Here is a 121,896-nt window from a genome sequence, read left to right as displayed (position 1 = left end):
TTCTGGCAGCAATACAAATCTAGCACCACCCAGGGAGAGAGCGTATTTGCCTCTTCGCTCACTTCTGGCAGGGTGGAGGAAGGCTGGACATGGACAGACAACAAGGAAGGTTGCCCAGAGCATCACCAAACTGCTCCCCTATCCCGCGCCTTGGGCCTCCCCCTCTGGTAACACACAGGTAAGTTACACGAAGGGGCTGATTCAAGTGGAGCAACCGAGCTCCTGGCAAGCAAGCCAGGAAAGTCAAGTGGAATGCACTCAAGGTGCCTAATAGGTCTCAGCACCTGCAGGGAGCTCTACTTGGCCTGGTTTAGGTGGTAAGGTTCAATTTACTTGGATCCAATAAATTGCTGAAAAGGTCCGTTTGTGGGTTATTGTTGGTTATATCTTTGTACATCACTTTGCAGCATGCATTTTTAGAGACTGTAAAAAAGACATTAAAACAGCAACCGAGTGTTTGGTTTGTTTTGTTTATAAATCTGTGACTAGTTGTTAATCTGTTATTCTTTCGTATGCAGAAATTATTAGATCTTATAGCCATCGTTACTGCTGGAAAATGAAACATCGTATAAAGTTTCATTCTCATGGTCAGTGTTTTAAAATGCTACAAATGGGTAAAATGTAAGACTTAACATTAGACAGCAAACTGAAAAATTACAGGGATAAAATTTTCCTATAATGTGGCAGTAGTCTCTAAATATAAAGCGCAATGTTATAAATTCGGGTTCTTAATGAATTTTTTATATCACAAATTCTGTTTCCGCTTAGATGTCAGAAACTGAGCTGGAAAAGATAAAAGTAAGAACAGCTGAGCATTTTGAAAATGATAAAAATAACATTTCTTGGTTAAAGGAAGGTAAGTCCTCCTGATGTCGATTTTCTATCAATGCGAAAAATTGTGCTTTTGTTTATTAGCAAAATATAGTGTGGAAGAAGAGGGAAAAATGTCCCAGCAGCTCAAATAATGTTTGTACTTCTCGTTTTCTCTTTCTTTCTTTCTTTCTTTCTTTCTTTCTTTCTTTCTTTCTTTCTTTCTTCTTTTATTTATTTATTTATTTATTTATTTATTTATTTATTTATGGCCTAAGTGGTAGTTTGAGCATCTTTAGTATTGAAATATTTTTTTGTATTCCCTATGCTGCAGTAAACACTGAATTTTTTGTTGCTAAGAGAGTATAGATTTTCAACCCAGATACATATTATGTGTGAGGTTCTTATACTGTAGAATGTTCTCCTTTATAGCCAATAAGACTAAATAATTTGAAGTATTTTTAAAATAATAGTCACAGAAAGAAATGCATGCTGTAGGAAGTAATGTCTACAAATAGAATCACCATTCACTGCAATTAGAGAAGCCACCTTCCCAGGGGAGGATGCTGTCAGCCAGGGGCCTAGCGCGGGTAAGATGATTGCTTGAAATACACACACAAATCAATATGTTCTCCTAAGGTGAGTACAAATTTGTGCACTTCTGAAAAAATGTATAAACTCGTGATTATTTACTAGAAGGTTGGTTTTATAATCTTTTCGTTTGATGAATACCTTTAATGCCTCTTGAAGGAAACTGACTTAACATTTAAAGGAAACTGACTTAACATAAATAGGTATGTGCCTTTCGCACCAGTCTATTCAGTTGCAAAGAGACTCTTAAGTAGTTGCCATTCCACAAAATGATTTTATAAGGTCATGGGAGAATTCAATGTTTATGTCAAGAAGGCTCCGCAACACCAGCACAACAATAAGGACACCAACCACACTGACAATGTGTACGGATGAAATGCTGAATCATCCTAACAACCCCGTGACGCAGTAACTATTCCTAATTTTGAGATGAAAAAAATAGCCTTTCAATGAGTTCAAGGAAAGTGGCATCACATCACAAAATTAGGAAGTGAAAGAGCTGGGCTTTGATCCCAGAGAGTGTGACGATTTCACCATCACCTCGCACCGGCGGCGTTTCAAAGGGACGGTGTTTAAGTTACTTGTCAAGGCATGTTAGTGCTCAGACGTTTTCCTACAGTGTTTAAATCAATACGTTTACCTTCACATCCCCCACCCCCCAACGTCCACTCTTAGGCTTAAACCCATCCTCATTGAAAAAGGGCTGGCTTTTGTAAAGAAGATCATTTCTTCAGCCCAATGGCCCAATAATCAAAATTATTGTTTAGAGCTCATCTCTACCAGAGACCCCATTTCAGGATAAAAGCTGGTCACAGAAATGAAATATTCTCGAAATTATTTCCTTTGAAAAGCCACAAGACAAGAAAATTCTCTAACTTCGCTTTATTAAAATGTTTTCATTATGTAAGGTATTACATTTTTGGTTTTTTAATATAATTTATTGTCAAATTGGCTCACATGCAGTGCGAACAGGGTGCTCTTGGTTTTGGGGGTAGATTCCCGTGGCTCATCGCTTCCACACAACACCCAGGGCTCATCCCAACAAGTGCCCTCCTCACTGCCCATCACCCATTTTCCCCTCCCTCCCACCCCCTCATCCACCCCCTCGTTTGTTCTCTGCATTTAAGAGTCTCTTATGGTTTGCCTCCTTCCCTCTGTGTTTGTAACTTTTTCCCCTTTACCTTCCCCCCATGGTTAAATATTTTTAAATGGAATGTTTTAAGCAATATGGAAGTAAAAAAACCGAACCTGGGTCAAAGATCCCCCTTTGCTTTTCTTGTACACCCCAAATCCATGAAGACCCAGGTGTTTGTCACTACTACCTACAGTGAAGTTCACATTGTTTATTTTTGCTTTAGTTGCTCCAGGCTATAGACGTCTCACAGAGAAGTAATGGTAAAATTGATAGAACAGTCTATTGTCTCCTGAAGAATTTTTTTTTTAAAAAAAATACTGCATCCATTAAGTACGATTTAGGCATTGAATTCTTGTAATCTATAAAATCTAATTTCCCAGGTGACCTGTTCTATCTCATTTGGACACTTCATTTAAGCTATACTCAAATTATGTTTACTATATTTCATAAAACGAAATTGAGCCAGATGCTAGATGACAACATCTTAATTGGGAATTATCAGGATGAGTTAGTTTTCAAACATAAATGTCTCTATTTTTTTTTTAATGTGAAGAAAAAGTATATGTGTTAGCTTTTTTTTTTTTCTTTTTTAAGACACATTGGTGCAGAAGGAAGATCAGAGTATTTGAAGTCAGGCAGGGGTGCTCTTTAAATCTCAGCTTAGGTACTTACTACTAGCTGTGTGACTGTGGCATGTTACTTAACATCCCTGAGCCTCAGATTCCTTACCTAGCAAGGGACCATGACACCTGCTTTGTGAGATTATGTGGATAAGATTTCATTATTACTGTGGGTTTTCCCCCTTCTTAAAGCATGGTTCACAATAATGTAACTATATTTTTTGAGATCTTGATTCACACTTTGAACAATCTGTAATAGTAACAGCACTGTCTGCTTTTATAGTATTTTATAAATTCCTTCATTTAGTGCCCATAACAGTTTGCTATGTGACAGCATTGTCCCCATTTTACAGATGGGAGGACTGAAGTTCAGAGCGACTCTGGATCTTGCTCAAACTTGCAGAGCAGTTAAGCGGCAAACTGAATCTTGAACCCAGTTCCAAATTCCGTTTTTTGCCGTGAACAACTTTGTCACAGTGACTTCTCTAATGGTTACCGATTTATTAAGTTACGTTGATCAATCCCTCACTTTCAAAAATCGTGAAATCAATGCTTTAAAGTTATTCAAACTTTTTTTTTTTTCCACGAATGACAAAAATGATTGCTTCTCACATCACAGTGTCTCTTGCCTTTCCCCACAACTCTGGCTGAATGCTCCCTGTTGTCGCAACATAGGGAATCATAGCAATGCCTTAGTAGGGTTGGAGCTAGCCTGCACTGGGATTATCCCAGGCTAACTCCTGCGCTGGGATAATCCACAGAAAGCACTGAATGAGTGTCTGACCTCAGAGTGAGCATGTGACCAACAGGCGTTATCGCCATCAATGTCAACCTGAGAACTGATACTCTTTCTGACTTCTCAACTTCAAAAATCAATTCAATTAATTCAATGCGATTCGATATTTATTTTTATATTTTAAAAATGTTTTATTTATTTTTGAGCAAGAGACAGAGTGTGAGCAGGGGAGGGGCAGAGAGAGAGAGGGACACACAGAATCTCAAGCGGTCTCCAGGCTCTGAGCTGTCAGCACAGAGCCCGAAGGCAGGGCTCAAACCCGTGAACAGGAGATCATGACCTGAGCTGATGTCGGACTCTTAACTAACTGAGCCACCCAGGTGCCCCTGATTCAACATTTAGCAATCGTAGAATTACTGGAAACAATTTAGGAAATGGAAACAATTTTTTAAAAAAGCAAACAGCAAAACAAACACGGCCCTACACTTGCAGGAGTTTATCTAATTGTCTTGCTTTTCCCCTTTCCCCGGGATAGGGGTGGATCCCATGACTGCAGGCATCAGAAAGGGTGTCAAAGACCCACTTAAAGCCACACCCAGAGCTGTTGTCACCAATTAGGGTAAAAAGTATTTGGGAAACACACTGACAGACCTGACAAGGCACTCATTGTAAAATTAATTGAATCTTACTTTATTTTCTATCAAGCCATCAAGCACTCTTGTACCACTCTTAGTCAACAGGCCTTTAAATTCCAGGCTTTTCAGATTTTCGATTTATCAGATTCCTGGGCCCCAACGTAAAGAATTCAGGAGTATATAGGTTAAGCCTAGGAATACATGCTTAAAAGCAAAACAGGTGATTCTGAAATAAGATGTGCACACACCGTACATGGACAAACTCTATTTTAAGACCATCAGAGAGACAAAATATAATTCTGAAATATGCATGAAACAAAAGGACCCGTAATGTACAAGTATGGACCAAGATAGGTGAGAAAGGAGGTCTTACAGAAGCTGGTGGTCTATTTGCACAAGTGGAGAGGAGGGGACAGCGCTGGGCGCAGAGGCATCGGGGCTGGAAGAAGCCTGCTTTGGTGCCAAGGAAAAGGGCGTGGTGGCTAGTCATGTGTGTATGGATTAACACAAACTGGGGGAACAAAGAGCCTTGGGTTCTGCCTCTAGGTTAAGCAGTTGGACACAGATTCTGGGTTGTCACCGCAGATCTGAGGGCAGGGACTAATATACCGAAGCGTGATTTGGGGATGTAAATCTGTAACTGAAGTGCAGATCGGGAAGGGACAGGCAGAGGAAAGGTTAAAGCAGGAGGGTGGCTGATAGCTAAGACAGTGATGCATTCATTCAGGAGCCCAGAAGTGAGGAAAACAACCTGGATAAAAGTCATAACAAGGAGAGGAAGAAAATAGACCCAAATGTGAAAAACTTTATGAAGGAAAAATTGATATAAGACAGAAATTGGGGGGGAAATTACAGGTGGAATAAGATGGCGTGTAATACCCCATTAAGCCAGGGAGCATTCTGGGTAAGCATTTTACTGCTTGTACCTTACACCATTTGATACGGAAGAGAAACATCAAAATGAAGGGATGGAAGCCTTTAAATTGTTGCCATTTGCAGTTTAAAATCACAGCATCGCCAGTGTTTGAACTGCACACAATTTTTTCCAGTGTCTCCTGATTTTTCAGGAGATGGAAGTCTGGATTTCTGTGTAAAATCTGCAGATTTCTAAAAGCGAAGTAAAAACAACAACAATATTAAAGCACGAAGCAGGACAAAAGAAGGCAGGTCCTGTAGGACTATTTCAGCCCATAGGCTACCTGTTTGTATCTTCTGTCCTAAGCGCTTGCATCTCTAAACAAAATCTATTACAAGTTGCTAAAAAGCACTTTTCCGTAAATATCGCTGCCTTGGCATAGATATATATAAATAAACACACATATTGATATGTGTGAGCAAAGTCAAACGTGGGACCTAAAAATATATAAAATTAAGAACACTGAAATAAAACTTTGACCTTCAAAAGACTCGCTATTTATAATTACTTTAATGAAGTCTTCTCTTTATGGGTGTTAAGAAGCGAAAGGAAGAACAAAATCATCCCAAGTCATAGAAGTGTGCCCTCAAGTGCGCCCCAAGACATAGTTTCATAATCTGACTGGGTGTTCACTCCCAGAAAAAGTAAGGGTCTTATGTTTACTGACATTCCTAAGTTCACTGGCCTTCTCTCAATTCTAAGTGAAGACAGTTTACTTCATTTGCTCAAAAAAATAATTTTTTTGGCTAAACGTCCAGCTCTTGATATCAGCTCAGGTCAACATCTCATGGTTTGTGGGTTTAAGCCCCATGTCGGGTTCTGCACTGACCGTGCAGAGCCTGCTTGGGAGTTTCGCTTTCCCTCTCTCTCTGCCCTCCCCGCCCCACTCTCTCTCTCAAAAGAAATACAAAATAAACTTAAAAAATAATAGTAGTTTCAGATCATGAGCATTAAAACAATTCCAAAATGCATATTTTATTTCTTCAATTCACAGATAATGTGTTAAGCAAAGAAATAAAGATGCCAAAAAATGAACCTGCCACAGTTTGTGCCCTCAAGGATCTCATGTATTTAAGTGCTTTCTTATAATGACTAATATTAATTCATGCTAATTCTCTCCCTCAGATAATTCTCATTTTTAGAAGGGCTTTTTGTGTGTGTCTACCCTAAAAATTAAAGCACACTAATACCCATTTTGAATTGTCAACTTCCACAAAGAGCATGTCTGGAAATTCCTTTTACTATGTATACACACAAAATGGAATTGTTAGCTCTTTTTTCTATAGTCTTCATTAACTTGTTAAAATGTGTTACCTAATAACTAAAATATAGGTGAGTAAAAAGTAACAGCCAAATAGAATGTTGTCTTGTTTTTAAACATAGTTGAAAGGAGAAATTAGATGTGAAAATATGCCCTTGCAAGTCATATAGATAAATTAAACAAATACAAGAACATGATTAATTTTACAAGACTAATTTTTTGAAGCTCTGAAGGAAGATGATGTGATATAAATTGGCATGGGGATTATTCTTTAGAATCAGTGGTCAAAGAAGTTCTGAGGGAGAGATATTGGAGTTGAGACCTAAATGAACAGAAGGAGCCAGCTGTGCCAAATCTGGGAAGAATATTCCAACAGGGAGAAGAGCCTGTGCAAACAGTATGGCTCAGAATGGCAGGAGTGGAGGAAAGGAGGGAGGGAGGGAAGCAAAGGAAGGTGCTTGAGTTGGACATAATGTAGGACCTTGCTGGCCACAGTCAGGAATTTGGATATTTGTTGCCTAATGGGAATTAGGTGCCACTGATGATTCCAAGCAGGAGGATATACACAGTCACTTATATGGTAGGAAGTAAAGAATGTATGCAGAAATAAATTAGAAGACATTGCAGTAGACCAAGCGAAAGGTGATAACTAAGATGGGATAAAACTGCGAAGGTGAAAGTGGGAGAATGGGGATTGGGATCTATTTTGGAGGTAGGGCCGACTGAACTAGCCGGTGCATTGGTGTGGGGCAATACAAAGAAATGAGTCTCTGGCTTGAGACACTGCATGACAGTAATGCTGAATGGAGAAGAATGAGAGAAAAAAGTGTCTGGAGATGAGAGCATTAGAATATCTGGGTGGGTCAGGTGAAGTGTGAAATGCCTATGAGGCACCCCCATGAAGACTATCAGTTGGGCATTAGGATGTAGGAGATTGATTGTCCACTGTTGCTAATGTTGATGGGGAAAGTCTGCTGGAGATTTTGCTTAGATCTAAGAATGAGAAGGCATCTGTTGGTGGGGAGCATGAAGGAAATGAAATAAAATTTGGGGTAAAGGACGTTAGGCAGGAAAGAACATGTCATGCTCCAAGAAGTGAATGGAGTACAAGACTGTATGGAGCATCTTGACCCGAAGGAAAATTGGCATTCAATGAGTGTGGAGAATTTTCTCAAGAGCAGAGCTTAGGACCTTTCATAGACCTTGGTCAGCATTTTGGATTTCAATGCAATCGTTATTCTGGAAATGCCTGTACAAAATATATTTTATATTGTATTAAAAATATCCCACTATATTTCATTCTCAAAAGAATGTAAAGTAGGAGACTAACAAAGGATAACACATTATCTTCAAAACTGAATAATTACAAAATAAAGCTTTCATAGTTTTTATTAGTCAGGGTTCTCCAGAGAAACAAAACCAATAAGATGGATGGATGGATGGATAGATGGATGAATGGTTGGATGGATGGATGGATGCATGGAATGATAGATAGATAGATAGATAGATAGATAGATAGATAGATAGATAGATAGATAGGCAGACAGGCAGACAGATAGACAGGACAGATTTATTATGAGGAGGGACTGGCTCATACAATTATGGAGCCTGAGAGGACTGACGACCTGTTGTCTGCAAACTGGAGGCTTAGGAAAGCCAGGGGTATAGTGCCCAACCAAGTCCCAATTTCTGAGTCAATGATGTAAATCCTGGTCCAAGTAACAAGTTCTGAGAACGGGGAGTGCTAACGTTCAAAGGCAGAAGAAGATAGATGTCCTAGTTCAAATGAAGAGAGAAAATTTGCCTTTCTTTGCCTTTTTGCCTCCATTAGATGGATGGATTATCCCTACCCACATAGGTGAAAGCTGATTTTTTTCTAACTTCTTTAATGTTTATTTATTTTTGAGAGAGATAGAGAGAGAGACAGAGTGTGAGTGGGAGAGGGGCAGATAGCGAGAGGGAGACACAGAATCCAAAGCAGGCTGTAGGCTCTGAACAGTCTGCACAGAGCCCAATGCAGGGTTCAACCTCACACAATCTGAGACCATGACCTGAGCCAAAGTCAGGCATTTAACTGACTAAGCCCCCAGGCACCCTGAAAGCTAATTTTTTTACAATCTACTACAAATTCAAATACTAATCTATTCCTGAAACACCCTCATGGACACACTCAAATAATATTTTACCAGTTTCTTGAGTATCCCTTAAGTATCCCACCCAATTGACAAATAATTTTTTCTTCTGAGAGAGAGCTAGAGCACTTGAGCAGGGAAGGGGCAGAGGGAGAGGGAGAGGGAATCTTAAGCAGGTTCTATGCCCAGTGCAGAGCCCGCTCTCATGACTGTGAGATCACAACCTGAGTTTATATCAAGAGTTGGACACTTAACCAACTGAGCCACCCAGGAACCCTAACACATAAAATTAATTATCACGTAGTTCTTGAGAAAAAAGTAACAGACAGTGATTCTAGCTAAATTAATTTTTTAAAAAAGGAGCTTACTGGAAGGCTTGGGATAGCTCACAGTCTAGAATGAAGATCCAGGTCCAGAATGGTCAGGTACTAACCTGGCTATGGTGATCCAGATAGAAAGACTTAACAACATAATCAGGTTACCACTCCTAGAACAAATCAGCTCTACATACTTTTCTGTCCCCTTATGTCCTTATACTCAAGACTAAAATCCCAAGGAAGAAAGTTCAATAGCTTTGGCCACGAGTCCCCCTTGTGGTTAGGCAAGGCAGGGAACGTTGACCTACAGTACACAAGGCTACTCCTAAAGGGATAGAGACACCTCTTCTGAGGGAATTCAAGGTATTTATCCCCAGAAAAGAGGGAGAACAGATGCTGTGTGGCCCCCGAATGATGTCAACTCCAGGAGCTAGTACCATGGTCTGATTTCCCATGCTTTTCTCCACAAGGGACAATATTTTCTTAAGAACCTGACACGTACTGTTGATGGAAGGCTGAACACTTCAGGAAGGAGAGTACTTATTTTAAATGTATTGGCCTTCTACTGAAGTTCAAATGTCGGAATCATTTTGATTCTCTGATAACCTTATTTTATGTTTAGAAAGTTCAGAAAAAGATGAGCTATTCTGTGTTCTCATAGGTCAACAAATTAAATTCCAGTGGCACATCCTACAGCTGACGGTTGAAATTTCTTTCCAACGGAGCCTATAAAGTAGTAAGCTCATTTCTTATGATATGATGATGTTGATCCCAATGGAACGGAAGGCCTACAAGATGCCATGTCAGCCTTGGGACTATGACCAGATGAATTAATCAGTGCAAAGTCCCTATAAGTTGTTAAATAGCAGATTTAAAGACTCTCTTTCCATGATGATAGGGCAGTACATCAAATCCAGAATGATCTTAGCTCACCATTATTAATTGCAATTTTATGAACTAGGAGTGAAGCAGTCCATAGAGACTGGAAACCACCTCTCCTGTCGTAACAGGAAGAAGAGGGCGGTAGATAACTAGAAACTTTGAGAGATTTATTCCTTTCAGTTGAGATTTCAATTGATGTGTTCATATTCTGTATGTCACAATAGCTGTTGTTGTGGCATACCTAATCAACATTAGTATAAAGAGCAATCTTACAGTGAGAGAAAAACGTCCCTTATGTTCTATGCCTCAGGAATAAGGACATTCCATTTCAGGTGAATTCGACAAAGAGATACTTTATTTTTATATGATTATGGCCCATTTCTCTCAGCTTAGGAACAGCATTTAGAGGGAATATACTCTCTAATAAAATGCACCTACACTAGGTGTTCACCAGACCATTAGTAAAAAAAGAAATGTGAATAAAGCAAATGAAGACATCACTCTACAGGCATAAATCATTTCAACCATTTTAGCCATTATTTAAGCCTGTCTAAAAGTAAATGTGCAGCGAAGACGAAAAGCAAGGGCAATGACAGTAGTTTTGCCAGTGTATAACTTTAAGAAAAAAATAGGACAACTCATAGAGGCGTAGTATTAGATAAGACATCAGGAAACGCTTCCTCTTGAGCTGAATTTCCACCCCAAGGTGGATTTGAAAAGGAATAATTACATTGCAGAAGGTAGGAAAGGTGCTTCGTAATGTTTGATCTCAACAGACAACAGGAAAGGAAAATCTGCATTTAGCCCTTCTTTCGTTCACCAACTTTATTTTCTTTCTAATATTTAGGATAGTCAGCATCACAGACAGGAAAACAAATTTCTTCTGAAGTTACCAAAAAATAGGTGCTAATACTAAAACATCTTGAATATAAATTACACAAAAATATAAGAATTGTACATAAATAAACCCTTCTGAAGAACAAAAAAAACATATCAAAAGTTATATTCAGGCCACAATGAATCAAAAAGAAAAAACTCCACTCTATACATATGTCTTAAAACTAATTTCTTAGAATAATATAAGAAAAATCAGATTGATAAGATAAACCATTCATACCATAAAACAAAGCATAAAATAATGTAAAATTAGGTAAGCTAAAACAACAAAAGTTTTGACTTCCTGCAAGGAACAGACTTAAACAAATGATATATTATGACTCCCATGGCCAAGGACCTTATAATTCAGTTGGGGTAAACCAAGTATCAACAGAACATCCTGTTTGCCATATGATTCAGACAAGAGTGAGCTGGTAAGCTGAATTTGAATCATAGTAGAATGTGCACAATCCATTTGGATGGAATCTTTCAGTATCAAATCTCTCTCACACCAAACCATATGGGTACACCCAATTCCTTAGACGGGTGCAGATTCCTCTTAAGATTTTAGTGCTTTTGGTTTGTTTGTCTTTAATGAATTTAGCAGATTTGAGTTAAAACAACTATACTAAGGAGTCACTTGGAAACAGCAGAATTCATTTTAAAATATTAACTTAGATTCCTTATATAGGTAACTTAAAAGAAAAGGCCATTTGGGAAATATTCTTTACTCCCAGCCTCCTACTTAAAAAAAAAGAGCGAGAAAACAACTGATATCCTCATCTTAAAATGAGGAAAAACTGTAACATAGAGAAATAGAGATATTTAATAGATAGTAAATGAGTTCATTTTCCCCAGGGAAATTCTTAAGAGAATAGTTTTCGTTTTTTCATGAAGAGGGAAAATTGCACTAAGCACTTTTTAAAATTAAAGTAACAACACAACCTGGAGGCATAGTGTGTTTACAGGTCATAAATATATTGAGTATCCAAATTCAGTACTCTGTGAAGCCTCCTAAATTCTTGTAGGTCAACAGCTACTAATTAAGAAGGCATGCACTTTCCACCTCAGATTTCCGGGCCAAACTATTGAGTATGAGATCTGTAACATAACTTGTTCTCCAATAGAAGAATATACTGTGCCTCAGTTTTAGTTACAGAAACTAGTCTCATCTTGGACTCCCCATGGAACAAGGAGAAATAACTTGTTCTCATTATTTAGAGATCATTAATGCTACTTAGGAACCAGATTTAAATTTTAAAAACAATGGACAACAAAAAAGTAAATGGTTAAAAACTTATATATATATATATATATATATATATATATATATATAATACCTAAGTATATATTATATATAATTGTATGTAATGTATATAACTATACATATTACATCGACGAAACTCACATATTACGTATATAACCATGTTGAACAAAATATTTTATTCCACCCTTCTCTCTGGCTTTCCAACAGCACATTTGTTGCCTATATTCTATTTGTCAGATAACACAGTGTTTCTCTGAGAGGCTCAAACATAAATAACACTCAAGGTGCCTGCTATCAGTGTATGTGTGACTGCAGGGTAAGGAGGTAGTTAAGCTCACCAGAAGCCAATAGACTTAAATAAAACAGAAATGTTAAGTATTAAATTGTTAATTGCCCCAGGGTGAGAATGTCTCTGGGTTGTTGACCGCTATTTTTGAGCATCCAGGTAGACCCTGGAACATAGCAGATGCTCCAAAATGATATGAATAAATGAATGAATATACAAATAAGTTCCAAAAATTCTGTGAGATTCAGAAATAGGAAAATGTACACCTAGAATTCAGAAAAATAAAAGGGAGCTTAGCTAGGCTATATAAATGATTTGTAGGGTTTTAACAGGCAATAGCATTACAAGCAGTTGGAAATGATGACTTAAAGTGGAGACAGAAAAGTCTGGGGCATTTGGAGAAGAGTGTTATGTTTTGCTGGGTAAAGGGTATGCATGGGAGAACAGGAAATAAACCCTGGCTGTATTATAAAAGGCTTTTAATACCAGGCTGAAGAGCATACACCCAATGTGTAGGACCCAATGTCCTAGGACGAAGAGAGGGGATCAAATACATCTGGGGTTGAAATCGGGAAGGCAGGCAGTATCAAGGTAACAGAATCAACTCCAGAAAACCTTTGTGATTTGACGATCTTTATGAAGATGGATTGGAAGGGGAGAAATAGAGGCAAAGAGTGAAAACTGAGTGACTAGTTAGAAGTTTGTTGCATCCACAGATGAGGAAGTATGACTTCTGAAGTGGGACACTGGTTGCCATGGCAATGGAAACAAAGGTACTGGCGGCCAAGAGAGTGCTGGCCCAAATGCCATGGACTGGATATTAAGGGGTAGGGGAAAGAAGGAGTTACCAGCTATTACAGGAAGCCTCTGGATCGAAACTGGAGTTTGTAACGTCTGTAGTGGCTTTTGTACATATTCTATGTTTATTTCAGAAAAATGAGAAGATCCAAACGACCAAAACCACTCCAAATCCCAACACCAAGAGATAGCCACTTTACATCTTTTCTTATATATTTTATATTCATGAGTCAATTCATGTGTTTGTAAGCTTGTTTGTATGCCTGCATACAAAATTAGCAATTCGTGATAAAAAATTAGTAATTTTAATAGAATCTGATTACACAATATGTTTAATAATGTGCTTTTCTTTTTAAATGTTTCTTTATTTTGAGAGAGGTAGAGAGAGAGCGTGCATGCACACGTGTGCATGCACATGGGGGAGGGTTAGAGATAGAGAGGGAGAAAGCGAATGACAAGCAGGGTCTATTCTGTCAGTGCAGAGCCTAACAAGGGGCTCAGTCCCACAGACTGTGGGATCATGACCCTAGTTGAAATCCAGAGTTGGACACTTAACAGACTGAGCCACCCGGGTGCCCCAATAATGTGTTATTCAAGTAATTAATATTACTTGTAAATGAATATTAATTCCTATCCAGGTTAATATAGATTTGTAGCATCATTTCAATGGCTGGACACATGGTATTCCACTGGTGAAGTAATAAAATATAGGCAACCAATCTCCCATTTTTGGATATTCAGTTTGTTTCAAATGTTTTCTTTTAAATTTTCATACTACAACACCTATTAGACGTTCCATACAAGGGAACGAAGGAAAAGCATCTTGAAGAGTCTTCATCCATTACCTTTGGCTTACAAGTGACAGGTTACAATGTTTTATACACCAGTGCTTCAGTTTAGTTTCCTAACCACCGAAAGCCTTATCATGCTTTTTTTTCGACAGATGAAGAAGCTGAAGTCAGAGAAGTTTAGATAAACTTGGCCAAAACATGGGCAATGGTCCTAAGTCTCATGGCTGAGAGGCAACAGGGCCAGGTCTCATTCCAGGTATTCTGATTCCAAATCTAGTGCTTTCCCATTATGGACTCTGCTTGGAAATACAGTTGAAGGTAGATAACTAGTAACCCCTCAACGACACTTATTTTTGACAACTCAAATTAAAAGAGATGGGGAAAGTTTGTAGAAACAATGCAGATGATGCATTTCTATTTATTTATTTACTTATTGACTTACTTTCTTACTTACTTGAGAGAGAAAGCACGCACATGTGAGTGGGAAAGGGTCAGAGGGAGAGGGAGAGAATCTTAAGGTGGCTCCACGCTCAGCACAGAACCCCAGGGGGGGCTTGACCTCATGACTGTGAGATCATGACCTGGGCTTAAATCAAGAGTGGGACATTTAACCAATTTAGCCACTCAGGCGCCCCAGATGATGCATTTTTAAACCTATTATTCATTCAGCTGAATTCTCTAAACGCCTATCTTCAGCCTGGTCATGGTGTTTTGAATGGGAAGGAGGGCTGAGTTATGACATTAGGCGAAGATTCAGAAGCCAACTTATCTACGGATTGCAGTGATTAAATAGTTCAAAATGAATTACAACTCTGTAATATTATACCACATTCATGTTTAAGAGATAACAATTGGAGTTCAGCCTCATGATTTCCAGTCACTTAAGACACAAACGAGTTACAAGGATTAATCATTTTAATATCTTCCTGTTGAAGTTGGCTAACTAAACACAAAACGTGGCCAATGGAGGAGGGAAGTGGATATCTTATTTTGTTTGGTGATGTTTGTGAAACAAGCACTTGGAAATAAAATGTATCACATCAAAGTGTAGGGGAGAAATAACTCTACCGGCAGAATTAACTATTATCAGATTATGAAACAGCAATATATTTTTGCATGGCCAATAAACAGATCAAAACCCGAAAACTTACGGGTATTTAGATGACAAATCTGACTTTAATTTTCAGATATCCCTATCTGGTCGTACCATCTCTCCAGCAAGAAAATTATATTACACATATTACACACAGCCTTGCTTTCTCATATACACCAAGTAGCGCCCCACTGTCAACCTTAGACATGACCTTAATTTTCCTTGTTATATTTAGAATTTTAAAAAATTTGTCCCCTTAAATCTTTAAAGAGTAGGATTTGGCAAAGAATAAAAGATACTGTTCTGTAAAAGCTTTAAGCCAGAAACAACTATAATTCAGATAGCCATTACGGGTACTGCATCCATGGTATTTTTCAATCATGAATTAATCTCAGTTATACTTTGGTGATCAGAAGCCTGTGAGGTTACAATAACATGATTTAGTTAAAATTGTAAAGCTTAGAGTTCAAAAAAGCTAGGTAACCAAATGATACTTTCTAATTACCTGCATTTTTAACATCTACCTCACAGAAGGAAAACAACAGTAGCAAAAAGCCTAATGGAGGATTTTAATGCCTCATTTTACGTAAGGAGAAAGCCAAGTCGAATATATTCCCAGCCTCCAAGAAGAAATGTAATGCAGCTCAAGGAAATGTGATGACACAACAACGCTTACTGTTCCACAAGGCAATGACACGACAGACATTACATGAATGTGGCATTAGCAGGAGGCGAAACTAAATGAATAACTTGGGGGTTAAGCAAAGGTATAGTCTACAGCCCGTTATTGGTTCAAATCTCTAAACAGTTCATTTTCACCAAGACACTCAGTCTTTTTGCGGTTGGGAGCAATTACGTTACAGCCTCTGTCTCAACTTTCCCTCGCATATTTCAGTAAACGGGTAGACCCTTTGGTTCTTTCACTTTGTTTTTGTAAGAACTCATTTTACAATGACTATCCAGAACCAGGCAAAACAGTTTGTATAATTGTTAAAATTGTCCATGCTAAATTCAACAAGAGAAGTGTGCCTAAGTATAAATCCAGTTTGTTCTCTCTCTCTTTCTCTTTTTTTTTAAAGTAAACAAGGACTCAGAGAGAAATAGGTTTGCATAATTTCCGAAGAAATGTTTGATAAAACATGGTACATATCCTCATTGGTCAATCAACAAACATTGGTAAAGCCATGATACACTGGGGGACATTGGATTAGAGCCTGGAAACAGGCTAAACCAGAGAAGCAGATCACACAGTACTGATCCGTAGTGGAAAGAAGTTATGCTGAGGGCATTGATAAAATACTAAATAGCAGAAAGCACAGAGGGGTCATTATTAAACCTGCCTTTCAGAAAGACTGTTCTGGCAGTGGTATGGATTGGAAAGGAGGCAAAGCTGATTGGTGAAAAGCAGGTAGAAGGGCTTATGGCAACCAGAGTAAGAATTTAAAGAACGGCAATGTGAATAAGAAGATGAACTGGAGAATTCATTGAAAATTAGAATTGTGAGGACTTCCTGGTAAATTACTTCTCGAGATAAAGGAGACAGACACATCAAAGATACCACCCAGGTTGTTTGGTGAATGATCAAGCTCTTTGCTCAACTGGAAACATACGAATTACAGTGTTTACTCCACCTAGCATGAATTAAATAACAACTTATTTTAATCTTTTAAATTTATCTTAAACTTTTTAAAAATTACCCTCTCTGGAAAAGGATGTAAAGCAGCATCGTGGGGCGCCTGGGTGGCGCAGTCGGTTAAGCGTCCAACTTCGGCCAGGTCACGATCTCGCGGTCCGTGAGTTCGAGCCCCGCGTCGGGCTCTGGGCTGACGGCTCGGAGCCTGGAGCCTGTTTCCGATTCTGTGTCTCCCTCTCTCTCTGCCCCTCCCCCATTCATGCTCTGTCTCTCTCTGTCCCAAAAATAAATAAACGTTGAAAAAAAAAATTTAAAAAAAAAAAAAAAAAAAAAAAAAAAAAAAAAAAAAAAAAAAGCAGCATCGTGGTGTAAAAAGTGATAGGTCTAGGAACTGGGGCTAAGTGTTGGACTTTGATGAAATAAAATGAGGTCCAATAATGTTCTCTGGTAGGTTCTGGAAGCAGTAGTTACTATGGAAAAAGATCACATGTACTTTGTTTCCACCACTTAGGGAGGCAATCAGCTGACGGTTTAGAGAGGGAAAAGAAACATGGGGTTCAAGTTATGTCTCATGACATCTCATGTGTTAAGCTACAATTTATTTGGGTCTTATAGGAAAAGGAAATCTAAGGTTTGGTGAGGGATGCAAAGAACCCCTTCATTTTATTATTATTATTATTATTATTATTATTATTATTATTATCATTATTACTATAAGAAAGTGAGGAAAATGTCTTGATAAATGAGGCTTTCACCCTTTTCCCATCAGTAAAAATACTGCTGCTCTGAATAAGCTGTCAGATGTAAAAGAGATTTAGAACTCTATGGGGCGCCTGGGTGGCTCAGTGGGTTAAGCGGCTGACTTTGGCTTAGGTCATGATCTCATGGCCTGTGAGTTCGAGCCCCACATCAGGCTCTGTGCTGACAGCTCAGAGCCTGGATCTTGCTTCTGTTTCTGTGTCTCCCTCTCTCTCTGCCCCTCCCCCATTCACGCTCTGTCTCTCTCTGCCTTTCAAAAATGAATAAATGTTAAAAAAGAAATTAGAAAAAGAACTCTCTTGGTGTCCTCAACAAGTTGACATCCAGGTTAGACACTCGCTTAAATGTTGTACAAAGAGGCTGTGAGGAAAGTGAGACTTGGGGCCAGGGGGTAGCCTGCTGGGTGTATCTGGTGAAGATTTTTGAATACTTGGTTGCTTTATTTTGTTTTGTTTTTGTTTTTTTGGCTACTAAGTTCCCTTTTGGATGCTGTCAAGTTTTCATGTGACACCTGAAAGTGGGGAAGCCAACTTGCCATCATAAAATTTATTATCAGACTGATAATAAAGCCACGCACCTAACCCAGAATGACACAGGACAAAAAATGGGGAATAAAGGCTGTTGTAACAGTTGTTGATAGGGGGAGGAGCCAAGATGGCAGAACAGCATGGAAGTTTTTTTGCGTCTCGTGGCCATGAAATACAGCCGGATTGATACTAAACCATCCTGCACACCTAGAAATCTGATTTGAGCATTAACACAACAATCCACACAACCCGAACCACAGAACTCAGCAGGTTTATGGCCCAGAGAGGTGAACTGGAGAAGAAAGAAGCCACAGAGGGCAGGGAGCTATTTTTGCTTGCGGAGAGAGAACTGAGATAAGGGGAGAGTATGGGAAAAGCACCCCCTCAAAAGCAGCTGGAGAGAAAGTGGAAAAGTGGAAACAGCCATAGAAATTGAACCTAAAAAGGGAGAAAGGAGAAAGGAAAGGGCTTAAATTCCATTAAGACTCTATAAACAGGGAGAACACAGAGTCTGAAACTCCACAGCTCCATACCTGGCAGGGCTCTGGTGGCAAGGGCGAATCTCCAGGAGCAGAGTGAGGTCTGGGGATTCTAGGGCCACACAGGGAAAGGTGGTTCCCCTGCTGGAAAGACATTTGGTAGAGGCTGTGTGGCCACCCAGTCCCAGCAGAGCCCAGAGAACAACCAAATTTGCTGGTGCTGGAACAAGGTCATTAAGGGTGAAGCCTGGTGCCAGATGTGTGTTGTAATTTTCCATTATCCCTGAAACACTGCTGCTACACAATCACACAAACTTTTTGTGGGGTGGACTCGCAGCTAGCCATAGGCTCTGGGCATCCGCAACAGCACAGTCCCACGAACGTTCCTGGGTGCAGCTGGCACCCAACCTTTGCTCAGTGAGACCCTCCCACAGAGGGTCAAACAGGTCAAAGCCGCAGATACTCAGAAGTGAGGGGTCAGGAAACACAGCTGCATCTAAGGTAAAATTCAGGAAGGAGATGCCACCTGGCAACCTGATAGCTTGGTCATGGACGATGTAAAAGCAGGGAGTGGATGGAAGGCAGAGACAAAGGACAGATGCATGATAGCTGATCAGGGAGAACAGAGTTCTGATACTAGAGACTGGGTAGTTGGGTGATACCATTGTCACCCCTCCTGGCCATGCACATACACACCTACAAGCGCCATAACAATCCACCCCAGTAAACTAAGTAGCAACATCTAGTGGAGAGCAGAGCCATTACACTAAACCCTGCCCAAATGGGCCAACCTCGCTCTTCAGGAACACCACAAGTCTCTTCTTCTGCTTAGTTTATGGATTATAAATTGCTTCATAGTTTGGCTACTAGGAGAAAATGATAAAATTTCAATCGTAATTCAGTCTGTTCACTGGTCCATGTATTCAATTTTCTTTTTTTTTCTTTTTCTTTTTATTTTTTGTTTCTTTTATCTTTCTTGAATACAGAAAGAGAAAAAAAATTATTTTTATTTTCAATTTTTATTAAAAATACTTCTCTTTAATTTTTTCTACTGTTTTTTTTTTACTTTTTTGTAAATTTTGCAAATTCTATTTTACTCCCATCGTTTACTTTCATTTTTTCAAATTTGCAAACATTTTCCTTTTTTTCTTTTTCCCTTTTTTCTCTCATCTATCAAGCTCATTTCAACACCCAGACCAAAACACACCTAGGATCTAGCATCATTTATTTGACTTTTATGTGCGTGTATGTTGTTTTTAATTTTTTAATTTAATTTAATTTTTTACCTTATTAATTCCTTTTCTTCCTTAAAAATAATGAAACAAAAGAATTCACCCCAAAGAAAGAGCAGGAAGAAATGGCAGCCAGCGACTTAATCAACACATATCCAAGCAAGATGTCAGAACCAGAATTTAGAATCACAATAATAAGAATACTCGCTGGGGTTGTAAATAGATTAGAATCCCTTTCTGAGGAGATAAAAGAAGTAAAAGCTAGTCAGGATGAAATAAAAAATACTATAACTGTGCTGCAATCTCAAATGTATGCCACGGCGACAAGAATGGATGAGGGAGAGCAGCAAATCAGTGGTATAGAAGACAAACTTATGGAGAATACTGAAGCAGAATAAGAGAGGAAGACTAAGGCAAAAGAGCACGATTTAAGAATTAGAGAAATCAGTGACTCGTTAAAAAGGAACAACATAAGAATCATAGGGGTCCCAGAAGATGAAGAGAGAGAAAAGGGGTAGAAGGGTTATGTGAGCAAATCATAGAGGAAGACTTTCCTAACCTGGGGAAAGACAAAGACATCAGAATCCTGGAAGCACAGAGGCCTCCATAAGATTCAACAAAAACTGACCACCAACAAGGCATATCATAATCAAATTAACAAAATACTCAACCAAGGAAAGAATCGTGAAAGCAGCAAGGGAAAAAAAAGTCCTTAACTACAAGGGAAGACAGATGAGGTTTGCAGCAGACCTATGAACAAAAACTTGGCAGGCCAAGAAGGAGTGGAAGAATATAGTCAATGTGCAGAAACAGAAAAATATAAAGCCAAGAATTCTTTATCCAGCAAGACTGTCATTCAAAATAGAAGGAAAGCTTAAAAGTTTCCCAAACAAACAAAAATTAAAGGAGTTTGTGACCACTAAACCAGCCCTGCAAGAAATTTTAAGGGGGATTCTCTGAGGGGAGAAAAGATCAAAAAAAGGAAGAAAAGTCAAAACGCAACAAAGACTAGAAAGGATCAGAGAACACCACCAGAAACTCCAACTTTACAAGAAACATAATGGCAATAAATTCATATCTTTCAGTACTCACTCTAAACATCAACAGACTAAATGCTCCAATCAAAAGACATAGGGTAACTGAATGGATAAGAAAACATGATCCATCTATATGCTGTTTACAAGAGACCCACTTTAGACCTGAAGACACCTTAAGATTGAAAGTAACGAGATAGAGAACCATCTATCATGCTAATGGTCAACAAAGAAACCCAGAGTAACCATACTTATATCAGACAATCTAGACTTTAAAATAAAGACTGTAACAAGAGATACAGAAGGGCATTATATCATAATCAAGGGGTCTATCCACCAAGAAGACCTAACAATTGTAAACATTTATGCACCAAATGTGATAGCACCCAAATATATAAATCAATTAATCACAAACATAAAGAAACTCATTTATAATAATACCATAATAGTAGGGGACTTCAACTCCCCACTTACAGCAATGGACAGATCATCTAAACAGAAAATCAACAAGGAAACAATGGCTTTGAATGACACACTGGACCAGATGGACTTAACAGATATATTCAGAACAGATATATTCATCCTAAAGCAGAATAATATACATTCTTCTCCAGTGCACATGGAACGTTCTCCAGAAGAGATCACATACTGGGACACAAATCAGCCCTCAACAAGTACAACAAGATCGAGATCATACCGTGCATATTATCAGACCACAACACTATGAAACTTGAAATCAACCACAAGAAAAAAAATGGAAAGGTAACAAGTACTTGGAGACTAAAGAACATCCTACGAAAGAATGAATGGGCTAACCAAGAAGTTAAAGAGGAAATTAAAATGTACATGGAAGCCAATGAAAATGATAACACCATGGCCCGAAACCTCTGGGACACAGCAAAGGCAGTTATAAGAGGGAAGTATATAGCAATCCAGGCCTTCCTAAAGAAGGAAGAAAGGTCTCAGATACACAACCTAACCTTCCATCTTAAAGAGCTGGAAAAAGAACAGCAAAGAAAACCCCAAGCCAGCAGAAGACAGGAAATAATAAAGATGAGAACAGAAATCACTGCTATTGAAACCCAACAGTAAAAGAGATCAATGAAACCAGAAGCTGGTTCTTTGAAAGTTAACAAAATTGATAAGCCATTAGCCACTTGGATCAAAAAGAAAAAGGAAAGGACCCAAATAAATAAAATCAAGAATGAAAGAGGAGAGATCACAACCAACACAGCAGAAATACAAACAATTGTAAGAGAATATTATGAGCAATTATATGCCAATAAAATGGGCCATCTGGAAGAAATGAACAAATTCCTAGAAACATATAAACTACCAAAACTGAAACAGGAAGAAATAGAAAATTTGAACAGACCCATAACCAGTTAAGAAATCAAATTAGTAATCAAAAATCTCCCAAAAAAACAGAAGTCCATGGCCAGATGGCTTTCCAGGGGAATTCTACCAAACATTTAAGGAAGAATTAACACCTATTCTCTTGAAGCTGTTCCAAAAAATAGAAATGGAAGGAAAACTTCCAAACTCTTTCTATGAATCCAGCATTACCTGGATTCCAAAACAAAAGACCCCACTAAAAGGAGAACTATAGACCAATTTCCCTGATGAACATGGATGCAAAAATCCTCAATAAGGCATTAGCCAACCGGCTCCAACAATACATTAAAAAAATTTCTCAACATGACCAAGTGGGATTTATACCTGGGGTGCAGGGCTGGTTCAATATCCACAAAACAATCAATGTGATTCATCACATCAATAAATGAAAGGACAAGAACCACACGATCCTCTCGATAGATGGCGAGAAAGCATTTGACAAAATACAGCATCTTTTCTTGATAAAAACCCTCAAGAAAGTAGGGACAGAAGAATCATACCTCGAGACCATAAAAGCCAAATATGAAAGACCCAACGCTAATATCATCTTCAATGTGGAAAAACTGAGAGCTTTCCCCCTAAGGTCAGGGAAAAGACAGGAATGTCCACTCTCACCACTATTATTCAACATAGTATTGGAAGTCTTAGCCTCAGCAATCACACAGCACAAAGAAATAAAAGGCATCCAAATCGGCCAGAAGGAGGTCAAACTTTTGCTCTTCGCAGATGACATGATACTCTATATGGAAAACCCAAAAGATTCCACCAAAAACCTGCTAGAACTGATCCATGAATTCAGCAAAGTTTCAGGATATAAAATCAATGCACAGAAATCAGGTGCATTCCTATACATCAACAATGAAGCAAGAGAAAGAGAAATCAGGGAATTGATCCCATTTACAAATGTACCAAAACCCATAAAATACCTAGGAATAAATCTAACCAAAGAGGTGAAAACTCTATACACTGAAAAGTATAGAAAGCTTATGAAAGAAATTGAAGACACCAAAAATGGAAAAAGATTCCATGCTCCTGTATAGGAAGAACAAATACTGTTAAGATGTCAACAATACCCAAAGCAATATACATATTCAATGCAGTACCTATCAAAATAAAACCAGCATTCTTCACAGAGCTAGAACAAACAATCCTACAATTTGTGTGGAACCAGCAAACACCTCGAATAGCCAAAGCAATCTTGAAAAAGAAAACTAAAGCAGGAGGCATCACAATCCCAGACTTCAAGCTGTATTACAAAGCTGTAATCATCAAGACAGTATGGTATTGACACAAAAACAGACAGTCAGATCAATGGAACAGAATAGAGAACCCAGAAATGAACCCACAAACATATGGCCAACTAATCTTTAACAAAGCAGGCAAGACTATCCAATGGAATAAAGACAGTCTCTTCAGGAGGTGTTGCTGAGAAAACTGGACAGCAACATGCAGAAAAAATAACTTGGACCACTTTATTACACCATACACAAAAATAAACTCAAAGTGGATGAAAAACCTAAATGTAAGACAGGAAGCCATCAAAATCCTTGAGGAGAAAGCAGGCAAAAACCTCTTTGACCTTGGCCGCAGCAACTTCTTAGTCAACACATGTCCAGAGGCAAGGGAAACAAAAGCAAAAATGAACTATGGGGACCTCATCAAAATAAAACGCTTCTGCACAGCAAAGGAAACAATCAGCAAAACTAAAAGGCAACCAATGGAATGGGAGAAGATATTTGCAAACGACATATCAGATAAAGGGTTAGTATCCAAAATCTATAAAGAACTTATCCAACTCAACACCCAAAAAAACAAATGATCCAGTGAAGAAACAGGCAAAAGACATGAATAGACACTTCTCCAAAGAAGACATCCAGATGGCCAAACAACCCATGAAAAATTACTGAACATTACTCATCATCAGGGAAATACAAATCAAAACCACAATGAGATACCACCTCACACCTGTCAGAATGGCTAACTTTAACAACTCAGGCAACAACAGACGTTGGCGAGGATGCAGAGAAAGAGGATCTCTTTTGCACTGCTGGTGGGAATGCAAATTGGTGCAGCCACTCTGATAAACAGTATGTAGGTTCCTCAAAAAATGAAAAATAGAACTACCCTACAACCCAGAAATTGCACTACCAGGTATTTAGCCAAGGGATATGCTGTTTCGAAGGGGCACATGCACCCCAATGTTTATAGCAGCACTATCAACAATAGCCAAAGTATGGAAGGAGCCTAAATGTTCATCGATGGATAAATGGATAAAGATGTGGTATACACACACACACACACACACACACACACACACACACCACAATGGAGTATTACTTGGCAATCAAAAAGAATGAAATCTTGCCATTTGCAACTATGTGGAATGAACTAGAGGGTATTATGCTAAGTGAAATTAGTCAGAGAAAGACAAATTTCATATGACTTCACTCCTAGGAGGATTTTAAGATACAAAAGAGATGAACATAAGGGAAGGGAAGCAAAGATAATGTAAAAGCAGGGAGGGGGACAAAACACAAGAGACTCTTAAATATGGAGAACAAACAGAGGGTTGCTGTAGGGGTTGTGGGAGGGGAGATGGGCTAAATGGGTAAGGGGCATTAAGAAATCTACTCCCGAAATCAGTGTCACACTTATATGCTAACTAACTTGGATATAAATTTTAAAAGTAAATTAAATTAAAAAAAAAAAAGAGTTGTTGATGGATGTGATCATCCTTGAACCATCCTACTTATGAACTGACACATGAAAAATAAATGATCTTCTTTTTTCAGCCAGTGTGAGTTGGAATTTTCTGTCATTTGCAGATGAAAGCTACTTCCTGAATGAGCAATAAAGGAAAGGACTGAGAACCCAATAGTAACTACTATTATTATTAGTTTACTTTTTTTTCTCAAGGCCATGTTTTAGGTCTTTTTCTCCCTTTACCTGACCATTTTGAAACCATCAGGGTATGTGTGGTTTCTTATTCTTTCCCAGATTTCCCTACACATCTACACAGTGTCTGGCAACAGTAAGTACTCATAAATACTGTCAAATCGAAATAAAATGGAATCTAAGTATCCTCACACTGAATTATAAGGTTTCGTTAGCAAAAAGAGAAAATATTTTATAAAGAAGAGTATGCGAAAAATCAATGTATTTTTCGTTCTTAAGAATGATGTGTTTCTCATTCTACAGAAAGATATAAATTCCCATACATGGAGTTTTAAAGGCTGGGGCAGTATTATTTTGAACAATTGACGTCTCTAAAGCACTGAGAAAACGAAACAAACACGAGAATACTTAAAACATGACAACGGCTTTGTAAAACCAAGCTGCATCATTAACAAAAATGAATAAGTTTTAAAAATTCATTCAACTCTTGGCCAAAGTACCATCATGTTCCTGAGTGGTAGCTTGGGTTTTCTGTTTGTGTGCTCACTCTTTCATCAGATAACTTTGCTCCTTCTCCGGCTCCAAAAATCTCTTTAGGCTTCATAAGAGAGTCTTTTTTCTTTCTTTTCAGTAAGGTTCAGATACTCATTCATCTTTATTTTTTTTTTCCTTAAGACTGTCTGGACGAATATTAGCGTCATAAAAAAAAAATCCCGTTTCTTCTGGTGAAGTGTTCCGCCAAATGACAAAATGGCAAGTAAAGGAACAGACCTATTAACAAGTCTTACCTGAGGACAAAAACCAAGCTAACAAAAATTTTATATCCCTGAAGTAAAGCTGAAGTGTTTTGTTTTCACAAATCTCCAACTAAAATTTAGAATTCCCCTCACTCATAAATATAGGCACTATCACAAGAGTGATATTGGCAACAACTGTGATTTTGTGAAGAACAGAAATCATGGATATTTTCGGATCACATTATAATTGTCACTGGTGTCTCAAAATATTGGTTATTCTTTTTTATTTTGATTTTATCTTAATTCCAGTAAGCACACAGTGTTAGATTAGTTTCAAGACTGTTTATTCTTAACGTTTATTTATTTTTGAGAGACAGAGAGAGCATGAACAAGGGAGGGGCAGAGAGAGGGAGACACAGAATCCGAAGCAGGTTCCAGGCTCCGAGCTGTCAGCACAGAGCCCAATGTGGGGCTCGAACTTACAAACCATGAGATCATGACCTGAACTGAAGTTGGATGCTTAACCGACTGAGACACCCAGGCACCCATTAATACTGTTTATTCTTATCTCATCATTAGTTTTTCAATTTCTAGGTCTTACCAAATTTATTGATAAATGTACACATATATTGCTTTATCAAAATATGTCAAGTATTTTGCTAACTGTATGTAATTGGTTTTTTTCTAATCCTATTTATTTTATTTTATGCACTGAAAACATTATATAGGCTTTACCAGGCTTCCATGGAGTAAAAATATGGTAAGGACTTCTAAGCTAAAGGAAAGGAAATAAGCAGAACACTTCCTAAAATCTAAAAAGCAGGGGCGGGACTGAACGTCTGCCCCTCCTACCCTGCAATATGCCACTGCTTTTCTGTCAAACAACAAAAATCAAAGCCCTGAGATTGCATGACCAACAAAATCTTCCCGTCTCTCAAAGAGGTAATCGCTTCAATTTTTAGCAACCGACTGTACATGTTTCTCTCATTAAATAATTTTAAATCATAAATAAATGAAGCCTATTTGGAAAGAGTTCATTATGTGGAAAATAGATCCACAAAAGTAATTCAACCATTTGAGAAAAAAATCTGAACAGAACTGCTAATTTTTTTTTACAATTTTTGTGAAATTCCATTGTATAACCATGTAAAGGAAGGAATTCTTCCCTTTATCCACAAGTTACAGATGGGTGGGTAGGTAGGTAGGTAGGCAGATAGCATCAAATACATAGTTTTAAGCATCTGTATATCATTAAAGAGAACATTTCATAGGTGCCATGCTGGAAATTAATTTTACTTTTGTCAAGTTATTAGTCGGTTTAAAAAGGCTATTGTTCAAAAAAAGAAGGATGCATCCCAATACAAGATAAAAAGGTGTTAAAATGCATAACAGATACCAAGTACTCCTACATAAAAATTTTTCAAAATAAGTTTATCAACTTTCTTTTCTCAATGTCTCCCAAACTAAAGGAGCCAGACACACAGAGCTTGAATTCCATCTTTGCAGGTATTTGTAGGTTCACTCAGTAGGGATTAACAGTAAATGAGTTAACTATGTGTCAGGCACAGTACCTGAAACTATCAAGGGGATCAAGTCAGGCATAGTAACAACACTCAGAGGTCCCAGTCGAGGTGGGCAGATATTACATATTACAAATAATTGGTTAAACACAATTGTTGCCGATATTATGAGAGAAAATCACAGGGTGTATATTCTCACTTAATGCTTACAACAACTCCGTGAGATAGGTACTATTATCTTCATTTTGTGGAAAGAAGCGTGAATTCAGAGAGATGGAGTAATTTGCCCCATGTCTTGAAGGGGCCACAGAGCTGCCAGTAGAACAGGGGAGGTTAATACACATAAAATTAGTCATAAAGTAATAGCTTTATATTATGTTAATGTTTACCTTCTTGAGGAAAGAGATCGTCTATTCATCTCTGGAGCCATGATGTCTCATACGTGATGGGCAGAACTTAACAAATGAATGACTCTTATAATAAAACTAAAACTTGGGACAAATTTCAGTAAGAAATGGAGAATGGGAAAACAGAAAGTATCACACTCCTACGTTCTGCCAGGAAGTCAACGACAAGATCGGCAGATGCAGACTACACATCTTGGAGTTAGGTTCATCCTTAGTTAAAAACAAAACAACAAAAAAAAACCCCACCATCTGGTTTATAATCAAAGAGGCTATGTATGTGTGGGGGCAGGGAGCTTGGGAAATCTCTGAACCTCCCTCTCCGTTGTTTTATAAACCTAAAACTACTCTAAAAATTGTTTTTAAAGTTCTTAAACAATAAACAAATACATCAAACGACAAAGGAAATTTATATTACTCCCTTGATGAACATCTATTATATGGGGAACCAATACGTTCCATCTTGAACTGTTTGGTTCTAATCTATCGTCACTGAGTCCTAGGATGCTGTTCTGAAGAAGCTTCTGGGTGGGATAAGAGGAACAACACTATCACGAGTACCAGACGGAAGAGTGAAAGCACATTTGCCAAAGATGTGCCCTTTTTGTCCACTAACACTCCTGGCACTGTGCTAAGGGTATTGTCCCTTCTCAGGAGAATCTCAGGGTGTAGTGGGAGATAAGGGCAAAGAAACAGGAAAAGTCTGGGACTGTGACAAATACAGGAATAGAGCCAGTTTGGGATTGTGGGCCAGTCCAGAGAAGGGAGACAAGTGTTCTGGAAGGAAAAATTAGTAACTCAACTTATTAGTTATAATAATAATAACAGTGTACATATATTGCATGCTTACAATTTGCCCACTACTGTCCTAAGCACTTACATGTTTTAATTCATTGAACTCTCTCAAAAACGAGTGAGATGACTGTTATTATTATCCCCATTTCACAAACGAGACAACTGAGCTCTGGATAATATAAGTAATTTGCCCAAAATCAATATGTGATAAGTGGGAAAGTTGGGTGCAAACCCCATATGGTCCAGAACCATAGTTGTTAATCATTAAAATAGGTTAAAAAAATGCTCTTTCTGCCCAAGATATGTTTCCTACAGAGATAAGTAAAATTGCTTCAAGAATATTATTTTCCTGGGTAAGAAACAAGTAATTTGGAACTAGAGTGATTAAAGTGTAACCCACGTAACACCGTCAGTGAAACTTCAAAAACATGGATGAATTTATTTACTGGTGATTTCTTCAAAGAATTCCCTTTTGCTTTTGTTTTTGTTTTCGTTTTCAGAAAGGTTGATACAAACATATAAAGAGTCAAATACAAATTTTGATAGCTGACAAGTTGGAATTGAGTTAACCTCACTAGAAAATTTAGGGCAGGATTACAGGAAAAAATATTATAGGGATGAACAAGTGCCAATATCTTGCTTGCCCTTCTCACTTTTCCTGCTAGTTAGCATTCCTTATGTCTGTCTAATGAGATAAAAAACTGTAAATGAAACACAACATGACCCTTGCTTTCATGGAACTTTAACTGGAACAAGGTGACGGTTTTAAGAGTTGTACTCATGAAAAACAGTCTAACTGGGCCTTAAAATCAAGTTCTATTCAGGATTTTAAGAAGCCATTAGCCAGTATTTCTGTCACCCAAAGACATGTAAAGGCCTTCTGTATAAAGGTGGGATGGTGGAATGGTGGAAAGACTAACATGCAGGGATCAGAAATGGAGCTAATATTAATAAACTTGCAAGATTACTAATAGCACATATATTAACTACTTGGCTTTGGACATTTTATACATTCTTTAAAAAATATATTATTTATTCACCACCCAGATTTGACAGGAGTTATTAACATTTGGCCATATTTGCCTTGGATCCTTTTTCTTCTTTTTTTTCTCCTTTTCTCAATCTCTCTCTTTCTCTCTCTCTGTGTGTCTCTCTCTCTCTCTCTCTCTCTCTCTCTCTCTCTCTCTCTCTCTCAAGAAATAAGCATCACATAATTCTCTCTTACTCTGTATGAAATCAGGACTCTTAACTGGAAATGCCCTTAAAATTCAGACATCCAAACCCCGACCCTTATCGTGATAACAGCTACAAAGAACCTTATCCAAACATCAATTCCTTTCATCCGTGCAAGTCCCACAGAGGGAAGTGGGTGACCCAGGTATGCCCATTGTATAGATTAGGTAACAGAGACGAAGAGAGGCTGGGACTAGCTGAAGCTAGTAAGTGACACACGTGTGATTTGAATTCAGCTCTGCATGCCTCCAAAGTCCTTGTTCCTTGCATATGTCTACAGTACACATGAAGAATAACGATATCCATCAGACTTAGCTTCTGCCAAATCTAGGTCCTGTTCATTCCACAGTTATTCAGCATTTATTATCTGCCAGGCACCGTGCAGCCAGTGTCAGAGCCAAGATAAGTAGATTCTATTATTTGATTATTCATCACACCCAAACCCATTGCTGGAGAGAATCCTACTGAGGTTTCCAGGTTGTAGCCCCCAAACACTTGGCGACTGGGATACTCAACGGCTTCTTCAGTCTCCTGCCCCATTTGCCTTGTTACCAGAGTAAGTCTTAGTGATAGGCATATCTTGGACATTCAATGTTTATAAGACTTATCTCTGATTTCTCATTTCCCATTTCGTTATGGTGACAGAATGTTGGCAGAGTCATTCATTCTACAAATACTTACTTAACACCTCATTTTTCTAGCCACTGTTTTAAGCTTTGTGGAAGGAATATTTTAAAAAGTCATTTTGTTTGTATTTTAGTGGAGTATGGTAGGCAATAGACAAACAATCAAGTATATGAAATGTCTGGTGTGGAGAAGTGTTAAGGAGTAGAAGCAGGTAGCGTACAAATTGGGTAGTTAAGAAAGGCTTCTCTGATTAGGTTAACATCCCAGCAAGGAACCAGAATGAAATGAGGGCAATAGACATGTTTATATCCACAGGGAGAGAATTTCTAGCACGAGATATAGCAAGTGCAATGTCCCTGAGTCCGGAGAAGGCTTGCCATGTTCAAGGCCAATGAGGCAGGCTGAGTGGTAAGAGTGAAGGCCATAGAGGATTAGAGGCTGGGTGAGAGAAGATTTTAGATTTTAGTTAGGGAGAAATAAGAAATCGATTGCATTTGTAACATGATATGATTTACAAAAGGTAGGTGGTAGGAACAATTCAGGTGGCCACTTGGGAATTCAGTGGGAGAAAACATCAGATTCTAAGTGACAGACCCATCTTTTTGAGTAGTGTGTCTGTCCAGTAGAGCTTCTGTTTCAAGCCAGAAATTGCCATGTATGGTACACAGAGTGTTAAAGCAGGTCAAGGGGCCACCTACACTGGAATCGCTCAAAGAGCTTCGTAAGCCTGAAGATTTCATGAGACCCACCCAAGATATGATGAACCAAAATTTCTGTGGAACTAAAGAATCTGCATTCCAAACAAGGTGCCCTGGTGACTTATGAGTATAAGAATTTTGCACAACTACTGGAGTCAGGGAAAGCTGAGTAATGAAGAGAATTACCGAACTGAGTTTCAAAGACAGGAAAGAGTCAACCTGCGGGAGAGAACAGAAAGGTAATTATGATGAGGATCCCCCTGAGAGAGGAACCATCATGGACAAAACCCCAGGGGTGTAAAATATCATCTGATAATTGGATTCCTGCATTCTATTTGACACAACTGGAGCAATCTTATTTTTTTGAACTTTTACCCTACATCAGGTATATATGTGGTCTCATTTTAACATCCCAATCACCATGAAGGGAGCTCTAAGAAAGTGAGGGCCAGAGAACCTAAGTGGCCCATCCAAGACTACTTGGCTACTAAATGGTAAAGGCATAATTGAATAAAATGTGGTTTAACTCTAAAGCATGTAATCTTAATCGTTACACTGAGGAAAGTCAAATATTCAATTTGGAGAGATAGGAGAACAGATCAGGAGGGGCTGAATATTTCCTATAGGAAGGCAATATTTGAGACAATATTCTAGCTTGCTACTTTACAAACATCATTTCACTTGTCTTCATGACAACACTTTAATTTGTGGTGTTTTGCTATGCTTTACAGGAGAGGAAACTGAGGCATCAGGTAACATGAGTTACTTTACCAAGGCCACTCATTTTTCAACTGGTGAGATAGAGATGTCAACTAAATCCCTCTGATTCTAAAACTTGTGTTCTCACCACCTCTCTATGGCCCACTGTGTTCTCCACACATGCTCAAGTGTACATAGAAAAGATATGCCAAAGACAAGTGTATTTTCCTTGCATGTACAGAAAACACTTGTCTTGCATTTCCTGTACATGCAGCATATAAAAGCATTTAAAGCTATTAAAACAATAGTGCAACTGACAATACCAAGCACTGGCAACAACATACAACACTTGAATTCTCATATGCTACCGATGGATGTACATCTTGGAAAACTGCTAAGCAGTATCTACAAAAAGCTAAACAACAAAAAAGAAAATTCCCATTCTACAATCCAGAACTTCTGATTCCTAGGTTTACACCCAACAGGAACGAGTGTCCCTTGCACAAAAACATATGTGAGAGTGTTCAGAGCAGCTTTATTCAAAATGGTCAATCACTGGGAACACCCTCAATGTCCCCCAACAATAAAATGGGTAAAGAAATGGTGGTATAGTCCTGCAATGAAAATACTACATAGCAATAAAAAGAATGAACTACTGGTACGTGTAACAACATGGATGAATCTTACAGATATGATATTCGACAAATGAAGTTAAATAGAAAAGAATTTACATTATATGGTCCCATTCATATGAAGAAAAGGCAAAAGTAATCTATAGTGATAGAAGTCAGAATAGTACCGTGGTTACTCTTAGGGCAAAGGTGTTGACTGGGAGTGGGGGTGACAGGAGCTGTCTAAGGTGCTGAACATAGTCTATACTTTGATGGGTAGTGGTTACATGGGCATACACAAAAAATTAAATCAATCTGTATGCTTAAGATTTGTGAAACTTATTACACATAAGTAATATCTCAATAAATTTTAATTTAAAACATGGAGGAGCCAATAAAATCCGGCCAGCAGGCTATCAATCATCAACTTCTTATTAAAAATGGGTTCCATCTTAATCAGATCTGTCTTATCCTTTCATCCCCTCTACGTGGCACATAATGGAACGCAACAGGAATTTACATAACAAATGAACACAGGTCTGTGACCATACCCAAGCTCCTACACATCTTCAAGTGCATCCATCCTGGTTCCTCAGATGAAGCATAGACCACGGTGGCAGCAGACCCTGCAGCACAGGAGGTGATAAAACCATCCGCATACCTGGCCATACTTTCATCAGAAGAAATAAACTATAAAACCAAGCAGCAGTTTTTCAGTATGACACAGCAGTATTGCTTGCATTAGGCCAATTTTCCACTTATGACAGCAGTAATAGCACTAAAAGCCAATAAAAGCGGTCTGTTCGTTCAGAGATCGGCTTTTATGGCTTATTCTAAATATTATCAAGTGAATCAAGAGCCGTCATTATAGTGTCTAAAAAGCCTTCATACCTTGTAAGCAAACAGTGTGACTTTGACAAATAATCATTAGTGTGCCTGTGTGAGGCCAGTGCAGGGGGAAAAATCAAATAACTGATATTTCCGTTTACATAAGTCATTAAGGTAATGTTGGTTAGTTTCAGAATAAACAAAATGGACTTCATATGTAAAATGATGTACATTGCTTTCAACAGTCCCAGCATTTTTTAAAGTCTTATTTCTAGGCAGCTAAGGCTATGAGAGACTTTACTTATTCAAGGCTTCTTGGTCCTTATGCGCATATAAGGAAAGCTCAGTAAAACTGCTGAGGGCTCAGTCAATCACACAGGCTCAACCAATATTTCTCATTTAAAGTAAATCTCAATAATTCTGATCCCACTAATTTCAGATTTTGTGATTATCCATGCATGTCATGCTAAAAATGGCCTGTGTTGTATGGAGTTCCTTAAAAAAAAATAAATAAATCCGGTGAAGACCAGGACATGTTTGCCTTGTTAATGTGAGGATTTTTCCTGGGTTACAGTTGAGAAAGTAAACTTTCTGGAGGGTAACTTGCCAAAATTAAAACTGACTAGATCAGTGGTTGGCAAACTGTTTTCTGTAATGGGCCAGCTGGTAAATATTTTCAGCTGTAGGGGCGCCTAGGTGGCTCAGTCGCTTAAGCGTCCGACTTCAGCTCAGGTCACGATCTCACAGTCCGTGAGTTCGAGCCCCGCATCGGGCTCTGGGCTGATGGCTCAGAGCCTGGAGCCTGCTTCCCATTCTGTGTCTCCCTCTCTCTCTGCCCCTCCCCCACTCATGCTCTGTCTCCCTCTGTCTCAAAAATAAATAAACATTAAAAAAACTTAAGTATTTTCAGCTGGGTAGGGCATACAGTCTCTGTAGCAACTATCCAACTCCACCGTTGTAATGTGACAGCACAGACAGTACATAAATTTTTAAGTGGGGCTGTGTTCCAATAAAACTTCATTAATTAAAAAAAAAAGTTTAGGTTATGTTTGACCCATGGTCTATAGTTTACCAAACTCAGCATTAGACTCTAAGATCCATGCAATGGTACTATCTGCTTGACTCACCATGGTATTCCCATGTAGGTGTCCAGTAAAGGGAACGGGTTAGATATTTGGTAAATATTTACTATATAAATGTTGAATGAATCATGAGCCTTAAAATTCTATATAATTCATTGGTGAGCCACGTCTAGGTGCTACGCCAAGAAAATAATCAGGTGAATACAAATTTTGCTATAAGTACTTGTCACGGTATTTGTTTGAAATAGCAAGACAGGAGAAGTAATGATAATGTCCGACAACGGGGGAGAGGATGAAGAAATATTTATATTAATCAGATAAGATATTAACCACTTATTAAAAATGACATGTAATACTGGAAGAAGAATATTTAACACCACTAAAATATCTTCAAATACATGAAGTAAAAATTGTATTACAATAAAAAACTTTATTCCATTAAATAAATATTTATTGAACACCTACTCTATACCAAACACTATTCTAGACACTGAAATTCAGCGGTAGTAAAACTGGCAAAAATCCTGTCCACATACAGCCTGTATCATACTACCTTAAATAAGTATGATTACCCTGTTTTTCTTAAAAAGACCAAGGGCAAGTATGTATATACATTGTCATAAAGTTTGAAATGTTCTTCGTCAGAATATTTTTCACAATTAATTGTGGGAGAATAAAATCATGGGTAATTTTATCTCCATACTTTGCCTGAAAATATTAATCAAAACTGATTAGGTAACAAAGTGCATCAATTATAAATAATCTGCTTTTAGGTAATTATTGCCTAATTAAACACTCATAGGATACGATATGGATTTTAGCATCTCTTAGCAAAAAAGTCCTTATTTCATATGTAATTTATTTTTATTTACCAGGTCCTTATATAGCACTTATTACACACACACACGTGTGTGCACGTGCACACACACACACACACACGACACTACTCTAAGTACTTCACAAACATAAACTTCTTTAACCCTTGCATTAACCCTATGAGGTAAGTATTATTATTATCCCTGATTTATGGATGGGGAGACTGAGGCATGAGAGGCTGGATAAGTAACTTGCCTAAGATCACAAAACTAATGAATGGCAAGGCCGGGGTTTAAACCCAAGCTATACGGTTCCAGGGCAATCATCACGAACTATTTGGACACACAATATACACAGCAGATAATAATTTGTTAATATCAGCTTCTCTGTAAGTTAAAATTTCTAACATTTTTATAATTATAAGATCAGCAAGAACCATGAGGTGATGTCTCTGACAACCAGGGGAATTTTTGTTTGGAAGTGAGAAATGACAGCTGCAGAATTCTTTCACCCAGAAAAGGCAGCTTATGTCTGCAGCGTGCTTTAGAAGACAAAACATTGAGAATCTTTGTTCTCACAGAAAAGTAGTTTCACGTGGCAATAGATTTTCTTCTCCCTTTTTATAGAACTCATTTTATAAACCTGGTAAAAATCTTTACTGGAACTAACCTAGAGTTTAGAGAAGGAGTAATGAGATATTTGGATTTTAAAGTTAAATCACTAGCAATATCTAGTAATTTTTATAACATTCCCTAGTGCATCCTCAATTTACAGGCTCCTGAGTTTGTCAGTCAGTTTAACATTAATTATCTGCCGAAAATACTTTTCAAGCATATCTTCTAACTCCAAGTTGATGAACAATGTCATGAAAAAATTATATATCAGTGCTCATTTCTGTCAGATATTTACTCTATATTTCAAAAGAGTTAAGTTTATTTTATTGAATATGGTGACTCTAAACCTTGTTTCATTTTATCAATCATAATTTATCTGCAATCGGAAACACCAAATGTTATAATCTGAACTGCCTAATCAAACTCCCTGAGACTAAAAAAAATCTGTTCTCTCCAAACACATTGCATGTGCGTGCAAGCACACACACACACAACACGCACACACACACACACACACACACACACACAGCCATTTTCCCACTGTATTTAGAATATTTATTATAATCTCTTTTTTTCTGAAAGGCCAATTAATTTTGGTATCAAAAACAAATTCTAGACCTCACTGTACACTTCACTACTGAATAACTCTGAAAAAAAACACTGTCCTTTAAAAACCATGACCAATTAGCAATGCTTGCCATTGGCACACTCCATCGAGAACGGCAGACTATATGTGCCACATATGTCTATGCCTTGCCTATTTCCCCCTCTGACACTATCAAAAAGCTTCCATAAACCAAAAATAAGACCCTGCACTTCTCTTTTTAAAGTATCTTTGTAACTCAGACTTTACACAAGTATTGACTTTTTCCCAATTAGACGACACTATTGTATTATCTGGAGTTTACTGTTTCACGGAGGATTTTTCTGGAGCATCTCCTGGGTGATGGCAATCATCCTAAAATACTCCTGGAGAGAAACAATTCTGTGATCTCATCCTGAAGCTTTTAAGACTTCCCTTTGGATTAAAGGTCTTAGCATCTCATTTTTAAGAAGAAAAAAGAGGTGATAAGTACTATATAAACACATATTTTCTTTAGAGTAATCTTCAGAGAAATTGTTGAGTCAAGAAAGTTTTAATGAACTAGCTGGGCTTAGCACACTTGTTATTCTACCTCTGGGACCAGCATTCACATCTGCATGAAACCTCATGCATACCTTTCATGTCTCACTGATCACTGGGGTAAATCTTAGATTTGGCAGTCCTCGGGATCTTATTCATCTTAAGACAGCCTTTCTCAGGCAAAACTCAGGCGTCTGGCTGGACTTGCTTTGGCAATAGGTAGGCAGGAGTGTGAGAAGATTATTTGGAGGTAAAACAAGGAGCGGGCATACGATTTGACCTGGACCATAAGGGGCAGGAATCAGAAAGGCACACGCCTATGAAGGCCTGTTCAGAGAGGTTGCACAGATGTTGCTTGCTAGCTGTCTCTGTACTGGAGTGATCTCTGATCTCTTTTCCATTTCTGTTCCTCCCCAAAGTCTTGGGGAAAGAAAATTCTAACTCAGTGACTCAGGAAATACTCATTTATGCTTGTCGATGAGAATTTAGAGGAAAACATGGAAGAATTTACTTAGAATAAGGATAAGAGGGTTTCTGCATTCCAGCAACGCTACAGATTCTGTCTAAACTCACAATTCTAAATTCGCTGAGCACTTTTTTTATGAAGTGAAACATGCTCTTACCATACGACGCAGCAAGTTCACCCCTAGGTATCTACCCAAGAGAAATGAAGACCTATGTCCTCAGAAAGACCTGCACATGAACGTTCATAGTAGAAAATATCTAAATTTTCATCACAGGAGATGAGATAAACCAACGGTGGTTAATTCGTATAATGGACTATGCCTCAGCATTACAAACACATGAGTTCAGTAATACGGATGAATCTCAGAAACATTCTGCTGAGTGAAATAAAACAGATACAAAAGGGTACACACTGTATGACTCTACTTCTATGGAATTTGAAAAAGGCAAATTTAATCTATAGTGACAGAAAGCAGATTACTGGTTTCCTGGGGCTTGTTGGTGGGGGGCATGGTGACTGTAAAGGGGCAGGAGGAAGCTTTCAGGGGAGATGGGAATCTTCTGCACCTTGATCATACTGGTGTTTTCATTTGCCAAAACTCCGCCCTGTATTTAGAATAGGTACAGTGTTTTGTCTGTAAATTATACTTCAGTCAAATTGACCAAACTAAATCACAACTCTTGGCTTGTGATGGGGATTATTACACCTTCTTTTTTTTTTTTTTTTTTTTTTTTTTTTTTTTTTTTTTTTTGTAAAGTGTTCGACTCATCACAGTTTCAACCACTATGATTCAGGACTAGCACATTACTCTGCTGTGCCTTCTCATAGGTTTTCAGGGTAAACAGTGGTGGCACCTGTGATTCAAGACACATCCCTGCCCCTGTCTCTGAGACCTCCTCAGATGGGTCAGTTAACGTACTGGGGTCCCAGTTTTCTCAGATGTAAGATGAAGGGAATGGACCAGGCCAAAATTTGCAAACTGGTGGCTTATGGGTCACATGGGGTTAACATTTGCAGGTCTAGTGCAATGTAATCCTTGCAGTGCAATTCTTGTTAAATATTTGATTTAATTACAAACACTTAAAAGTCAGAAAAATTTCATAGAAATTCCAGACTTCTGGCTTCTTTAGAAAAGCAAATATGTGACGGTACTTAATCTGAGTCCCAAATGGCACCAATTAGCTGGAACTGATTAGCCACAACCCTGTTTACCCATGTGTAATATACTCCAGTTAGCCTTGTTTCCTACCTGGCTCTTTTCATTATTTACATACCTGCCTCGCCCCTGGTCATGTTGACTTTGGAAACCCTAAACGAGAATAATGATAAATAACTGGATCCTTAAGATGTAAACAGCTTCCAAGCTTTGATAAATGACCTATGATCTAATTTTAGGGAAGAAATTTTAATGTATTAAAAATTAGTCCTGCAAAGTCACTCATGTATATACACAGAGAAAGCACTCCAAGCTGTGAATTTCCAGTCAGCCTTTTGCAAACACTTGGGTGGGACTAAAGAGCAGCCACACATGTATTAGAGAACGTTTCAATAATTAAAATAGCTTAGGACTTAGACTATGATAGGCAGCCTCTGGTCAACAAGTGAATGAAACAAAACTCAGGCCTGAAACAGATCCTGTATTGATATGTGACTTCTCTGTATTTTTCCTGTTTTGTTTATCATTTTGGGTTCAGGATTAAATATTCTTTATAAAATTATCTTGGAAGGTGCTCTTATTTATGTGGCCTTATTTACTTGTTCTGCTTTGAAATATTTTATAAAGTGCTGGAATTAGCTGTACCTTGGAAATGTGAAAGGACTCATCTGTGAAATCAGCTGGTAATTGAAACTTTAACTGCTTTTCTGAAAGTTGTTAGTCTATCCTGCTTGTCTAAGTATTCCAAATTTAAAAATAGTCTAGAATTTCTAATTTATTTATAAAACTCTGGGGTTTATATTATTATATTTCTCAGAACTTTATCTGTATTCTCAGTGTCTTTCCTTCCCTGGAGGAAAAATAAACTCTTGGATTCATTTATCTTTTTATTCTTGTTCAATTCTTAGTTATGCTTCAATCTGTCTTCCTCCCTTCTCTCTTCCTTAGGATCATTTTCTTTTTCAATTTTCTTGACTTGAATAGTTACCACTTGAGAATAGTAATTTTCCTAAATTTATATTTAACTCATGCTTTCAGGTTGGATATTTACTGTGACTGTCTTTTGTCTTCTAAATAGAGTATAATTTTGTTTTGATTTCTTCTTTGTCCTAGTAATAATTTGGAGCATTGTATTTAAACTTTCAATTAGCTGGGCATTTCTTTTTTAAACTGTTGCCATTGATTTCTAATTTTATGTTAGTGTGGTAAAATGCAGCCTGTATGTTTTCTGCTTTTTGGAATTTATTGCTATTTTCTTATGACCTAGCATGTGATAGATAATTAACTTTTAAATTTTATAAATAGTGGATGTAGTATTCCAAATAAATAATTCGACCTTCTAAGTTTTATTCTCCCAATCTTTATTTTATTTCTGTATAAACATTTGTTTTTTTTAACTTTTGACAGATTGATAAAGGGATATTGAGATTTCCTAGGACAATAGTATTTTTCTAAATTCCCTTTATATTTGACCTTGGTAATATATAGGGAGCTGAAACTTTTTTCTGGTTCAGTGGAGAGTCCTTTGTTTTAATTGTTTCTATTGTTAATTATTAATAGTGGGCCTTTTGAGTGTGTGCTTCTGAAAAACTAATTCTCATATATTGAGAATTTATAAATCTATTGATACTAAATGTTTTATAATAATAGTTTAAGTATTTTGGAAATGAAAAGAAAATATTTCTGAAGCAAATAATTACAAATAAAGTGGACACTTTATGAAGGTACTTCTCTAGAGGAATTGCCAAAATCAACAGCTTTTTTGGTATCAGCTTTAAAACAAACAAACAAACAAACAAACAAACAAACAAACAGGGGAGAGGGATACTAAGAACTTAATGGTTTGAAAAAGAATGCTCAGAAATTAGAACCAATGCTGAACTTCCCAAGTCCACTTTTCAGAAGGTGAATTAATCCCTTGAATGGATTAGTACTCATGTCAGATTCCCATTTTTACTTAACATAATTTTTCCCTTAAACAACAACTTAGCTCTCACCTGGTGAGGGTCTTTATCTTAAATTGTGTGCCATGCAGCTGCCATGAAAATACTATTTAAAAAAAAGTCTGTATTAGAGATTAGAGTCCACGATCCTAAAAAGTGAGACCACATTATTTTAGAACATGATAGAAATAGAAACACCTCCACGATACTAAGATGCATCCATCAGTTCTGTTTTCATTTGTCCTTCATAAAAATGAAGCTTCCTTCAGTATCTGAGAAATATGGGGTAATTAAGTATAAGATCATTACATAATTGATCGGAGAAAATTTATAAATTGGTTTATAATTGACACTCTTTTCTCTATGTCCCCCCCACCCCCCACAAGCCAGCAATTTTGGTGGTGACCCAAATTAATTTACTGACACAACATTTCTCAGAAGGAAGCTACAATGGGTCATTCATGAGAGCTTGGATAAGAAAAACTGAGAGGCGAATGTTGACAGTGTTCACCCAAGCATGGCCATATGTGAAGGCTTCTCCGCCAAAAGCCTTCAATATCTTATCCCACTGCCAGATCATGCCTCTTACAAGGTTGGATACATAAGATCAGTGTTCCCAAACTTCCACCTTAAAGACTTTTTTGACATACTCATGTAACATCTGGACGGATATTTACTAATTTGCTTTAAAATGGATTCATGTTTCAAAAATTAAATAAATATATATTAAATTATAATTTTTTAATGTTTATTTTTTAGAGTGACGGAGACAGAATGCGAGTGGGTTGGGGCAGAGAGGGAGGCACAGAATCTGAAGCAGGCTCCAGGCTCCGAGCTGTCAGCACAGAGCCTGACGCGGGGCTCGATCTCACGAGCTACGAGATCATGACCTGAGCGGAAGTCCGACGCTCAACTGACTGAGCCACCCAGGCGCCCCAAAATAAATATACTTTAAAAGAAACTATATAATTCCATGATAAGTAAAACAGCAAAGTAGTTATAGTTGCCATAAAATGCTTACATAAAAAACAACTACCATTTAAACAGAATATCATTTAACTTTATAAATTAAAACTTTGACATTATATATAAACAGTTGAATATAATAAAAGATGTAATCGACTTATAAAAATGCACAGCTAAAAGTAAGTTCCTCGATGAAAAGAACAGAAAAGTTTACACATACTTGGTAAAGGGACATTCTGTTTAAGGCTACTTAACTGAAATCAAAGATACCAAAAACAAATAAATGTAAGAGCCCTTCTTGTTCGATAAACTTTTGGTTCAAAAGACAAACAAATCTCACATTCTCTTTTTCTTCTAAAAATGCCTACTCATTTTGAAAGGTCCAAAGGATACTATGGAAAATGTCCCTCATCCACTTAATACTGTTATTCCACTTGAGAAAAATACTAATGAAGCACCTTGATCATGTCTTTCCAGTGTCTCCACATTATGTGCCAATAGCTTTAGGGAGCTCTTTAGATGAGTTTAAAGTCAGGCTGTGCAGAGGAAAGAAAAAGCTTTTGTTATTTGTGTACTGGTTAATGAATGAATAAGTTTAATGCATTTTTATCAGGTCTCAGGGGGTAATGCCTCTGATGCAGAATAAAATAATAATGCTATCATTTACTCATTAGACACTCATTAGAAATAAGGCATTGTGTTTAAACACACCTCATTTAAATTTCACAATAACTACAAGATATAGGTACTATAATTATCCCCACTATAAACCCAAGGATACTTTCCAAAATTGACCTAAGGCCATGAATACATGGCGATTATTTCAACTCCAGAGCTATGCGCCTAACTACTGCCTTCAGCTGAATCATATTTGAAGGCTACAATTCTTCCTGATTGTTCCCAAGCCCTCTGAACAAATGCATGCAGTTAGGGGCCCTTCTATGTACAGGGATCCAGGGACTACTGTTTCTAACTACATTCCCTCTTGACGGTTCAATCTCACCCTAAAAGTCACAAGATGGGTGGGAAGTTTCATTTATGAACTATGTATTAATGTGTGTGTACAGAGTGTTGAGGCGAGATGGCATGAAGCAGGTCTGAGGGGAGCTGGGGTGGTGTTCATTTAAGTTCCAAAGTCAAAAGAGATGCCTGATTTCTCTGTTCACTCTTTCTTCCTTCACTTCTAGTACAAAACCTATACCCTATCCTGATATTGCCTAGTATCAGTGAGAAAAATGTCACACTTTGGGAATACTTAACTAGGTCAGTTTTCCTACCTTCTTCATCCAGATAATTCTTATTAACCCTTTATATCTCAACTTAAATATGATGTTCCCAGAGACCTTTATCTGAATCTGACTAGCTTACTTTATTTTCTTCCTTGATACACAGATCCCAAGAGTTCCCACAACTCTTTATACATTCCCTATCATAAGATTTATATACTGCTGTTGCTCCTTGTCTAATGTTTGCCCAAGAATTCTGACAGCATGAGACGGCATTTGCCTTGTTTACTGCATTCAGCGAAGTAAATGGCATATTATAGGTGGTCAGTAAATATTTGTAATGAGGGACACAATGTATGGCTAGCTACTATTTGATTCACCTAATTCATTTTGCTTAAATTCCATGCTCATAAATGAGTCTTCAGATTGTGTCTCCTACAGGGAGAGAATGCACAGGCCACGTATACTCAGACACTTTGATCCTTATGATTGGTCTGTAAATTAACAAACTGAAATTCAGTTCTTAGACATTCGCCTGATGAGCGTATTGCTGTGAGTAGGTCCCGGAAGAATAAATCCACTCTTAGAACATTAAACAAATGCACATTCCTAAGAATGTAAAGATGATGAAGTCCTGCACTATGAAAAATTACAAAATAAACTTAACCAAAGAGACAATTCATATCCTATCCCCCTGACAATACCAAGGCCTTTAAGAGGTCAAGGGATGTCAAGAGAGTCTCGAACCACTGCCATTTTTTTCCTAAGGCAATCTACATTTTTTTTAAATGAAGAAATACCAAGACCTTGTTGAAAAATCTATGCTATATTTTAAGTATTTATATTTTTAATCACTTTCAAAGTAATGCTTTATGTACAGAGATAAAATGCAAAATGATTGTGCTAGCCACAAGATAATTACAGAATTTTAAAAGTAATAATAATTCATAGCAAACTCACTGCTCCCAGACATGAGGATATATGAGGATCTGAATCATCCTTCCACCTAATATTCACAACTAAAAAAACTGGACAAAATATAGGAAATCACTATTTTAGATATTGGATGAGAGGAATTTCATGACTTTGATCCCCTGGAGAAAGGAAACAAAGTCAACCCTGCCATTATCCAGACCTTCTGTTTGCGGATAGTTTCTGGACTGCAGTATAGAAAGGGAAACCCATATGGAGCCAGGTAATGTCAGTGAGTTGAGGAACTGCAGATTGAAGATGGGAAAGCCAAAAAGGATAGAATTTGTAGGGCAGAGGGCCCAAAATGAGGGAGTTATGCAGAGAAATATTTGAGAAATGTGTATAGGAGTCCATTGAGGCATACCATTTATATGGGTAGGGGGGAAACTCCATGAGGTTAGGCATCACAAACTTTCTGGAAGAGAACAATTAATAGAGCCAAACGTTTTCTAGAAATTACATATAGGCTGAGAATTATTTGAATTTCCACCAGGCAAAGTGGTAAAACCTCTGTGAACACATGGACACTCAGGAAAGACTCCAGGAGGGTCACGTCTTAGAAGAAGGGCAAATCTAACCCTAGAGTAAATATTACTATAGGTTTAGCAAAAAGGAACTTAAAACCAAAACTTAGAAGAATTACGCTGATCACAATTAATTTAACTGCCACTAGAACAAGTCTAACACACCTAGAGGGATATAAAAATACTCAGACCTCGATAACACTAAATTTACAATGTCCAGCATAAAATAAAAATTACTAGGCATGTGAAGAAGCAGGTGATCCATAACCAGAAGGAAAAGTCAGTTGATTAAAACAATCATAAATGACAAATATAATGGATTTTATAGTCAAGGGAGTTGAAACAATTAAAATAAAGCTGTTTCATATACTCAAAGGTTAAAGGAAAACATGAATGTAATTAGGAAAGAAATAAATTGCAGAGAAATAAAACCAAATGAGATATCTAGAGGTGGAAAATACAAAACCTACAATGAAGAGTTCATTGATGTAATTAGCAGTAGATTAGGCACTGAAGAGAAAAAGCGTAATGAACTTGAAAATGTAGCAATAGAAGCTATAGAAAGCCAAGCACAGAGAAAAAACACTGAAAACTAAAACCAAGCCTTATTGACCAACAGGACAAATCAAGCAATCTTACAGATGTGTAACTGGAATTACAAAGGAGAGGAGAGAGTTGAGAGACAGAAAAAGTCTTTGAAGAAATAATAACTAAAGATTTTCCAATTTGATAAAAACTATCCAGTCACAAATCCGAGAATCTCAAATAACCCTGAGCAGGATTAACGCAATGCATGCACAAATCATAAAATCCAGTCATGGGACACAGCGTAAAACTGCAGAGTGACTGAATGTCTACTTGTTTTGAACCCAGTGGTACATCTTTATTTATGTGTCACGTATCATCTTATTTAGAAATAACTTTTAAGTAATTTTATTTAACAGTAAATAAGGCCCACATAAAATGATCTTCCAGATTCCTCTAAGCCATCCTCCATGACAAACTCCTCTGCATTTCCTAAAAATGCTCTTATTCCATTTTACAGAGAGACTTACTAAGAATGTTTCTACATCTTTTAAAAAGCTTTTATTGAAGTCGCTGTCCATTATGCTGTTGAACAACTTAAATATAAGTAGCTACTTAAATTCCACTTAAGATTTTTTTCACTCATCACAGCTTATTTTTTCAGATGATGAGTCTTAACAATGCATGATTTTCCACTTTGCTTTGGCCCCTAGGAATCTCAGAGGCACGTTTTATTCTGAGCCCTAGTACCTATTTTCAGTCTAAAGTTCCTGGTATAACTACTTACCCATTCCCACTCTTTCCTCATATGGTTCTTTCATCTTTATTTGACGGTTCTATTAAAAGTAGAAATTGCTGAAAGTGAAGAAAGCTCATTCAATATGATTTTATATAAACAGCTTCCATTCATTGAACTCCTCCATGCACTAAGCACCGTGCTGAGGACTTTACATGCACTATTTCATTAATCCTCATAGAGACACTGTCAGTGGTATTATTGCTCTGTAATCCAGATGAAGTAAAATAGGCCTTTGAGAAGTTAGGTACTTCCCAAGGTCGCAGGACTCAAACTTATTTTGACTGATGGACTGATTCAATGGTCATGCTTTCAAAAACTATCTTAGCCAGTCTCTGTACACTCTGGGTGCTTGAGTGTAACAATCGCAAAACATTAGGGCTGATGGAGCATCAATACCAAGAGAAGAAGATTCAAAACTACATTAACATTCAGAAGGTAGAGAATGAAGCAAGAAAAATACAGTCACAGCCATCAAGGGAAGCTGCATCTGAAATACAGAAAGGTCACAGCTAATGGAGTGAAGTGACTGAGGTTTCAGATCTAGAATATGTGTATTCACGTGCACTTTTTGAAAGGAGAGGTGTTAGAATATGATGAAGGGACAAAGCAACAGAACAGCCAGGAAAAAAGGTACACTGTACTGACTCCCTTCACTTAAAAGCAATAGTCATGCTTTTGATTTTAAGAATCTAGGATTGACTCATGTGCATGATTTAAAGCTTTGAGCATCCAGATTTTTGAGTAAATTTCAAACTGTGCAAAGAGGACTAAACTGAAATACAATATTTTTCTGCTCATGGACATCTGATTTTTGTGATTTTGTCCAAAACGAATGGAATTAAACTTTAAATCCAATTCTGAAGTTCTTATATTCTTACTGTTTGAGTAAGATAATTCCGGAAGTTCTGTTTGCCAAAGGGAATTTTTCAAGAGATCTGGAGTCCACAAGTTCTGTAAATGTTATGACCTTTAGAATTGTGTCCACCCAAAGAGATGTTGAGATATTAGTCCCCAATACTTCAGAATGTAATATTATTTGGAGACAGAAACAGGCAGGCGTAATTAGTTAAGATGAAGTCATGCTGGAATACAGTTGGCACCTAATTCCAATATGGTGTCTTGGTAAGAACATGTGAAGATACAGAGACACAGAAGGAGAATGCCATGTGATAACAAGGACAGAGATTGGAGCTATGCATCTGCAATCCAAGGAGCACCAAAGATGACAAACCACTAGAATCTAGAAGAAGCAAGTTTCAGAGGAAGCAGGGCTCTTCCAACACCATTATTTTGGGTTTCCAGCCAGCAGAACTGTGATATAGTCAATCTTTTCTGTTTTATGTCACCTAGTTTGTGATACATTTTTAAGGGCAACCACAGGAAACTAGTACGGGAACCCACTGATACAGACCATACACATAGAGCTTTCAGGGTTCAAAGATGATTGGAAAAGAGTAGAAAGGGAATCTAGAAGGAACCATAAAATATATCCAGCAGACAGAGTAATATAGAAAGACCTTCTTAGCTTTAATTTCTGAGACAGATGTGAATAAAGCAGACAGGTCCTGCCATTCAAGAATTTCTGTACTACTTCCCCTTTTTTCATGTTTATTTATTTTGAGAGAAAGAGATAGAGAAAGTGAGAGAGAGGTGGGGAGGAAGGGGCAGAGAGAGGAGGAGAGAGAGAATCCCAAGCAGGCTCCGCACTATCAGTGCAGAGCCTGACGCAGGGCTTGATCCCATGAACCGTGAGATCATGAACTGAGCCCAAATCAAGAGTCAGATGCTTAACTGACTGAGCCACAGAAGCACCCCTTTACTACTCCTACCACAACCTGGACCTGAGTGCAAGACTTGACTCATTACTTTCAACTGGTAAATGTCAGTTTTCTTCAAAGATAATGCAAAATTCCAGCCCTTACTCTTCCCTTAATGTTGCCAGCCTTGACTACGAATAGAATACATTCTGGCAAATGGCTAGACTTGGGGCTGTAGACCCGGGTAAAAAGCCACATGATAAAAGGCCTTGTCTTCCATAAAAGGTTGCATCTTCCATCTTAGGATGGATATAAAATGGGATATAAAATGAGAGCTCCTGGGAGCCATAGGATAATTTTCAGCAGGAAATGACCTAATACCTACATGCTCTTGATCTAGTTTGTTGGCAGTAACTTCAGGATCTTTTGCTATTTTATCTTTTGCAACTTTCTTTAAATCTTGAGTTGTTTCTCAGCTTTACATTTCATTTTTCATTACAAAAGTGACAAGTTCACTGTTAGAATATGCCCAAAAATTTTTTTAAGAAAAAAAATATCAACTACAGCTACCCAGTGGCAGCATTTTTATGTGCTTCCTTGTAATTTTCCATTTTATTGGATAAATAACATTGTATTTCTAGTTTCCTGTTTTTCTATTGATGACTGTTTAATAACTTTAAAGTGTTCGGTATTTAAAACAGGCTTAAATGCACACTCATACATAAATATTTAACTGAACAGTTTCTTCTTATTTTCTATAAATTTCCAGTAGCTCAGAGTTGGGTTAGAGCATATGAGTATTTTAAAAGATTGTGCCAATCAGTACTCTGCGTCTGCACACAACAGAAATACAAAATTGCTAATTTTAAAATGAGACTCTACTGGCGCTTATGACTGGATACTCTAGAGCATGGTCTACAGTTATGGTTGCATCTAGAGTGTGTGTGCGTATGTGTGTCTATGTTTACATGTGTTGTGTGTGTTCTCAAAGAATTTTCTTGGAAAGTACTTAAGAACTTTTCTTTGAGAATATGTAAGTTCTGTGAATATTTAATATTTAAATTTTTTTCCATATATGAGTTGCCTTTTTATTTTCTTAATGGTGTCTTCCAAAGAGAAGACAGTTTTAATTGTGATAAGCGTGATTTATTCATTGTACTTATAATTCATGCTTTTGGTTTCTTAAGAAATCTTTGCAGGGGTGCCTGGGTGGCTCAGTCAGTTAAGTGTCCAACTTTGGCTCAGGTCATGATCTCACGGTCCGTGACTTCAAGCCCTGTGTCGGGCTCTGTGCTGATAGCTCAGAGCCTGGAGCCTGTTTCAGATTCTGTGTCTCCCTCTTTCACTCTCCTCCCCTGCTCATGCTTTGTCTCTCTCTTCTCACAAAATAAATAAATGTTAAAAAAAAAAAAAGAAATCTTTGCATATCCTGATGTTCGAGCTGCAAAAGTGTGCCATCTATGATTTATTCTAGACAATGACAGTTTCTGCATTTATAACTATAACAAATTTGAGGTTAGTTTTTTTGTGTATCATTTGAGATGAAAAGTTGGGATTTATGTAATCTGTCCATATGAATATCCAGATATTGTAGTACCAATTGTTGAAAAGACTCACCATTTCACTCATTGCATTACCCTGGCATCTTTGTCAAAAATCAACCATTTTAGTCAAAAATCAACCATTTAGTAGGCTTCAGTATAAAGGTCTTACACATACATCCTTAAATTTATTTCTCAGTATTTCATGGTTTTTGATGCTATTGTAAGTGACATTTTCTTCAAATTTATTTTTCAATTTCTCTCCTTCCCTCTCCTTTTCTTCCTCCTTTCTTCTTTCCATCTTACAACTCTGCTTGTCTGTGATTATTTTTTTTTCATTGACTTCTGCCACAAATCTATGGTCTTCAAGAGCAAATATGGCCACTGAAAGCCCTAAGCCTATTCCCCTAAAGTTCATCATCCAAAGAGAAGAGGTTATTCCCTGTTAGCTCTATCAATAAATTCCCAAAGAAGTGTCCTCAAAGCGCCCTGATAAAAAGTGGTAAGAATTTGGGAAGAGTTTGCCAAAGAAACCTCTTCTCAATATTGATGGAGGGTGCTGGGAAGACAAAAATCATAGGTAATGAGGTTCTCCACAATAATCATGACATATATTATCAAATTACTTTCTAGAAAAGTTATGCTGGTTTACCCTTTCGTAAACACCGTACAAATATTCTCTTTCCTCTTTCATAATCTATGCCCTACGATGTTTATTTTCACCATGAAATCTCTAAATTTTAGAGTACATACCAGTTGTTTTCCCCTCCACTGATGTTGCCTTCTTATTTACTTAACCCACAATTTCCTTGGGTTTCACAGAAGGGACAAGCTTTAATCCATTTCCCAAGGAAATGAAAGCATCTGCTAAAATCCCAGTATCCATCTAAAGAAGTTTATTTAAGCTTCTAGTTGTTAACAAAGGGGAAATAGTCTATCGACTTTGAATTGCAATAGCATATTAGGATATTAAACATGTTAGCAGCTCTTAACTTGAAAGCAAATGATTAATGGGGTAATGTCTCACAGTCAGAATAAACTAAAAGACCAATAATGTCATTGGACCCTTTTCATTGCTTCTTCATACTTCTAAAAAAGAAGGGACATATCCCACAAATTTAGGCTTTCCTGTACAACGCATTATTTAATTTATGGGTGGAAGAGGCAGTGACGTAGGTTTTCCAATATCGTATTAATTTCTTGAAAGTCACCTGAGTTCGAATATACAACCCTTAGAAGAACTGACTGAACAATTGGGTCCCAAGATCCAAGAGTTAATATACTTCCCTAAATTATAATTGGAATCATAAGCTTTGAATAGTTACAACTTACAGTCCACATTCCATCTTAAAGAAACCTTAGAAATTAGTTTATACAAGAGAACATCATAGGAAGGGTTGATAAGGAGGCCAAACCATGTCTTTCAAAGAACCAGTACACTTCTGTATGTCCCAGAAAACTTGTAACATAGATACACATTATCTCGATTTGTATAAAGTGGTTTTATTTTTACTAGCAACAATTTATAATATAATTAAGGTTTTAAGGTTTCCATCTTAATTACTAGGACCCATTTTATTTTGTTTTATGTTACTTATTATTTTTTTAATATGAAATTTATTGTCAAATTGGCTCCTCCCAACAGGGCTCCTCCCAACAGATGCCCTCCTCAAAACCCATCACCCACCCTCCCCACCCTCCCACCACCCATCAACCCTCAGATTGTTCTCAGTTTTTAAGGCTCTTAAAAACTAGGACCCATTTTAAAGAGTTTCCTTATCATGGAGAAATTAACAGATAAAACTCTTTGACCTGGCTGCTTCCTGACCCATTACTTAGATTACTTAGATCCTGCCCCATTACTGAATTCTCAATACATTATTACTATTTGTACTGAAAATAAATTGGGGGTGGTATTATGACATCTGTAAATTAGCTCCATTTTCATGGAGTCAGAAGAGGGGGGACTTCCTGATTCTAAAGAATGCATTTTTAAAATTTCACTAATTCTCCGGGCAGTAAAGTTTCGTTTTCTTCATAAAATGTCCAGGATCTACAAATTCCATATAACCAAGGTGCTAGCACACTTTCCAAAGTGACAGAGGCTTCCATCAATGGATGTGCATTGTTCCCTAATTCCCAGTGTGAATTCAGAGGGTACAAAAAGAGTTGAGGAATAGGACACTTGGATGGTCACAAATCACAGAAACAGTACGTTCCTGCCCTATCTGCTTGTTATGAACCAAATGTCAAGAACAGCCCACACTCATTTTTGGTCCTTTTATTTGTGTAGTTGTGATGCCTTATAAAATTACAAAATATTTCTCATAGTTTTGTTTCACAAAGAAAAATGACCAGTCATTAATATAATCTATTTTTTTTAACATTTATTTACTTTTGAGATACAAGAGAGACAGAGTGTGAACCGCGAAGGGGCAGAGAGAGAGGAGACAGAATCTGAAGCAGGCTCCAGGCTTCGAACAGTCAGCACAGAGCCTGATGCAGGGCTCAAACCCACGAACCGTGACATCATGACCCGAGCTGAAGTCGGATACTTAACTGACTGAGCCATCCAGGCACCCCAATATAATCTATTTTTAATCTTATAGTTTACTAATACTTTAAATTCCTTTTACTCTTCTTTGTAATGACCTCTCTCAAAATGCCTTCCATGCCACCAAAGGACCAGAATAATTGAAGATCTCCATGCTCACTATTTTGATTAATTGCACTGTGTACCTTTAATTGGTCCCTCACCTTTCCATGCATGTCTCTCTTCTTCAAGCTAGTTCCCATTCATTCCAAAGACTATTACTATAGAGGTGCCTGACTGGTCCAGCTGGTTAAGCTTCCGACTTCCGCTCGGGTCATGACCTCATAGTTTGTGCGTTCAAGCCCTACCTCTGGCTCTGTGCTGACAGCTCAGAGCCTGGAGCCTGCTTCGGATTCTGTGTCTCCCTCTCTCTCTGTCCCTTCCCTGCTTGCCTTGTGTCCCTCTCTATCTCTTAAAAGTGAATAAACATTAAAAAAAAATTTTAAGTATATTACTATAACCCTACAGGAAATAATCTATGTTCTAAGTCTATTACTGGTGGAATGCACAAGAATATTATGAAAACATTAAAGAGAAATGTTAAAGTGGGAAAAAATAGAGACCAGTGCCTATAATAACCTCTAATTTTTTAAATAAAAATGGAGAATGTTACATATGCATAAATCATGCATAGAAGAATATGGAAAATCAATCACAGTTTAACTACTACTAATGACTGGACATCCCCATTGAGGCAGAGTGGATGAGAGATGACAGGACTCCTAATTTCATTTTAGAATCTCAAGATTTTTGATCACTGATTTCAAAGAAGAAAATTGCTTTTCACTTTTTGATTTTTAAGTGCACTACCTCTGCCCCTTCACCATTGGGGGAAATGGACTTTTATTTATTGTTCCAAAGCCTTCTAAGTGAAAACTAATTTTCCCCAATGTTTGGTGGAAGGAAAGCCCAAAAAAGTCTATTTGTCCTTTTATATCCTGTGTATCTAAGGTGGATTATGTTATTTCCATTCATACTCACATCTGTTTATAATAATGTAAAACTTGCATAAACCAAAATAATAATTTAGAATAATTGCACAGATTGCATAAAAATAAGCAATTTTAGAATGTCTGGGATTGAGCGCTTTTTTTTTCTTCAGATTCTTTTAAATAGTCATAAAATATGACTTTAATATATCCATTAAATTCAACAGAGTTCAAATAAAGAATTTACAGCTGTTAAAATCATGCAATTTGACACTAATGTTTTATCATTACTATTTAGCATATAATTTTTTTAAACCCAAACTAGGTTTTGTTATGTACAATTGCCATGAAAATGTAATATTCTGAAAAGGATATTAAAAATTTAAGTCTGTCTACTAAACACCTGTTATGTGAATCAGACTCTACAGATTAATCTTATTGCTGCATTGTTAACCTCTTTTTTATTCTCCGGAACTACTTCTATTATACCAATGATCGGAATAGAAATTCTCCTGGATTTTGTTTTGTTTTGTCTTTGGACATGATTTTGGATTTTTAATATATTTAATTATTGTTATCTCCTGGAGCAGAATTTCTTTTTTCTTTTAGGTATATGTTTTGCACGAGTTGCAACCCCTTCTCTAAATGGGTTATAGCATATGCTGGTTGAAGGTTTTATGTTATCTTGCTCTTTTTCATTTATTTTTTTTTCTCCTTAGCACTTACAACAATCTGAAATACTCTTCAGTTTACATATTTACCTTCTTTTACGGTATATTTCATGAACTAGGATATTAATTCCATGAAGATTTTTGTTTGTCTTATTTATTATTGTATCCACAGAATCTGTAATAGTTCCTGGTACACAGTGGGTATCCAAAAAAAAATTTTTTTTTGAATAAACAAAAGGCAATACAGGGCCTGTATGACAAAACCAGTTGGAGCCCAATGGCTACCTCTTACAAACGGGGCACATGTTCTCCAGTTTACCATGGATGTCACACTCCTATTACCTGGCCCACTTTATTGATTTATGTTCTTTTCCTGGCTTTGCTTAACTTTTGAGATTGTAACTCTTGAATCATACTTCTAACCTATTACTCTCCAACCTATCATAAGTGAACTACTTAACTTAATAATCCGTTTGAAAGATATTATTATAATAGCTTATATTATCAGCCGAGACTTGCCCCCCACTCCCATCACCCATTAAGAAAAGGTCATGTATCGATTCATGAGAGGTTTATGGAACACTGGTACGCCCCACCATACCCCAGCGGTAAATCACAGCATGGGATATATATATGTTAAGCCTAAGTGATATATTGGGTAAGAGTTCTACCCAGACTATGTATCTCCACTTCATAAATTATTTTAGGTTTGCAAAAACATTGTATTTTGTTCTATTTCACCAAGTAACAGGTTTGGGCACTGATCAATTACACATGACGCATAGTTTATTGAAGCTTTTCAAACCTATATATGCTAAAGTCAAACGTATCTTCAAAGCTAGCATAGAGCCAAAAGACTTCATCAAGAACAATGGAGATGTCTTCCTTTAGATCAGCTCCTTCTCACCTATGCAGAATGTGATGTTTTGAAAACACTGATTAAGGAACCAGAACTGGGCCCACTGTATCAGTCAGATATTGTCGTAATAATATTGCATAACAAACCACCCAAAAATTTCAAGGGCAGATGACAAAGAGAATTTATTTCTGGTGCAAGCAAGATATGCAGTATCTTTTTATTTTTTTTATTTTTTAGTGTTTATTTTTCGCAGAAAGAATTCGAGTGGGGGTGGGGCAGAGAGAGAGGGAGACAGAGAATCCTAGGCAGGCTCTTCACTATCAGTGCAAAGCCCAACAAGGGGCTCAAACGCACTAACCAAGGGATCATGACCTGAGCCAAAGTCAGACGCTCAACCAATTGAGTCACCCAGGTACCCCAAGATATGCAAGTCAGCTGCAGCTGGGTTCATCTAGGCTGGGTGCAGAAGGGCTCAGGTCAAAGTTACAGAATGGGTCCAGGTCTGCTCCACAGGTCTCTCATCATCCTGGGACCAACAACTTTTTAGGCATGATATTCTCAATGCAAAAGGTAGGAGCTCCTATTTGCAAGTACACTGCTCTTATTATAGTTTTCATCTTGGCCAAGTGGTGAGACAACACTAAATTCTCCAAACAGAAGCAGGGATGTATACTCCACCCAACAAAAGCCAGAGCAAGGGCCTGCAGAGAAAATGCTATTTGAGGGAGTGAAAAGTTTTGAGAAATCAATCAATCTAATATATCAACTATTATATAAAAGTAGACAGGGACCTGATGTGTCTATATTCTCAGGCCTCAGTATGCAGAGTCAGATCAAATTAGATGCTGGTGGCGCCCATAGTAAGGCATAGTAAGGCATAGTAAGACGGTTTGTCTTATTTACTATTGTACCCACAGAACCGATAACAGTTCCTGGCACACAGGAGGTGTATCAACATTGTATCAACATTGGCTGGGAAGACTGAAGACTGCAGGTGAATCACTTCACCCCTGGACATTAAGTTCTAAGAACTCAGGTCGTAGAGCTGGCACTCTCCAAAGCCCAGGCCTCTCAAAATCCTGAGACAGCAATAACCACAGAGCCTGAGGAATCATTTGGTCTCCAGAGACGTGGGCAGAAACCACCTTTTTGCAATTTCTCTAATGGAATCACAATCAGCCATGAGGCTATTGTGGAATAAGTCTCCCCTGGGTATTACAAGTTTGGCTTAATGAATACAATTCAATAGCACCACAGCATAGTCTCTATGTCTTTCCAGCATGGTGATTTCACCAAATATTACTTTTAATCAAACCACATTGGGACAGGTCATTATTTTTTAGTTTATCTTTCTCTAGATTAAACTTTACAGAAGATCACTGTTTCAGCCAAACATGCTATATAGTTTTGATATAGCCTTCTTATTATTTGACAGTCGGCCCATTAAACCTAGCTTCCTCTGCAAAGAACTGCGTGCTGAAGAAGAAATGCATATGTTTATGTCAATAAATCCAAAGGGAACACAGTATTTTCTTGGTCCCAAACTGCAAGATGCTTCCAGGACAAACGAAGAATTGCCAGTGGAAACTCTGGATATTGGTATTTGGAGTGTAGTGGGGAAGCTGGAAATTTTTGTGAAATCAAAACATACAGTAATTTAAAATTGCACACATTCACAGAACAAACCTTTGCCAAACTGGCTGCTCAGAGACTATTTTTCCACCCAAATAGTTTAATGGCTTTTAAGTATTAGTTGAAAATATTTACCACCAAGTTGAAGGAATGTCCCAGAATTGATTGAATTTGGTTGGAAAACATTCTGAGTGTTTTTTTCCAAAGATTCATTATGAAGAAAAAACAATGTTTTCTTGTCAATAACAATAAAACCTGAAACAGGCTGTGACTTCTTTTCAATGACCTGAAAACTGTCACTGACCTCAATAAAATTACAAGGAATGTATACATCATGGACTAAGCAGAATTAATAAATGAGAAAGATTTGGGGCATTAGCTACACAAGATGAGAAGAATTAAGAGACCCAACTGAAGAAGTTGCAAGAAAGTGCTAAAACTTCAAATCGCTCAAAATATGTATTGAACAGAGGAAATTAACCAGCAACAAATTGGAGGGAAAAAATCCCTTGGCTTAAAAAACGAAATAGAAGAAGGGACATAAAATTTGCAGAACCTAATCATTCCCTTTGTTTAAAAACAATAATTTAAGAATAAAAGAAAAAAAAAAAAACAAAGCCAGAAGTTCTGTCTTGACTTTCAAATGAAATAGTTCAACATTAGCTGGACTAGTAGATCTAATTATGTGCTATAACATAAGCCACTTGGTGTACTGTTCTTTTTTTTTTTTTTTTTTTTTTTGCCAGAAAAACACTCCAGCCCCCTCAGGAATGTTTTTCATTAGAGTTAGCAAATAAAGGAATTTTAGTTCTTTATTTTATGACCACTGGCATCGGTGGTTACAATTTAAATAACTACCGTATCTTAGCAACTCTAATCTTAACAAAATAAATACAGCAAGGAGCAAACAGGCTCCATGCCACACTAGTGTCTCATCAACATCCAAAAAAGGGAAAGGGGGAAATAAACGGAGGATGACTCTCATCGTGCTGGTACTCTGGGCTTGGCAGCTTTCCTGTGGCCAAAAACATTACATTTCTTTCCATTTTCACAGCAGGGGCACCTGCAGTGATACATTTTTTTTTTTTTAATTCACTTAGACCTACAGGGGCAGGCATGAAAGAGAGAGAGGATAGGGTGATTAATCAAAAAAGAAAGATGTAAAGGGAAAAATTGAAACCTAATTATTTTCTTCCCCCTTTTCTTTTGGGACATGGTTGTCACAACAATGGTCGCATCTGGTAGTCGTCTCCTACAATGCATCTAAACCAATGCTCATACTTGGGCAACATGATTAAGTTCCTTCCCTTAAACACGAAAGGCTGAAGTAGCAACAAATTATGACTAAAATAAGAAAGAAGTCTTTCGATAAATCTTGAGTGAGTGAATGAATGAAACCTGTTCTGTGCTTTCAAACCGGGTAGGAAATATCAAAGACACAAAGCTTTTGAAACCACTTCCTACCTAAAGTGTGACTGATGTAAATTAAACCCTTGTTCTATTTGGTCTAACCACACACACCAGTCTGAAGTCAACCTGAGGCTATGCATTTTACAGAGAAGATCAGGAACTCTATGGTTTGATGGGCTTGAAGAGGGACCTCCATACCATGATTTTCTAGCTATGTGAACTTCTAACAGTACATTTAACATTTCTGGTATTCAGTTTCTTCTTTAGCCAAATGGGATAAAACTCCACAGGGGGGAAAAAAACATGACTGTGATGTTGTCCACTGGCATAATATATGTAAAACTACCTAGTCCATTTCCTTATAAGTTGATTTATCATCCAAAAAGTTAATTCACTTTCTTTCTCTTGATTTTCTTTCATCTGAGTCATAGAGGTTACCACCAGCAAACATATCACAAATGGCACCCAACTCAGTACAATCCTGTTTTATTTTAGCCAGGTTTATCACCACTCTCCAGAATGTTCAGCTATTGAATGCTTTGATTCATTAACTTTTGAATTTGTTACATCCTACCCATCTCTAATTACAAACTGACACATCGCTTAAGCTTTCATTACCTCTTGCCTGGACTATTGATTGTAAGAGCCTAAACATTGCTCTTCTAACCTAATCTTGCCCCTTCCAATCTGCTGCCAGGATTCCCTTTCTAAATTTGACCATTTTCCTGCTTTAAATTCTCCTTTTTATGACGCTCAAGACCTCCAAGTTCTGAGTTATGCCTCTTTCTCGAGTCCTGTTTTCTGGAATTCTTACTACACTGAACCTTACTCTTGTTTCCAGGAGAAACAAGTTGTCTCCTTTTGATGCTGCTTCCTAAGTCAAAACTCTGGTACACAAAATGGTTTTTGTAACTTTTTTGGCCAGTTGATAAATTCTTTCTGAACCAAATTCAAGCATTATCTCCCTAGTGAAGACACTCCTGCAACTGCATTATAAGGTTGATAACATTCTGTGTCAGACCATGTCTGTATAAGATTCTATGTCTTTTATAAATTTTTTTTAACGTTTATTTATTTTTGAGACAGAGAGAGACACAGCGTGAACGGGGGAGGGGCAGAGAGAGAGGGAGACACAGAATCAGAAGCAGGCTCCAGGCTCTGAGCCATCAGCCCAGAGCCCGACGCGGGGCTCGAACTCACGGACCGCGAGATCGTGACCTGAGCTGAAGTCGGATGCTCAACCGACTGAGCCACCCAGGCGCCCCTAAGATTCTATGTCTTTTTTTTTCAACGTTTATTTATTTTTGGGACAGAGAGAGACAGAGCATGAACGGGGGAGGGGCAGAGAGAGAGGGAGACACAGAATCGGAAACAGGCTCCAGGCTCCGAGCCATCAGCCCAGAGCCCGACGCGGGGCTCAAACTCACCAACCGCGAGATCGTGACCTGGCTGAAGTCGGACGCTTAACCGACTGCGCCACCCAGGCGCCCCTAAGATTCTATGTCTTTAGCACACTTCATTACAATATGCTGCAATCATTTGCTTCCTTGTATATCTTCCCCATTAGGCCATGAGTCAAAGAGTCCTGAGATCATGAGGTACCTGGCTGGCTTAGTCGCTAGAGCATGTGACTCTTGATCTTGGAGTTGTGAGTTTGAGCCCCACATTGGATGTAGAGATTACTTACAAAATAAGTAAAAATTAAAAATTGAAAAAACAACAACAAAGAGTCCTGAGGTCAGAGATATGGTTTAGAATTCCCATTATCTGGGGGAAAAAGTGCCTGACTATAGAAGATGCTTAATGTTAGTCCATCTCCTCCATCAGTCTTCTCCCTAGGCTTTAAGTAATAAAAAGATGGGTTTAATTGGCTTCTTTGGACTTTTAGTTTGATTATCTTAACTTTATTAATGTAATGTCTAAACTAATCTTAAAAAAAGAGTAAGCTTCCCTGCAACACACACACACACACACACACACACACACACACACACCAGAAACTTACACTGAAAAAAAAAAAAAAAACAACCCAGAGATTTGATGTTATTTTTGTGCTTGATGAATACCTCTGGTTTCCGCTTTCCCGATAACCATAATCCTATTCCGTGTGTTTGTAATCTTGAATTGTCTTTAAGGATCTATCTCACTCTGCTTCTAGTTACCCTTACTGTACGCCTCTCTCACTTTATACTGTATTTCTTTAGGAAATATCCATAGCACGTTTACAATAAAAACAAAATCAATAATAATGATGATAGGGATGAAAAGACTTACTGTTTGCTATTAAAGCATCATAAAATTTCAAATTTTAAAAGAGATATAATGTTACAATTTTAACACAACAGAGTTGCACCTTTGCAACTTTGCTTCCAAAGTTAGTTCAGTACCTAAGATAAAAATTCTATATACTTAAAGTCCTCTGAGAAAATTCTTAACTCCTTCCTATAATAGATAATATACATTCCACAATAAAGAATAGATATGAAGTGCACAAGAGTATACTTAAATATCTTAAGTTTAATGTTTCTATAATATACCTTTCCTGGTGGGGTTAAAAACATACCTCACTAATTCTCCCCATCTCCAGGAGAATGACCATTAACCATCCAGACCTAATCTAGTCCCATCCTTGTAAGAAATACTGCCAGAGAAATACTGCCTATACCTCACTGCTGTATCAGTATGACATTTCACTCTGTGTATGTTGAAGAATATCTCAAAATAGAAATTAAGATGTAGAGAGAAAATTATCATTAAGTCTGAAAAGGAGGAAAAGGAGAGAAGGTTAGAAGAAAGGAGAGAAAATAAATTCAATGGTCAGAGAATAAATTTATTGAAGCAATATGGATTGAGCTCCTACCGTCTGCTTGGGATCATAATTTGTTCTCAGGAAAATAAATTTTAAAGTATTGTTTATCCTTTATGGGCAGTCAAGGAGACAGATAGGCATGCAGCAATTATTATGATATATCCTGAGCCTTATATTGTTCAAACGTATTCTTTCCAGGAACTATACTCACAGCTTTTAGCAAAGTCATGTCTGAATCTAATATTATGAATTACTATTCTGTAAGGAGGAGAAGAGTTTTACAAAATTTTAAATTGGTGAGTTTAAGAATAACAAAAAGATAAAAGGCTATTTTTTCTCTAAAAACTTTCTTTACCCCAATTATAAAACACTTTCTGAAGAGTACACAAAGCCCTGTTTTTATAGTTAGGCTTGCCAGATTAAATACAGAACGCCTCGCTCAATTTACATTTCATATAAATAAGGCAAATGTTTAAAATATTAAGTATGTACTACATACTGCATGGGACATACTTCTACAAAAACTTATGCATTGTTTGCCTGAAATTCAAATTTAACTGAGCATCCTGTAATTTTATTTGTTAAATCTGATGACCCTATATTTAGGGGTGCCCATCCAGTCATCAGGCTCTTCCCTCTCAGTTTACTGTGTGTGGTTTTAACTGAAACAATGGATCCCACGGTGATACAAAGCAGCCTACTTGCCCTTGTGTTTACAACAGCACTGTTTTTCAAGTATGCAGATTCAGACAACTATGTTCCCTGCTTACTTTCCTAAACTGCTTCTGGTTTGTCACACAGGTAACAAAGCGTGACCTTTATCCTTTTCTTCTTCCTGAAGAAAACAAATTTTCTAGAGGGGTAAAAATTTCAAAAATTAAAAATGACTATGAACTACTCCAGAATCCTAAGCCTGTCAATGCTTTGTGCTTTTAAACAGTTGCCATGGTTTACCCCAGAAGCATCTGCATATTTCTGTGGGTTTTTTCACGGTGTGTAGTGAACTTTGATATCTTTGGGGAATAAAAGAAGTCTTTATCTACACATATATATTTAACAATGCAAGTTATTGTTATATAAATGTAGGCTGTTGTCAATTTCAGCTCCCTGCCATATCAGAAGAACAAAGCAGGCAGGAGGAGCAAGGAGATGATCTAATATGCCTACGCTAATAACAAAGCCAGTGTCCTAAATTGGCAATGGCAGCCCTCTTCTGCGGAGATTGTTTTTAACACCAGCAGTAGACATTTAAAAAAAATTGGATGGTGACAGGAAGAGTACATTTTAAATTGTCAACCTTCATGATGTCCTTTTGAAGAATAGCAATTACATAACTCAGGGAGCTTTATTTTGCATTTGAAAAAAATATATATATAAAGCAGTTTGCAGTGTTATGCAAGACTCCATATTCAGAATTCTTTGTGGAAATCGAAGTTACTTTTCCTTTACTATCATCTTTTGTCCTTTTATTACTCAATTGTTAGTTAAGGTTGAAATCAATATTAAGTATTAGTACAAAATTAAAACTGTTTTCCAGTTAATTTATTAACAGATTCACTTGAAGAAGCTGTCAGCCATACGGCATTTCTTAATCATATTTGAGGTCCAGTTTGTAATTTTCTCAGGGTCACCCACCTTTCTTCATCTCTATGGTATTAAACGAGTTTGCTAATAATATTGTAAAATGTTGTGGAAGTTTTAAGTTGCATCCTCTTAAGCTGTGAGAGAAAAATGTTATGCAAAAGTAATTTTATATCACTAAAATGTCATTTGGTCTTTTTTTCTAATTCTCTTCTTCTTTTGAAATAATTTTAGCAAAAAAAAAAAACTCTTAGAAAAATACAGACTTAATACCACGAGAAACGTATTGCAAGTACCCTAAATAGTTAATGTATTTTCTAAATGAATGATTTAAAATAGCTATTAAAGGAGAGGAAATGAGCTTAGGTTTCTAGTAATGACTTCTCCTCTTCAAAATGAAATCTGTAAATCCCTGATTGCAATTCCAAATCCCCAAAGGACCAACAGTTCTGGGACCAGGGCTCACTGGCTTTATGTCTAATAGCACCAGATAAGTAGCATGATTTTTATATATGTAATTTGGGAGAATATTCAGAATTTATAGACCTGGAGACAATTTATGAATGAATTTCCTTTTTAAAGTACATTATTCTAAAAATCAACTTTTCCACCCAAATGGTAAGCAGAGCACATAGGAATGTGAGAGGCATGGATATATACGTACAGAGACATATGTATATGTATTTATATATGCATGCACACACATGCACAAAATATAAGTAGCATCTTATTCATAAGAGCATAATGATTCAGGCTGTGATTGTTAATAAAAATGCATTTCTAACCATCAACTTTGAGTCTATTATTCTAAGTTAATTGCATTTGCCCTAAAGAGACTTACAGCTGGCTGCCAGCCTGTTTGTGTCAGTTCCATTTTATCCATCAGTCAATCTTGTCTTGTTATATCCCATATATTGATCAAATAGATTTGTTAGCATACCTCCACCGCTTTCACAGCTTTTAAAAAACTAAAGAATAATCTCAATACGATTATCAGATGAGTGTGACTACTTCATTCGTTTGCGTGTTATCTTCATCGCAATTTCAGTGGCAAATAGATGCCCTTTGGAGAGGCCCATAAGACTGCCATTAAAGTACAACAGAGGCAACACTCTAGGAAGCACTAAGAAAAACTGAAACGAGAGTTAAATGCGTAAGTCTCCACTGCAGTGGTGAGTGGCATCCAGCTTTTCAGGGGGAACAGAGGTTACTCATCGTGGTAAACATGAATTCTCTACCGGAGTGCATCACAGAGGAGAAAGCATCTTGTTAAAATTCGTCCTCCGAAGAGGTGTATTATTAGGTGGTGAAGTGGATTAAAGAAATAAATGGGCACCATGTTCCCATTTGCACCAAAGAAAACCAGGGAGGGGGACGGAAGAGCAGAGAGGTTAGGGTAGAAAAGTAGTTAAGGTGGAAAATCTGAGAAGAATTAGAATCTTCCCTATGTGAGTCAAGTTGCTTAGAGGGGAGATAAAAGGCATCACAGGGTGAGGAGATAATTAGCAGATCAGAAGCAAAGCAGTTAAAAGGTGACCCTTACCTCCTCTGTTACTCAGTCTAAGAAACTATAGACAATTATTACAGTATTTTCTCCAGGGATGTGTGATACAGTTCCTCCAAATATCCTCCAAGATACAAAGCTCTCTCGGCATTGTCATTGCGTTGCTTGAGTTCAGTGCTTTTTATGGAAAATCCTTTACATCACGCCAGCCTTGTCTTTCAACCTTGCTTTAGATCAGTGATTCTCAAATGGGGTGATTTCACACCCCCCCCAGGGGACATTAGGAACACATGGAGGCATTGGGGGAAGGTGCTACAGGCATCTGGGGGGTGGAGGCCAGGGACGCTGCTACAGAGCCCACCCTGCACAGGGCGGTCCCCCACAACCCAGAATGATCCTGCCCCAAATGACAATAGTGCTGAAGTTAAGAAACCCTGCTTTCTCGATGGATGACTGAAATGTACTTAAAGCTAAAAAACAAAACTACATCACAGTTCAGCAGCAGTGCGGTGAGTAGGATTTAAGCAACTCTGAGAAGGCACAGAGCAGGAGAGCCGCCGCACAAAGAATTTCACACTTGCCTATTAAATAATACAATTCATTACCTAGACCCCAGGAACAGTTGAGCAAAATGCAACCCCAATTTTGAGCAGAACAAAGAAAAATGAAAATCATTGCCTGATAGAAGACATTTCAAAGACCTCCAAGACAAACCAACTGAAAAATCCCCCATAAAAAGACTCAGCAAGAAAATTGTGTCACAGTCCCTAATCCTCAACAGACCTTAACAAGATGCTCATGAGCCAAAGACTCATGTCTGCAGAAGACAAAAGACAGAGGAAGCAATGCGGTCTAGGGAAGGATTATCATTAAGAGGCAGGAGAAAGATAAAACAGATTCCTCAACCTTACAATTAGGATTCCTAAAAATAATAACCAGAAACGTGCTAGAAACCGTGTCACGATAACTGTTATAGCTTTACTGCTCCTGGGGAAATTAATATTTAGGTGAGGTCTGGAGCAATATTTTTAAAACCTTTATTTCTGATGGATGCTTTTTTACCCCACCTGACCAGACACTCCTGTCACCAAACCACTCCCTGGCACAGATGGCCAAGACATTTGCTTTTTCAAATACTCCATATTTCCACAGCCACCCACCAGACAAAAATTAGATTACCAATGCTTGTGTAAACTTTCCAAGCTCTGACACAATAAGATTCCAGGAAATGTACATGCACAGCTAAAAGCAGCATTATACATAATGCACTGTAATTCCAACAGACAAGTTGCTATCTTCGATAGATATACACATTTTCCATGCCAAACACATGAACGTCAATACATTTTTCTCAAGTTAAAATGGAAACCATTTAACAGATATAATGGGCACAATGAATTTCATTTTGCATTACTAATGAAGCAGCAGCGAAGGAGGGAAGCTTTGGCAAGGATTGCAATGGGACCAAGAAAAACAGGAAACAACTTAGAAGCTGTCATTGGTGTCCAAGTTATTGCCCCAAAGCATGGTCATGGAACCCAGGGGATACTGAAATTTCATATTCTCAAAAATATAATTCCACCTAAACAAATTTTCTGCTTACGGGGGAAAACGGTTAAAAAAATGGACAGAATAGTTGGCTGCATTTATGCAAAAAGACCCAGAGAGCGTCCCCTGGTATTTTTCCCTCCATTCCTGAAGAGATGTTACACTCTATTCAGGAGTCTAAAGGAGATGCATATCCCACGAGATGCTTTTTCCTCACTGTTATAAAAATGTCAAAAACAGCAATACACATCATTGGCTCTTACCTGTATCTCAAGTCTTACTGGCATCTTACTTTATGAAGTCATTGCACACGGAAGGTTTGTGTGTGTGTGCTATCTACTAGATTTAGGTAATAAACTCTAAAGCCCTAAACAAATGTTATTATGCAGTTTAGAAGGAAGGTTTTGAGCACAGGGTTATTGGAATCAGGCAAACCTCAATTCTAGGCCCATCGCCACGGCTTATGAACTGAGTGAGCTTGGGTAACTGACTCGGGCAAAGTTTCGGTTTTTCCATCTGTAAAATGGGTACACGCTCCCCATGTTAATCATTTTTACAAAGGAAGAAATGGGCCATGTGGGTAAAGCATTAGGTATCTTAATGTCTAGCGGCAGCAGGGACATGACTCAATACTCCGGCCTCTCCTGGGTTTAAATCCCTGCTATCACAGCTGTCTGGCTGTGTGAGTTTTGGTTAGTCAGCCACACTAAATCTCAGTTTCCTCATCTCTGAAACGAGGATAGGAATAGTAACAATTACTTCTAGGATTGTTATGAGGACTGAAATCATAAAAATAAAGGGCTTTGCAGTTCCTTATATAAAGCTCATTACATTTTAATCATAATCATTCTTCCTCTCGTATTTACAAAGGGGATAGAAACATCTCTGGTATTAGGCTCCTACATAATTGGGGAAAGTATCTCCAAATGTAAACGCATATACAGAGAAAGACTTGGAAAGAAACCAACTGGAAGGCGAGGCTGAGACTGTCTCCATTATGTTTGTCATGAGTTCCAGCAGTGATTTGCTTTTCCTGGATTTTATTTTTGCCTTTAGAAAACAAAAACACATCTCTCCACTGGAAAAGTGGAACACGACAATATTCAGGAATATCAGACTGAGCACTGTTTCCAAACTATCCCCACTCCCAGCAACTGATGACTTGTTTCCATTAATGTATTATGTGGCACCTCAACTAAATGCAGAAGGCAATAGCTTCACAGTCCCATGGCTAAAAACGTTGTGACAGCAAATTGGTTTTGAAGCATAAAGAACAGTGGACACACAAAAAAATGAAGAACATCTTTGGCTGTGAAAGGTCAAGATGAGTTAGTAAGCTATTAACTTGGCTCATTTTTCAAACTTTAACGAGAAATATTCAGTGTTTCCACACTGCTTATCAAGATCCTGATTCTGTCATCTTTCAGGCCTAGATTACTGAAATTTTTAGAACACCACTTAATATCTTAATTGTTAAATTACAGGGGGGTGCCCTGGAGGATGAAAATAACTCCACCTTTTAGCTTGTTTCCATCTTCCCAGGCAGAATCAACTTTTCCAAATGAAGGGCTTCTAAGGTGCACCATGTTTAGCCAGATGAAAGATAAACCAGATTGGCATGACAGTCAGCAATGGAAAGACAAACAAATTAAGTACTTATAATTAAAGCTGGAGGAATAAAAGAATTCACACTTTCTTAGAGCTATTATTTCAGACAGTCTGGTGTCAGAATTAAAAGCCAACCAGTGCATCTGTTTATATTGCCAAGGATTTTTCACAGAAAGAAGGGCTAGGAAACACATATTTTTTAATTAGGGTCCAAATTCCAAAGAACACCAAAAAAATAGTATGTCAAAAATATATGTTCTTGTGATTTGTATTGTTCAATGTCTAAACAAAGACAAAAAAATTATGTTTCTTCCTTCTCCTTCATGAACACAAGTGAAAGAATAAAAAAAAAAAAAAGTAATTCTGTTGCTTTGGCCACAGACTCCTTTTTCTGGTATCCTTCTTGCTTCTGGCTTAACTACTGCTTTTCTTTCCCAGGATGAAATAATATAGGAAAAGCCTATTAAGGAAGGCTTCATTCACACAGAAGGTTCACCAGGATGGCTGGGTTACCAAGACTTAAAAGCTGAGTTACAATGGCCACCTAAAATGACCGTTTTCCACTTTAAAGTACATCTTTTATTTTAAAATTTTGAGTTAGCTCTTTGCTTATGTTGAGCTTTGAATGAAAGAAAGCCCTCTTTAAAAATCTCTGTTCATGTATAGAACATCGTAATACTAGAATCTATCACTCACCTATTTGGACCTCTCACCCAGTAAATTGGAAGCGTTTCAAATCCTCTTGGTCAATTGGAAAAAAAGAAATCAAAATATAGCGTAGTATTCTGTATACTAAAGTTAAAAGACTTCGTTCCCTCATATATTTATCCAACAATAATTATTGATCATCTAGTATTTGCTATATACTGGCTCACTGTTGGGAAATACCGAGTCGAACAAGACAGCACTACATCTAGCATATCATCATAACACTACGATGGTCCAATCTCTAACAGATGGACCACTAGGGTGGTCCAGTCTCTAACACAAGATATACAGCCTTCTGGAGAAACATTTACCTGTAAAAGGGGGCCGACATAGACTTGAGAGATAATTGGCCCTTATCTTTTCCTTGATGGAAGAGGAAACTAAGATATGGAAAGCTTGAGTCACATAATCATGGTGCTTTTTAGTGGAAAAATCACAGGACTGGAATTCACGTGTCCAAACTCAAATCTCATGCTCTTTCTGTATCAATATACTTCACCCCCAAAATGACCGCTTTCCCCAAAACAATAACACGAGGCCATAAATGTCAAGACAGTGGACTAAAAGTCGGAAATGTGCTTTGAGAAGAGAGAACAGTCAGTAACCATCCTAATTTTATGGCATTACAGATGGTGGAGAAGGATGGTTTAGAAGTCATACCCAAATGGATTCTAATCTTACATCTATTAAACTAACCAGCCAGGGCACACTGGGCAAGACTGGAACTCTGAGAGTCATTTGGATTTTTTAAAAGTTTTCAAATCAGGATAACGATGTTTACATGAAAGGAATAAATTCCATGAGACAGTGGAATTGAGTAGGTAGTCAATATAGATAAGTTCCCGTCTCCCTCTTCTCACCGACGTAAATTGAATAAAACTGATAAAAGACCAGGTCAGCAGAAACCACATTTCAGTTTTTTGATTTCTAACCAGTCATTTTAGCATAAGATCCAGCCTCCAATTTTAAGCCATTTTTGTAGATCATTTTTGGCATACCTTCACAAAATTAAACATTTCCATTCTGTGAACATTTTGGGAGTTAGAAAGCAGAGACTAAACAATTAAATTTAGAGAATTTCATCACCATACATCCTCTAAAAAGAGATGGGAAGAAAATAGAGTCAGAAGAAATATTTAAAATTAATTAAACCTTCTATGTAATTTTCTGAGTCTCTCTCCATTATAGGGCATACAAATTCAACTAGCTTAGGTAAAAGGAATTTGGACACTCACTTATCTAGGATATCCAGGAGTAGACAAGCTTCAGGAATAAGGAAATCAAGGGACCCAAATGATGAATTAAGTGTCCTGTCTTTACCTTCTTTTCTCAGCCATTTGACCCTTGTTTTGGCTTTACTCTCAGACTTCCTACCCATGGCGGGGAAGTGAGCTTCCGTCAATCACAAGGCAATATTATCTTTCCAGCTCACAAGAGAGGAGTCAAGCCTCACTCCTGGCATGCTTACCTCAAGTTGGAGGGATCATCCCCATTGGTACAAGCTGAGTCTCATAACCATCCCACAACAAACTGCTACGGGTAGCCAATGGAGAACTAGGGTTACCATGTTTCTGTGCACGGAGCCAGGGTGGGCAAGGCCATTCTACTCAAGCTACATGCAGGTCCTCCATTGAAAGATAGGGTTCTCTTTCCTGAAAAAGAAAACGGGGGTGGGGAAGGATCTTGGAAAGGCAAAAACAAAGCAAAATAACAACAGCAAACAATGGATATCCAGGTGAATCATTCTTTTTAACTTCTTTGCTTTTAGGATTATCCAGCTCACGTCAAAATCCTCTTGGAGACCCTGGTAGGTTCATCCCTATTTCTTTGTAACAGATTCCTATACTGACTGATGGGTACTTTGGATACAACATGATAGGGGAAGAAGTCCATCTTTGTTCCTGTCCATGATACAGTTGACACAGCATTGACATGCACATCATCATCAAATATCGACATTAGTCAAGGCACAGAGACATGTTTTTCCCTTGAGGGTGCTTACAGCCTATCTATGCATACATGTTAGACAACAAAAGTTAAAAATCATGTATTTGTTTATGCAAGACAGAGATTCAGAATATACCATACACGGAGAGAACCCTATGTTTAGCTTTGTGGGAGTATAAAAACCTCAGTCTCTGTCCTCAAAATTGGGGAATCTGTTAAAAATATCACTTTAATCTGAAGTTAGCACAGAGGACTCCAAGTACAAGTTAACATTTGAACTGGGTTTAGAGGATAAGTAGAAGTTTCACTGAAATAGGAAAAGAGGTACGCACAAAGAGGCCAAAAGAGGAAAAGTTTGGAATGTGTTTTCTCATTCAGGTAAAAGATCATGCATCTGAAAGGGATGAACAATAAACATCAAGGTAGCTTTTAAGAATTCACCAACAGGCGCACCTGGGTGGCTTAGTCGGTTAGCATCCGACTTCAGCTCAGGTGGTGATCTCACGGTTTGTGAGTTCGAGCCCCATGTCGAGATCTGTGCTGAAAGCTCAGAGCCTGGAGCCTGCTTCCAGTTCTGTGTCTCCCTGTCTCTCTGCCCCTCCCCTGCTCATGCTCTGTCTCTCTCTGTCTCAAAAATAAATAAAAATATTTTTAAAAATTTAAAAAATTTAAAAAAAAGAATTCACCAACAAAATCTGCGTAAACATGTTACAGAGCTTCAGTATGCGGCCAGACTGTGCAGTTGACTTCTAGGAAGAGGCAGATCTGAAGGAGCACTCCCTCCAAGATGTATTAATAAGGGGAACATTCCAGGGGCGCCTGGGTGGCTCAGTCGGGTAAGCGTCTGACTTCAGCTCAGGTCATGATCTCACGGTTTGTGGGTTTGAGCTCCGCGTTGGGCTCTGTGCTGACAGGTCAGAGCCTGGAGCCGGCTTCAGATTCTGGGTGTCCCTCTATCTCTGTTCCTCCCCCCACTTGTGCTCTCTATCTCTCAAAAAGAAATGAACATTAAATTAAAAAAAAAATAAGGGCAACATTCCAGTTTCACATTAATAAATACAGTAACGTGCATTTATGTAAAGTAAAAGTCAAACGTACGTTTGTTCATGAATGTAAGCAAAAGGTCTATAAAGAGTTTTCCCAACCTGATGATAGGAATCACCTCTGTTAAGAATAGTAAGAATGGGCAAGCATCAGTGGTGAAGTAGGGATTCTGATTTTAACTTTACACTTCTGTGCTGCTTAAGTTTTTTTTTTTACAATAAAAATTTATCTACATGTTGCTTGCATAATAAATATATACTGTTTCATAAAAGAAAGTTTTCTATTAAAATAAGGGTCAACTTACTAGCAGGATAAGGTATCTGGTCTTTAAAAAATTAACATTATTTTTGTTTCAATGGGGCAGGTAGCTAATAACTTGAGGAACTGATTAGGAAGAATAATATTTTGCAGGTGGCATTATCTTAGAGCCCATAAGCAAATAAGGATGTAGAGCTCTTTGGAAGTTGTTAAAATATATAATACATATTCTCTGTATGTGTGTATGTATGTGTATATATATATGTGTGTATATATATATATATATATATATATATATATATATATAAATTAAATGTACAGGTCAGACATATATATACACACACACTCACACACACACACAAACACACACACACACACACATATATATATATAAATTAAATGTACAGGTAAGACATATATATTTTATACAGGTGGCTATTTTAAATGTGCATGTATAATAAATAAGTATATAAGAGTAAATATATAATGTATATATGAATGAACACTAAGAGAAGGAAAGAAGACTAGTTTTGTTTGTTTTTTTTTAAACATAGGGATTTAAAGCATCAAAGACATGTCTTAAGCATATTCTTTTGGGAGTTATCTTCAAGACAGCAAATCTGGATCTGGGGTCACAGTGAGCTGAGTCTGATTTCAGTTTAGATTTGGTGGTGATCTACATGAAGAAGATAGTTGAAAAAATGAATGAAGTTAAAATATCCTCAGGGATTAAATGAGGTCAGCAAAGGAAAGGGGGAAGAGAACTGAACCCAAGGCTTTGGGAAAGATCATCCGTTAAGAGAAGGGGAACAATTCATTTGCTCACTCATTCACAACTAAAATTTTTGAGGTTTTGAGGACAGAAAGGAGAAGAAAGCAGCATGGAGACTGCCCATAGGGAGTTTATAGCCACTGGAATGAATGCAAATACTAACATTAATGGAGACTTTACTGCCTCTGCAAGGGCACGAAGCATCACATCAACCTTTAGAACAACATTACTGTTACCTCCTTTCAAAGTATGAAGAAAGGGGCACTTTGTCCTAAGTCGTACAGCACTGAAGTGTCAGGGACTTGATCTGAACCCTCCACCACAAAGGTGAGACAAAGATGAGTTTCATTTACATGGGGATGAAAATCAATTGTGAGGGACAAGAGAATGAATGGATAATGAAGTACTATGTGTCAAGGACTTCTCTGAGGAAACAGATGGAAAAATTAATGCGAGAAGGATCTGGGACTATGGTACATCTAGGCACACATGCAGAGGGAGGAAGGAGGCAATAGAGTGAAATTCAAAATACAGGGAAGGGGAATAATGTGGATAAAGACATGTCTTGTGTATGGTGAAGAAATAAGGACGCATCTCCTGGATGTATACATTCACTTTTAAAAGGAGGAGGGCCTCTTCTCTGACAGGGTATGGAAAATGTAAAGGAACATACAGATATTTCAGTTAAATAGAATCACAGCAAACTCTAACAATAAGATCTTATATATATATTTTGTGGAGGGGGAGTGTTTCCTCATTTTTAAATGTTTTTTTAATTTTTTTTAATTTTTAGTATTTATTTAAGAATAAGTGACAGGGGCGCCGGCAGGGGCTCAGTCGGTTGAGCGTCCGACCATCTCAGGTCACGATCTCACGGTTCGTGGGTCCGAGCCCCGTGTTGGGCTCTGTGCGGACAGCTCAGAGCCTGAAGCCTGCTTCGGATTCTGGGTCTCCCCTCTCTCTGTGCCCCTCTCCTGCTCATGCTCTCTCTCTGTCTCTCAAAAGTGAATAAAGATTTAAAAAAAGAATAAGTGACATACAACACTGCATTAGTTTCAGGTACACAACATAGTGATTCTATATTTACATACACTACAAATTTGTTACAATATATTTTACTACATTTCCTAGGCTGTACATTTCATTGACATGTCTTTCTAACTGGAAGATGGTACTTCTTAATTCATTTCACCTATTTTATCCATCCTGAATACTCTCATGCCCTGTGGCATCAGTTTGTTGTCTGTATCTATGAGCCTGTTTCTGTTTTGTTTTATTTGTTACTTTCTTCAGTTTAAATTCCACATCTAAGTAAAATCATATGGTGTTTGTCTTCCCTGACTTATTTCATACAGCTAATACCCTCTAGGTCCATCCATGTTGTTGCAAGTGGCAAGATTTTATTCTTTTGTATGGCCAAGTAATATTCCACCCATGTGTGTATATACACCATATCTTCTTTATCCAGTCATCTACTGATGGATATTTAGGCTGTTTCCACATCTTGGCTGTTGCAAATAACATTGTGATAATCATAGAGGTGCGTTATCTTTTCAAATTAGTGTTTTCAGGGTTTTTTTTGTCGTTGTTGCATAAATACATACAAGAAGCTGGATTGTCTAGTTGTTCTATTTTTAATTTTTTTAGGAACTTCCATACTGTTTTCCTTTGGACTGCACTAATTTACATTCTTAGTCGAAGTACAAAAGGGTTATCTTTCCTCCGCGTCCTTGCCAACATTTGTTATTTCTTGTCTTTTTGATAACAGCCATTTTAACATTTGTGATAAAAACTCTCAGCAAAGTGGGTATGGGAAGAATGTACCTCAACATGATAAAGGCGATGTAAGTAAGACAAACCCACAGCTAACATCGCATTCAATGGTGAACAGCTGAAAGCTTTTCCTAAGTGGTATCTCATTGCAGTTCGATTTGCATTTCCCTGAGGGCAATGCCGAGCCTATTTTCACGTGTCTGTTGGCGATCTGTAAGTCTTTGGAAAAATGTCTAGTCAGGTCCTCTGTCCGCTTTTAAATTGGATTGTTTGTTCTTTTGATATTGAATTATACAGGTTCTTTACATGTCTTGGATGTTAACCCTTCATTGGATATATCATTTGCAAATGTCCTCTTCCGTTCAGTACGTTGCCTTTCGTTTTGTTAATGGTTTTCTCTGCTGTGCAAAAGGTTTTTTTGTTTTGTTTTGTTTTGATGTAGACCCATTGCTTTTGTTCTCCATGCTTGAGGAAACAGATCCACAAAAATGTCACTCAGATTGATGCCAAAGAGCTTACTGCCTATGTCTTCTAGGAACTTCATCATTTCAGGTCTTACATCTAAATATTGGATCAATTTTGAATTTATTTTTTCAGTTTCAGTTTCATTCTTTTGGTTCTTTCTGGTTCAGTTTCATTCTTTTGCATGTAGTTGTCCAGTTTACCCAGTACCATGTACTGAGGAAATTGTCTTTCTCTGTTGAATATTTTCACCTCCTTCGTCGTAAATTAATTAATCATGTAAGTGTCGGTTTATTTCTGGGCTCTCTTCTGTTCCATTGATCTAGGTGTCTGTTTTCATGCCTGCACTATACTATTTTGATTATGATTGCCTTGCAGTATAGTTTGAAATAATGGAGCATGATACCTCCAAATTTGTTCTTCTTTCTCAAGATTGCTTTCGCCATTTGGAGTCTCTCATTATTCCATACAAATGTCAGGATTATTGGTTCTAGTTCTTTGAAAAAGAGATTGATGTTTTGATAAGGATTGCATTGAATGTGTAGACTGCTTCAGATAGTATGGTCATTTTACATATTAATTCTTCTAATCCATGAGCATGGGAAATACTTCCATTTATTTATGTCATCTTCAATTTCTTTTATCAATGCCTTATAACTTTCCAACTACAGGTCTTTTTCCTCCTTGGTTAAATTTATTCCAGGGCATTTAATTCTTTTTGATGCAATTGTAATATAGGATTTTCTTAACTTCTGATAATTTATTACTGATAGAAACACTCTAGATTTCTATATACTGATTTTGTATTCTTCAAATTCACTGAATTTACTAGTTCTGATAGTTTTTGGTGGCATCTTCAGCGTTTTTATTATATAGTATCATGCCACCTGCAAATTGTGACCGTTTTGTTTCTTCTTTTCCAATTTGGATGCCTTTCATTTGTTTCTCTTGCCTAATTGCTGTGGTTAGGACTTGTAATACTATACGGAATAGAAGTAGTGAGAGTGGGTATCTTTATTGTGTTCCTGAACTTAGGAAAAGCTTTTAGCCTTTCATCACTGAGGGTGATGCTAGCTTTGGGTTTTACTTACATGGCCTTTATTATGTCGAGGTACATTCTTCCCGTACCCACTTTGCTGAGAGTTTTTATTATAAATGTATGTTGAATTTTGTCACATGCTTTTTCTGCATCTATTGAGATGATCACATGATTTTTACCCTTTACTTTGTTAATGTGGTACATCAGGTTGATTGACTTGCAGCTATTCAACCATCCTTACATACCTGAAATAAATCCACCCAATCACGGTATATGATCTTTATAATAAATTGTTCAATTTGGTATGCTAATATTTTATTGAGGATTTTTGCATGTAGGCTTACAGGAATATTGATTTTCTTTTCTTTTCTTTTATTATGAAATTTATTGTCAAATTGGTTTCCATACAACACCCAGGGCTCATCCCAACAGGTGCCCTCCTCAATGCCCATCGCCCACTTTCCCCTCCCTCCCACCCCCCATCAACCCTCAGTTTATTCTCAGTTTATTTTTTAAGAGTCTCTTATGCTTTGGCTCCCTCCCTCTCTAACTTTATTTTGTTTTCCTTCCCCTCCCCCATGGTCTTTTGGTAAGTTTCTCAGGATCCACAGAAGAGTGAAAACATAGGATACAAAATTAACGTACGGAAATCAGTTGCATTCTTATACACTAATAATGAAGCAACAGAAAGACAAATAAAGAAACTGATCCCATTCACAATTGCACCAAGAAGCATAAAATACCTAGGAATAAACCTAACCAAATATGTAAAAGATTTTTTTTTATAGCGCCTTGTCTGATTTTGGCACCGGGGTGATGTTGGCCTCGTACACTAAGTTTGAAAGCACGCCTTACTCTTCAGTTATTTGGAATAGTTTGAGAAAGATAGGTATTAATTCTTGAAATATTTGATAGAATTCACCTGTAAAGATTTCTGGTTCTAAACCTTTGTTTGCTGGGAGTTGTTTGTGTGTTTGTTTTTAATTACTATTGCTGACGCAATTCTGGATTGTCCAATTTGGTGGCATACAATTTTAGTAGTCTCTTATAATTCTTTGTATTTCTGTGGTATCAGTTGTAATTGCTTCTTTTTCATTTCTGATTTTATTTATTTGGTTTCTCTCTATTTCTTCATGAGTCTGGCTAAAGGTTTATCATTTATTAAAAATCTTTTCAAAGAATCAGCTTTTAGTTTCATTGACCTTTTCTATTGTTTTTTAGTTTCTATTTATTTCTGCTCTGATATTTATTATTTCATTTTCTACGAACTTTGGGTTTTCTTCTTTTTCTAGATGTGTGTAAGGTTACATTGCTTATATGAGATTTTTCTTGTTTCTTGAGGTAGCCCTGTATTGCTATAAGCATCCCTCTTAGAACTGCTTTTGCTGCGTCCCATGGATTTTGGAACATTGTGTTGTTACTTTCATTTGTCCCAAGATGTTTTTTTATTTCATCTTTGATTTCTTTTTTGATCCATTTGTTGTTTAGTAGCATGCTGCTTAGTCTCCAGTTTTTTTTTTCTCGTTATCTTATAATTGATTTCTAGTTTTATACTGTTGTGGTTGGAAAAGATACTTGATATAATTTCAATCCTCTTAAATATACTGAGACTTGTTTTGTGGTCTCACATGTGATCCATGGAGAGTATTCCATGTGCACTTGAAAACAATGTGCATTTTACTGGTTTTGAATGGAATGTTCTCTATATAGTTTTTAAGTCCATCTGACCTAATATGTCTTTTAAGGCCAGTATTTCCTTATTATTTTTCTGTTTGATCTACCCATTCATGTAAGCGGGGTATTAAAGTTCCTTACCATTATATTATTATTGTCAGTTTCTCTCTTTGTATCTGCTGATATTTGCTTTACATATTTAGGTGCTGCTATGTTGGATACATAAATATTTACTAGTGTTAGATCCTCTTGTTGGATTCATCCCTTTAAGGGTATTCATTTTGTAATGGTCTTGTTTGTCTCTTGTTGCAGCCTTTGTTCAAAAGCCTATTTTGTCTGCTAAAAGTATTGCTATCCTAGCTTTCTTTTCATTTCCATTTGCATGGGGTATATTTTCCCATTCCTTCACTTTCAGTTTGTGTGTGTCTTTAGATCTAAAGTGAGCCTCTTCTAGGCTGCATACAGATGGGTCTTATTGATTGTTTTTTTTTTTTTTTAATCCTTCCAGCCACTCTAGATCTTTGATTGGAGCATTTAGTCTATTTATATTTAAATTAAGTATTGATAGGTGTTCATTGCCATTTTCTCAATTGTTTTCTGAACGTTACTGTAATTCATCTCTGTTCCTTTGTTCTTCTCTTGTACTTTTTCCTTGAGATTTGATAACTCTTTAGTGTTATGTTTGGATTCCCTTCTCTTTATTTTTTTATGTATCTATTATAGGTGTGTTTGTGTGTGTGTGTGTGTGTGTGTGTGTGTGTGTGTGTGGTTACCCTGAGATTTATATATAACAACCTATGTATATAACAATCTATTTTAAGTCGGTGTTCACTTAAGTTTGAATGCATTCTAAAAGCACTACATTTTTACTGCCTCCTCCCACATTTTATGTTTTTGATGTCATGTTAAATCTTTTTATTTTGTATATTCCATAACTATTGTAGATAGAGTTGATATAAGAACTTTTGTGCTTTTACTGCTATACTAGCTTTAAAATGGTTGATCCATTACCTTTACTTTACGTTTGCCTCTACCAGTGTGATTTCTTTTCTTTCATAGATTTTCTTGTTAATCAGGCCTCTTTGTTTTCACTTAACGAAGTGCCCTAATATTTCTTAAAAAGCCAGTTTAGGGCGTAAGAACGCCTTTAGTTTGTGCTTTTCTGGGAAACTACTGGTCTTCCCTTCAGTTCTGGATTTTAACCTTACCAGATAGGAAAGAACTTCCAAACAAGAATGCCCTTTCAGGATGTTGAATATACATGCTACTTAACTTGTGGCCCGCAAAGTTCCACGGAAAATCAGCTGATAGTCTTATGGGGGTTTCCCTTACATGTAACTAATGGCTTTAAGATTCTCTCTTTATCTTTCCCTTTTGACATTTTAATTATTACATGTTTTTCTGTGGATCTCTTTGGGTTCATCTAATTTGGGACTTTCTGTTCCTTGTGGACCCGGATGTCTGTTTCCTTCCCCAAGTTAGGGAAATTTTCAGCTATTATTTCTTCAAATAACTGTTCTGCCCCTGTCTCTCTTCTCCTTCTGGGACCACTATAATGTAAATGTTAGGATGGTTAATTTGGTTCCACATTAACTTTCAGCTATCCTCATTTAAAAAAATTTTTTTTTCCTATTTTCTGTTCAATTTGGAAGATTTCTACTACCCTGCCTCCCAGGTCACCGATCTGTTCTTCTGAACCATCTAGTTTGCTGTTTATAACCTCTAGTGTATTTTTCATTTCTGTTATTGTTTTCTGCAGCTCTGATTGATACTTGCACTTTCTATCTTTCTGTTGAAGGTCTCACTGTGTTCATCCACTCTTCTCCCAAGTTCCGGAAGCATTTTCATGACCAGTATTTTGAACTCTTCACTGGCTAGGCTGCTTATCTTCATTTTGTTTAGCTCTTCTTCTGAGGTTTTGTGTTGTTGTTGTTGTTGTTGTTGTTTTTCATTTGGAACATATTCTTCTGTTCTCTCCTTTTGCCTAACTCTGTGTTTGTTTTTATGTAGTAGATAGTTTAGCTATGTCTCCTAGTCTTGAAGGCATGACCTTATGGAGGAGACGTGGGGCCCAGAAGTGCAATCCCTGTACCACTGCAGCCAGGCGCTCCAGGGGTGTCCCCTGTGTGGGCAGCATATATGCCCTCCTGTTGTGACAGGGCTGTGACTCTTGCAGGCATTCTGGTGGACAGTGTTAGCCTCTGGCCCTACTGTCTGCAAGGCCTGGCCACAACTGCTGGGGGCACACTGCAGGGAAGCGTTATCATCCGATCAGCTGTGTGGCCAACCGAGGTGCAGGCTTGTACAGGGCTCTCAGGGGGATATACCCCCTGACATTCACATTTAAAATTTTTTTTTCAACGTTTATTTATTTTTGGGACAGAGAGAGACAGAGCATGAACGGGGGGGGGGGGGGCAGAGAGAGGGAGACACAGAATCAGAAACAGGCTCCAGGCTCTGAGCCATCAGCCCAGAGCCCGACGCGGGGCTCGAACTCACGGACCTCGAGATCGTGACCTGGCTGAAGTCGGACGCTTAACCGACTGCGCCACCCAGGCGCCCCATGACATTCACATTTTAAAAGGAAGTTTCCAAAATGGCAGCCACTCTGCCAGGATCTGCATAGGAGAACAAGATAGCACAAATGGCTTCCTCTGGCATCTCAGTCCCTGAGGAGAGGCCCAGCTACCTCCTGCCTCTTCAGCAGGTGCTACAAGATTAGTGAGTGGGACTCCTTAATCTAGGGTTTGTGGGTCTTTCAATCTGATATTTTTGCACTGTTTTCCAGGGTGAGTGAGTCTATGCACAAACCCATTATGAGCAGTCTCCCTTTTCCTACAGCTCTGTAGCTTTTCTGGAGGTATTCCCTGTTGGTTTTTAAAGCCAGACGTTTTGGGGCTCGCCTCACTTTAGAGGATATAACAGTTAGGGTTCCTGATGTGGAGCTCAAATCTCTTGTTCCTCAGGGAAACTTTGAGACCCCTCCCATCTGTAGAACACTGTTCTTGGGTGTTTTTTTTTCCCCTTGAGACCGTGTGTCTGCCTTCCACCCATTTCAGTGCTATCCCTTATTATGCAGGCTCTGTTTGTTCAGTTCCTACATCCTCTTCAGAGGGAATTATTCCATATGAGGTTGTAGAATTTGTTGTACCCACAAGAAGAGGGGAGCTCGGGATCTTCCTACACCGCCATCTTAAACTCTCCCTATATGTCCACTTTTGGACGGTGGTTCTCAACCCCGGCTAAACATTATAATGATCTTGGCAGCTATTACAAATTGTTACACCCACCGTGCACTCCAGGCCAATTAAATCAGAAAACAATTGAGGTTGCTTTGGGCTGAGCATGTCCAAAGCAGGTTTTAAAGAGAAGCTGGTATGATTTAACTAGGTGAGGAGAAGGGAGGCATTATATGTGACAGCAACTTGAGCAAAATTTTAAAAACTAAACTAGGAATCGATAAAGAAATTAATTTGCTTAAAACAAAGGAAGCAAGGAAGAAGTAATGAGGAAAATAGAAATGCTAGAATATGGGCAGATCACAACAATTCTTTATAAATTTCTAAATTGCTGCAAAGTAGATATACTCACATCCCATTACTTACAATGATAAGCTATACTAAGCACAGAGATCTTACCAATACTAGTCACTTTTTCATTCCCAAACCGTCATCAGAGTCCCTGGCATATAGTAGATATTCAATAACCAGTAGTCGAATAAATACATCTGATAAGTAAAAAATAGATAACTCCGATAGCAGCCCAGGAATCTCTTCAGGTATCTAGAATTCTTGAGAAAAGCAAAATTGCCTCATACCCAATCCCAGGTTGCTCATTGCAAACACTTTTCCACGCCCTACTCAAATCTCCCTGGGTCCTCAGCTGGCTTCACTGGATGTGGTTTCAATCTCTTTGTTCTTAATGCCATCAACAATAGATTGTGTCTAATAGTTTTTTACTAAAGTTGGACAAAAGTGAAATAGCAATGGGGATGAAGGCTTTATGATCAAAGTACAAGCTAGCAAGCAATTTAAAATGATGTCAGGTAGCCCTATTGGTAACTGGGTCACTTGACCATTCTCACTGGCCATTAGTCCATTCTGAGATCTTGCCTTCTGCCATATTACTTCATTCCTATTTTTCTAAGACTTCACTAGTACCACCCAAACTATAAATTTCAGCTTTTTCTTATAGAGAAATTTAACTAGGATTATCTCCTACACCATAGCTTAGGGGAAACTCGCTTGTAATATCCAACTTTCTCAGAAAGTATTCTGCCAAACCAAAGTTCAGTTATTAATCCCATTTCTCTTAGGGCCCCAAACTTTTATAGCCAACTATGATTTTAAGTGGTAATTTCTGGGGGGCACCCGGGTGGCTCAGTTGGTTGAGCATCCGACTTCAGATCAGGTCATGATCTCACAGTTTGTGAGTCCAAGTGCTACATCAGGCTCACGGCGAACGACATAGATCCTCTGTCCTCCTCTCTCTGTTCCTTCCCTGCTTGTGCCCTCTCAAAAATAAATAAAACATTTAAAAAATAGATGGCAATTTTTTTCTTTCTCTCTATACAAAAGAATGAAACACATAGGGAAGACAAGTGGAGAATCTCGAACCCAATAACAAGTAAGGACCCACGAGGGAATAAACAGTCATTATCGGTGGTTCACAAAACAATATATATTCACATTATTGTTGAAAATAATCCTTCTCTTCTTTGCTAAGGAGACACAAAATGAATGTCTTTGTCTTGCAATGTCATCGCCATATCCAGTCACATAAGTGGCAGTGTGAATACAGTGGGTACTGAACACATGGACACTAATCGTGAGGATAAAGGGTAAAGATGAGATACTCTCTGAGATTTTATACCTTATAATAATAACTGTAATAATAGCTACTTTGTATGTCCAAAGTCGTTTAAAAGCATTAACATTTCACATGGCACACATCCTCAGAAAGCAGATCAATATTTATTCTTCCAAGTGTGTCGAGTATACAGTTGGGGCACCTCGAGGTGAAAACGTCACCCTGCCAGTGTCAGCCTCAGAACTTGGAAATCACATCCCCCAGTTCATTATGTCAGAATAATAAAGCGACCCTGGCCAGTTGAACATATTCATTAGCGGTCAGGGGGAAGCAGGGCGGAAGGAGCAGACAATATGGCTTTGGGAGCATCCAGAGCTAACTAGCCTTAAAAAAAACAGGACTATTATTTGACATAGCATCAGTATGGGAAGGGAAAAAGCCATGAAAACACACACACACACACACACACACACACACATCACAGCAGGCCTGTTTAGTCCTTCCAGATGAGAATTCATCTTTGCGACTCGTCGTCCAAGTAATTTCATTGCCACTAATTGGGAAGGGTAAGAGAGAGGAGTAGGGACTACGTTTTGCCCCATCTCCTTTTCTCTCTGCCTCTCTCTCTCATTAGAGTGTGTTTAGCTGATTAAGCAAATCAACCTTAATTAGTAACTAACTAGGGAAGAACTCTGCAAGGTTTGGTTAAGCGGCATCAAAACCCACAGCCGGCTCTCAGAGCCCATTAAGAAGTAATCATCCAGCGCAACTAACAAGTCACTAGACCATACTTTTGCAATTTGGCTCTTTTGTTCTGTCAGTTTGAAGAGCCCTGTGCATGTGATGCCATTTAGAAGGGAGCTCTTTTAGAGCTTTCACTCAGGAAGGCGTTGGGAGCTCTGGGGGTAGAGCTTAGCTCAGAAAAAAGGGAAAGAATTCAAGTTTGCGTTGACAGCTTGATCCCAGAGAGAGACGACTGGCTGCTTGTCTAGCAGGTCCTTTGGGTGTGGATGAGGCAGGGGCAGGAGTCTCCGTCTTAAGTGAACGTGTGTGCCGCCAATGTTAAAGGCACAATTACCTTCCCGCGCACCTCTGTTTGCTAGTGCTGTTTCCTTCCATAAAACCTCTTTTCCGCTGCCAAGTGGAGCCCGGCAGGCAATAATATTTTTCATGCACGATACACATACTAAAATGCCCTTGTGTGTTTTTAACAGATTTACAGTTGATAACAATAGGGCTGTTTTGTCAGGCAAGGTAAAAATGCATTTGTTACAAATGCAGAGCCCTGGCCAGGGTCCATGCGCCTCACAGCTGCTAGTCCCTCAAAAGGGTCCGTCCAGCTCCTGCGAGCAGGGAAAAGTAGCAAAAGTAATCAAGCTGAAGGTCTTTTTATTCAAACTGAAGTTCATCTTTCCGATAAAGATTTTTATTTGTTGAGACCCTCTTCTCCCACCTACGAGGACCATGATAACATAAACACGGCGGGGCGGACGTGAGCATCCTTGTATTTGAACGCGTACGTGGCCCTTGCATTCTTCGGGGAGTACGGTCTTCAAAACTCAAGGAGAAGAAAGGGATGGGATAAATTGTTGCGTAAATCAAACCACGACTTAGAGGAGGTATCCCTCAAAACGTGAGAATCCTTGACTAATTATTTACAGCTTGCTATTATCCCGGCTCAATTTTGTTTTTGTTAAATGAAACCACATATTAAACGTAACTAATAAATGACTTCTATCAGTCAATTCCAAGAGCGATTTCTGCTGTTATAAACATCCATTTACAAATACATATTTTTATGAAAGGACATACTGGTGAAAAGAATTTTCTGTTGTTATATTGAGGGTGAAATGAATTTTCTACATTATTTTACAGAAGAACAGGTTGATATCTATGCTGGTTGACATTAAACTGTGTTTACCTTCTTGTAAGAAATAATATGAGACATTAGTTGTTCGACATATGTTATCTATCATATCTACCGATGCGAGACAATATACTGTTAAGTCCGCAGCTCTGATGTCTAATAGCATGGATTCAAATCCTGGCCACAGTGTTGTTAATTCTATGAACTTACGTAAATGTTTCCAACTCTTGAGCCCCAATTTCTCAACCATTAGAGTGGGGATGGCAGGAATCGCACCTACCTCAAAGCATTTCTTGCAAGATAAAATTACATAATAAATATCCTCTCTGCAAATCCTGGAATTCAATATATATTACTTACTTTAAATTATTATTCTATAATAAGTAGTGAAAATAGTCACTAATCAATTCGCATATGAATTGTGTTACATATTATTAGCCAGGTTTATTGACAGTAGCTGCTGTAAAACAAACAAGCCCTGCATTTCAGGGGCCTCATTTAATAGAAGCTCCTTCGAGGTTACTCAAAGCTCACTGCAAGGAGACATTTCTCAGTCACTCTGCAGCATGTGGTGACTCAAGGACCCAGGCTTTTTTACCTTTTGGCTGTGCTATCCCCAGGGGGTTCCTCACTTTTCTACTATATTCTTTGCTTAACACTGTCTGTTAAATAGAGACTAAAATGTGGAGAATCATGTGACCTGTTTTAGCAGCCAAACCTCCGCGTGTGGCACATCAGTTTTGCCCACAAGCCTTCTGCCAGAACTATTTGCATGGCCCCGCCTACATTCAAGAAAGCCACTGGAAAACACAGTTTCACTGGGCGTCCAGAAGAAGCACATTCAACTCAATATGCATCCAGTCAGGATGTGTCATTAACGTAAATCGTTAGGAGCTAAAACTGGTATAATCGAGGGGCCGGTAGGTGGCTCAGTCGGCTAAGCATCTGACTCTTGATTTCAGCTCAGGTCTTGATCTCACCGTCAAGGGATTGGGCCCCACCTTGGGCTCTACACCGACAAGGAGGAGCCTCTTAGGATTCTCTCTCTCCCGTGCTCTCCACCCCTCCCCTGCTCGCACACACATGCCCATGCAGGAGCCATTCACGCTCTTTCTGCCTCTTTCTCAAAATAAATAAATAAAGATGGTGTAGTATCTACAACGTTGTACCAGAATGCTCATAATAGAAAAAAAAAATGTGTTTTTTTTACAAAAAGTTCTATGCTTTCTACAAAAGAAAACGTGCGTCCCTCTCGTTCTTCCTCTAGATTTCTATTTTGATTCATCTTTTCTGGGAAGACCTTTTATTATGGAGGCTGTGGGCACCTCACTGGTATCCCCATAGCCTCTGTCATAGCATTTGGTCCACGGGATTCTCAGTGTCTCTTTACTGGACTTGGCTATTGGACCGGAAGTTATCTGAAGAGTGACTTAGGTTTTCATCTGAATTTTTCCTCACCTAGTACAATCCCTACCCTGTACTAAACACTCTACACCACTTACCAAACAAATGAAGGAATTTCTAAGTATAACCCAGCTGTACGTTTTAGTCAGTAAAGAAAACCATAATACAACTAAAACCTGCCTATTAAAGAATAAACGATTCATGAAAAAAACATCAATGGGAGGAATATACATTTTCCTTTATGATAATATAAAACTCAATTTCTTGGGTTCAATTTTCAACACTAAGCACCATACTTTTAAAAAGTAAAAGATCTTGACTGTTTCATCAGGGTCCAGTAAATTGACTTGGGAAACATTTTCCTTCCCTATGTGTATTCATGTATTATAGTTGGAAGACAAGGACTAACAACTTAGAGCAAGGACCCCAGGGATTCTTCCAGAACTTTTGTGCTATAATTAAAAAAGAGATGTTGTATGGAAACCAATTTGACAATAAATTATGTATATATATAGTAAAAAAATAAAAAATAAAACAAACCTATATAATGTTTTTTCCTCAAGCAAAAAAAAAAAAAAAAGAGAGAGAGAAAAAAAGGAGAAACCATCTCTGAATCTCTATTAGTGAAACATTATTTTTTTGGCAGCCTAAGATCGGTTACGAGACAAACGGTTCCTTTTGAGGGGTAGGAAAGAATACTTAAGCTGTAGATAATTTACTTTCCAAATTAAACTTTCACTAGAGACAAAAAAAATGTGTCGAGATTTTTTTCTATTTACAGTGAAATATAAAATGATACAGTGTTAGGTTTCTTCAGTATTTTTTACATTATTGTAAGATTTTAGATCTTATTGTAGATATTCACCTTTGAAAAATGTCTTAATTCCTACCAAAACTTCTAAAACTTAGGACTACTAAAGACTACTGTTAGCACCTTACCCAGTTGCAAATATTGAAATATTTAGCCGACATTATTCTAACAATAATGGTGACCTATTCAAATTGAAATCACTGAAGTTTCTCCTTGGCATATAATTTATATTACTTACTAATTCCTATCATGCTACTACTATATTATCAATATTTTACCTATAAAGGTCACTATTTCCTTTACCTGTTAAATCTACTTTCTCAGAGGCAGTTCACTGCAGTAGTTAAAAGTTCATCTTCTTTTCTGAAGCCACATTTCCTACTTTAAACACCAACTCTGCCTCTCGCTCTCGGTAATTTTAATTCACAACCGATATTATCTTTCTGTGCCTCAGCCCCCTCGTGTGTCAAATGTGGCTAGGAATAATGTTTAGCCGATAGGGTTAAGGTAAGGACTTAGGCAAGCTTACACATCAAAAGCCTTGGAGAACATTGACACTTTGAAAGCCTCTAGAAATATTTAGCTATTATTACCCGTGTTCAACTTTCCACATTCTTGTTTCTCTTTTCCCCCATCATCCTAATCTGTCTTCTATCCTTACCCACCTATTGGAATTGTTCTAACAAACATCGCATTGCCAAACTCGGTGGTTTATTTTCCATCTGGAAGTATTACTGCTTTCTTTGTAGCATGTGGTCCTTTTAATCACACTCGTTTTCTTAAAATGTCTCATCTCTTGGACAGGGAGAAGAGGTATGGAAAAACGCAGGGAGACTGTTATCATAGTCACTCCGAGAAAACCAGTATAAGGAGAAGGCAGAAATTGGTTTACAGGTTAATTTGAAGGAGAGTAGTCAAATAAGACTAACTAGAATTCCTGGACTCCAGTCTACTTTCCCTATAATCCATTCTTTATATTGGCATTTCTGAGACAAAAATAAGGTCTTGTTTTATTCCTCCTTAAAACCTTTGTTTCAGACTCTTAAATAGGAGTGAAGAGAACTTGGATATAATTTGTATGTTTGGGGGTAAGGGTGGATAATCTGTATCATATGTCTGAATATAGTGCATTATTCCGAGAGGAGATCCATATATACATTTCCTTGGGGTCCATCTGTCCTAGATCAAGAGCCACCATTCCAATGGTTAAAGTTTAAAATCCATAAGTAAAGATGAAATCTTCATCTTAACTCTCACCTTAACTCTCAAGTACCTCTCTCCCCTTCTCCTATCCCCACCACGATCTTACCATGCTCTGCTAAATACTGGTTTTCACAATTCCAAGCTTTACAAACTTTTTTCTACTTCATGGAATATCCTTGCTTTCAACTGCCAACTGGCAACTGAATACTAATTTATTAAGATCCAGGGAAAATTTCATCTCCTCTTCCACATTTTTCTGCATGACATCAAACATAATTGCAAATTCCTGAATTTTTCACCCACAGAACTGTGTATAAACCCCTACTCTCCACTTATCACATGCTAGCCATTGAAGTTGTCTGAATGCCTGTCACACCAATGAACAGTGAACTCCGAAGGCAGGGGCCAGGTCTGATTTATCTCGGAGTATCTACCAGCACTCAGCCTATTGCCAGGTACTCTGTAAAGAGCCTTATAAATGTTTCCTAAATGAGTGAGTGAATTACTGATTGCTGTCTTGCTTCGAATTCATCTGTTAAGTGAAGGAGTGTATGGTGTTTTCTGAGGGATCTTTATTTAAATGAATGTTGGTTAATCCACATGATTCCCATACCCTTCCATATAGAGATGAACTCGGGAATAAAGTGGCATGTTTTACACCACTTCTAACTTGTTCTCAATCCTGTCAACAGCACATCAATAATCGACTTGGTAGTTGCTGAAGGAACAGTGATTTGAGGCCATCCTTTCTAAGTCTTAGGTGGCCAGCACGCACTCTTTTCAGTGGTATCATTTGTCCAAACGGGGCTCACGGTGATATTACTTCAATAACACCTCCACCGTATATCCTGGAGTGTCCCATGTGAGTCCCGTACATAGTTCGAGAGAGAGAAACTGAGGCAGAAGCAAAAGACACACATCTAATAACATTTTGTTCTTAACACTCAACTATATTTTCATTCTATTGTCTCATCTTTGTGCATTTAAAAAACATCCAACCTCTATGCATCAGTACTCCTGTATCCCTTGGGTAAATTCCTAGCAGTGCTATTGCTGGGTCATAGGGTAGGTCTGTTTTCCAGAGTGGCTGCACCAATTTGCATTCCCACCAACAGTGCGAGAGGGTTCCCGTTTCTCCACATCCTCTCAAGCATCTATAGTCTCCTGATTTGTTCATTTTGGCCACTCTGACTGGCGTGAGGTGATAGCTGAGTGTGGTTTTGATTTGTATTTCCCTGATGAGGAGTGACGTTGAGCATCTTTTCCTGTGCCTGTTGGCCATCCGGATGTCTTCTTTAGAGAAGTGTCTATTCATGTTTTCTGCCCATTTCTTCACTGGGTTATTTGTTTTTCAGGTGTAGAGTTTGGTGAGCTCTTTATAGATTTTAGATACTAGCCCTTTGTCTGATATGTCATTTGCAAATATCTTTTCCCATTCCGTTGGTTGCCTTTTAGTTTTGTTGGTTATTTCCTTTGCTGTGCAGAAGCTTTTTATCTTCATGAGTTCCCAGTAGTTCATTTTTGCTTTTAATTCCCTTGCCTTTGGGGATCTGTCAAGTAAGGGATTGCTACGGCTGAGGTCAGAGAGGTCTTTGCCTGCTTTCTCCTCTAGGGTTTGGATGGTTTCCTGTCTCACATTCAGGTCCTTTATCCATTTTGAGTTTATTTTTGTGAATGGTGTGAGAAAGTGGTCTAGTTTCAATCTTCTGCATGTTGCTGTCCAGTTCTCCCAGCACCATTTGTTAAAGAGACTGTCTTTTTTCCATTGGATGTTCTTTCCTGTTTTGTCAAAGATTAGTTGGCCATACGTTTGTGGGTCTAGTTCTGGGGTTTCTATTCTATTCTATTGGTCTATGTGTCTGTTTTTGTGCCAATACCATGCTGTCTTGATGATTACAGCTTTGTAGTAGAGGCTAAAGTCTGGGATTATAGCAGCACTCTCAACAATAGCCAAATTATGGAAAGAGCCTAAATGTCCATCAACTGATGAATGGATAAAGAAATTGTGGTTTATATACACAATGGAGTACTACGTGGCAATGAGAAAGAATGAAATATGGCCCTTTGTAGCAACGTGGATGCTAAGTGAAATAAGCCATACAGAGAAAGACAGATACCATATGGTTTCACTCTTATGTGGATTCTGAGAAACTTAACAGAAACCCATGAGGGAGGGGAAGGAAAAAAAAAGAGGTTAGAGTGGGAGAGAGCCAAAGCATAAGAGACTCTTAAAAACTGAGAACAAACTGAGGGTTGATGGGGGGTGGGAGGGAGGGGAGGGTGGGTGATGAGTATTGAGGAGGGCACCTTTTGGGACGAGCACTGGGTGTTGTATGGAAACCAATTTGACAGTAAATTTCATATATTGAAAAAAAAAGAAAAAGAAAAAAAAAGAAAAGAAAAAACATCCAACCTCCTTTGATCCACAGGAGATAACAAATTTTCTTAGGAGGGTGCATAAAGAAGTTAGAATTAGGGATGCTTCTGGCATCTTCGCTTTGTACAGAGGAAAAGATTTTGAAGCAGGGAGAACATAAACAGTATACACTAACTCCTGACACACCAATGCTTTCTTAAACGAGAATAATAAAAATTTGCAAATGAACAAAAGAGTGGGAGGTAGATATCTGATTTACAATGTTTTTGAGATAAAGAACACTAGAAAAAAAGATCAATGTGAATAATAAAGCATTGTTAACTGAGTCATGACATTTCTATTCTAGTGACGATTGAACGGCAGAACTGCAAATGAGCACCTTGCACCACTTTCTAAGTGGGAAGAAGACATATAATTATAATCCTCACACTGACGAGAATTCAGGAAAATCTGGGGAAAAGTTTACGGAAAAACATATTGACATATCAGTATTATAAATTACTTTCTCTTATTAACCCGCACCCCCCCCCTCAAATTCTTTTGTGGGCTAGCTCATCATGGCACAGAAGGTGTTTCACGAAAAGACATACCTGCCTTAAAAAGTCTTTTTTTTTTTGAAAAATATCTACCATATATTTATTCCATAACTTGCTCCACATGCAAGATATATCGGAGAAGTATATTTTCAAACACGTTTAACCTCCATTGTCTTGAGCGCCTGTATCAACAATGTCACGTCACTTAACCGAAAATCCTCCTGGAAACCTTGTATTTAGTCAAAACTAATGAATCTGTTTCAACACCCTTTGCGAAAGTAAAAGGAGATATAATACTATGTTTTCCCTTGACATACATTTTCATCCATCTCCTTGCTTTGTCGGATGGTTCAGGGGGAAGAAAACTGCAAAAATTACAGGGATGTTATCAACTGTAGGGTCTTCGTAGAGAACAGAATGGAAAATGGCATTTTGCTGAGCGAACTTCAAAATGAACTAAAAAAACAAACAAACAACAAAAAAACCCACGGGGATGAATTTTCTCCTGATGTTTCACTCCACTGAAGTCTCCCGAGGGGAGACTCCCAAGCGTTGAAGGAAGCTCTCTAAGTGACCCCATTACTGCCTCCGGCACTCGGGAAGGCAAAGGGGCAGTTGTAAAGTCAGACACGGAGTGAACGTTGCAGAAATTACAGCAGTGCCTTAAGTGTATCCTCCGCCGGGCGCTTTCCTATCTTCAGAGGACACGCTCATTAAGTGCTGCCAACAAGAAAACTATGCAGTTTTCTTTATAAAAAGTGCCACCTTTTATGGAACATCTGGAGCTCGTCCAAAGGGCTTCCAGAATAGGTGGTAGAACATAATGAAGTAAAACGGCTCAGCCACCGAGGTTTTCACACCAGCTGCAGCATGGAATCATCGCTACCCGGGGAACTGGGGTTATTCATCAGCCATTATAATGTGCTGGGAAGATCCAGGAAGAATGCAACGTGTCTGGTCCATGTCAAGTCCTTAGCTGGGATTTGGAATCAGTATGCGAAGGGTCTACTTGCAGACTTAGAGGAAAATATATTTTGGCTGTTTATTATAGTTGACTAATCCAGATCTAGCCACACTCAATTATTTTCCCTCCGCCTATTAGGGATAAAGATACACCCGGGGATTTGATTTTTACATTACCTTGGTGTTTTCTGCAATGTCTGTTGTGATAAAGAATGAAGATTAAGATATGTGGGGAAATATAGAAAGACTATGGAGACTGCATTCTTGTATATATCCAATGCAGATGGCCTATCAGGTTATACTCAAGAAAGAAAGTCAGCCACAAGGGTAGCAGGGGAATTGGAGGGCACAAAGGTCAGTTTGACTAAGTGGTATCAGACAAAGAGCACAAGAAAAGAGGAACAAACATTAGGTCTAAAAGAGTGATAAGAACAAATTCACCCATGGCGGCGGGGTGGCGGGAAGGGGGGCAACCACTGAAAGAACCCCAAAGCAACCTAACATTCATTGGTATGTGAATTAAAGTGATTGCATGCAACCTTGCAGTTTACCTGATTCTATTCTGTGATGCCCTTAAATGTGGCTAGTACATTGGGAAAACAAATTTCTTAGATTTAGGTGTTGGAGATGAACCTGGGACAAGAGCATCAGCCTTTACGACTCATTAGGACAGTCCAGAGTGTGCATGAACTTGTTAATAGATCCCTCATTCCTCTAGGGAAAGAGAACTTCCATCTTTCTGAATTGAGGCACTACAACTAGTTTCCTTGAAATCTAGATGAATAACTTTTGCTTAGAAAGGGAAAGGGAATCATTTCTAACTCAGCCTCTAATATCTATTGAAGCATATGCGGGCTCAAAGTTCCAGACACGAGTGTTTACATCCCTGCTTTGCAATTATCTCCGTAAATTTTAAGGAACCTGTGCAGAGATGGTAGCAAGAGTTAAAACTTTGGAGTTTGAGCAAACTGGGTTTGAGGCTGTGTGACCTAGGGCAAGTTGCTTCATCTCTCTGAGTTTCCGTTGCTTCGTGGCTCATGATAGGTGCACAATAAATGAAAATTTTAGCCAAAAGTCTTGCTTTTGCATATTAACGCCGTGCTACAAATAGACTAAGAGAATAATACAGAAGAATGAGAATGACCTGAAACAGGTAATAGACATTTGGCCGTAAGCCCTGCCGAGTTTTCCATCACTCTCTATTTAATAGAATTTACTTGAAACTCAAGTCTGCCCCTAACACAGACCTACAGAATCAGAAATTCTGAGAGTATAACACAGCGATCAGTGTTTTAACAAGCACTCCAGGTGATTCTGATGAACGCTCAAGTTTAAGAATCACCACCCTGGCTATTATAAAACAAGACCCGGGCGGGGGCGCTCACCTCAACATACCGTATAAACTATGCACATATGCCAGCTGGACTCAACAAGCCGATCACCTGTAAAGGGATTCCTCTCAAAGCAACCTTGACAAAAGCAAATGTACTTCCTTTAAAACATCAGCCGTATCTTCTAACTTAAAGGAGGAAACACTCTCTCAGCCTACCACAGTTTCTGAATTGGAATCACCTGGTGTACTTATCCTTGTTTGTATCACCAAGGGACAACTTCAAACTAAGTATGGCTGGCTCATTTCAGGTTTAAATATTCCATTAGCTAAGCAGTGAGTAAGTTCTTGTAACCCAGAAGGCCCTATGGTTCCATTTTAAGCATTATTCCTTTAGCGTCTCCGTTACTGTTTTCAACCTTTTGAGCTTCTGCAAATGTATTTGGCATTCAATTAAAGTGAGATTAATCCGAAGCAGATGTAGCAGGAGCAGAGAACTGCTTGGTTGAAAGCCTAGCCATCCAAAGTACTAAATTATAAGCACGCAGACACAAACAAATCCATAAATATCAATTATTTAAAATTATTTAAAATACATAGTTTTGTATAACTCATTTGACAAAAATACAAATGCCAATGAGCTCTTAACGACAAGCTCTAATGACTAGTTTTACCTTTATGGCAACATAAAAGTATTTCAGAAGCTAGAGACCTAGAATTTCAAAGAGTCCTTATTTCCAGTTGCCAAGAATTCCAATTTGACCCAAAGCTTCAAGACTCCATTGCTATGACTGTAGTCCTACCATAGGCCTTAGATTTCCAGAGAAAGAAAACAGCATAACTCCTTCGTCCTGACAGCTTGAGGCTGAGCATGTGGAAGATAAAAGGACTTAGAGAACCCTAAAGCATAAAGGGTGTGGTTAATATTGTTATTTACTAAGGTAGATAGAGCCAGAGTACTTACCTACAAGACACACGGGATGTCAGCCAGGCTGAAGAGTGTTTTCTTTCTTTCTTTTTTCTTTTTTTTTTCCTAGGCCAACCTAATTGGTGGAGGCTTTTAAAGGGGAATCAGGTGATTAATCTACCCAAACTGATAGAATGAGGACCAACACTCCTCACCTAATTTAGCGATACCGCGTAAATATGGGAGATGGCCTTGACAGTGATAGCCTGACATAATCACATGCATCAGAGTCCCAGAAAGTGGGACAACAGCCAAACGTGTGTCCCTTCATACCCAATCTCACTGCCTTTTCTCCCCCTTCATTTGAACCTTGCCTCAATGGGGAATTCTGACCAGCCATTAATCATTCAGTGGAATTACCCTGGTCCAAAAATCAGGTTACGGATGGCGTATAAGGAATGCCTGTGGGCAATCCCTCTGTTGACATGTTTGGCTCCTTTCAGTACATCATAAAGTCCCCAAAGATACAATCATGTCTCACTCATCTTTGTATCCCCCACGCATACCACAGTGGTTAAGAGGAAAACCTAGCTGCCAAGTACCTAAATTCAAATTCTCACTCCATTCTTTACTAGCTTGGGAACATGACAATGAATAAGGCAGAGCCCCCTTCCTCACTAGGAAAACTGAACTTGTAATAACTCCCTCACTGGGTTATTGTGAGAATTCGTTCAAAGCTTCTCATGGTATGAAGCAAGTGTTAACTATCATTATTTTTATTATTATAGCAGGTGCTGAATGAATGGATGGGTGAATTGTGTGTGGGAAATGAAACTGACATGTACAGTTCATTCCACATCTAAAATTCTATAATTCTACTGAGTTTCTAATAACTCCATCTCTTAAAGCTTCTTTTTTTAATGTTTGTTTATTTATTTTTGAGAGAACAGAGAGAGAGAGAGAGAGAGAGAGAGAATCCCAAGCAGGCTCTGCACTGACAGCAGAGAGCCCAACAAGGGGCTTGAACTCAGGAACCATGAGACCATGATCTGAGCCAAAGCTGAATGCTTAACAGACTGAGACATCCAAGCGCACCCCCCTTCCCCCACCCAACCTCTGAAAACTTATTTGAAAAATATTTTACCAGTGTTGGCTCTTATAGTGCATGATTTGAATTTAACATAATATATGAAAGTGCACAGGACTAGAAGCCAGAGAACCATATTTAAACATTCTATTACCTGCCACTTAGTAAGCTGATCTATACCCACATTCATTCAACTTCCATGTCAAGCACTGTGCTAAGTTCAGGGACACCAAAGCATCAGTTCCTTCCCTCAAAAGTGGGAAAGATACACTTATCACACAGTGGTATGGAAGCACAGAAATGACCTTCTTTTTCACAGGTTAAGGAAGGCTGAAATGTTCCCAAGGGCAGAGAATGGGTTTCATTCATCCTTGTGTTCCTGACTCCCCGTCAGGCTGCCAAGTACGGTAGCAGGTGACAAGTAGTTGTCGAATAAAATATCACTTTCTCTGAGTCTAGAGTGATAACCAGGAGCTCAGTAAGGGGAGACAAGAAGAAGGGGACTCTAAGTACAAGAGTGACCTTGTAAAGGGCATTCACAAAGTTGGGAGATGCAAATGTATGCGTGTGGTGAGCACGCTGTTGGGAGGGAAGGAATTGCGGATAAATGAGATAGTGTCTATGAAAGCAATGATTTGAAAGTGTTGTACAGCTATTTTGTTGTTGTGTTGATCTCTGCCCTCGTTCTGACCTCTTTGACATCCATATAGTTTTCTGAGATGGATGTGTCCCTCATTCAAACATTCACAGGACAATGTCCTGTCCGAACTGCCTTAATTCTCTCTCTCTCCTTTCTTTATGAAAATCAGTTAGAAAATCACTTAAGAATAAAAATATACAATGGGGCACGTGGGTGGCTCAGTCAGTTAACCGTGAGACTCTTGGTTTCGGTTCAGGTCATGACCTCAGGGTTCATGAGTTTCAGCCCCACATGGGGCTCTGTGTTGATGGTGCAAAGCCTGCTTGGGATTCTCTCTCTCTCTCTCTCTCTCTCTCTGGCCCTCCCCCACTTGGGCACACGCGCTCTTTCGCTCTCCCTCAAGATACATTAAAAAAAAAACTTAAAAAAATCACACAGAGAAGACGCGAGGTTAAATAATTTTTTCGAGAAAGTTTTCATTGCTTTTCTTTGGAGTAGGGTATTTCCTTCTGACAATGCGTGACGAGAATGCCTTACTGTACTTCCGCGCAGAAAAGTCGAGTTGATCGAGGATACAGTTATCCCGGCATCATTGTGTTCCCTCAAAATTGAATAAATGTGATACTGCTGTTTTCTGGCACTTAGTTTTGTGCAAGGAGGATTAGGGGACAACCTCAGGACAGCTTGTTCTACGGTTTTGCTTGTCGGAGTGTTTGAAAAAAAGCTTCATTTTTGTAACTCAAAATACTTTCTAGGATTGTAGGTCTGTTTCCTGAATTTTAGGCAGGGAGGTGTATACTCAAAAACTGCTTCTACTCAGAACATATACTTAAGGAGTATTCTGGAGCAAAGCTTATGTTTAAATTGTTTTGGTTTCTTCTTTAGAAAACTCATTTATTAGTGTGCTCTGACCTATGTACCCAGCATCTCTTTTATTTATCATCATAGCTTGAATCCTGTGTTTTTTACTTTTGAACCACGGGAAAGTTTTTCATATTTTCTCTCCACATTACTATTGATATTTTCTGCAGTGTCCGTTCTGTGTTTTGCTGCCCCTGAGGCACATTTTAATTCTGTGAGTACAGTTTTGACTTTTTCAGAGTCGTTTATTTCACCACGTCCCTTTGGATCTCTCTTGGAGGCTTTTCATCTCAATTTGCTTCTTAAGATTATCTTCGCTTTTCTTCACAGAGTTCTTCATGCTACCTAATGAGAACCTCGAACAATTTTTGAAAGTCTTCCTCTTGTGTAGTGTAACAAACCCTACCTGGATTGGTTAGAGTGACAAAGAATTACCACTCCCTGGCAGATCACAAAGCACACCTCTTCAAAAGCCATGGCAACCCAGCTTTCTGGTTGACAAAATATTGATTTCCGAGCCAGGAACCAGGGGGGGAAAGGCTATTTGGGAAAAGGCCCCTCCCCACAGAACTAGCATAACTCACTGAATTCTTCAGCTCAATACTAATGGGTTGAAATGTAGTGTAAATATTTCCCAGGTCAACGTAATATGTATTTTGTGGATGTGAGCATTTGTCTTTTTCGAATAGTGTCACAAGCATTTCAGAAGAAAGCTAGGGGAAGGTGTATCAAAGATGGCTAAAAAGGTATTTTAAACAGGAAGCCTTGATGATTACAATGACCATTTGGCCTCCGGAAATGACTTTTAAACCTACCCCATTATTAATAAATGGAATAATTGGACATTTTTTTAAAGGAGACTTTTTTTCCTTGAAATGGCCCAAACCCCTCACAGAATTGTCCTGTTATTTTTTTAAGACCTGCAATTTTAACCTCACTTCATGCTAGCTTGTTTTAACACTCTAAAATATATTCAGAATAGTCTACCTTAACACGCTTGAATGTTGAATATTTTATGCTTGGACAAAGAGCAAACTGTAGGTCTTTCGCCAAGCACAGTCAATGCACTTGAGTATGGGTTACCAAAAACGCTGGAGATTTTTTTTTTCTATTTATTGTTATAGCTCAAATCCTTGTGTCTCTGGTAGGCTTTAAGTGACATAAATATGCATTTCCATCTGCACATCCTTGTCAGGAATAGTTCTGCTGGGAGGTGTTATGCCACCCAAGTACTTCCAGAATAGAGTCTGTTAATCCTGTTACCACTATAGAAACTCAGAGGAAAAGTCTACTCAGGCCACTACTGCAGCTGCTGTGGCTGTAAATGTTCCAGCAACCACACCCTGGCTACCAAGAGGAAGCATAAGAGAATTGACTTTCCTTCAGGTGGAGCGGGCTGAAGACACAGCTGACCTTAGACCAGTAGTCTCCGAAGTTTTTATTGTAAACTTTTAATAGGTAAAAAAAAGGGCCGGGGTGTGGGGCAGGGGCGGGGGGGGGGGGGACACAGCAGGCCCACCTTATAGAAAGATACACATGCACACGCACACAATGGTCACATATGCCGCCATGTTAACTGCTCTCTACATTATAAAATACGCAAAATAGCTATTATATTAGGGTTTTTTAAAAGTCCATGTAAATAGATGCTCCAACCCCACTGGATAGTTTTGCGACTCCCCTAGGTGTATATATGCCATTTTGGAGACCACAGGGTTAACTTCTACCAGGTGGTTCCACCAGGAAAATAAAATTTAACCCCCTAGTTAGAGTCATAGGTTCCATAATACACTGGGCACACAACGTGGGCGAAAGGAGTTGTGAATAAGTGGGTCGTTTGCTTCTCCCGCTTATTTCTTGCCCTGCCTTCTAGTGTGGCTCCACTTCCGGCCTCTCCAGGGTCTCTGTATAGATCATACCCTATTCTATTCAGGCATATCATGGATGGATACTAACTAGCCAAGGCCTAGAAGCAAACAGGGAGCCTCCAAAGTCTGTCAACTGATACTTTACCTCAGAGCACAAAGGTGAGAACCAGCTAAAAATACCAAATCCAATCGTCAATCGTCCAATAAACATTTTCAACAAGAGTTTATTGATCTACGAACACAGAATGAGTGTCTTTACCTATCTAATCCCATTCAGTGCAGGAGGGCTCCAAATTACCCATGAATCTAGCTGTGGAACCAAAATCCCTGAGAAAAGCAGTGAATATGAAAAAAAAACCTTCGATCTCTCATGATAGCGAAAGACTGTCTTTTTGGATGCAGAAAATTTAGAAACTTGACTCAAAGTTCTTTTCGAACTGATAAAAATAATGCTTTTATTGGTAAAACCTGAGTTGGCCTGAGAACAGCAAACTTTTTCCGATCCCTGTTGGTGTAAGTATAAATCGATACAAGCTTTCTGGAAATCAATAATTAGTACATTATGTTCAGAGCTTTAGAAATCAGGCCATCAATGCAATAGTTCCTTCCCTCTGAATTCAACCTATATAAACAAATACATATATGAAAAGTTTCACGAAAATAATGTTTAAGAATATGTAAAGTAGCAAAAAAAAAAGGCGACGATCTACATTTTCGTTGAATGGGGAAATTGTTAAATAATTTATGGTACACCATGCAAGAAAAGCTATGCAGTCTTTGACTCCTTACTTATTACATACCTACTATGTCTCAGGCACTCTTCTAGAATATGGCAATTAATTAATATAGACAAAACTCTTATGAATGTGATATTTTAGCCAAGGAGAGAAGAGACCTGAACTCCATAAACAAATCAACAAACACATAGAGTAAACATTTTCAGAATACTGGAAAATGCTGTAAAGACGATGAGACAGAGATGTCATAGAAGTGGCTGCTGGTGAGAGGCTGGGACTACTTTGTACGTGGATTTCTCAATTTCGGCACTGACAGCTGAAACCACAGTCTTTATATATCGTTGGGGGCGGGGGGAGGGTGTGTGAAGAAGGAGTTCTTGTGCACCAAAGGATTAGTTTAGCAGCATCCCTTTAGCCACGCACCCTACTAAATGCACTCACCCCAATCATGACAATAACACAAGTCTCCACCCACTGCCAAAATCTGCCCCAAGTGAGAAACACTGCTTTAGGTTTAGGGTAAGGGAAGTCCTCTCCGAAGGGGTGATGGTTAAGCTGAGACTTGAGGGTGTTTTTAAGTCATCTTTAGGATAGAGAGAAATGCTCATGATATACTGGTAACCTGTGTAATATATTCAATAAAATCCTGATACTGTTCTTTTTAAATCTCTATCTAGAAGACAATATAGCATCATGGTTAGAAGCACGAACTCGGAGCCAGATGGCTAAGTTAAAGACGCAGCTTCCTCCCTTGCTTGTTGTGTGACTTTGCTTGTTGTGAGTCACTTGTTGTGTGACTGTACTTAAGTGTCCGCATCCAAAAAAATGGGGGTGGCTCCAGTAGGTCCTGCCATAGAGTTGCCGGGAGTATTAAATGAGTTAATATATGCAAAGGTCCTAAAAGAGTGAGTGACACATCTTGGAAGCACTGTATACAATATATATATTAAAGTGAGTGACACATCTTAGAAGTAGTATACATAGGATTTATGTATTATATTAGAATATATTAAAATTAGAATAGATATAAAAATACACTTTTGATATTCTAATTTCAGTACATATGATATATACATCGTCCAGACCTGACACATATAGAGATATAGATACACCAAATGTTTCCACTGTCTTTTGGTGAAGCAGACACGGTAACGTGTTGATAATGGTAGAATTATAGGGGGTTTCATTTTCTTTGGGTCTTTTTATATTCTTCACAGTTTTACAGATATAAATGCAAATGTTGCCTTCAAATCAAAATAAGGATTGATATATATTTTAACACAAAAGGGAATGTTTAGGCTTTCATCAGGGTTAACTGGCATATCGAGAGTGGGGGAGGAAGACCAACGGAAGGGGTGCTCAGAAAACCCGTCCCAGAGAAAATGAGTCAATCGTCAACTGAAAACTGAGACACCCCACGTTCACTCCGTCAGTCAGCTCGTCAGTCATCTGAAATTTATTGAACACTTGCTTTCTGCTAGACACTGTGCTATAAGTGCTGGGAAATTGATGATGAATGGAGCATGCGTTTCCTCGAGGAGCTCACAACGGAAAGGGGAAGAGAAACACCGCCGCAATTAGCCACAGTACAAAACACTCAGGTGTCAACCCAGGCCTCTGGGGACTCCCGTCGGGAACAATGCATTTCAGTGGGAGTGGGGGGTGGGCACGGTGGCAAACTTCACTCCGAAGATGGCACCCGCACTGGGCTTTGAGGGGTATGGAAGCTGCGGTCTTTTGTAGAAGCTCTGGTTTTGAGCACACACATCAAGTGTCTCCCTCATCATCTACGAGCAAGGCCAGTTAACCTGGAGGGAGAAACTTCAGAAGGGTCACAGGAGTTATAACCTCAGAAAAGTATCTTGATCTCATATCAGAGTGCCTGGTTTCATACAGCAATTGATGAAAGTAAAGCTTGACTGTCGCAGGAATGAGAAGACCCGAGTGCAATCTGCCCCTAACCAGCAGGGTAATCTGGGGCAAACTACTCAAACCTCTGACCTTGCATCCATTTCCTCATCCACATAATAGTGATAATAACACTCAGGAGCACTGTGGTGAGCCTCAAATGAGACAATGCCAAAGAGAGACTTTAAGTGACATTCACTTAGTTGGGATGAATGAATTGTGATGGTTTTCACATAATAGAGAATGTTTGGAATAACTATATTATAGCTTAATTTTTAACATTTATATTTAAATACTGACAATAAAAAAGCCACTGTGTATATAATACCGATTATGCAGGAGTTTATAGCCTGATTGGCTTCACTGATATTTTTAAAGCTCTAAACCTATTACCAACCCAAGTGCCTCAAGCTCTAACAACTGCTAACCAATTTTTTCCCCGAGATAACATAATCTTTATTTCTTGAGACACGTTATACAAACATTAAACTGAAGGTAACTGCATACAAATGAATTGGAGACTCATAATTGCAAACTGTTTTCATGACTAAAGAAGATTCAGTCACCTCCTAGGACTGAATGGTTCCTTTTTACAAGCTTAGGATCTAGCTATGAAAGTATATCACTTAGCCTATGTCTGTCTACAGGTGTGAAGTGTAGCAGGGAGCGGAGAACAGATCATGATCTAAGAACGTTACACCAAAAAACCCACTCCCACCCCCAAAACATTGAAGATGCTTTGCAGGTGTGGAAGAAGCTTTGCCACGGGGCTGTGTTCAACCTTCTTCTCTCAGTTCTTTTTTCCTCTTTAATCCTTTTCACCTTGAACACTCACTGCTATTGTATCTGGAGAAATAATATTCTTTTGCTTCTTCTCTCTTTAAAAAAAAAAAAAAGTTTTACTAATGCTGATTGAAAAGGCTTAAAATGTCCCCTTGTCATGGCCTTTGATAAACATTTCATCTAACGTTTTCTGGGGCAGTTTCAGTTGAAGCACCACAGAAGACAAAACAAGGGTATATAAAACTACTGCTTTCACCTGAAAGTCTTTAAAGGACATCTTCTCACCAGAGCCGGCGTTTGAAAATTACAGGAAAAAAAAAATGTCCAATAAGTTTACCTCATTTATTCCTCTCCTCTCCAAAAAAGAAATGTAATGAATCCAAGACTTCATTTTGCCCTGTCTCATAGGATCTAGCCATGGATCAAGCCATCCATAACTTATTTCCATTCATTAAAAAGAAGGTGAGAATATTTTCAACCGTCAGTTTGAGAAAATTATCCCCCACTCAGCTTCCAAAATGAAAATGAGTGTGTGTTTTTCTCAATATAGCTTCTTTAAGGAGCAGTTACCTTTTATTATGCTTTTGGCAGCACTTAGAAATCCTCATCTTCCTAATTTTGTTCTGTCTTCTCCAGCCATAGTATCAGTTCCAAGATTGTACACAATATAAGAATAATAGTTCTCTATACCTTTAGAAAATGTGATTCGAGCTCTTTCTAATAATTTTCAGCATGCTCTATCATGTCAAATGCTTTTGTATATTGTGTTCTTACCTACCAAGCTGTGGAGAATCATTTCTGACATTTGTGTGAACTTTATAAACTTTACATACAAAGGAAAAAAACCTTTTTTTTTTCCCTCTTTGGGGTTGCCTGAATTAACCATAATTATTTGTTGATGGTTTGGTAACTTATACCTTGAAATGTCACCTGTCTGCTTCGATCTGATTTCAACCACAGATAATTACAGTATTAAATTCTAAGCTAGAGTACAGTTTAAATCCAAGGGAAAATATAATTTATCATGATAGCTTTAGAAATGGCCCATATATTTGAAATACACACTCACTGTAAACATTTTGGTTCAGAATTAAAATTAAAATCACCCTGCTTTAAACACTTACCTGACAACATTCACATAGGCTTCTGGAGTTTACCACTCACAAGGAAAATTTAACAATAAGATACCTTTTTCAAAAGACAATTTGGCAATAGAGTGCATAGATTAATTCAGAACAGGATAATGGGAAAATATTGTGGTAATGATGAGCTATTAACATTTGTGTGTGCACGATGTGTGTGTATTTTGTTTTAATTTTTTTAATGAATAATAGGGTCAGAAGAATATTACTCAAAACATCATTTCGATTATAGTGTGTAAGATGTCTTGGGAAGTGTTGTCACTATAGTTGAGACTGATGGTGACAGAAATAGTCAGATTTAAGAACAGAGAGGATAAATCTTGAGAGGTAGTGATGGGAATGAAAAATCAGAGACGCATTTGTAAGATATTTAAAAGGAAAAAATAAGGGGTACCTGGGTGGCTCCGTAGGTTACGCATTTGACCCTTGATTTCGGCTCAGGTCATGACTCGTGGTTCATGGGTTTGAGCCCCATGTCGGGCTCTGCACTGACAGTGCAGAACCTGCTTGGGATTCTCTCTCTCTCTCTCTCTCTCCCTCTCTCTCTCTCTCTCTCTCCCCCCACCCTACTCTCACTCACATGCTCTCTCAAAATCAATACATAAACGTAAAAGAAATAAAAGGAAAAATTAATAAGAACTGGTAAATAATTTGGATGGAAGGATGGGGCAATTCACTGGGAGTTTTTTTAAAAATGACAATAGAGGGGTGCATGGGTGGCTTAATGAGTTAAGTGTCCAACTCTTGATTTTGGCTCAGGTCATGATCTTGCAATTCCTGGGACTGAGTCCTGTGTTGGGCTCTCGGCTGAGTGTGGCAGCCTGCTTGGGATTCTTTCTCTCTCTCTCTCTCTCTCTCTGCCCCTCCCCCGCTTGCAAACGTGTTCTCTCTCTCTCTCAGTAAATAAATAAACATCTAAAAATGATAAATCAATGAAAAGAAATTGAATTGTGGGTTCTCCAGGGATAGCCAGAGGAACCCAGTTGGGGGGAAAGAATAGGGGCTTAGCAGAAAGATATACATTAATTGTAAAGATGAGCCGGTAACTCAAATAAAATGTCCAATAGTCAGTAAATTTGTGATGACTGTAGTCCAATAGTCACAATTTGTGATGACTGTAGGTCTCTTGAGGACCAAGACTGTTTGCTATTCTTCTTTGAATCTCCCAGCACCCAGTGCGGGAAGGACACATAGCTTACGCTCAGTAAATGTGGCCTAGCCAGCTGACGAACTGCATAGAGTTTGGGGGGCCAGCTTCACAAAGAAAATCATAAATTGTGAGTGTGCACAAATACAACCTTCAAGGGTAGGGTACAAAGAAAGGAACTAAGAGGACAAAGATAGGAATAAAGGAATAAATACACTGAAGGAACCAGAGAGGGAAAAAAAGAAACCAGTAACAGAGAAAGGGCAGGTCTGGGAGTTAAACTGAGAGAGAGGAAGGGAAGGGAAGGGAGGGGTGGGGGAGGGCAGGAAGGGGGGAGGGGGAGAGGAAAACAAGAATAGAATCAGAGCTGTTAGGCAAGAGAGATGCTACTTATTTATAATTGGAAGGCGTATTTATCTCTGTATACCCCCAGATAGAGAATGCATAGATGCAAAAATTATAAAGTCACATTTAGTGAGCAAAAATGAAAATCATTAAAATGTTTCCTTAATAACTTAAAGTAAATAAATTAATAGCTCCCGACATATTGATTCATCTATCGCATGTGGGCACTCAATAAATGTTAATTGAATTACATTAATAACATTTGCTCAATGGTAATAAAAAATTAATTAACTGTCTGTCTTTTCTGTTACTTAAGTTTATGCCCATTGGTTCTGCAATTACTTCTAGCCCAAACATGAATTTTCTATCTCACTGACTTTTGAGACACACTTTAATTTTTTTTTCCCCTAAGAAATACGGTCGAGCTTCTAATTTTTGTCCTAATTTTGGTATTTTTTTTTCTGTTAAAAAAATTATTTTCTCTAAGTTAATGTCAAGAACTATGTATAACATCCCAAATATAGTGTCACGAGTTCCTTATTTAATTCCAAAGTCGTTTTCTCTGCAGGAGTTGTGATAGCACTTTTTACTTGTTTCTCCTTTTAGCCTATGCTACTTTATAATACTTTGGATACAATGTCAAATAACACCACAAAAGACAAATCTGGGGGAATTTATTGTTAGCTTTCCATCTATAAAAGATGGAAGATGTCAGTCACATTCACCCAAAAATTGTGACTCACTTCAGATGTCAGAATTCTGGGTTGAACAGACTGGGTTCTGAAATGTGTGTATGTCAGATGATTTTCTAATGAGCAACAGATAGTTCCCACTGGGGAATGGAAAAAAAAAATAAAAATATAAACAGAGACATAGAATTAAAATAACTTTATGAATGGCAGTTTAACTTCTCCATAAAATTCTCTCCGTACAAACCCAGTGGCTCCAAATGGTTGCTTAATGTAACACACTACTTAGATTCAAAATGCTATACTTAAAATTGTCGCAAAATTAAAAAGAGAATCATATACCACTTGGCTGTATACAGTATTCTCCGCATGTTCTTACATTCCAGTAACCTCTATCCAACATTTTTTTTGTTCCTGAATTACTTTGTGCAAAAGCAATTTAAATTACATGCAGCCTGACTACGTGTGATAATTTGAACTGATTGTTAATTAATTCCGTAAGTAAATAGCCGCCGCAATCTCTATACTCATCAAGGTTTCGTTATCTATCAGCTCTTTCTGAGCTGCTCTTTAATGTACAGTATAAAGCAGCTGTAACTGAAGACACAGGATTCCCTGAGTGTGCAAGAAGGTAGTCTTGCTTTGCAGAGACTGCTCAGGGAGAGAGGCATCCGTGGAGCTAAGTAATTTCCGAGGCTAGATCTTGAGCAGGTGACGCATCATGGCATTTCGGGTTAAGAGGGGTTTGCTGATAGGCAGTCTCAGCAGCTAGGCAGCAGAGAACAAAGCTAAGAACAAATCAGAGATACTGTTGCAGACTACAGAGACGAGGATAAGAACAGAGCTTTTGGAACACGCCGGGCCTGGGTTCAAATCCTAGTTCTATCATTTGCTAATGAGGCAGACTTGGGCAACTCAGCTCAATAAACTATCTAAGCTTTGGTTACACTCATTCATCTGTTAACTGGGGATACCAATGCACACAGTTGCCATCTGTTCACGGAGGCTGACAATAACTACCTCCTGGAGTCTTTGTGAGGCTTAAGTTAAATGAGGTATATAAGTGGTAACATGGAACTTGACATAAAATGCATGCAACTATGTATGTGGGTGTGTGCAGAAAGCAGTGGTCTGATTTTCAATCCAGGTGACTTTGCCCCATAGGCCAAATTCGGCAATAGGTGCAGACATTTTTGCCCGTCCCAACCTAGGACAATGGGTGCTACTGGCAGAGGACAGGGAGGCTGTTAAAAATCCTACCAGCTCCCCAAAGAATTATCTATCTCCAAATATTAATACTGCTCTAAGTATGCCAAAGCATAACTTGAATGGCTGTTTGTAATATCAGCTAATTACTGGACACTTTGGGACCCAAGAAAAATAAACTGTTATTTTTATAGCATCATCGTTACAACATTAATTTGGTAAATCTCTCTGGGGATAGAGGAAGCCTAGAGTTTCCCCATTGATTGAGCTAATTCTATCTATTCACAATTACATTAATTGCTATTCATGAGAGATGTTCCCATGAACCCCAATTTCTACCAGTCCAATTTAGAGTGAATCAAAGCATAACCAAGAGATTGAAAGCCAGCGACATAAGGGGGAGGGAATAAAAAGCAAACCTTGCTGAAAGCCAAGGCTGTTTGGACGCTGAGAAAGAAACAAACATGGCCTAAGACAATTGTGTGAGATGTACTGATAGTTCCCATGCCAGTCACGAGCCTCTGGAACTCCATATAGAGAGCTTCAAAAATCCCCACCCCACCCCCACCCCGGGGCTGTGATCTGATCTGTTGAAGGATGGGAAGGGTCGCCTGAGCTTTAAAAAAAATTCCAAAGTGTTAAGAGATTTCCCAGGTTATTCTACTGTTTACACAGTCTGGGAACCACTGCCCTAGGAGGCAGGACCCTGTAGAGCTTTCCATCTGCCCGAAACAAAGCAACTTTTGAAAAGATGATGAAAATGGGTGGTGGCAAGAATACACTTCTTGCATGAGCTGTGTGAACATGGGAAAAACCAGGTTGGTTGTTGTATTGTTTATTCTAGTCACTCAATGAGCATTATTGGATCAACCCGGCATTGTGTTAGCGACAAGAATGCAAGTCTCCAGAATGAATCCTCACCATCTCCCAGTAGGGCTGCTAAATCACCAGGACTGCCACTTGTTTAGGTCTCAAATCATCCCTAGGAACCAGCTGGTCCACAAGTTTGAGAATACCTTCTGTTAACTCCTTCCTAGGTTTTAGGATTCTGTTTAACAGGTGTAGGTAAGTTACCACCCAGTCTGGTTCTCTCTCTAATGTAATTTCATGGTGTGTTTCTCTCTGTCCTACACTCCTCGATATTGTGACTTCATTATTTCTCTGCTAACATGTTTGATGCTTGTGAAAGTTGAGGACCATGCCTGTCTCAGGTACCACTGTACCCCCAGTGCCCAGTTCAGTGCTTCTTATATAACAGGCCCTCAATTGTTAGGTGGGAATGAATGAATGAATGAACGAACGAACGAACAAATGAATTTGGGAGTTCTCAAAGACATGAGGCAACTAGGGCTTCTTGGTCTTCTCTATGACGCTCCAAACCAGAATCTCAGTCCAGGACTTTGCTGGAGGTTCCTTTCTAGGTGGTTCTATGGAAATAAAACATGTTCCAAAAAGCCTACCCCCAAAGCTCACATTGATGATCACCTGACTGGGAGCTTAACAAATGCCAAGGCAGGGAAAAGAATGGCAACTGAGAGTCTCTGAGATCAGAAACAGGAATGAGCTTCTAGACTGTTCACTTATAATCACTTCTCGTATACAGAGGAGGAAACTGAGGTTTGTAGAAACAAACAGGACAATGTGATGGAGATCACATACATTATGGAGCAGTACTCAGCATTGAAGACCCTTCTACTGTTCCTGGGATCCAGAAAACACTTTGACAATGAGCTGACAACAAACTATGAGATTTCATTGATCCAAGTGAATGAATTCTTCGATTCTCTCCACCCATCACTAAAATAAACAAATATATAATTGATTTTAAAATCACACACAGGAGACATAAGTGATACAAATTACTGTGATAGGGAAACTTGTAACGTGTGTAAAATGTTATCACGATTGCCTCTTTTATTCTTACTTATATTTTTATTCAAAATGATCCTGTTCAATGATGCTTCATTCTCTTACCTAAGATCTTGTTCTCACAAAAGCCTAGAGTGTGAAGTTTTCTGCAAATGTCCGTTCTGCAATCACTGGGTCACGTCAACTATAATGGGTTTGTGTATTTTTTCTTTTTTCGTCTAGATATGCAACTCACAAATGAAAAGCATGCAGACGAGAAACCCATTAATGCTATCATTATAAATTCAGTATCCGAATTCAATATCACAGATGGACCAGCCAAGGAAACCCCCAGTGAGAAAAAACTGTCAGAATTCAGCACATCACTGTCCTCCCTTGAAGAATGCCAAACGAAATTTTCCTACCTCCAAACTGATACTTCAGTTCATCAGAGAGACACTGATGGTATGTTTCTCAGAATCAACCCATCTCTAAATAAAGCTCCCCAACCCCCGCCCCTGTAAAATCATCACATATGCTGTTAGAAAAAAAGAGCCTTTATGAATATTAAACAGGAAGACTTCGATTTGAAAACCCTGGTGAATGACACATGTCAAGGTCACTCTGCAATTATGAGGTGCTTGGCAGATTGTTTGCTCTCAAAGCTGGAAATCGGAGGCAAAGTGTTTTAAATAGCTGGAGTGAGGTATAATCATGCTTGCTATGGAGTTATGATGTGGATAAAGAAAAACGGCAAACTTTTCTCAAATCTGGGACTGTTCAGCCCCTGTCTCTAGGCTGAGAGGAGAAGAAGGCAGAGGGGAATGGTATGAAAATGCTGGAAATGTATAAATGTAGACTGTAAAAAATATCAATCTGCTTACATCAGCAAGCAGTAAAGAAGGATTGGTTACTCTAGCTGATATCACCTCCTGGGCATTCTGATCAGTGCAAACCTACACCAAACTACCCCTGTATATGACATTAAAGGCACATTCCCTTTCGCAAAGCCAACTTCAAATTGATTTGGTGCTAAGTGATCATCACAGTCAAGTTCAAAGTCATGGACTCCACACCAAGACATATGTAATTTTACTCAGGTTGACTTTGCAGTGACCTTTACAGAAGACATAAACCGTTCAGGAATTTCGTAGTGTTCCATACCTACGTTTGCATTTAAAGAAAGCTTGCAATCTCTCAAAAGAGAATATAATAGGTCCTAGTTACTAGTCTAGATTTAAATTAACATTTACTTTTTGAAAAAGAGGAAAAAGAAATACATAGACTTTGTATTAACAGGAGTTTGGAATCACATCAGTTTAATTCCTGGCTCTGAAATTTATTAACTGCATAAACCTGGGTAAGTTTTTTAGCATCTCTGACTCTCAGACTCTCGGTTATATATAATGGAGCTAGTAACACATCATAGGGTGTTTTGAAGATCAAATGAAATAACATATATAAAGGATCCAATAGAGAACCTGGCACATAATAGATATGTGATTTTTGCTTTCATTCTGGTTCTGGTTTTAGAAAGTAAGGGGAGAGATTTCTAACACATGTTATTTACGATCTTATGCACACATTGTCAAGGATGCTTCAGACCAGAAGCTACAGACACAATTGCTTGCAGCTGCCAGGAGATAGTGTGAATAATGCAGAAGATGGGCAGTGAACAATAGGGGTGGGCGAGGACTATGGCAAGGTGAAGAGCCCTGCCACTACTCAGCTCCAGCTAATTGTTTCCGGAAGAAAATAGAGGCTCAGAGTTGCCAGGTCCAGAGCGTTACGGGACATCTCTGCATTTCTTAGGTGTTGGCAAAACTTCTATCTCATTTATGAAGCCCCAGACGCTCCCAACAATACATGGCTTTGGGCCAACTTTGGCCGGTGGACTTCCGGGTTACCACCCCAAATTCAAGATGATGCCCAAGTTTCTGGCTTTGCTAGTGTTTCATGGGAATCAAGAAAACAGGTGATACAGGATCGGCTTGCATCAGGGATGCACGGATCTTATGTGTAACGGGTCTTGGTTGTAACGACCCCAGAATTAGGAATTACCGTTGTACATATCCACACAGTACAACACAATGCCGTCCAGAACCACTCTGATTTGTCCTATCGGGGATCCAGGGAGAATGAGAAGGGCAGGCGTAGCTGAGATGGTACCTGAACCCTTGTATTCTCAGGAAAGGGCCAAAATCACCACTCCATGAAAATGGCAATGGATAATCAGGGGCCTCACGCAGGAAAAGAACGACTTCCTCTTGTTTTTGAAGAGCAGAGGAGATTCATGAGGACAGTTGAATTAGACTGTTCTTCTTAAGCTCTGGCTGAGAGGCTGGTACAACCCGGAAAATTACAATTGTAGGCCAACAACACAGGTAACAGCCCGCTAATCCATTCTCACAGTGTGAACTCCCCCCATCAGCAACGTAAGAGTTTTTGGTATCTGGATAAAAGAGAGAAACATTCCAACTAGGGCCTACAAATGTGGGTAGGAAGCTCTCATTATCTTAAACAGCCAACATCAAGGATATCAAGAGTTAAGTCGGAGAATTTTTATAGTAATTAATTTAAGGATGCAGAAATTGAGAGCTGGGGTCATTGTTCGTACTGAGATAAATACAGAAATATCTTGCAGGAACAGCAGGGGAAACAGAAGGGAAAAGAGAAGATTGCATCCACTTTCATGTAGTTTGTGGTTAATTTATTTTCAAATGTATAAATGAGTGCATAGGAATGGATGCTTAATTGCTAATATCTATTATTTATATACATTGCCCCACTTAAAACAGAATGGAAAAGCCTCACACATGCAGATTTTGTAAAATGTGTTACATCCATTAGCACAGTTCATGGTGTGTGCTCTGATGGGAATTTAAAAGGATCTTTACTGCACATCACACACTATGTGCTGCAACATTACTTTATTATTAAATTGTGGCTCATCCTGTGTGGTCCCTTTCCCGAATAAAATGGAAAAAGTCCAGAGCACTGTCTGTGTCTCTGCTTCTGTTTCTACACTCTGACTGCAAAGGCATCCCTGTGGGTAATAAAATCAAGCATATACACAATAGTCGAAAAGAGGCTCCTTAAAAAGAATCCTGAGAATACACCTAATTGATGTATAATTTTGAATCTGAGATGTCTCATCCAGGTGGAAGAGGAAAATCATAAATACAAGATACCTCAAAAGAATAGTCTTAATTACACCATGGACTACTGAATAAAATGATTACATTTTCTACACTGTAAATTTCATACAATTAAATGCGGTAGTGTCACCTTATAAAATGTTTCAATTTTATAATTATTTCAGTTCGTTTGCTCAGAAAAAAACATAAGCACAAATTTACTAAGTATCACCCAAATCCAGTCATCCTCGTTCTAAAGAACTGACTTGAACGTTAGTTGTGCTTGTCTGAACTTAAATAGATCTTGACATATTTAAGTAGCTATTAAAATTGATAACATCAGGGATGATACCCCAGCTAGAGAAAGGCATTCAGTCACACTTTATTTATTCCTATTCTACATTACAGACTTTTAAAAAAAAAAACTTTATGTTGGAAGAGTGGGAACCAATTTTTATACTTTTTCACCAAAAACTTTGAGTAATTAGTCGGAGCCACCGTGTCATGAATCTCATGATTATGCTGAATCTGCTGTGACCACACATTAACCATTAACATATTAGAATACTGGGTTTGGGCCAGGTTTATTTTCCTTTTTTTATTACTTGGCTTTGAGGAGATGGGAGGGGGAGAATGTTGTTTATGTGGGACCCTTTATGGAAGAACCACATTCTTGCTACTTTGCATAGTGATTCCCAAACTAGCGGGTGAATGTTTCTGGAGCTGAGGAAAACCATCAGAACTACAGGGGACAGCTACATCCTCCACTGTCTCTCCCTCCTCTGAATTCCAGGCATTTTGGTGACAAGATTGAAAGCTGGGAGGGCAAACCCAGTGAGTACTGGACCACGACTGCGAGGCTGATCTCTGATACCCTGGTGGAAACTCCTTGCATTGTTACCTTTTCCACTATAATTAAACATGATCCTTTCTAATGAGACAGATTCTCCCTCTTAATTAGCCAATCCCCAGCTGTACATTTAGCACCTCTGGAGGCTGCGTTAATCCTTCAGCATCATTAGGGTATCACTTAGCACATTACAGCCTCAGTGTCCTAAAGGTACCCTAGGGGTGTAAAAAGGAAATGAAACAACCTAAGCAGGTTTTTGTCATGGCTTTTTGCGCACAAATACCGCTTTTGGCTGCAAGGCTTGCAGGTCGTGGCTCGTTCTTGAACCTTCCCTGATCCGGATTTAAGGAGGTAAGAGGTGGGAAAGCGAGCTGGGTGCTCTGAGAGCAGTGATTACAGCCCGGGCCAGGATGCCAGGGCAGTCAATAAAGGGACGTCAACATACAGAGACCTAGTTACGAAGATATTAGGAGAGGTGAAAAGCCAGGTAAGGGAGTAGTGAGGCCTCCCAGGACTTAGCAACAAGGCTCTGACACCTCTTCCCTTGGTCCCTCCCAGGCCTCTAGTAAATGACAAGCACTGGCCTGAGCTCATAGGCCACCAGCAACTAACCATTACTTGACACACCACTAGTAAGTGGCATTAACAGTAGCCACAGAAAGAAGGATTTTCAGAAAGAGATAAAACCAAGGGGTAGATACACCTGAGACACCACTCAAAGCAGAGAGAGGGGAGAAGAAATACCCCCTGCATTCCCTTCTCCCCCCCCCCCTTTTCCTGTCACTGCTTCCCATTGGCTGAGGTTGGTGAGAAGCCGCTTGACAGAAACTTGAAAACAGACTTTAGCAGTCTTGGGAATACAGAGCAGAGCAGGGAGGAGAAGGGAGAGCAGGCCTTCCACAAGCCGGCCACGTCCTGTGCCATGTTGGATCATGACAGAGGAGGTGTGAGCCTTCTGTAGGGCAGGCCAGCTGCAGGGTTAAGAGCTCTGGAGGGGACAGTTTGAGTCAAATCACAGATTCACCATTTCCTATGCTTCTTAAATTCCCTGAGCCACTATTTCCCCATCTATAAAAGAATTGTGATAGGACTCAACTCAGGCCCACTTCAGGACCTATGTGAGGAGCACATAAAGTACAGAGGGCCAAGCATTTGCTTCCAATGTAACAATGGATAAGAGAGCACAGGCTTTGGATCCAGAAAGACTGACATTTGAACCTCTCGCCCACCACCTTAAAGTTGAAAGACTCAGGACATTCAGGGACAATCCCTGAGCCTTAGTCCTTTCATCTAAAAAACGGGGACCACTTTATTTATCTCCCATTGTTCATTTACTCATTCTTTCACTCAACAAGAGATACAGCTTTCTTATAATTCAGGTTCTAGTAGGGAGAGAAACCCATTCATAAACGATTTAGCTTCATAGCATCCTATGGTCAGTACTATGAGGAAAAAATAGAGTGCTATGAGAGTTTCAACAGGGTGTGATTTAGAGAGAAGGTGTTTTAAGCTAAAGACTCAGAGGCTGAGTAGGAATCAGGCCAAGCTGTGAGGCAGGGGTTTATGGAACACAGGCCAAAGAGAGAGCATGCGCAAAGGCTCGGAGTTTGGTGTATCCCAGGATCTGAACGAAAGAGAACCAGTGTGACTGGAGTGCAGTCGGTGAGGAGAAGATTAGGATGGGAAGCCAGAGAAATAGCAGAAACCTATACGCAGGCATATGGGCTGCGACCAGGATGGGGGACTTTACGGGGGAAGCGAGCTCATCTCATTTCCAGTGAAAGAATATCACAGGAGACGATGAATCTGAGCTGCACTCACGTAAAAACCAGTGTGTTCGATAGGAAGCTATTGCTTTGGACCTGACGATGGCCAATAGTGGCTAGAACTATGGCGGTGGCCCTAGAGGCAGGTAGAGGCTTATGAGTTTCACATACCGATATGAGATAGAATGTGCAGAATTCGGCAGGGAATTGCATGGGGGGCGGGGGGGGGCGGTATGATGGGGAAAAGGAAAATGACAGGAATGAGTCCCAGCTTTCTGTTCATTTCATGTGAGTGTGCAAGAGCCATTCACAAGAGAAAGCCAAAGGTTTGTGGAATAAGGAATGAGGGAGAGCCGTGGTGCAGCCTGGCCTTGGTGAGTGGGAGATGTCTTGAAGACATTGCAGAAGCCATGTGAAGGAGGCAGATGGACGCACAGCATACTCTTTGGGATGGGCTGAGAGTAGGGGTGCTAATCATGGGCTATGACTTTGCATATCATGTTTACTAAACATTAAAGCCCCAAGAAATAGTGCAGGCAAAGGAAAATACACCCATTCAGGCAGGAGAAGGAGAGGTCCAACTCTCTTTTCAAACACTTGCAAATTTCCCCCTGAACTGCTTGTGTTACTTTTGTGCAAACAAAAATTGCCCATATGCAAAACAGTTTTGCCTGCCCGTGTAGAATTATTTAATGTGCCTTTTAGGAAAAGTTTTCAACACTCTTGAAAGTTTGGAAAAATCTGTTTTCAATTCATCAATGTTGCCATGTTTTTTTGGGCAAGAGGCTCTGCCTTTTATAACCAAATAAAAAGGACTGACTTATACACAGGGAAAAAAAAAAAAGAGCTCTATTCTCAAATGCAAAATAGAAGAAAACAAATACCAGTTTGGCCAAAGGATTAGGCCAAACATTTTTGTGTGTGTGCAAATAAAACCTACGGTGTACATCAGAAGCAGAGACCTCCGGAGTCTGCCAACTTGAGAAAACATTGGCAAGAGGAGTTAAACCAAAAGATTATATGCCCTCAGGAAATTATAAGGCCATTTCACAAATAGGGTCTCTACACTTTGATACAAAACCCCAACTCCCATCCCCATGTCACCAGCTCCCACCCTAACTTACCTGCAAATCAAACTTTTACCCTGACATCTACAAAGGACACAGATCTAGTGGGATCATTTTTATACGATCCTAGCGTGAGTAAGTCTCTTAAGCCTCCAGCCTGAAGGATATGGAGCATTTGCTTGGGATATTTTGTACTGAGAACTTCTTCTTTTCCAGGGGCTGCTCTAGTAACCTTGCTGGCATCAGCGTAAGTTGATGAGGTTTTATGCTCCGTATCTTTGACCACCGACATGCCCTCCTCAGGAATGCATACGTAAAATAGAGTCTATGTACTGTACTAACTGACTCCTGAATTTTTGTGGGTGGTTTGTGGTGACTTATATGGGTGACTTGGCCACATGCTGGAAGCTGGCTCTAAGTGAAAAAAAAAAATACACCCCATCTGGCAAAGAGATGAGTGCATACACCCTGGAGGTATTATGGGATATGCTTCCTAAACCAGAAATACTTAGGTACAGCCACAGCACCTGCAACAATATATGGCAATTAAAGGAGTCATAAAAGTCACCTTGAGGTTCTTCATCACTGTCTGATTGGGAAGAAAGGAAAGGAGGGTGTGAGGCAGGGATGGCACATGGGACAGAGGCAAGAACGAAGACTTTGGTTTACCTATATGCACAGTCACTTTCGACCTTTAGATAATGACTGTAAGTTTCTTCAAGATATTTGTTCCCTTTTAGAGCAAGTTTCCATGCTTGCCCTCCTTTCAAGGATGAACAAATATCTGAACAAAAAAAGTAAAAAACTTTTCTGGAAAATATTGTTGGAAGTAAATGAACAGGCCTCTAAGAACAGTCAGAACCCAAGAGCAAAATCTCTCCTGCAGGCTTGGATAGTCTCAGCCAACTGAAGCCTGAAAAACAGAATTTATTAACATTAACATTCTTACTGGAAACAAAATAGATCCTTACGAAAATATAACTTTAATTGATTGATAAACCCATCAGGAGGAGGAGATGTTTCTCCAGTTCAGGCCGGAATGTTACTTTCAGCCACGAACAATCTTCAGGATAGTGATTTTCGTTAATTGGATGATATATCATGTAAACATACTTACCTACCCATTTATAAAGCGCTTGCATGTTTTTGAGACTTAACTAAAAAACAAGTTATGATTTTAACAAGAGAGTTGCTGCATCTCCTAACTAATTCCCTTTATGGAAACAAAAAAAATATCATAATCTATAACCCCTCACAGCTGTTTGGCTAGAAGTACCAATTACCTTCAATACCTTAGAGATACTTTTCCGATTTTTACAAGTCTGCAGTAGTAAATTTTTAAACCAATTTTCTTAAGGAGGATTGAGAAGATTTCTACGCTTTCAGGCATATGATGACGTATTTCATTTAACATGAATATAAAATCCAGGCTTCCCCAAACTGGAGGACAAAGGACGCAGGGATTGAAAACAAAATACAACCAAAACAAAAACTCTGACTATTTAAAAAATTCTTCCTCTGGGTTTTGAAATGTGCTTTTCGCTGGCATGCGAATATGGGTGTGGCAGATTTATGGGAATCCACACCATACAAATGAGAAAGCCTGGTGACGAGAAACCGGAAATTTGTACAGTCTCCCCTTGTCCCCAGCCCTAATTGCTCCTGAAAGCTCCCTGCACCTGCAGAGGACCGGCTATTTTTTCAGACAGCTGCAAGGTTTCCAGATAGGTAGCTAATTGCGTGGCTTCTCAGCACCTCTGCAGGCAAAGTAAATAAAGGAGTTTAGAAAAGTGACAGCACTTTAAATAACCAGATTATGTGGAATCAATAGAAATGCTCAGGAAGTTAATAAAGCAATTACTTAAGTAGAGCGGGTACGGCAGGGAGGTGGGGAAGAGTAATGGTGTACTTTACCCCTAATATTGGACAATTAAGAGTTGGCCATAAAGTTATCACGCATGCCACCACACCTGCCTGTCCTTCGGAGACGCCCCTCTATGTGCCACCATTAATTTCTTCCTCTTCTTTTCCTTCTCCTTCTTCTTTAAACAGAGGAGTGTGCCTCTCTCATCCTCACCTGTCTGTTTTGCCAGTTTTGGGACTGCCTCCTGATGCTCCCAGATACGTGCGAAACAGTGTGTACCAACCTGTGCTGCCCCTCTCACAGGTACCACCACACCTCGGATGAGAGCCACCCGCGGCACGACTGCAAGTGCAACTGTGACGTCGACTGCAGTCTTTTTGAATCTTGCCACGAGACCAGCGAGTGTCTGGAGTTGGCCATGGAGATTTCAGAAATCTGTTACCGCTAGCACAATGAAGTCAACGACGTTCCGGCAGACCCTTTGGCCCCACAGGGAAACTCCATGACAATAAGACTGATTTCTATGCGCTGAAGTGTAAGGATTGTACGCATTTCTTGGATGCCATAGACCATTTTATTCTGCACCTGGCTGGCAAGGGTAGTGTTGTCAACTCAATGGTCTTATTCCAAATTTCATTACTGCATGGCTCGTTGGAAAAAAATATCTTGATCATGTGTGATGAACGATCTTAAATACCTCATAAATGCCATAGGTACAAGGTGTTTCTTGACTGCAAAAAAGCATGCTAAACCACTCTGTGTTACTGCGTTCATTGGCTTGCATCATGGATTCAACTTCATTCACAAATTCAGGACAAATTAGTACATTCTTTTGGAACTGACATACATTAGCTTGTCTTTGTAATGGCCTCATGCATAAACATTATGCATTGTTGGTTATTATTAATAATGTATTGTATAACATCATTTTGTAATTAAAAATTTATTTATACAGTCTCTTAAAATTCACTTATATGTACCGTTTAGGTAGGAAAGGGAATTAAATGAATTAGAAACCATGTTCCTGTAATTACAACAGATGTCTCTAAGACATCTCCAGTGAATTTTGAATATGATGTACTTCAAGAGAGTACTGTAATTCTAGACCATATTATTATACATCTATGACTATGTCATAACAGGTTATGCATGTTCTTAATTTGTTACAGAAATACTCTTCTTTATTCCAATGAGCATAAATGGGAATTATATGCAAGTTTCACGAAAATGACCCCAGATAATCAATTCTTCATCTTCCTCATTTCTGTTTGTCAGGTACAATAAGCAACAGGATATTAAAACAGAATCAGTTCATTTCACTAAACTATCACTTATGCAGGAAGCCAGAAGAAATACATGTTTAGGTACTAATCCGCCATGAGTCTCCTAATACAGCATGTGCGTCAGAAATCATATTTTTCCTTTTCTGATAATTAAAGTAATTCACAATTATGCTGAGTACCTCCTCATACTTACAGGAAAAAATGTTAAGATGTGATATAAACTTGGAAAATGATTTTCAACTCAAACAAATTCAAACAAACATTTTGGAGGAAAACACACCTAGGTTGAAGTTATATTGGATTCTTCTTTACTTTTAGTAAGGCACGGAATTGTTCATTAATGTGTGCTTATACATTCCCACGGAAATACACACACACACACACACACACACACACACACACACTTTTCTATCAGTAACCAAAGAACACAGAAATGAAATGAGGAGGAGAGGGAACTTTCCACAATCCAATCAAACAACAGATAATACCAAAGTATCTGCTTTCGCCTGACTTAGGTACTTTCAGGCAAAAGCAACATTTATTTTGTGTCTTTCATAAATGAGCACATTTTTCTATTCTGTAAGAAATCCCTCCCCATGTTGAAAACTATTAATCTTTAAAAAAATGTTTTTAAGCTGCTTATAGAAAGGTATTTAACTGCTCCTGTCTTGCTCCTGACAATAACAGCGCATGGACAGTTAATGCAGCTTTGTTCCTGTTTGACGAACCACAGAGCATGACAGTGCCCTATACTGCCTGCCAAATACCTCAGCCTCTCTGCTTTTCAGAAGTTCAAGGACAACTCTAGACTCTATGCTTAGAACTGCAGATCATTAGCAGGGAAGAGAAGTGGATTCCTAGAATAGGAAGGGAACCTAGGATTGTTCCAATCCAATATTCTCGTTCTCCATGAGAGAAAATAGGGGTCCCAAGAACTAACTTACCCCAGACCACACAATGAGTTCAGGGCAATGTTACGAACTCCAACTGGTGGTCTCATTTTCTAACTACACTGCACCACTCGATAGTTTTCCACTTCCCAGTCCAGCTGCTACACCATGGTACAGCTGTTTCGATGGTTCGAAGATTAAAATACTACCAGACCGGCTCATAAACAGTTGTTACCTTGTACCTCCTTAGTGTTTCCTCTATGCCTCCAGCCACCCTGGCCCCTCTCCAAGCACCCATCCCACCTTCGCATGGTGCCAGCCACTAAAAGAAGAACACCTGGCAGTTGCAGGGTCTCTGGGATCCCGTTCCAATAAGATGGTACCTGGCTGGTGTCATCGATGAGGCCCTGTCACCTTAGTGTTACATATTTTGACCATTATCGCTTATCCCTTTCTAGTCTATACTCTTCAACTGTGCAAAGATTATGCATTTCAAAAGTGAGTCGAATGCTTGTCAATTAGAGACATAAAAATTGCCAGGGCTGATTTTATAATGTGGTCACAATACTGCAAGATTTTTCTGTGGTCTCTCCACGGTTAGTTAACTTGCTCTCCACTCTCAGAATTCTCCACGCTATAACAGAAAGGGTTGGTTATACAAAGTATGAAATTTCTTTTCTTTATAACCAATAATAAAACATCATCCTTTTTGCAAACATGAATGGCTCTTTCAATTGAATTCTTATACAATAAAACATACGCAGCTGGGAAAATGCAATTGCAGAGGTAAGACAGATGAAAGAGGAATGTGGTTATTGATTAAATACAGATATCAGAATCTGAGAAGGCTCATTTTTTTTCCTATAATGATGAAGGCGTGTGATTATAAATAATGACAATGTTATTCTTTAAAATGGGCTTCTTGGAGAACAGACTATTCCTATTTAAGAGAGCACATTAGATAAAAAAAAAAAAAAAGATTTGAAAACATACAACATTTATAGGGAATGGAAAACAGAGATTTTTCCCCCCACAGCAACATAACAAGATAGTTACATTGTCTTTGCTCTGTTCAATGGATTTCTATAAAACCAATGCTTCTCTAAAAGCCTACAAGATGTGGAAAGCAATGAAGAAACATAGTTACACTTAACTTGTTAATGAAAATTTCCCCCTACATAAGCTGATAGGTCTACAGAGTTCATTATCAATGCTGGACAAAGTTAATAAAGCAAAAGTCACTTCAGTTTTTTCGAAGGAAACGAGAAAACATTCAAGGCAAGGAAACTTTACATGTAGGAAGCATCACATGAAGGCACTTCAGCATTTTTTTTAACTACATGTGTAGACAGAAATGTTTGAAGGACAGAATTGATGATCCAATGGCTCTAAATGTCCCCTTCTATAAATGGACCTAAGGAATAATGTTTATACTTAAATAAGGTAGTTTGACTATAAGAGATTTGCTCATCAAATGTTAAGTTCACCCAGGCTACGCAACCTGATGACCTAAGATAAGATTGCAGTACCTGGTTTAATAGTTTGTTGTGTGTTCGTTGAGGACGATATCTGAGCTAAAACCCAAAGAGTTTCCATGTATAGCCTCATGTGAGCTGTCTGGAAAGGCCAAGTGAACAGAGAATGATTATCTAGTGATTATAATCAACATGGGACTAAAATGTATTGTTGGGCTTCTCTACATAGGTCTAGATAGCCCTTGACATAACTGGGAAGGAGCCCAGGATATGGGGAGAGGGGAAGGAATGATGACAGATCAGGTCCAGATCATTATTTGGATGGATATACAGTTGACTCTTGAACAGTGAAAGGTTTAGGGGCCCTGATCCCCTGCCCAGTAGAAAATCCTATGATATAACTTTTGATTCCTCCCCAGACTCAACTACTAATAGTCTGCTGTTAACTGGAAGCCTTACTGATAACATAAGCAGTTGATTAATACATATTTTGTATATGGATTGCGTACTGCATACTTACAAGAAAGTAAGCTAGAGAAAAGGAAATGTTACTAAGAAAATTATAAGGAAGAGAAAATACATTCACACTGTTGCACTGTATTTTTATAGTACTGCACCGTATGTATTGAAAAAAAAATCTCACAGGTAAGTGGACCCACACAATTCAAACCCGTATCGCTCAAGGAGCAACTGTAAGTGTCACCTTCTGGTCTACCATCTTGATATGCTTCACAGTCCTGCTTTTGTCATTATCGCCAAACCAGTGGTTCTCAACTAGGGATGACTCTGCCCTCCAAGAGACACTGGGCAACGTCTGGAGACATATTTGTTTGCCACAGTGGAAGCAAGGGAAGTTCTGCTAGCATTCAGCATGTAGAAACTAGGAATGCTACGTAAACATTCCAGAACACACAGGATACATCTCACAACAAAGAAAGAGCTCTGAATGTCCTCCTATCAGTCTCAGTGAACCATCCCCAAACTGACCTTAAAACACCACTGGAAATAGAATTGCCAGACAGCCCAGAGGATGCCCAGTTAACTTCAAATTTCAGATAAACAAAAATAACACCTTACTATCCGCATGTCCCAAATATGGCATGTGACATACTTATACTACAGAAACAATTCCTCGCTTATCTAAAATTCAGATTTAGCTGGGTGTCCTATATTTCTATTTGCTAAGTCTAGCAGCCCTGGTTCAAAAGACTCCACATTTTGAAAGGAATCTATGGAAGGAATGATCCCCCAACTCCCTCCCTGTCTCTGAAAGAGGAGTTGTTTATCTCTTTGGTCAGAGGCCAGGACATTCACTGGACCCCATTTTACAACGTGGTATAATTTAGGTCAGGGTGGTTGGCTTAAAGATCAGCAACAAAGCAGGACCACTCTCATTTTTCCTTTGGCCCCAGGCTTATACTTTGACCTTCGACTAAGCTAGCTTCATCCCATTTTCTTTGCTTCACATTCCTGAGGAGGGACCTCAGTTAAGAACTATCTGGATATAAGGAGTAGAAAGCAGTAGTCCTTACTTACACCTTGACGTTTAAACCACATCATCTGGTTGAAGTTTGGCCAGAAAGACCCGTCCTGATTGGTGCTCGCACAGCTAGAAGGATGTATTTTTTTCCCTATCCAGCTATGTTCCTTTCCATATTGCTTGCTCTGTCAAAACTGTGGGGAAAAAGAGTGTGTGAGCATTTCTTGGGCCTGGATTCAATACCATCTACTAACACATGAACTTAACCGTGCACTCTTAGTGTATAATCAGGGGTTGAGCAGAGAACCTCCATGTGTTCCCTTTACTACATTATTCTTATTTATTTTACAGATGAGAAAATTCTCAATAGGAAATATTTAATTAAGTCTTTGTATATATTATCACAGTTCTCTAAGTAGCTCTATAAAACAGATCCTATTATTAATCCATTTTTCTAGGGGAAATAGAGTCTTAAGGAAATTAAATAGTCTGTCGGAGGTCACACACCCAATAAGCAAAAGTCACAAGGTGTGAGCTCAGGTCTGTTCATTTCAAAGCCCATGTTTTCAACCACTATGCCTAGAAGCCGCAGAGATGAAGAATGATCAAACCAAGATAAAGTTCAAGTATTCACTTCTAAAGCAAAATCAATCAAAAAAATCTAATGATGAGACTCAAAGAAAACCATTCACTGATGTCAATGTTTTAAAAGTTGTTATCCTGTGCAACGATGAGAATTTGGAACATACTCAAAATGCTTTTAAGATATGTCCCCAATAAGTAATAAATGCAAAGTCAATGTATTGCAATTTAATCTTTATGTCAGTAGCTTTGGCCCATTCATCTGTAGTTATGAAGGCTTACCTTTTAGTGTTCCATTTTAGCAAAGCAACTCTGATCTCTGCCTCAAGAATCCATCTTGCACACGGCACCCAGGTCAGCCCTCATCAGCATTCTACAAGGGGTTCAGGAGCATGAACGTTTTTAATCAGTCAACAACACTATGGTCAACCAAATGCATTCTGATACTTAGACCTTTTATCTCAAAAGCTATGCAGAAACCAAGGTCACGGCAACCTCTTTTATGGTTTATTGTTTCTCAAATGTACTTAGAGTGAATTTACAAAGCCACAACTTATGGTGTGGATACTGAGCTTTCACGAGGTTCAGCCCTCTCCCACATCGGCTTTGTTTCCTCTTTCAGCACTTTCTGCCTGTGGGTCCTTATTTAAAAGCAAGTTCCCGTAAATTAAAAAAATAAATAAATACCACAAGAATACCGAACAAGATTTTCCCAGTAGCTGAGCTGCTCATCCTTTGTAATCGAGGCTCTTCAGAAAGCTATATTAATGTCTCAAATCACTGCTGAATAGCTTTGCAATACCAGCTGCATTTCCCTCCAGTTGGGGTAGGAAGCCAAGAAGGTAGGAGGGGGCCAGTGTCATAACTCTGCCATTGTTACAACCAGGTTACTGCCAATGTGGGCATGGCAGGAAATCACTTTGCTCAGGAGGGGTGTCTGTCGAACTACCCCTGGGAGGTGAGGTGGAAATGGGATTCTAAATGTTTCAGAAGAGCCTCAGCAGATCCACAGATCTCATGAAGTTAGCTTGCTTCTTTGATGGCTCTCAATCTAAGCAATAACATGCATAAACTTAAAGTTTTGATCGACAAGTGACATTTTTACGATAATGGATTAGTGAAGTGTTAGAAATAATTTTGAGAACCAAAGTATCTGTGTGGCACCCAAATCATCCTGCATGCCACCAGTGGTCTTTGTGTAAATATGCTGAGGGACACTTGGTTCGACAGAAAGCAAGAGCGAGACCAACTTGGTGACTGGTTAGGAGGGTACTCACTACTGCCCGACTTTGGGTAAGACCTAGCGCAGGCCTGGGCTAAGGTGCTGGTATGAACTGAAAGGTTGTGGAGGAAAAGAAGAGGCAAGAGCCGTGTCTAGAAAGGACCTCGAAGGCTAGTTTGTATTTTACTTGGGAGCAGATGAAGAGCCACGGATGAATGGCAGGGGATTC

The 121,896-nt window shown here is 38.5% G+C and overlaps 1 protein-coding gene across 2 annotated transcripts; it reads left to right on the top strand.

Annotated features, from left to right (window-relative positions):
* The first annotated feature begins 768 nt into the window (after positions 1-768).
* On the top strand, positions 769-115,319 carry MDFIC2 (MyoD family inhibitor domain containing 2). 2 transcript variants are annotated; one of them, XM_045051864.1, is made up of 4 exons: positions 769-856; positions 68,383-68,421; positions 106,295-106,516; positions 114,924-115,319. In XM_045051864.1, exons 1-4 carry the CDS (start codon positions 769-771, stop codon positions 115,181-115,183), a joined length of 609 nt encoding a protein of 202 aa, XP_044907799.1. In that variant the 3' UTR covers positions 115,184-115,319. The 2 variants fall into 2 exon arrangements, with proteins under 2 accessions (XP_044907799.1, XP_044907800.1); XM_045051865.1 differs by lacking the exon at positions 68,383-68,421.
* Positions 115,320-121,896: the final 6,577 nt, after the last annotated feature.

The sequence above is a fragment of the Felis catus genome, chromosome A2 (assembly GCF_018350175.1).
Source record: "Felis catus isolate Fca126 chromosome A2, F.catus_Fca126_mat1.0, whole genome shotgun sequence".
NCBI lineage: Eukaryota > Metazoa > Chordata > Mammalia > Carnivora > Felidae > Felis > Felis catus.
The sequence above is the reverse complement of the archived record's forward strand: the minus strand, read 5'-3'. Positions and strand labels throughout refer to the sequence as shown.

Coding starts and splice junctions, on each gene's coding strand:
- MDFIC2 (XM_045051864.1), top strand. CDS start 769: ATGTCAGAAACTGAGCTGGAAAAGATAAAAGTAAGAACAGCTGAGCAT. Junction 68,422..106,294: donor AAATCCTCTTGGAGACCCTG/GTAGGTTCATCC, acceptor TTTTTCGTCTAG/ATATGCAACTCACAAATGAA. Junction 106,517..114,923: donor TCATCAGAGAGACACTGATG/GTATGTTTCTCA, acceptor TTCTTTAAACAG/AGGAGTGTGCCTCTCTCATC.